Below are 141,312 nucleotides of genomic sequence, written 5' to 3' on the forward strand. Positions count from 1 at the left end.
GTTTTGGCTCATTATCCAAAGGAGAAGAGTGAGGAAGGAGTTGGGAGATTTCCTGCGTAGGTGGGAGCGTTGCCTTCACCATGTGCGTGAATCTTCTGCAGCTTCCTGATGAAGTGCAGTTGCCAAGGGAGACCTTCCCTCCACATCCCCGGTCCTTCCCTCGATGGTTCCCCCTCCTCTGATTAGCCCAGGGGGGGTGAGTCATCTTTGTATATAGCTTGTCAAATCTCCACAATTCGACTGAGGACCCTTCATGTTTAAGATCTCATTATATTTACAAAATGGACAACTTTTTTCTTTAATTCGATAAGGATATATTAAGGGATGAGCTACATTTGCTTCATGTGCCAGATTTTTCCAGATCCGTGTGAAATCTAAAATTTAAATCCACATGGTTCTTTTGGTTCTCTGAGAACAAAAGTCTGGTAGGAAAGATAAACAAAGTATGTTTATTTAATAAGTACTTATTGAATTTCTTAACACCAGCGACGATATAAGGTGCTAGAGATTCCGTGGATTGGAGAACGTTTTGGTACTCAGGGTCTTATTCATAGTGTGGGAGGATTTGAACACAGCTCCAGCTGATGTGAAGCCTGATTTCCTGAGCTTATCCAGGAGGCCTCTAAGAGCTGTTTGAAATTATTATTCAGACCAGGAAAGTATGGGTATACAAGACATTCTCTTAAAAACCTAGTCCTAAAATGAGGAGCTGACACCAAGGGCTCAAGTAGAAAGCAAATGTTTTGAGAATGATGATGGCAACAAATGTGCTTGATACAATGGATGGATTTATGGATTGTGATAAGAGTTGTACGAGCCCCCAATAAAATGATCAAAGAAAACCCTACTCCTAAGAGTTGCCTTAAAATTTCTTAGAAATAATTGTTTAAGCAACTACTTAAATGTGCAGAAAGAGAAGCTAGAAGTCAACGGAAAGATGGTCTGGTTAGTGACCGTTTAAAACTCAAGTCGAATCACCATCTCTAATCCAATTTGAGGAGCTCTCTTGGTGCAATTGGTCCGGCCTGGTCTGCACACTGAAGGGTTAGTGATTTGAACACACTTGGTGACTCCCTGGGGATTCACTGCTGCGAAGATTATAGCCACACGTCAACATCAATTCAACAGAACCTACAACAATCCTACCAAACACTACCCCTCATTTTATGTCACTTTTTTCTGATGCACACTAGAGAGCAGGCAAATTCTAGGAAGCCTTGGCCAGGATGAAGATCTTCTGGTTTGGTAAATGCTGCTTCTAGAAGAAGGGGGAAAGGAGGAGGGCTAGACCATGCAACTAATTTTCATGATAGAGACTATGAAGGAAAAATCAGAAGTGCTTACGATGATTTTAGTTTAATTGGAAACACACCCCGAATGTCAACAAACAAAAATGGTCGCTTTCATCTGAACTTGAGAAGAATTAAAGACTATGGATTTAATTATACTGTTCAACCCACATTAAACAATAAACGCCTGTTAACTTCTTCCAGCGTTAATTGGTCTGTGAGACAATATAATCCGGCAGCAAGAATGTGGAAGACCAGGAAACCAGGTACTTTGTGACCGCTGCTGTGTTGGTAACAGTTTTTCTCAATCTCCTGCTGCTTCGTTTCTTTCTTTTTAAATCTTCACTGACATGTAATGACTTCAGACTTTTACATCCCGAGTAGGTCAGAAAGAACTTTCATTTCTGACATTTAACCCCAAAGGAGGACGCATTTAGGTACAAGGAAGTGAATGGCTTTTATCGATGACTCACAGTCTCCAACATAATGCTGGAGCTCTGTCAGGAAGTCAGACAGACATTTTTCTGAACAGAAAAGAGTGTATAAGTTAAACAGACCTCACATTTCCCCACAAATTCCTTGGCTTGTTTTTCTAACACAGTGTTTAGCTATTCTTCAGATAATTCTACACACTTCAGCTGGGGCTGTTGGGAATTCTTGTGTTTTAAAAAGGACAGCGTTTGGTGGAAGACAATGATATGATCTTTATTTTACCATAAACGGTAAATTCCATTCTATCTCTGAAACCAAAACATGCATACCACACTAAGATAATGGTCAAGCAAACCCCTGTAGAGGGATTATGGAAGAACGCTAGAGTGACTTCTAAGTATTTGTTCACACTTGGCTTATCTCCATAGTAGACTGAGCAACACTTTAGATCATGTGCTCTTTTCTAGCAGTTAATTTTCATAAGCTTAAAAACATTTTTAATTGAGGCCTAGTGCAGTGATGAGACAGAGGTATGAGCAATAAAAACTATAGAATGACGGTGACATCTTGGAATGCAATATGAAAGAGTAAGAGGCAAACAACTTGCAATTACTATGAGCACACAATCAAGGACAAATCTAGTTAATTAGCATTTTGATTTTTTTCAAAAGCATGTTATTATTATTCCTTGCCAGGGATATAGTTATTCTAATCTTGATGGGTGTATGTACACATACAGAAACACACCCACGCGATTTAATATCATTTTTCTTCATGCCCCCAAATTATCTTACATTTAGTCTTCTAAATATGTATATGAATGGTACAATTAATAAATGGGGTTGGGTGTTAGAATTCGCCCCAAGGTGAAAGAATGTCTTGGCAATTTATTCCCCCAAATCAGCCATTAGGAACCCGATGGAGCAGACCTAGTTCTACTCAGTTGTCCATGGGGTCACTCAGAGGAGGAATAGGTGCAGGACATCTGATAACACCAGATTATCTACATAGAAAGCCAGCCTCACAACTGAGTCCACTGTTAAAGCCTCGATGTAAATCATATCTTGCCCTGTCCGACGTCTCCCTTCACTGACTTTTCTGTTGTCCGTCCTCCAGGGAGGAGGTCACATGTAGACTCTTGTCATCGGTTCCCCCTTTCCAATGCACCCTCCCTCTACCCTTCCCGTATCACTACTCACTCTTCCAAAGGAGCATTCTAGCAGTAGTTCTTCCGAGTCAGATTTGTCTATCCTGGCAGTACGTGGTACATTTAATGTTCTTTCCCAACACCATAGTGGAATCGCCTCAGCTCTTCTTCAGCCTTCCTTATTCATGATATAGATTTCACGTGCATATAAGGTGATTGGAAATACCATGGCTAAGGCATAACTTAGTTTTCAAGGTGATAGATTTTCTTTTTAACGCTTTAAAGAGTCTTTTTCCAGCATTTGCCTATGTCGCAGAGTTAGAATATGTCATTTGATTTCTTGACTTTACTACCAAAAGCATTGAAGTAAAATGAAATCCTTGACAGTTCCAATATTTTCTCATTTTATCATGATGCTCTTTATTGGACAAGTTGTGAGACGTTTTGCTTTAATGCTGAGATATAATCCTTACTGAAGTGTGTCTTTGTTCTTCATCAGTAAATGCCGTAAGTCCTTTTCATTTTCAGTGTGTCTGTGCTGTCTGCGTATTATAGGTTGTTAATGAGTGATCATCCAATCATGATGCCACATTTTCATCATACAATTTAACTAGTCAATTATTTCTCAGCATATAGATTGAATAAGTATGTATATATAGGATATATATATAGTCTTGACACTCACCTTGTAGGTTTTAAACCACACAGTGTCCCCTTGTAGTTGTGTGGGTTTTTTTTTCATTAGATAAACTTTATTGCATCCAAGCTTCACAACGAAGTCTAAAGGAATCATCTAGACTGTAGCTGGACACCTCTTAGCTCTTACTCATCACCTACTGAACTGTTCCTTTTTCAGAAACATAGCCACCATCCAAGAATTGTTCGGCTATACTTGTTTCTAACTGTCTTGGCTTGCTGAATTAAAGCAGCTGGATTTGATACAAGCTCAATGCTGTTTCCTTCATGAATTAACTCATCTTTCTGGGGCTTGAGAAACAGAACAAGCTACACCTGTCCCAGAGGTATTTTTCACCCAAGAAGTTACAGAATTCAATGAGACCCATTCTCCCAAATAATCACATTTTGGGGAAGTGGGCATACACAGACCTCATCTTGCACAGGAAGCCCCGAGTAGCACCCTTGATCCTGTTCTGGACACGACTACGGATAGTCAGTTCCTTTCTATTTCCCCGCCATTCGTCTACTCAACGTCTCCTTTTTTTCTTTCCAAGGAGACTGAGTTCTACGTTGATGTGAATGAAGCCCCTCTGCAGGGTTCATCTGTGGCCCTTCCCAATAACTGTGCGCCCCTTCAGGGAAATGTCGACGTTCTCAGGAATGTCAACAGTCTGGTTGCTAAGAATGGTCTCCATTCTCACAGTAGATATGGCAAAGAGAATTCCCCATTTCTTTTTAATCAAGTTCCACTGGGTCTGTGTTCACATTCTGCATGAGCATAATTAAGTGTCCTGGAATGCTTATTCTTTGCAATGCTCTCCATAATTTGTTACAATCCATATAATTGAATCCCTTTGCATAGACAGCCCAAACCAGATCAAACCCATTGCCATCAAATTAATTGCAACTCAACGCAAGCCTAGAAGACAGAGTCAAACTGCGGAAAGTATCATCTTTCTTCCATGGCTAGTGGGTTTAACCACCTTTCAATTAGCAGCAAAATGTTTAACCCACAGGGCCACCAGGGCTCATCACCTAGTCAATAAAACACAGGTCAACATCTTTCTGGTATTTTCTGTTTCAACCAAGATCCACTTGTCATCAGCAATGGTATCTTGATCATTCACTCCACTACCAGGACTCTTGTTTCCTGCAATACTCTCGCTGGTTCATCTGGAGACAAATACAAATGGTGGTATGTAAAGGCAAGGACTGGGCACAATCCAGCTGCCAATCCCTGGTGATGGGTAAGTGGAATCTGGGAGACGCATATCAGGAAGTCCTATGTAACAAACTAGATATCCGTATAATCTCAATGGCAAATCCACACCACTGCAATTTCAAAAGCCCGCTTAGGGAAAATAGCACAATATCAGTTACACAAATTAAAAATGCACGAGTATAAAGTAACTGCACACATTTAACAATAAAATGTAAGACAAAGTAACATGTTACCATACCCCCAAGCCCCCCACTGGTATAATCGAATGTGATTCATGACAACCATTTTGGGCAGTGTAGAGCTATTTCTTTGAGTTTCCGAGCTGTAAATCTTTCCAGAAACCACAACCTCATTTTCCCCACCTGTGGAGTAGCTACTGGATCCAAACTGCTCACCTTGCAGTTAGCAGCGCGAAGGTTACCCCCTGGCACTAAAAATGGCAAAATGGTTGTCTATGTGGTTGAAAACTGGGGGTGGAGAATGAATGCAAAAGGGAAAGAACGAATAAAGAATGAGTGAGTGAGTGAATGAATGAATGAACAACAGAAACGGGGCCCTGTCTGAGAGAATTGTAAGTATCATCAGCTAATCCCTTTGCTTCTGCATGCTTACATACAAAATAGCTCTCATTTTCTGTATGCGTGACTTTTACAATTTGGAAAGTACTGGTCTAGACAATTTAAATAATTTGGGGAGCAATAAAAAAAAAATCTAAAACAATCAATGCAAATTTTCACACAAATGAAACAGAGGGAATGAGTTTTATTGAAAGTTTTTCCCTATTCTCAACCCCCATTGTTTGTGTAAATAGTGTCCAGTTACTTAAGGGTTTAATCTGTTCAGGTCAATAATTCATGTATTTCAATCTGCAACCTGCCCATACTTATTTCTCAATAGTGTTTTAAATTCTATACCAATGACTAAATTAACGGCACTGTAAATAGAATTATCTTATGTCCCATGGGGATGATTTCTATTGTTCTATATCATAAATTGTTATGATGTCTCTAAAATGAAAGAGACATAAAAAGCCATAAGTATATGGATGAATTTGGACTCACACTTCATTCTAGCGACAATCTAAGAAGAATTCATTCTTATGACATGGCCTTTCTTGATGCTCACATTCATGAAAAGATCACTGGAGATGCGGGGTGCTAAGCAAAGTGTGGTGAAGAAACCAGATGGACCCTGGCTATCAAAATGAATAGTATCTGGGGTCTTAAAGGCTTATCTTCAAACAAGCAGCTATCACAGAGAGGTGTCAACTAAGTCCATAAAGAAGAAGCCCACCAATTGGTGTGATCCAAGGATTATAAATAATAAAACCAAAATATCAGGAAAGAAATTAGTATCAGAGCTGAAATTGTGAACACCCAGTTTGCAGAAACTAGATGACAGTGGAATCCCGAATTGCAGGGGTCTTCCAGTGCATGCTCTCTGACAACAGTCAAGAGATGTGAGCAGCCTTGCTGCAACCACACAGTGCTGTGAGGAGCCATCGGATCGGTTCCGACCCACAGCAACCCTGTGAACATCCTCACAATTGCTCCCATGCCGGAGGCCACTGTTGAGTCACTGCGTCAGCCCATCTCCTTGAGGGCCTTCTGCTTTCCCACTGTCCCTCCACTTCACCGAGCACGAGGGCCTTCTCCAAGGATTAGTCTCTCTTCACAAGTCCAAAGTATGGAAGCTCAAGTTTCACGCTCCTTGCCTCTAAGGAGCAAGCGCTCTGGCTGCACATTTTCCAAGACAGATTTGTTTGCTCTTTTGGCACTCCAGGGTACTCGCGGTAGTCTTCACCAGAACTACAGTTTGGAAGCAGCCACTTTCTCCAGTCAGAGAGCCTGTGAAATCAATGATGGAAGCGGTAGTCGGGTTAAAATGTAATGCCTTATCATTTGATCTACCTCTGGACCCATTTTAAAGTTGTTTCAATTTGCAGTAATTTCTCTTTCTGTTTTCTGTAGTCACTAGGTTTTGTTTGCTCGCTTTGTTTGATTTTGCATGATTGTGTTTTGTTTTGTATGATTTTCTGTATATGAAATTTAGGATAAGGTATATCTACAGAGACAGTAACTAGATAGGGGCATGGCAGGGCAGGAGGGGTAGAAATGAAGTGCTAACAACAATGATATGAGAAGAAAATGTTCTGAAAAAGATTGTGGTGATGAATGTATAAATTTTCATAATATGACCAAACAGTCAAATTCTATGATGTGTGAAGTATATGTCTATAAAACTACTTAAAAGCACATAAAATAAAAGACCAAAATGCAAACCCTCACTTAATTTATAATCTAAAAATTGGAAATATAAAAGAAAGGAAAAGACCTGTATGATCACATCAATTGACTAGAAAAGGCACGTTAAAGCTTCTAACACCCATTCTGTGGTAAACTGAGGGCCTGGGAGAGAACGTAACACCGCTAAGTAATCCATGCTTATAATTACAGGTCTGGAAAGCTGACTCTGGGGGTAAAGACTCTCACGATTAGAAGATATAAATAAAGTTTAATATACATTCTCATGACTGAACACAGTCCCTTCAAAAACCCCCATAAAAGAACTGTCATAAAAGAGCTACTATATAAGATGAATTATTTCTGTGTCTGGCTACTTCACAATGCCTAAAGGTTATCTGTAGATAAAAACAATCAGGTTCTATAGCCAACTCACCATAAATGTAGCAATCCCCTGGATTCTCAGGGGGTTCAGGGTCAACTAGCACTAGGACAAGACAATGACTCACCTCATTATTGGTTCATTATGTTGTTACCTACCTATGAAATTACCTATTAACTATGTCATATGTTAGCTGTATGACTGCATGTTGGGGAGCCCTCACCCAGACACCATTCCTGATTAAAAAAAAAAAACACTCAGCAAAATAGGAATAGAAAGGAAATTTCTCCACATAACAAAGGGCATATGAGGGGTCTTTCCCCCCAAAACAAACAAACAGAAAAAAAGCTCTGCTTTCATAGTACACATTTTTCCCACTAGGCAAACACTGAGCAACTTGCTCTGAGTTGCTGCACCCAGTGGTATCACCTGGGAAGTTTCTCTCTGGTCACAGTGAATTTTGTCATAAAAGCAGTTTCACTCAAACCTTGTTTTGGGGTGTTTTTTTGTTTTTTGATGGCTGATTTAAGAGAACAGGGTGTGGCTTTGAAATTTTGTTTCCTGCTGGGGTAATATTGCTGCAGAAGCTATTCTGGTGTTTACCCAGCTTACAAGGACAGTGCTATGGGGAAAACTCAAGCGGGTGAGGGGTTTTCTCATTTCAAAAAAGATGAAATGGTGACTGATGACAAACCTTGTTCTGGACATCCGTCAACTTCCTGAACAGACGAAAATGTCAACAAATTTTGTGCACTTGTGCTCAAAGACCGACAACGGACCACGGAAGAGATGGGGAAGTGTCTGGACTGTCTTGGAACTCGGTTCAGCGAATTTTAACAGAAGATTTGGGAACGAGAAAGGTCACTGTGAAATTTATGCCTCAGGTTCTGAGAGAGCAGGGAAAGAGCTTCAAGAGGAAACATGCCGTGGTTTGAAAGAGAGCAGCAACCCAAGCTTTTCCCCAAGGTCATTACTGGTGATGAGACATGGTGCTGTCCTTCTGACCCTGAAAGCAAACATCAGTCAAGCCCATGGAAGACACTACCGGTGCCTTGCCCAAAAGAGCTTGTCAAGTGAAATCAAAGATCAAGACCATGTTCTTTTTTTTTTTTTTAATGTGAGGGGCACGGTGTATTTGGCCTTCTTCCCACCAAGTCAGAGTGTTAATCAGGCTTTCTATTTAGAGGTTCTGAAAAAATAGCATAACTGTGACGCAAAAAAAGGCCTGATTTGTGGCAAATGGGGGACTGGTTTTGTCACCATGACAGTACACCTGCTCATGCAACCATCTCAGTGTATCAGATTTGGGCTAAAAACAGCATGCCTCTCTTGCCCAACATACCTGACTCACCTGACCTTGCTCCAAGCAACTTATTTTCATTTCTGTGAACAAAGAAGGTCATGAAAGGACAGCTATTTGACCACATAGAAGAGGTGAAGAAAAAAATGAAAGAGCGCTGTTAGCCATTCATGCAGATGAGTTTGAAAAGTGTTTACAAGAATGGAATCGCAGATTTGATACATTGTGTATCAAATATATTAAGTGTAATGGAATGTACTTTGAAGGTGATAAGGTTGTTTGGAGGGAAAATGAAATACATAGCTTTGACAAAAAGGCCATGCTTGGGGGGGTAACCCCTCATATTTACCAACAAAAAAGCCAAGATTATTCTCAATGAAGAGAAACTGAAAGCAGTCCCCTTGGAACCAGACAAGGATGTTGTGTTAGGCAGGTTTCTCTAGAGAAACAAAACCACACACACAGCACAAAGGACTATAACAGTTAATTAGTCCACACAGTAGTACAGAAGGCTCTGTTCAACTCACTTTTGTGGAACAGTTGATATGCTGAAAGTCCTTCAACTCACAGGGTCAGGGAGTGCGGGTGCTTCGGTCCAAGATCAAGGAAGCAGACAGTGCAGTCTTTCCTCAGTGTGCCCACAGGCAGGAGGCAGCAGGGTGGGTCAGCAACAGTCAGTAGCACAGGGGCATAGTAAAGCAGGCAAAGCAGGTCCAGATGGGATCTCAGACTCAAGAATGCAAGGTGACAGGATCCACCAGCCTCAAGCTCAAGCAATGCACACATTAGCAGCATGGTGATGCAGGTCTTCCAGTAGCCTCAAGCTCTAGCAACATGATCCATGGGTTGGTTTGACCCACGGGTACTGTAGCTCACAGTCTGAGGCAGAGAACTAGCTAAAGCAGCAGCAGACTGGTCCAGTCAACAGATAGTAATAGAGATGAGGACAGATCTTGCAGTGCCATTTATCTCTTTGCCCTCCAATCACACTGCAGCCTGCTTAATCTTTTCCCCCGTGTTCCTATTCGCCAGGCTGGCACAATAAACCTAACTATCACAGATGTCTTTTATCAACACTTCTATTCAATATTGTGCTGGAAATCTTGAATTTCTGTTGGACTGTTAACTGAAAGGTCAGTTGGTTGCTACTGGATCTACCATGAGCTCTGTGGGATAAAGATGAAGCTCTTTGCCCCTGTAAAGATTTCTAGCCTCGGAAACTCTTTTTAGGGTTGCTATAAATAGCAACTGATTTAATAGCAATGAGTTAAAAGGCTACAACGGACTTCTAAAAGAACAAACAAGCCTGTCTTGGAAGAAGTACAGCCAGAATGCGCCTTCAAAACAAGTAAAGCAAAACTTGGCCTCACATATTTGGCCATGTTATCAGAGGAGACCATTCCCTGGAGAAGGGCATCATGCTTGGAAAAGTAGAGGGGACTGGAGAAGAGAAAACCCTTAACAAAATGGATTGACACAATGGCTACAACAATGGGCTTAAACACAAGGACAATTCTGAGGTTTCATCCGGCCATAAATCCAAAATAACTCCATGATATCTAATGATAACAAACATTTGGCAAAAAAAGAAACATTCTTTATTCACAGATGATAAGATTTTATGTATAAGAAATCTCCAAAAATCCAATTTAAAATGTTGGATATAATTAAAATATTCATCAACGTCACAGAGTACAAGAGTAACATATAAAAATAAGTCAGATTACGTTATACTGACAAAGAGAGCTCTGAGAAGGAAGTCTGGAATATGAAACCATTTAAAATAACCACTCAAAAATGAAATACTTAGGAATAAATCTAGCTAGGGGAACAAAAGACATACGCAAAGTGAATGAAGCCTGCCACCACAGGAGAGCTACATAAATGGAGGAATATAACATCCTCATGGATGGAAAGACTTCACATGTTTAAAATGTCAACATTGTCCAAAGTGATCTCCAGCTATAGTACCATGCTGATCCAGAGCGCAACAGCATTGTTTTAAGAGATAGCAAAACTAATCACTATCTGCCTACAGACAGTAAAATGATCCTGGAAAAATTAAGCACTACTAAAGAAGAAAAAAGTAGGTAGCCTCTTACTTCCTAATCTCAAATCTACTATAAAACCAATTCTTTGGTATTGGTACAACAATGGATACACAAGCCAATAGAACAGAATTGAGAACTAGAAGTAAACTCATTCACCTACACCCAGCTGATGTTTTACAAAGAGCTGAAACACATGAAACTGAGAAGAAGTCTCTTTAACAAATGGTACTGGCAAAACTGGATTTCCATTTGCAGGAAAGGACCCACATGCCACACCATATACCAAAACTCAAAATAGATCAAAGATCTAAATGTGAAACCCAGAACCATATCAGTCACCGATGAAAAAATAGGACTAAACTATACATGGTATAAATATACTCTCACCCACAGTGTTGTGGAAGAAGGAATGTCATTGCTGATGCCAGATGGATCTTGACTGAAAGCAGAAAATAATCTGTATGCAGAGTAAATAATCAGAGAAGCGGGAAAAAAAAAGAGGACCTGATGCAAGGAGCTTAAGTGGAGAGCAAATGCCTTGAGAATGATTGGGGCAGGGAATGTATGGATGTGCTTTATACAATTGATGTATGTATATGTATGGATTGTGGTAAGAGTTGTATGAGTCCCTAATAAAATGTAAAAGAAGAAAAGAGAAAAAAATGATTAGGGCAAAGACTGTACAGATGTGCTTTATACAATTGATGTATGTATATGTATGAACTGTGAAAAGAATTGTATGAGCCCCAATAAATTGTTAAAATAAAAATAAATTGTAAAAATAAAAATAAAAAATAATCAGAGAAGCTAGATTATCTGAAGAAGAACATGGCATCCAGATTGGAAGAAGACTTATTAACAACCTGCGATGCGCTGATGGCACAACTTTGCTTGCTGAAAATGAGAAGGACTTGAAGCACTTGCTGGAGAGGATCAAGAGTGACAGCGTTCAGTGTGGATTGCAACTCATACTGAAACAAGGCAGCAAATCAGGCCGGGCAGGGTGTCATTGTCTTGCATGGTGTCACTGCGGGTCAGATCCAACTTGATGGCACCTGACAACAACCCATAACGAACACACACACACACAGTTTAACACAAACTAGATAATGAGACACTTATGTGCATCAAAATCTCCACCAAAATAATAAAAAGAGAGCTCACACACCGAGGGAACTTTTTGACAATGTTATATCAGCCGTGGGACTAAGTTCTAATGTTTATAGAAAAGTTCAACCGCTCAACAAGAAAAAGACAAGTAACCCAGTTTTTATAAGGGCCAAAGACAAGAGTACACACTTTACCAAAGAAGATGTTCAGGTGGTGAACAAATAAATGAAGAAATGTTTAACATCATTTGCAAATAAAAATAACGATGAGATATCTTCTCCTCCCCGCATTAATAGTGAAGTTCAAAATAACTGAAAACAAGTGCTGGTGTGGCTGCTGAGAGACTGGTCCTCATACACTGCTGATGGGACTGTAAATTAATCGCTGTGAAAAGCAGAGCGGCATTGCCTCAATGAGTTGGAACCAGAGATATCACATGACCCGGCAACCCTCTACTAGGTATATAGCCTAGATAAAGACGAGCATGACATTGATAGCCATATCCACACTTGTAGCCATCACAGTTGCAAGCAAAAAGAGAAACAACCTAAATGTTCATCAGTGGAACCAGGGATAAATGTTGGTACACAGACACAGCTGAATACTATGCAACATTAAAGAATTGACAATGAATCTGCAAAACACCTCATAACATAGGTAAATCTATAGGACATTATGCTGAGTGAAATTAGTCACATCAGGACAAATGTCATGTGATACCCCTATTGTAAAAAGTCAAGAAAAAAACTACACTAAAAGAAGCATTCTCTGAAGATGGTTACCGGGAGTGGGAGAGGAGAGGATAGATTAGCATTGAGTAAAGGAAAAGGTAAAATACAAAAAGAGAGGTTGGAAAAATAAAAAGATCGAGGCAGGGGAAGACACTAGGAGATTTGCAGGAGTCAAGGCAACAGATCCAAATATTGTTGCATAAACATGCTGCGGGAATGGTGATTTATGAGCGCATGAGGAGCGGACGCAGGCTCAGTAGAATGGGAGTCTGTCCAACCATATGCAGGTTTGGCAAAGGGTATTTATATACGAGCACCTACCTTTGCCGCATTATATCTGTAAATGTGGTGGAGTTCACAGTGGGCAAATTATAAAAACTTCTTGTTGTGGATATTGCTAGATGCTATTAAAGTCATTTCTGCCTCGTGGTGACCCCAGGTGGGTCAACAGAACAACAGAATGAAACATTGCCTAGTCCAGTGCGGTCCTCGTAATTGTGATGTCTGAGCCCATTGCTACAGTCACTGGGCAAATCCATCTTTTCCCTCTATTTTGCCAAGCATTGTGTCCTTTTCCCAAGGCCAGTCTCTCCTGTCAATCTGCCTCACACCATCTATGCCTCTCAGGACTGTATGCGTTCATATTTCTTCTAAGACAGTTCTTCGGGCAGTGCACAGACCTTTATTTGTTCCTCATCAGCACTATGATTTATGTACATTAATTCTTCTGTGGGGTCTTCCTTGTTCAACTTTGAAGTGACCTAGACATTAACAAATACTGTGAAGGAATGAGTCTCTGGGTCTACGGCCTCAGGACCATAGTCCTAATCAATCAGCATAATAAAGGTCACAAATATTCTCTATCCTGTGTTAGTAAGTAGTGACTGGAGTCTTAAAACTCATAAGCAGCCATCTAATTTACAGTTACTGGTCTCTTCCCATTCAAGAGAAAGAACAGTAATGAAACAAAACCAAACCAAAAAAAACATATAGAAAGAATTTATCCAGTAGACTAATGAACCATGCAAACATCAGTCTCCACAACCCCGAGACCTTAAGAATTAGATGGTGCCTGGCTACCACTATCCACTGCACTGAAAATGAACGGTAGGAGAAAAATGTGGACCAAAACTCCAAATCATAAAATAGGCTACGCTGATAGAAACTACAAATAGAAACTACAAATCACCTCCAAGTTCAAATAATCAACTTTTTGAAGATTAAAAAGTCAGCATTCACCCAAAGAAAAGATGTAAAGGGTTAGGAAAGAAGGAGGAGCGGAAACAGGAAGCATAAGGCACAAGTTGGCTACGTAATGGACATGGGGGGATTGTGATGGATGAGGTGAAACAAAATATATATGCATCGCTGCATGTCAAACTGACGTGCCAGCAATTTCATTTCAACATCAACTTGATTTGTTTTGCAGATGCGTCTCCAGCAGGGGACTTAGAAAAAGAAGGATCATGTTAGCTGTCGAGAAAAAAGATGCGATTTTGGCTGACCTTTGAGAGGTAGGTAGGATTCTGGACAAAACACTGGTAAGTAAAAAGGACGTTCCAGGTGCAGCGAATAGCTTGATTAATGGCATGGAGATAGGAATGCCCAAGGCAAATACAGAAACCTGTCCACAATGGAAGAGAATGTGCATACGGTTATGTCGTTAAACACACAGCTGCTCAGCACCCCCCCTACCCCCCCCATCCTGCTGAAGTTGAACCTGTGTTGGGAGTTGTAGTAGGCCAGGAGCCAGCAGTGTTTCACTTAACCACAGAGCTTAAAAAGGAAAAATAAGTTTATTATAGCCAAATGGTGATTTCATTTTCATTGAGACTTATTTCACTTCGTCTGGGACACTTTTCTCTAAAAAGTGTCTCTGCTATCTGCTTATTTGTTCCCTCCCATTTCTGTCCCTCCATTTTCTTGTCACATAATCCACATATCCTACAACTCAATAGTTTCATCATATCAAGAAGAGTTTTTTCAATCATTTCCACAATCAATTTTAGAAATATATTCTTCTTTTTTGTACCCATTATTATTAGCTCTCTATTTCCCCCCAGGCCCCTCTGCCATACCCCCCCAAAAGCCATTCATTCAGTTACTGTCTCTATAGATTTCCATTTCTTTTTCGTGATCAATCTCTGATGCGTTTTAAATGCCAGGATATTTGTGTTTCCGTTTTCCCTGCTATCCATGTCTAACGTACTGTGTATGAAAGAAAAGTGCGCAGCTGTCCATTATTGCTAAGAGAAACAGTTTTGTTGCGGTGTGTCCCGAAAGTCACAATGTTTTGCATCAACTGTCAAATGTTTAAAAATGAAACTCTTTCCTCTTTAGAATATTTACTACCACTAAATCCAAACCAAATCTGCTTCCACATCTTTTCCCTATGAATGTGAAATCTTTACAGGAGCAGACAACCCGTAAAACTGCCCTGTAATGTGATCACCCCCTGCCCATGCCTTTCTACTCCCAGAGTTCTTTCAACTCTATTGACACTTGTACCCAGCTTGGGAGCAAGGTCTTTTTGGTGAATCAAGACATGACCTGCAGCCTCTGTTCTATTCTGTCCTCGCCAAGCCTAAAGGTTTGGACAGTTTGAGTTCCTTTCCCTTCTGGAGGTCTCGAAGGACAGGAAGTGATACCAGACACATAGGCCCTACAGGCCTCCAGAAACAACAACAACCTACATTTTGCATTAGACTTTTTGAACCTGGACCTTGGTAAAGAAATAACTGTTCCTTCACTCTCTCTCAACTAACACCTTTCCCCCATATTCCTCAGACCCCACTTTGTGTCTCCCATCAAGGAAAATAGGTCCATATCCTTTCTTACACAGATCTTATCTTCAGTTAGATTTCCTTTATGAGAGTGCATGGTGTTCAGGATAAACTATACTCCATGTTATGTCACAATACCAGAGCGTCTGTGCCCCTTAGGATTCTTGGTTATGAAGCACAGAGGTAAATTCTGGCTCTGATTTAAGCCACAAAGTTCTGAAAGGATAGCTCACAGCATCACGGAAAAGCTAGAGGTCCAAAGCCAAGGGGGCCACATAGCTGAGATCTCCATTGTTGCCAGTGAAGCATAGGCTCTGTAGCTGTGACCCCAACCAGCACTACATTCTAGAATATTCTGCTGGCTCCATGCCCTTTGAAACTGGATGCTGCGCCCAGAACCGAGGGTCACTGTTCTTTGGCTGTGAATCACTAGCTTTCAAGTCAAATCTGGGTAAACCCAAGTCACATGAAGAATTTTAACTCTTTACATTTTAGCTTGGTTGCTGATTGAGCTCAGGGAATAGTACTCTTAAGGTATCATTGTTGATACCTTATTGTTTTTGTTGAACCTATTTTCCACGTACTGTGCTGGTTTACTAATGTTAAATGATTGTTTTCCTTTTATTTAAGTTTTTTATTTAAAATAATTATTTAAATACATTACCCCACTGATGTCTCAAGTTTTAGTAATTTTATTTTCATTTGTTTTGATTATTGAAACTCACCAATAGCTTCTGCATTTTCCACCCTAGGCTTATACTCGAGTCAATCAGTTTTTCTGGTTTCTCAGGTAATAATTAGGTACCTTGGCTTATACTCAGGTCGGCTTATATTCGAGTATATACGGAATGTCTTTTATGACTTTCATTTCTTTCCACATTTTCCTTCCACACAGAACATCTTAATGTGATCCTGTTCAGAGCAGTTGGTCATGGGGGCTGATGTTTGATTGATCCATTTGTCCATTAGATGAGTGTTCTCATTCGTCTTTTGATTTTCGTAATTATTTGCTCCTTTTGGACAAGGAGAGACCAATAGTTGCACCTGAGATGGCTGCTCACAAGCTTTTAAACCTCAATCTAGACGACTTTTTTTTTAACACCTAGCGTGGGAGAGGGACTCTCTCATTATGAATCATATGGTAAGAAATCCCCCAAACACAAGAAAACAGATAAACACCACAAAAAGTTAGAAATGTCCCCTATAGGTAGAGACCCTCTTGTTTTCTGTATAGATCTAGTTCACAGACTCATTTCATTCAACTTAGAAAACTATAAACTAAAATTTGTTGGTCTCTCTTTCCTTCTGTTATTAAGATCAGAACGTACACTTAGACAATTCTCTTTTTATTGTAATAAGGTAAGAATTATGACATCAAAATCCAACAAATTTACATTGTTGGGTTAGAAATATAATAGAGAAAATGAGGCTTTTTCACCCTTTCTGGGTTTCATATACTGAAAAACACATAAGGAAGAGTCAAGAAGGCTACAAACAATAACAAAATACAACAGAGATTAACCCCAGTTTGCAAGAAAGCAGAAAATATTAAAAACTAGTGCAAACTAAAAATGTGTCAAAAGGGAGATCAAATGATAAGATACTGGATTTTAACTTACCTTTACCTTTGTGATAAAGCACTTTCCAATACTTTCTGTATAATAGTAAGGCCATTCACATATCCCTGGTCTATATTCAGAGATATCCCTGGTCTATATTCAGAGAGTATTTGCCAGGTTTCATCTACATGTATTTCCCCTTCACCTTTTTCCCCCTGAAACTGTTAATACTTTAGATGTGTAAATAAATAAATAGGCGGAGGGAGGGATCAAATAAAATGTTACATTTTAACCATTCAAATAAGTGGTTTCATTTTCATCTTCTAAAATCATCTCTACAATACACTGTCTGATAACGAGGTTATTCAAATCCCTCTATTATGGGCATAGAGGCGCGATTCTATGTGTAGATCCTACAAATGTGTTTTGGACTTCCATAGCTTTCTGCAAACCAGAATTTCACAATTTAAGCTCTAATAACATTCCAGCCTTTGGATTATATTATTTAAAATCCTTGGATCACACAGGCTTGGTATGCTTCTTCCATGTCTACTTAGTTGATGTCTCACTTAGATGGCTGTTTGCTTGAAAATAAGACCCCAGAAACTATTTTTAACAGTTTTATTGGCACTTAATCCATATATCACACAACTCAATTGTTCAATCATATCAAGAAGAGTTGTACAATCATATCCAAAATCAATTTTAGAACATTTTCTCTCTCCTGCCCCCCCCCCCGACTCCCCATCCCAAGGTTAAATCACCATCAGTTCTAGTGCTCCCTCCCCAACACTGATCTTTCTGATAGCTGGGCACTGTCTAGTTCCTTCACCACATTTTGCTATAGCCCGCATATCTCCTGTGTTCTTTTCATGAGGGCTAATATCAAGCAGGGCTATGTTACAGGAAGGAATTATTCTTAGATTAGAGCTAGGATTATATGTGAGCCCAAATCCACTCCTATATCTATGTTTTATATATGCCTTTCGATCACCTTACAGACATCTTTGCTATTTTATGTTATACCATGATCAGGCCTCTCCCTGAAGCATAGTGTCCTTCTGTTTATAGTGCCATTGACTTAGTCCATGGTAATATGTTTAAAACACAATTGAGAAAAGACGATTGAAGTGTAGGTTGGCTACAAATCACAATACATGGATTATTGACTGTACAAATTAAATCCTTCCATAACTGGAAACTATTTACACAAATAATGAGAGCTGGGGGTCAGTTAACTTTAGAATAATATTCAATGACAGTGGCAGACTCACGTCTAACAGATTAATATGTATCTTAATAAAGCAAGCAGAGCATTGAAGTAGTAAGTATATGGTAGTCCGCCCACTGACAATTCAGTAATCTTGGTATAGCCATCTTCTGTTTCTTCACAAATCATAGTTTTGGCCTTAAGTCTTCAGTCTACAGGTGTGTTTGAGATCGAGCTCAGTTCACCTGGTGAGATTTCCACATCAAGTCCCTCTACTATGACTCTGGGGTATATTGTGTGCCTTGAAAACACAGGGAATGATGTCCCAGTGTTCTATGGCACATGGCCTGGGTTCCCAAGAGCTGTAGAGGCACTGGGTCCACTGTGCCCTATCAGAAGCAAAATAGCAGACATATTCACTCCTAGGGGGCCCTGTAAGTATTCTTAGTCCTTTTTCCCCTGGAAGGCTGCTCCTCCCCATTTTTCTACCATCAGAAATGCACTTGCTTTCTCTGAGATATGCATGCTCTTCTCCCCCATTTTGACTTAATTTTCCCATCAGTATTGCCGTTCTGTGGTTTCCTAAGGGTGTTTTTTCTGTTGCATTTGCTATATATATTTCTAAAAGATTGTATTACTACAAGATAGAAATGGATTAAAGAGCAATCAGAACAAAGAAGCACAGGAAAAATACAGTATAGGAAACGCTGATGAGTGAAAAATTTGTTAGTGCAATACACACCAGGTAAACAGAAGAATGCCAGGCAAATAGAAGGATCATACTGTTAATCGCTAATCATATGTGCTCACTCTTAGCTCCACTCCATTTACTCTGTGAAACCCCCAGCTCTTCATCTGCTTTGCCGACGTCCTCTTTATCTTTCATCTCTTTGATGACTAAGGACACTGCCGCAGATACTGCTGCTGTACAGCACCCGTACCTTCCCGCCACTTCCTGTGGCTTTATGGTAAAGCGTGCGATATTCAATGAGAGATTCTGCATCCCATTTCTGCCACCTCCCCCAAACCCTGACTAATGAAATAGATGAAAGACAATCAGTGTAGGAATTGGGGGCTTTTCTCCTATTAGGTAAGTGTCAAATATAAACTAGATCAGATTCTAGTTCTTCCACAGAGAAGAAACCATGTTTCAAGATAACAGGAATCATAGAACGAGAGGGCATTGCTTGTGAGAGGGAAGAAGTAAATTTTGTAATTCCCTTTTCAATTTTAGAAATGCATAGCCCAGGGCGCTGCTGAAGCCAGTTGTCGACAGACGATGTCCTTACCTCCCCAAGCCAGAAGATGCTGAGAGGAGCTGGCGTGGGAAGGAAGGGGGGCCAGCCAGATGGTGAAGGTGGAAGGCAAAGGTGGGGTAGGGGTGCTAATTAGTTTTTCTGGTCTCGCCAGGAGTCAGCAGCAAACAAATGGATGTACCTTTAATACCTTTTTTTTTTCTGGCTGAAAGGCTGTAGTGGTTGATCCTGTCGTCATGCAGAAAACATGTACACTTCTTCCCCTCCCCCTCCTCTTCAGAATGTAGCCATAACAGGACAAATATACATTTAAATATTGCGATAGCTAAGAAAACAGGCCCTACCTCCTCCTTCCATCTTTTGCCAACATCTAAGTGCCCTATAACCAAGTGCCTGTTCATACTGTAGCATCATCTGAAGATGATTTCTTCTTCCTATTACAAAACACATAGCCATTCTAACAGCCTCTGGATAGGTAACAAGTCATCAAGGAAATGGTGAAAATGGTTGAGAGTCAACAGCGTTTAGAAGTAAGCTGGAGCAGAGTCCATTTCATAGGGACTGACTCAGACACTGTCCCCCGCCGACAGGGCCTCCTTTACAGACTTGTCAGGCCCCACAGGTGAAGACAGTGACTGGACCAGTTTATACTTCCCATTTCACAGGGTTCAGCGCTACTCACTGACAGCTTGTTACATTAATTCAAAGCAAGTCAGCTAAGACATGCGTTTACAAATTAATCAATACTTGTACAAACACCGGCGAAAGTCCACATAAGGCGCAGCAGTGGCTCAATGTAGTGGATGGGGCTCAGTAGCTGGCCAGTGCATCTCAGGCACCATGTGTCAGGGAAGGCTTGCATTTGCTTTGATGCTGAACTGGTTTTAGCAGAGCTTCCAGACCAGGAAGAAAGGCCTGGCAACCTACTTCCAAAAATCAGTCAATGCAATGAACCTATGACTCAAAAGGATCCCTGGCGTCACTGTGCAATGATGCCATGATAAGCACAAGTGAGCATGACCAAGCGACACAGAGGGTACTCAGCAAGTGATTTTTCTCTGTATTGATATACTGACACACCAGATCAGTATGTACAGTCAAATTGAGCAGTAAAGCTTCTAATATCTGTTTTTGTGCCAGATACATTGTACCTGAATGAACGTATTCAGCCCTTTCCATGCCCCTCTTGCTGTCATCAAGACAAGGTTGGCTCATAACGACCCCACTGTGGGTATCCGTGACTTTAACTGTTAACGGGAGTAGAATGCCCCGTCTTTCAATGCCCCTGGGAGGTAGTTTTCCAGTGCCTCTTCCAGTTGAGGACATAGAGGTTCACGAATTCTAATCTGCTGGATGTCACACAGTGAGTGGGTTAGCAGAAGCCTGCGCAGTCCTGCTTTGTCCTCCCTGACACTCTGTGAGATGGCCCATTGATTAGTCAAGGCAACCAAAGAATCCATCTCACTCTTCCCTGCCCGGGTCCCAGGCCAGAAAGAGGTCTTACACCTACAACTTTAACTCTCTGTCTACATTCAACCCATGGTTGGAGTTTTAAACACTGAATGGAATGTGAAGTAGTACGTTGCCTGTGACCTAACACAGCAGGCTCGTTCTATCCGTAATGCTCAATTCTGCAACCTCATCCTACCAAATGTCCAAACTTTCCCGCTCCCTTTGTACCTGTATGTATAGAGAGATAGATATATATCTTTGTATTCATCCTATCAGCTGACCATCTTTTTTTTTTTTAAGAAAGAAAGCAACCCAGGTGCCTTCAATTTCAACTCATGGCAGCCCCGTGAGCAGTAATTATAGAACTGTGTTCTCTAGAGTTTTCATGGCTGTCAAAGCCTGAATGCCAGGCCTTTCTTCCGAGGCACATCTAGGTGGGTTTGAACTGCTGCTCCTTAAGTGAGTAGCACCAAGATTAAACATTTGCTCCACCCAGTGACACTGACCCTCTTCTAGATGGAGCAAGCTGTCAGGTGTTTTATGAGATTTCAAACCAGTAGGGGCAGGTGATATGGTCCCGTTCTAAACTGTTAAGCATACCACATATGATATTTAAATTGTGCATCTTAATTAAGTGTTTGCTGTCTTCCAATTTCTTCATTACATAATTATGACCAATTTTGCAGGAAGCTCCTAAAATACACAGTATATGTAAAAGTGAAATCAGTCAGTAGTATTTAGATAGAAAAAAACTTAAATGTTATGTTTTATTACCTATAATCAGTATGGTTTTGTTAATAGGTACATAGTCATGAAAACAGACTTTAAAAATCTGACTTTTAAGACAAATATAATAGGAAATAAAAGGTATTCATAATGTAATTCTTACACAGTCCTAAATAATTATTTTGAAAAAGTTTTTTTAAAAAGTTAAGTTATGTCTCCATTCATTCCTCTTAGATTGCTTGTTAAAATCCTTATACACAAATATCTCTTAGTAAATTATACTCCGGAAAAACAAGAGAGGAGTGAATGGTTCTGTGAGTTAGACTTGGTTCTCTAGAGAAGCAAAAACAGCGGCACTTACATAATGCATATGTGTAGGGAAGGAATTATGTCAGGAAAATGGCTTGCACCGTATGGAAGTGGGTGAGTCCAGTCCAGTTTCAAGCCCATGGGTCAGATATATCAGGCTGAGGCTTCTCCAGAGTTGTGTAGCTGCGGGAGCTGGTGAGCCGGATCAGCAGGAACACCACTAACTGCCGAGGTGGATAAACCCAAGAACAGCAGGTCGGGTTTGTGATTGGAGACACAAATGAATTCAAGGTCCAGTCAGATGTCAGGCCATTGATGGTTTCTAGAATCGGCAGGCTGTTGGCTCACGTCCCCACAATGGAAGGTCTACGAGCCAGATGCAGATGCACACCCAGCAAGAAGCAGGCAAGCTTCCCACAGCAACATTGATTTAGAAAGTAGGCCACACCCCTGAGTTAATCTTTTGATTTCATCTGGGTGTGTCCTGAGTAAGGGCTTGTTCTGGATCCCAGTCTTCTCATTGCTGCTTGGCTGCTCACAGTCGACCCCATCATGGGGTTGATTGCATTATGTTAATTCATGTCATGGGGGATTGCTAGGCCTCACCGGCCAAGACACAGAGAATCCTGACCCAGCCAAACAGACGCAAAGCCCAACAACCACATCAGAGTACTGAACTCTGCCATTGCTGTATCCTGTTTTACTTCCATATGGTGCCTGTAGACAGATGGTAAGGGCGTTTCCTCATGTGCGCTGCTCCTTGGAGACGTGTTACTGACTTAAAGAGACTTATGGTTTGGTTGAAAAGATAGAACAGATACGTAAGAAAGCCGAAAAGCAATACACTACATCTCAAATGAGTGCTACAGATGATAAAGCCACGGGACCTCAAAGAAGAATTACATCTTAATTATTCTGTGGTGAAGATACATTTTGATTCAGGGTTCACCCCTGTAACTTCTGGTTTCCCTATGACACAGGAAAACGATTTCCCCATCCCTTATTTGGCGATCCAGCAACCTTTAAAGGAAGTATATAGTACATGAAAGAAACTCAGAGTCAAGATTAGAGAAATGAAACCCAAATTCTTATAAATGACAAGTTTCTGAAAGCATAGAGAAGGGGTTGATTCAAGTTGCCACAGGGTAGTTTTCCCAAGTGAACACTGCAGAGACAAAACTTTTCTGTAGCCATGGTGGTCAACGTGGCTTAGGAAATGTGGGGACAGAATCGTATACAAGTTTATATGGCTCTCGATATAAGTCAAGAGCCCGAGAGAGACTGAGAGCAGGAACTATGACTGGAACCTCTACGTTCTTCACATCGATGTTTCATTAACTTGATCGCCCATGATTTCTTTTCAGAAATATAAATGTCTAATCAGCTTCCCACCAAGGTCGAGAAAGTCCCTTAAAAATGAAAAACCTTCTGTTTTCCTTTACTACTCCCAACTGACCTTCTGTTTTCTTGTTGAGAATTTATACAGCAAAGTGTTGACTTAGTCAACAGATTTTCCACGGACCATTTCGCGACACTGATGACTCTTCACGTTGCGTAACCACTTTCCCCACCCTTTCCTGCGTTGTCCCTCTCATGTACATAAATGGGCTGCCCACTGAGGTTCCAATCTAATCTTTCAAATTGCTGTTGTCTCTTTGGTCCTGCGTAGATCACTGTTAAAAGAATATAATACTCAATACAGACCTTTTTTACTAGTTAAGCTAGATATGGAAATCTGCTTCTGGTAGGACGACAGCCTTTGAAACCCCATGGATGAGGACTACTCTGTCGTGTAGGTTTTCTATGAGTCAGAACTTCCTCAACATCAGTGAATTTTTCTGGAGGGTGGTGGTGGTATTGTTTGGTTTTAAAGCTACCTCAGTGGACATTTTTGGTTTAAAGTTGAAAAATTATCTCAGGACAGTAGTTTTAGTTCATCCAACCTTCTTGGTTCTAGTAAGTCTGGAGTCCATGAGAATTTAAAATTCTGTTCTACATTTTTTCCATTTTGACCAGAATTCTACTATAGGAAATTTCATATGCCAGTCCTTGTCTCGTGGCACAGGAAGCAATTGTTCAATTTGTCACGTGCGCCTAATCCTCCTCCTATTCTGGACGCCTTTTCTTCCTTGGTGGTTTCAGGTGAAGAGAAACCCATTATTGAATCTTGAATGGCCACTTGAAAGAATTTAAGATACCAGACACTACACATGGTACAGAAAAATAGAATCAAGGCTGTAAACATGTCAGTAGGCCAATTAGCTAGGATGTCTCATGAAAACATGACCCCTAAACCTCCAACCTAAAATCCAAATCCCTTGAAGTTTTTGATTGTTCAAAATCCACCTCAGAAGATACTCTTTCTTTACTCTTGTAAATATATCTGTCACACAACTTCTGCCAATTCAATGTTTTATAGGTCTGTGACTTATTATAAGCAATTACAGTAACTGGCTTGCAATCTTTAATCAGCATGATGCGTCCATCACCACCAACTCCTTCTTTTCCCTTCCCCCTCACCTTGGTAGCCACTAAGCGGCTTTGCTGTGGTTGGTTGGGCTGTCTAGGGGAGCAAAGCCAGTGATATGTGGATGCGCATATGTATAGAAAGAGATTTCTATCCAGAAATGGCTCACACCGTTGCAGAAGTTCTAAGTCCAATCTGGTTCAAACTGGAACCTTCGCTGGTGGAAAAAGGAAAATGAAACAGGAAACCGACAGGCTCATAGACCTTCCGTTTTGGGGATTGGAGCCAACAGCCTGCTGATTCTAGGAGGCCTCAATGGCCTGACGTCTGACCAGCAAATGCACTATCCCCCTCACATCAAAAAACAAACAAACAAATGAGTGTGGTCTTGATCTTTGATTTCACCTGACAAGCTTTGGGGGCGAGGTGATGATGGCATCTTCCACTGGCTTGGTTGGTCCTTGCTTTCAGGGTCATAAGAATAGCACCATGTCTCATCAGACCTAAAATGATCGGGGGAGATGCTTTAGAGTACAGATGCCTGGGCATTATCTAGGCCAATTAATTCAAGAGAGCTGGTGGGAGAACCCAGTCAACAGTATAATTCAAAGTTTCCTCTAAAACGTGAATGCCCAGTCAAGGTTGAAAATCACTGGCTTAGAATATTCATAAAAACACCTTATGTGTACATTAATCTTGGTTAAGTTGAATTGAATCAGCTCAAATATCCTTTTTTTTTTGAACCAGTAATATCTGGTTTCACTGGTTATCTGGCACCTGCAGCTGCTGACCTTGGGGATGTGCAGGGAAGCACGTGCAGGGCTCGGCCCTGCTTCAGCTCAGTACAAACGGGGGCTGCCTAGTTCAGACCCGACCCGAACAGTAAGCGCCTCAAGATGATTGCCAGTCAACGACCATCTTGTCCTTTTATTAGCTCTAAAAATTCTGTAATCCTACCTATCTTGTATAGTAATCATGAGTCTTTTTAAGTGAAATATTTATTTTTAATTTAAATTTTATAGATCCAACAGGACCGAAAATAAAACTAAATTTAAAACAACATAGATCATCCTCCAATTTCAGGAAACAGAAGTTTTTCTAAGCAAATAAATGAGTAAATAATGCAGATAGCTAATCTAAATAAAATGTTGGTGGACTTGAATTTTAAAAATCTAAAAATTCTCTAAATAAAATACCAATAATAACCTGGCCAAATTTGCATGGGTGTGACCTGTAAATGATCATTATTCTTACCACGTAAAATATTCTTAAACATGTTTTTGAAAGTGGGATGCTTTGGAGTTGTTCTTTCAAAGCTTGGCATGTTTCCACTGGATGCTATTTTTCCTGGTCAGTCAGAACATTCATGTACATTCCACAGTGACCCTTCTCATTCCCAAACCTTCCGTTAAAATTCACTGACATGAGCTCCAAATTAGTCCAGATAACTTCTCCATCTCTTCAATGGTCCATCATCAGTCTTCAAGCACAAGTGCACACATTTTGTCAACATTTTCATCCGTTCAGGAAGTTGACAAACATCCAGAACGAGGTTTGTCATCAATCAACCTTTCATCTATTTTGAAACATGAAAACCACTCATGCATGTGAGTTTTTCCATAGCACTGTCCTTGTAAGCCATGTTCAACATCACAACGGTTTCTGCGGCATTTTTCTCTAGTCTGTCCCACAGTAGGTCCCTGGCTTTAGTTTGTCGTTAGATGTTGCGCTTCTCCATCATCTCTTCTCACAGATGTCATCAATTTGATTCCTGTGTATTTTTTTTGTCGAGGTCCATGAACTCAATTCACGTTCAAACACTGAAAAGTTTGGGAAGTGAACATATTTTTCCCCACAATAATTAATAGAAAACCAAATAAATTCTTTGGAGACCCCAACATTGCACTTAGAAATTCAGTTTCCGGTGCTTTCAATCATTCTGGGAGCTTTGGGCTTTCATGCTTACCATTGTCCTGAATACACCGTTCCAGTAGTGAAAACTTCGAGCTTAGAGCCATTCCACAATCAAGGTATCTATCTATCTATCTATCTATCTATCTATCTATCTATCTATCTATCTACCTATCTATCTCAAAAAAACAAACTCACTGCAACTCATAGGACAGGGTAGAATTGTACTTATGAGTTTTCAAAACTGTAACTCTAAAAAAAAAGTTACAGTTATGAGCCATCTATAAAATGATTTAAAAATCATTTTATTGAGGGCTCATACAAGTCTTATCACAATCCATACATACATCAATTGTGTCAAGCACATTTATACATTTGTTTCCCTCATCCTTCTCAAAATATTTGCTCTCCACTAAAGCCGTTGGTATCAGCTCCTCATTTCCCCACCTCTCCTCTCCCTTTTCTCTGCCTACCCTCGCGAACTCTTGATACTTTATAAATTATTATTATTTTGCCATTTCTTATGCTGTCTTTACCTGAGTAGAAAGCCCGTATTTTTCCAGAGGAGTGGCTGATGGTTTTGAACCGTGGACTGTGCAGTTAGAAGCCCAGTGGAGATCCACTCTGCCTTCAGAGCGCAACGTATGTAGTTGCTGTTTATTGTTTGTTTGTTTTTTAAAGTTATCTGTAAAGTTATGGCTTTTTCAAAATTATTATTATTTGTTCTTATAGATTTCTATCATATGTTCTCAAGCTTCGTTTTTCTCACCAAGGCCGTTTTCCAACTACTGAAATTTTTGTTTCTATCTTTTGCATTCCCAAACCAGTAATTAGTAACACCTCTTGTTTCCATGTTTTATCAGATCAGACTAAGGGCACTTCATCAATGACTTTAGTAGTGGGTGCTTACATTTGAATAATAGGTGTATTAACTGAACTTCCTTGTAGGCATCTAGCTATTTTCCTATCACACACATTATTATGCTTTAAGGTAGAGCTTGAGATGCTTTTATTGATGATAAATATGACACCATTCCTCTCAAACAAGTCATTCCCAGCCTAGTAAACAATATGACTGTCTGATTCAAGATGGCCAACACCAACCATTTTCATTTTAGCTCATGGATGCCTAGGATATGTTTTCTACTTCATTTTTCTTCATGTGTTTTATTTCATTTTGACTATCTCGAGTTTCCTAGATTCATACTTCAAAGCTCCACTTTCTGGTTACTAATGGGTATTCGCAACTGTTCCTTCTCATTTTGAGTCCTGTTGAGGGAGTAAATGTGCACCCTGTTAGACTCTGTTGACAAGGTAAGATGCTTGAGAATGTTTGCACATACTGGCCTGTGGTTTTTCTTTCTTGTGGGGTCTTTTTCTGGCTTTAACATGAGGGCAATACTTCCTTCATAGAAGGAAGTAATGAGTACTCACTTGGGGGAAGAGTTTATTCAGAACTGGTGTCAATTCTTCTTTCAATGGTAGCATCCCAGGAAGCCATCTGTTCTAGGACTTGTTGCTGGGCAGGGGTTACTTTTTAAAAATCGTTGTATTAGGGACTCATACACCACCCATCTCGATCCATACATACATCAATTGTGTAAAGCACATTTGTACATTTGTTGCCCTCATCAGTCTCAAAACTTTTGCTCTCCACCCAAGCCCCTGGAATCAGGTCCTCATTTTTCCCTTCCCTCCCCACTCCCCCCTCCCTCATGAACCCCTGATGATTTATAAATCATTATTTTGTCATATCTTGCTCTGTCCCACGTCTCCCTTCCCCCACTTTTCTGTTGTATGTCCTCCAGGGAGGAGGTCAAATGCAGGTCCTTGAAAGAGGTTCCCCCTTTCCAACCTATCCTCCCTATGCCCTCCCAGTATCGCCACTCACTCCACTGGTCCTGAAGGGATCATCCACTCTGAATTCCCTGTGTTTCCAGTTCCCATCTGTACTAGTGTACCTCCTCTGGTGTAGTCAGGCTTGCAAGGTAGGATTCGGATCATGACAGTGTGGGGGTTGGGGGGAGGGAGGAAAGGAAGCATTTAGGAACTAGAGGAAAGTTGTATTTTTGATCATTGCTACGCTGCACCCTGACTGTCTCGTCTCCTCCCCAAGACCCTTCTGTAAGGGGATGTCCAGTGGCCTACAAATGGGTTTTGGGTCTCCATTCCACACTCCCCCGCTCATTCACTATGGAAAGATTTTTGTTCTGATGATGCCTGATACCTGATCCCTTTGACACCTCGTGATCGCACAGGCTGGTGTGCTTCTTCCATGTGGGCTTTGTTGCTTCTGAGCTAGATGACTGCTTGTTTACCTTCAAGCCTTTAAGACCCCAGACACTATATCTTTTGATAGCTGGGCACCATCAGCTATCTTCAACACATTTGCTTATGCACCTCTTTGTCTTCAGCGATCATATCAGGGAGGTAAGCACAAAATGATACGATTTTTTTTGTTCTTTAATGCCTGCTAACTAATCCCTTCAGCACCTCTTGGCCACACAGGCTGGTGTGCTTCTTCCATGTGGGCTTTATTGCTTCTGTGCCAGATGGCTGCTTGTTTACCTTCAAGCCTTTAAGACCCCAGACGCTATCTCTTTTGATAGCCTGGCACCATCAGCTTTCTTCACCACATTTAGTTGTTCACCCACTTTGTCTTCAGCAGTTTTGTTGGGAAGGTGAGCATCATAGAATGGCTGGGCGGGTTTTGATCATTAATTCGAGCTCTTCATTTGTTGGGGTCTGAGAATACTTCTGTTTTCCTTTTGGGTCAGTCTGATTAAGCTATATGCCTCTAAGCATCTTTCCATTTCATCTAGATCATCCAGCTTGTTTTTTACGGGATGTACATAATGTTCTGACATAATTTTTTATATTAATTGGTTGTGATGCCCTCTGTCATTTTTAATTTGGGTCATTGGCATGTTCTTTCTTCTTTCTCAGGCTACCTAAAAGTTTGTCAGTTTTATTGATCATTTTAAAGGACAAACTTCTCGCTTTATTGAGTCTCTCTATTTCGTTTTTCTGTTTCAATTTTATCTCTGTTGATCTTGTTATTTCCTTTCTTCTGGTTGATTTGGGCTTAATTTGCTTTTCTTCTTCTGTTTTCTGGAGTTGTCGAGTTAGGATGTTGATTGGAGATCTTTCATGTAGGCATTTATTGCTACGTTTTCTTCTGACTGTTGCCTTCATTTTGGTATATTGTGCTTTCACTTTCATTTAACTCTAGGACAAGACGGCTTTTCTAGTACATCTCTGGCAAAGAAGAGTTAGCCAAATTTTATTTTTTAAGTAGGTATTATTAAAACAACATCTAGATTTTTTTTGGTATTGTTAACTTGTTTGTGTTGGCTTTCTAAATTTAGAACTAAATGACACTATTAAGTGTATTTTATAAGTCAGCAGTTTCTGATAGCTCTCTCCTCCTTCCCTTCCTTCTATTTCTAGTTTTCTTGAAATTCACTCTTCCTCCCTGATGTAGTTAAATTTACCATGCGCCTTCAGTTACTAAAAAGTCATTATCTAAGTGTGAACTTAGGTGTCTAGTTGATTACAGATCAATATTTGTGTATGATGAATAGTCTGATCCATCTCCACATCTGTAATCTTACGCAGTCAAATCTATAAAGTATGGAAAAGTGAAATTTCATAGACTGAAATGATTGATTTTGATTTTCTCTTTCCCTCAAGTTCTCCATATCATCGTATTCACAGTCTAGTGTTCCCAAGGCAAAACAACAGCGACTCTGCTGAAGCCCCCTGCCCCACAGGGAACCTTCAATATGCAGCTAGATTTCCTGTTTGATGAGCAGTCACTTTCTTTCCCCCGCCCCCATTTTTGTATATAATTTCTGACTCCTAAAGAGAGATTATATTTTTATAACACGAGTGTAAAAGAAATGAAGGGTCAGAGCAACATAAAACATGAAAATTCTATCTAGTTACAGAGAGAACATTTCGAAGTATATATCTTTTTTTCTTTTTTTTGAGAGTTAGTGAGTGAGTGAGAGAGTGAGTGAGTTAGTGAGAGAGTGAGAGAGAAAGTTAGTGAGTAGTGACAATGAGAGAGTGAGTGAGAGAGTGAGTTAGTGAGAGAGTGAGAGAGTAAGTTAGCGAGTAGTGACAATGAGAGAGTGAGTGAGAGAGTGAGTCAGTGAGAGGGTATGTATCTTTTTATTGAGGTAGAGTTACATATAGTGTAATGCATACATCATAAATACACAATTAACGAATTTTGATAACCATTATACTCATGTAACTACTACCCCAGTCAAGGTACAGGACATTGCAATCATCCCCGAAAGTTCCTCCAATCACCCCCTGTCTCAATAGGCAACCACTGTCCTGATTTCTTTCACCAATATGAGGGGGCTTCAAAAAGTCCATGGAAAGATGGTCTTATCTTTTAATTCCATTTTTCCACAAACATATCAAAGCTCCCTTATAGATCTGCTCATTTGCAGTCTGCTCATTATACCTATTGATTTAACATAATGTATGTTTCCAACCTAGGTCTTGCTTGGTTGACATGAAAAAACAGAGTGGATGAAAGGTGATGAAAGGTGAAGTTTTACTTTGGTTAATCAAGCAAAACACAAGTCAGGACAAGAATCATCAAAGCAACCCTCCCCCCCCCCAAAAAAAAAGATTTGCTGTTTTGTACGAATACATTAGGAAGTAAATTGAGAGGGTTATGAATATGCAACTAATTTTCTAGGAATGGTCATGAATATGCATTTGAGAGGGCTTATAATTCTTAGCTAGAAGTGGTTTATTAGACTCTAGTAGTTACAGAATTTTATGTCAATTTGATAAATAAAGTGTAGGGGTGGAGTTTAGCCTGTCCTCAGGTCACAGCTTGATGACCTCATTTGGAGACACAACCAAGATAAATGGCTGGTGGGAGGCCGGCCCCTCTGTCTTCCCTTCACCTTCCTGCCTTCGAGTCACTTGAAGACCTGCAAGAGCCGTGAGGAAGTGTCCACTGCCATTGGTTCCAAAATGCTTTGCACCCACTGGACAGTGATCTTCCTGCATTTTGCATCATTGCCCATGGTTGTGTAAGTCTGAAGAGGGATTTATGGACTAGTACAGGACTTATGGACTTGATCTGGACTGGGCTGGGATGTTTTCCTAATATACAATTACTTTTTGACATAAAGCTTATATATATATATATATATATATATATATATATATATATATATATATATCCAACATCTGGATAATCCTTGCCCAGTTTCCTGTCAATGTACTCAACATACAAAAATGCACAATTTTCATACAAAATATATCATTAATATAATTATTTTGCTTCGTATAAAAGGCTCCCTGACCGAGCAGCAGTTATGCGCTCAGCTGCTGACTGTGAAGTTGGCACTTAGAGCCCTACCTGCTATCTTCGCCCATGAAGTCCTATGGGGCAGTTCTACATCTTGGGGGTCCTTACAAGACTGAGTCAACTCAATGACACACACACACACAATTCATATAATAGTTCTATTCTGGAAAGATGTTAGTGTCTTTATTTTTTTTTAATCCAAATCACTGAAATAAATCTCCCTGCCCTTTCTTATCTTGTTCAAATCTTTCTCTTACAGAATGACCTCCCATTGATTTCTTCATTCTCTAAATTTTAGGTGCTCTAGTGATTTGAACCCTGGTGGTATAGTGGTTATACATTGGGCTGTTAACCATAAGTTAGCAGCTTGAAATCACCAATACCTCCTTGGGAGAAAGACAAAACGTTCTACTCTGGCAAAGAGTTACAAACTCAAAAACCCACAGAGGCAGTTCACCCTGTCCTATAGATCACTATTAGTCGGAATCAATTCGAAGCCAGTGAGTTTTGAGAGAGTTTAGACATTTGCCATCAATACCACTGTTTTGGACCTTTACCACACCTTGATTTGTTAGCCTACTTAGACACATTTCATTTCCACAAAATGAGGAAATGAGGGTGGGAAATATCTTAGAATAAAATTAAAAATCTCTTTCATAGTATGCACATGAGGTCCTGAATAAAAGCTTCTGCTTGAGAACTCCTCAAGAAGAAGGACACAGTCAGAGGGCATGCTCTACCTGACTTTAGCACATACTATACAGCCACAGTGGTCAAAACAGTGTGGTACTTGCACAATGACAGATATTCAGACCAATGGAAAAGAGCTGAAGACCCAGAAATACAGCATACAGATTACTGATATTTTATAAGGGCCCCAAAAATATCCAGTGGGAAGTGGATATGGATATCTATCTGCAGAAAAGTGAAGCAAGACCCTTACCTCACTCCATACACAAGAATAAACTCAAGGTGGACCACAGACCTTGAGGTAAAACCCCAAACTATTAGGGTCATCAATGAGGGAATTGGGACAAACCTGCCAACCTTGGCACAGGGAATAAATACACAGGCTATCAGAAATAGAGAAGGACACAAGTACAGAGGAGTCATAAATTGACAAGTGGGAAATACTGAAGATAAAACACCTGTGTACATCGTAAGAATCCACCGAGAGGGTGATAAAAGAGCGCACAGACTGGGAAAACATCTTTAGCAATGACACATCAGACAAAGGCCTTATTACTAAAATCTACAATACTTTGAAAGCTTACAATAAGAAAAAAATATCTGCCCACTAAGAAGGTGGGCAAAGGACCTAAACAGAAGTTTCGCAGGGGCAGAAGTCCAAATGGCCAATAAACATATGAGAAAATGTTCCTGATCATTAGCCATAAGAGAAATGCAATTTAAAACAACTATGAGATACCACCTAACACCCTCAAAGTTAGCCCAGTTTAAAAAATCAGATAGTAACAAGTGTTAGAGGGAGATAGGAACTCTCATCCACTGCTGGTGGACCTGTGGGTATGTACAGCTACTATGGAAATCGATTTGGTGATATCTAAAACAGATGGAAATTGAGCTACCATATGACCCAGCAATCTCCCTATTGGACATATACCCAGAAGAGGCAAGAAACAAACCATGACCAGACATCTGTGCTTTAATGTTCAACATGGCACAGTTCACGATTGCAAGGAGTTAGAAACAACTCAAATTTCCTTCAAAACACTGTGGTACTTACATACAATGGAGTACTATGCATCTCTGAAAAGAGGGGGAGAGGAAAAAAAAGTCATGTGGGGCAGGAGCAGGGCAGTAACCCACCCAAGGGGAGGGTATTTTGCACCAAGACATGAATACAACATACCAGCATGTACCAGAGAACCAATCGATTGGCCTGCAGGGCTGGCCCAGCCCTAATCCCAACTCTGTGGACACCCTCCCCTCCTCAGAAGAATGCACTTCAGAGGACAACATTGGGGCTACAGCTTGGGGAGGGGGGCGTGTCTGATTAGAGCACACGGGAGAAACAAAAAGGGATGGAGAGGGAGGGGAGGACATTCTGGCCCACCAAGCCCTGAGGACGATATTCCTGCTCAGAGCAGACAACGCACAGAGAGGATCATAGGGCCGGCCCCACCAAAAAACATGACGTTCCACACTAAACCATAGTGCTGGAGGGCATAGTACTGGAGACACAGTGCAGGAAATGTGCACAATCTGACCCCATCACGCTGGGGCAAAACACTCAGGGCATGCAACAGAGCAGCAAAGAGAGCAAAGTGATGAAATACCTGGGGAAAACCAAAAATAGATTTTGGAAACAGAGTGTGGCATAAGGGCCAACAAATAGACCTTGAACTATTTAGAAATCTTTCCATTTTTGTTAGTGGCTTTCTTTTGGTTGTTGTTAGTATTGTTTTGTTGGTCTTGCATTCTTTGTGTTTTTATTTGGCTTTGGCAGGTTTTTTCGCTTATTAATGTATCTTCATGTATATCTAAATAAGATAGACAGGACAAATAATTTGGAGATGAAAAGAATGGACCCAATGGGTGGGGGGGGGCGATATGGGAGCAGGGGAGGTGAGAGAAAGGAAGGGTAGAGGGAACCAACCCAGAGACAAGGGAACAACAAGTGAACTAAAATTAATGGAGAGAAGGGCATAGGATGCCTAGTGAGGCTTAATCAAGGGAAATGTAGCAGCTAGGAATTAACCCCAAATGAAGGCCAAACATGATGGTCGGACAAGAGGAAAGTAAAAGGAAATAGAGGAAAGAACCAGGAGGCAAAGGACATTTATACAGGTCTAAATACAGGCACGTACATACGTAAATATATATTTAACAAGAGGGGAATAGAACTATGTACTCAGATAAGAATTAAGGTTGCAGATGGACATTGGATTTGTTACTCACATAACAAAAGAATACTTTGTTCTAAGAATCCAGCATTTTGTGATGTTCAACTACCCGACACAATCACTGAAGAAAAAATGGGTCCATAAGCAAATGTGCTGAAGAAAGCAGATGGTGCCCAGCTATTGAAAGATATAGTGTCTGGGGTCTTAAAGGCTTGAAGATAAATAAGCAGCCATCTAGCTGAGAAGCAACAAAGCCCACATGGAAGAAGCACACCAGTGACCATGAGGTGTCGATAGCATCGGGTACCAGGCATCTACATCCCAGAACATAAAATCATACCCAAGGTGAATGGGGATGTGGGTGGGGCTAGGGCATGGAGTGGAGACCTAATGCCCATCTGTAGACAATTGGACATCCCCTTATAGAGGGGTCAGAGGGAAGAAATGAACCAGTCAGGATGCAGTATAGCACTGATGAAACACACAACTTTCCTCTAGTTCTTTGGTTCTTCCTTCCCCCCACTATCATGACCTCAATTCTACCTTACAAATGGGATTAGAACATGCACACTGCTGCAGACAAGAGCCCAAAACACAGGGAATCCAGGATAGATAAACCCCTCAGGGCCAACAATGAGACGTAGAGATAACAGGAGGATTAGGGGAGGGTTGGGGAGAAAGGGGGAATCGATTATAAGGATCTACCTATTACCAGGGACGAACAATAGAAAAGTGGGTGAGGGGTGATGGAGACTGATGAAATATATGAAAATAATAATCTATGAAAACGATGACTTCTGAAGGGTTCATGAGGGAGGGAGGGTGGGGCAGGAAGGGGAAAGCAGTGGGGAACTGACAGCAGGAGCTCAAGTGGGAAGAGAACGCTTTGAAAATGATGATGACAGCATATGTGCAAATGTGTTTGACACACTGAATGAATGTATGGATTGTGATAAGAGATGTAAAAGCCCCCAATAAAAGTATTTTTAAAATCTTCTGCTTACTTGATTTTGTTTTAAGCAAGCTACAACTCTTGCTTTCTGACAGTTTAATTTTCTACATTTAATTTTATGCTAATTTTCTGGGCTAATGTAAAGCACACTTAAAATTAAAGTAATATTGCTGACTAAAACCAACTTCCCTTACCACTTTAGTAATTTCCAGTTTGAAGTTATCTCCTACAAGATGTGGTTTAAAAGAAAAACCACATCATAAAGAAATTAGGGCTTCCACCTGGGATTTCTCCCTTTAATTCTCCCTGAGGGCTGTAGTTTGCCATTTACAGGTTTTAGCAAGGCTTTGAATGCACTCCCCAGTCCCTGGAGGCTAACATTTTTAGAAGCTCAGAGATGATATTGTTTGCAGGAGTCTCCCCTTCTGGATCAGAGGCTCCTGCAGGACCTGCTACTACATTGATGCATCTCTTAAAAAAGAAGGCTTTTTGTAAGTACCTGGCACTTCAAGGTATAATTTAATCATGTACCCATTTGCCTGTCCAACAATGGACCTGCTAAGCTCCTCCTGACAGGGTACTTTTGTCATCCATATTCTTCTGGACTCTGTATGTATTAAACGTTGAACAAAAATGTTAGTTAAATGGATGTGTGGAATGACGAACGAGCAAACGAATGTGACTTTCTTGCCATGCTAATCCTTGAAGGATTCTGTCATAATTCTAAGGGAACCCTGGCATCACTGTGGCCTCGGCTGTGGGCTGCAGAGAGACCAGTAGTCCAAACCCACCAGCTGCTCTCAAAGGATTTACAGCTTCCGAAACTCTAGGGAAGAGTTCTATTCTGCCCTATGGAGTCAATTCAAGGACAAATTGATTGGATGGCAGTGGAGCTTTTTCTTTTTCTGGAAGCCGTTTGTTGTTGTATTCATTAATTTTTTTGTTTCAAAGAATGTATACAACAAAAACAGATGGCCATTCAGGTTTCTGCCTATCCCATTGAGCGACAGTGATTGTCATCTACAATCATGCAACCATCTCACCTTCCTTTGCTGAATTACGTTGTTGTTTTTTTATCATTGTATTGGGGGCTCGTACAACTCTAATCACAACCCAGACATCCATTGATTGTGTCAACCACATTTGTACATTTGTTGCCATCATCATTTTCAAAACATTTTCTTTCCACTTGAGCCCTTGGTATCAGCTTCTCACTTTCCCCTTTCCTCTTCCACCTTCCCTCCCTCATGAACTCTTGATAATTTATAAATTATTATTATTTTTTCATGTCTTACACTGACCGATGTCACCCTTCACTCACTTTTCTGTTGTCCGGATCCCTGGGGGGTTTATAGATATGTTCTTGTGATCAGTTCCCCCTTTCTCTCCCCACCTAACCCTTCCCTTCCTGGTCTGGCTACTCTCAATATTGGTCCTGAGGGGTTTCTCTGTCCTGGATTCCCTGTGTTTCCAGCTCTTAACTGTAGCAGTGTACATGCTCTGGTCTAGCCAGAGCTGTAAGGTAGAATTGGGGTCATGATACTAGGGGGGTGGGTAGGAAGCATTAAAAAACTAGAGGAATGTTTCATCGTTGCTATACTGCACCCTGACTGGCTTGTCTCCTCACCTTCTGTATGGGGATGTCCAATTGCCAACAGATAGACTTTGGGTCTCCACTCCGCACTCCCCCTCATTCACAATGATGATGCCTGACACCTGATCCTATTAACACCTCATGATCACACAGGCTGGTGTGCTTCTTGCATGTGGGCTTTGTTGCTTCTCAGCCAGATGGCTACTTATTTATCTTTAAGCCTTTAAGACCCCAAACACTATATCTTTTGATAGCTGTGCACCATCAGCTTTCTTCACCACATTTGCTTATGGACCCATTTTGTCTTTAGTGATCCTGTCGGGAAGGTGAGCATCATGGAATGCCAGCTTAATAGAACAAAGTGTTCTTGCATTGAGGCCCAAAGAGTAGAGGCCCAATGTCCATCTGATACCTCAATACTAAACCTGTAAATACATGTACATAGATCTATTTCCCCATTGTCATATTTAAATATATTTACATATATACATGCCTGTATTTAGACCTCTATAAATTCCCGTTGCCTTCCAGTTCTTTCCTCTATTTCCTTTTACGTTCCTCCTGCCTCACTATCATGTTCAGTCTTCATTTGGGTTTCAGTGATTCCTCTCAGTTACATTGCCCTTGAACGAGCCCTACCAGGCCTCCTACACCCTCCTCACCATTGATTTTAGATCCCTTGTTGTTTCCTTGTCCCTGTTAACACCACTTCCTTTCCACCTTGGCAGCTGATTTTATCATAACTTTACTTGAAAATCTCCAGATAATTTTAGGTCAGAAAGGAACTATTTAATTTAATTCATGGGATGAGAGTATTAAGAGAATTATACTGTCATTCCATCCTTCTTGGGGAGGTGGGTGGCTCCTCATTTTTGCAGGAATTCCATGCCATGTGTTTTGGTGTACCCAATGTGTGATATTTGGTTTATAGATGGCCAATTAGAGTACCTTATAGCCCTGGACATAGTAATTGATTCAAAGTTGGGTATACAACTCAAGCAGGCCGGTTTATTGGAGATTTGTTATATTGTGACCTATGAGGAGAATTTAGACTTGGGGTGCCTAGAAACCATCATTCCTACCTTGTGGAGGGTGCCAATTATGGAATAAAGTCTACAAGTTGTTTTAGGGTACAGAGAAAAACCCAAATGTTCAGTATCATTTAAAGAGAACATTTATTAAATCTTAAGCAGGAGAAAGATAAGATACACAACATGCAAATGAAAATGGCCATTAGTATGAGGTCATAATGGGGTCCACGGGTTCCTTAAGATTCAGAGACTTAAGAAGACATGGGAAGCCAAAGGAAACGATCACAAAAGCATGGGACTACAGAAGTGGGAATGGGACCACGGTTGGGACACATACGCTATGTTAGAAAAGTTTAGGAGATTGGTTCCAGGACCTTCCAACTAAGGCAGTCAGAGCATGACTCATGAGTGTCACCCGAGAATGGCAGTTTCCATGAAGGACAAACCCAGGCAGGCCCCTAAGGGAGACTGCCCTTCCCTGGGCTGGTCCTGGGTGTGGAGGCTCTTATTCACTTGTCAGTGCGTTCTGCCTGAGGGCAAGAGCACTCCCATTCCTGGTTAGTGGTTAGGAGGAATCCAGCGGAGACTTAATACGCATGGGCTCTGCAGCCAGACTTGGGTAAACGTGGTGCTCAGATGTGTGGAGAAAAGCAGTGTGAGGCCATGATGGGGAGGAGAGTCATCCTGACAATGAAACTGTGCATGCTGTTGTACATCAAGGCAGAATAACCTTGGACTCTCCCAGTGATGTGGGTCTGTTAGGTGTATATGTAAAGCACATTCTAATTTAATCTCCAGGAGGCTTTTCTTCCTTCTTGTCCTGCCTGAGGTGGATCCTAATTTCAAGAATATTCTTAACCATGGGGCGATTCATCTGGTTCTGGGTTTTGTTCTGTCTCCACTCTGCGTTGGTCTTCTTCCCTAGATGTGACTTCAACAGTTCTTGGGTATGTTGGCTTCTCTGACCTCTGTCCCCAGTATGTCTGCTAAGCTGTCTGCAGTTCCACTATGCCTTTAGAAGCCGGCACACAAAGGTCAGCCTGGACCTTCTCTGTCCCAATCAGTCATTACAATCTGAGGACTTCCTCTCCCTCCCACCTCTTCTTCTGTGTGTAGGACAGGTGAGGATGTTCTGTGCTCACCCCCTTTCGGTCGTCTCTTTGAAGCTGCTGAGTACCATGGTTCTAGAGAAAGCTGCTCTTGGGTTCCGCTCTGCTGCACTGAGATGGTAGCAACAGGGGACTTCTGTGAAGCACAAGCCATCTCCTGTCTCAGATCCTTATCTCCAATTCAATCCAGAGGTGGGACATGGGAGCAGCACCCCAGAGTATCTATTGTTTTAAACTCTCTTTTCTTCCTCCTCTGGGAGGCCTTGATTTGCTTGGGAATGATTGTTAGGAAGGTCAGGTAGAAGAAACCGGTTCAACCAGATGGCTGTTCTTTTTTTAAAAAAAATATTTTTTGGTATCTGGATAAAAGCTTTTGAAGGAGAAGCTGAGTGTGCCTGGGAGGAATGGCAGTACGCTGCTGTGGTCAGGAGAACCAAGAAAAGAACAGGCACTGGTTGAAACGCCTTTCGTTCACCGCGTTAGTCATCCAAATATGCATCAGATGTTCTTTTTCCTCCACTCTTCTGCACTCAGCCGCAGTCTACACATGATGCCATTCGCTGTCTAGAGCAACTCAGAAGACTATGTCTTCTACAGGACTTTCATCCCAAATGAAGGAGGAATGCTAGAGGAAAAAAATAGTTTCAATATTTTAAGTTACTTGCTTCTATAGTCAACAAATTTGATGAATAACGAATCAGAGCAATTGTGTAGGAATAGATCAGGTATTAAGATAAATAAAGTGGCTGAAAAATTGGTCATAAAAAAAATCCCGTTACTCTTTGAAGTCAATGCCAATTAGATCGGAAACAGCTGAAGTATGTGTCAATCTTGACATCATTAATCTCTATTCTTAACCACTCTAAAGGCAAAAATGCAGAATATAGGGTCAAGAGGCATAGCCTGTAGAATTTAAAAATGATTAAAGAGCAGATGCATAAACTTTAGTCTTAAAATACTTTAGAATATCTTTAAAAGTAATTAAAAACATTGCCATGTTATGAATATATTTTGGCACAAAATGAAATCAGACAAAAATGGAAGCACTTCTAACACTTTCTCTCTCTGACTAAGCCATAAACTCTCCAAAAAGTGGAACCACCGAGTTAAAAAGAGGTATCTCTAATAACCCCACCACTGCCCACTGTCATATCTTAAGAAATCTTTTTGAAAATTGGAGCAGTAGAATCCTAGAAAAGAGTCCCGGTGGCATGGTGGCTACTAGTTGGGCTGCTAACTGGAAGGTCAGCAGTTTGAAACCAGCAGTTGCTCTGGGGAGGAAGAGGAGGCGTCCTACTCCCGTAGAGAGCTACAGTCTTGGGAAGCCACAGGACAGTTTTACCCTGCCCTCTAGGGTTGATGAGTCGGCATCGACTCGATGGCAGAGTCTGGTTTATATTCACTGACACTGCAGGCTGCTGTGCTGTGAGGGCAAGTCTACTGAAGATGATAGGCATGTCATCAAAGCTCCTAGTGATTTTTAAAACACAAAAACTAAAATCAAAGTTGGAAGAGACTTGCTGGGGTACTCTGGATAGTCACCCAACCTTTTAAAACACGATTTAAGGCCAGCGTTTTATGGTAACTGATGAAAGTATTGATTTTGTAAAGTATGTTAAATATGTAGAGACAATATGGCCTAATGGAAGTCCAGGTATTAATTTATCCCCCCATTCATCCATTCAACAAGCATATTGAACAGATATCACTAAGCAGTTCCCCCCTCCCCCCACCCCAGTTTGTATGGCAGTTTTAGCTAGCCCATGTGTTTGCCCTGACTGCTTAATGATCTACCAGCTGTCACTCCCCTCGTCTCGGACACAAGTGGCTGAAAAATGGTCACATTATCTAACTTTACCAGGGGGGAAATGAATTCTGACATCACTATCATTGAGTCAATCCTGACTCATAGTGACCCTGAAGGACAGGGGTTTCCTTGAATGTAATTCTTTATGAAGGTAGAAAGCCTCTTCTTTTCTCCTATGGAGTGGCTGATGGTTTAGAACTGTTGGTCTTGCTGTTAGCAGACCAAAGCATAATTAATCCACTAAGCCACTAGGGCTCCCTGAAGTAAAAGGGCTCCCTGATCAGCAAAAAGAGGAAGGCCCTCCAGGAGATGGTTGACACAGTGGCTGTAACAATGGGCTCAGGTGGCACAGGACTGAGCTGCTTTGTTCTTTTGTACAAAGGGTCTTTACAAGTCGGAACCTATTAGGTGGCACCTAATGTTAACAACCCTGCCCCCCACAGGTGTGACATGTAGCTTATTTGTTTTATTAGCAAATGGTCCCATCTCTTTGGTGGACCACAATACCTCATTTGCATAGTCTCACTCATCATTTGTTGAATGCCAAGAAGACTAATGCTAGTAGGATCACAAACAGCTGACTTCACTCCAGTGGTTTTCTGCTAGTTCTCAGTCTCTCCTCCTTTTTCTGCCTCATTGTCTTCATGCTAGACTGGACCACTTTTGCCCAGCTTTCTTGGATAGCTTGTGTTTTCCGCTCAAGGGTCTCTCCCAGAAGGAACCCTGGTGGCACAGTTGGACTCTTAACTGCCGGGTCAGCAGTTTGAAATCACCAGCCCCTTCCTCCAAGGGAGAAAGATGAAGCTTTCTATTCCAGAAAGGATTTTGCGTCGTGGACAACCACATGGCAGTTCCACTCTGGCCTACAGAGCTACTGGAGTCAGAACTGACTCAATGGCAGTGAGAAATTCAACCTGCACCCATGGCTGACAGACTCGGCCGTGCCCTCTCATTCACAACACTGCTGTGTTAGCTCCCGAGTTAGAGAATGCGTCGCAATGGTCCGCAGGACTCACAGGCCATATTCATGAGTAAAGGGAGTTAGAAGGTTACAATGCATGTGAAAAATGCTCAGCATACACTTGTTCAGGTAAGATACTCACCAAGTTCCTTCAGGGATGCTAATAAATGCCCATAGGGTATGCCACTCTGCTGTAAACCTCAAACTGGAGCTCCATCATCTGAGTCAACAAACCCAGCTCCCTAAATTAAATACCCAGAGGCATCCCACCTTAGTAAGCCTCAGCCTGAAGGCTTGCAGCCCCACACTGTGTGGGTCTGCAAATCCAGTTCCCCCAGTTAAGTGCCCAGATGCAAACCTCTTGGCCCAAAGCACTCAGCTTTATCTGTTCTGTGGACTGGGAAGTCTACCATTCTGACTCATGCTCTGATCCCTGGTTCTGCCGCTGCTCATCTGAAGTCACAGCTGTCTTCAGGATGAAGGAGGTTCTCTGCAGGGATCTCGACTCCAGAGGCCATGTTCCTCTTCTGGCTCTTGCTGGTAGTGAGATACCCGCCCCCTGCTTCTCAGAGGGCTCATTTTATACCCAGCGGGATGGCAATCACAATGTATCCCCTTAACAATTGTTGCCTTGGACTAAGTTCCAACCTGTAGCAAAGCAATGCACAACAAAACAAAACACTGCTGGGTCCCGCGCCATCCTCACAATTGTTCCTGGGCCCATGGTGGCAGTCATTGTGTCAATCCATCTTATCAAGGGCCTTCCTCTTTTCTCACAGCCGCTCTATCAAGTATGATGGCCTTCACCAAGGACTGCTCTCCTGACAACATGTCCAAAGTATGTGGGGCAAAGCTCACCATCCTTGCCTCTAAGGAACGTTCAGTCTGGACTTCTTCCAAGACACATTTGTTTGGTCGTTAGGTAATCCAAAAGACTTTCAATATTTGCACTAGCACTACAATTCAAACTCGTCGGTTCTTTTCAGCCTTCCTTATGTACTGTCCAACTTTCACACACACACGAGGCAACCAAAAATGCCTCAGGTTGGGTCATGTTAACCATTACTCACAGGCTAACAGTTACTTACAAGTAAATCCTATGTTTTTTCCTTACCTTCTTACAGAGACCCATGCAGGAAAAGGTCATTTGCTGGGAATTACAGTCTTTGGTTAGACTAGCGACATTAAATAATGTACTTCCCCTGCAGGCTGAAACAGAGTCCACACAGAGCAACGATTGTGAAGATGGTGTGGGACTAGGCAATGTTTTGTTCTGTTGTACACTGTGTTGCCTGCTAGGGGTTGGAACCATTTAAATGGCACCTGACAACAACAAACAAGCGGGTACCAGCCATGTCCCTTGAGGATTTGATTGCCAGCTTTTGAGAGAGCAATTTCTTTTTGAGTTCCATTCAATGTCTCAACTCCAGTGACTTTCTCCATTTTCTTTCAGTCATTTAATCGGGGGCTCGTACACCTCGTCACAATCCACACATCCATCCATTGTGTCAAGCACATTTGTTACCATCATCATTTTCTTTCCACTTGAGCCCTTGGTATCAGCTTCTCGTTTTCCCCCTCCCTCCTCCCGCTTTTCCTCCCTCCTGAACCCCGGATAATTTATAAATTATTATTTTTTCATGTCTTACACAGACTGATGTCTCCCTTCACCCACTTTTCTGTTGTCTGTCCCCCTGGGAAGGGGTTATATGTAGATCATTGTGATTAGTTCTCAACACCCCCCCCTCCCCCGCAACTGTTCCCTTCTCCTCCTGGTATAGCTACTCTCAATATTGGTCCTGAGGGGTTTATCTGTCCTGGATTCCGTTTCCAGCTCTTTGTGTGTGTGAAAAACTTGGTTTATTCTTTTAAAAAAATCATTTTATAAGGGGCTCATACAACACTTATCGCAATCCATATATGCATCAATCATGTTTACATGATTACATTCATTTCCCTCATTGTTTCCAGCTCTTATCTGTACCCACGAACATGCTATGGTCTAGCTGGATTTGTAAGGTAGAATTGGGGTCATGATAGTGGAGGAAGGAAGCATTAAAGAACTAGAGGATAGTTGTTTCATCAGTGCTATACTGCACCCTGACTGGCTTCATCTCCTCCCCACGACTCTTCTGTAAGGGGACGTCGAGTTGCCTACAGATGGGCTTTGGGTCTCCACTCCACACTGCCCTTCATTTTCAATGATATTATTTTTTTGTTCTTTGATGCCTGATAACTGATCCTATGAACACCTTGTGATCACACAGGCTGGTGTGCTTCTTCCATGTGGTCTTTGTTGCTTTTCAGCTAGATGGTCACTAGTTTATCTTCAAGCCTCTAAGACCCCAGATGCTGTATCTTTTGATAGCTGGGCACCATCAGCTTTCTACACCACATTTGCTTATGTACCGCTTTGTCTTCAGTGATCATGTCGGGAAGGTGAGCATCATGGAATGCCAGGTTAATAGAACAGAGTGTTTTTGCATTGAGGGAGCACTTAAGCAGAGACCAAATGTCCATCTGCTACCTTAATACTAAGCCTATAAAACTTTCACTCTTTTCTATAGTTCAGTACCCTGAATCATCCTCTTTTGATAGTTTATTTAATTTTTTGTTCAAGTGAAAATGTATTTTAATTTGTAAAGATCCAAATGACATAAAGAAAGCAGGCATACTTGATACTCACCTTCATGAAGTGATCACTGAAGGATGCTACAGTAAAGTGTGGTAAAGGAAGTAGATGGTGCCTGGCTATCAATCAGAATAGTGTCTGGGGTCTTAAAGGCTTGCATTCAAACAAGCCATCTAAGTGAGGAGTCAACTAAGTCTACACAGAAGAAGCACACCAGCTTGTGTGATCCAAATATGACAATTTAAAAAATTCAAATATGGCGAAGGGAAAAGTATCAGAGCTACAATTATGAACACCCAATTTGTAGGTTATGGAGGACAGTGAGAACCCAAAACCCAATCACAGAGTATAGTCAGATTGGGCTGCTGGCAGAGACTATGTAATCTTGATTATGCTGCATCGAACTTGATACTTAGCCAGTTGACCTCCCTACAGACCCGACCTAACTTGTGCTATATGGAAGTATCTTTTACTTGTTCCATGACAGAAATGTCTTCCTTGACATTTTGAATGTTGACAGGGGTCTTTTCTTTCTTACTCATTATTTGTATTTCTCTTCATATTATTTTATCCTTACCACTTTATTTCCATTTTGTTTGGTTTCCAAGTTTGTGATGCACAGAAATGGTGAATGCATAGTGATAATAACTGATACAAGGGTTTATAAGGGATACAGGGGAGAGGGGGGTGATAGGGAGGGAAAGGGGATTTCAGGGACAAATAATGAAGGGGAGGGAGCTCTAGAACTGATTGTGATTGTACAACTCATGTTAAAGGTGAGTTAACCAGGGGAGGGTACATGATTGCACAATTCTCCTTGATATGATTGAACAACTGAACCAGTGAATTATGAAGATTACATGTCAGTATAACCATTGGCAGGATGAGGGGGGGAAGAAAGTAGGGCAAATATCAACTAAGCTCTCAGTAAGTTGTGAGGTAGCTGCATATTATAGGAAAAGTAATAAAATCAGAAATCATGGTAGGGCATGTTGAGGCTTGGTGGGAATACATACACCCTAACCAATAAACAGGACATAAGCCCTGACTAGTACAAGAGGATTTATAGGAAAACAAGGCCACATATATATTTTTAAGGCCTCATATTTAACATGATGTGTGTCCTAGTAAATGCAAGACATTTTGTCACTAAACTTACAAGGTTACTTCTCTTCCAATATTCACGTGGGAAAACATTGGAGATGGTGAGGTTTTGGGAATTACTTTAATGAAATGTAACACAGACGTGGTCACAGAAAAGGAACACCGTCACTGAGATGGACTGGCATAGTGACGGCAACAAAGGCTCAACGTAACAATGATGGCAGGGCTGGTGCATGACCGAGTGGTATTTCATTCTGTTGTCCTCGGGTTGCTATGAGTAGGCACTGACTCCACGCCCCTACCAACTACCAGGTCAAGAGCGAGGGAGGGGAAGTCCAGAGAATCAGAGAAGCACAGGCAGGCAGACAAGTATCTGGCACAATATCTAATTTTGAGACTGAGATGCCCATTTTTTTGTTGCTTTATTTGGAGACACAGAATTTCTATTCCTACTAATAAATGATTATTACCTAATATTCACAAGTTACATGGCCAATGTATTACATATTCTATTTTACTTAATCCATTTATAAAAACCCTTTTAAAGTAAGATTATTCCCATTTTTGTATGAGGAAACCAAAGAATTTCCCCCAAATTATATAGCTATCAATATCAGGTCCTTAAGTTTCTAACTCCAGTGTATTTGTTATTTTAGGTATTAAGGATAAGAAGAGATACTGTATCTTAAAAGTATTTATGACTTAGGGACTGAAGTAATGGTGTGGGGACAACTGACCTCCCTCAGCTTCACTAGTGGGAAGGAAAAGTCTGGTCTACTGCTGCCCAAGAACGATTTCTATGAGGGGAGTGGGGTGTCAGATATAACTTCACTCTCCATTCTTATCCTATTTGGGCATCAACTGTCTCTCCCATGCCTCTCTACTTCTCTACTGGGCTCAATCATTCATTGAAATGTCTATACAAAACTCAGACAATATTCACAATTACGAGGGGGTAATTCCTAATAAGCAAAGTTAATAGGTAACCATAGTCAGTTTTGGAAAACATTTAGCACACATCCCTTTGTCCACAATTTCTCAGCTCTCTCTGGTCCTCAACCTCTTAGCCACTCAGCCCCTGGGCCTCTGCCTTGCTCTATAAATGGGGAATCCCCCCATTCTGTCTGTGTGGCTCCTCTGCTGTCTGGTCAGGTCTTGGTGCTGCTGCCTCTGGTCCTATGCCATTCAAGCAGAGATCTTGCATATGCTTTTAACAGGAGGGAAGATTAGGGATAGGGGGGGTTGTCTCCACCGAATGCCTACACTAAAAGAAAATTAGCAGGTTATGTCACAATAAAGAAATAAGGCACACATTTGAAACTTATGGGGAAGATTCAAAGCTGGGTATGTGCAGATGAAGGTCACCCAGGCAGGCACACTAGAAACCGGCAACACTACGCCAGTCACATTCACACGAGCTGAACTAAACTCAGCTGCTAAGAAAGGCCAATACCCTCACCCATGCCGTCAAGGTCAAGGGGGAGTACAAGGGGATAAACACCGGAGACTGAGCGCAGGCCCCTCTCTCTTTTAGTTAGGAGGAGCAGAATCTCTCCAGGTGCTCACCTGCTCCCTCATTTTCCTTCCAGAGCTTGCAGTCCTCGTTCTCTCTCTCCTGAGCTCACTTTCTTTCGGCAGGCACCCTCTTTTTCAGTTCCTGCACTCCTCTTTTGGTTCTGAGGCCTCTTCGGAAGGGCCTCTTTACAGGCCATTTTCATGCTCCTCTGAAGCTGACATTTCGCTTGAGAAGTCTCTCCCATGGCCCCTGCTCTAATGCCTTGCACGCTTTACAGTGAGAGCATGTGCTGAGACTGTATTACTGGAAACTTTCCTTTCAATCCACAAAGTTACTTGGTTTACCAAAGTGCTCTACTGCGTGAATTGTTCCAGCATTGAGAAGCAAGATCTAAGAAAACCCATCCCAGAAACCTAACACTTTGATGGCTGTGTGATTTCTCCTCTGCTTCTGAATGGCTCTCTTGACGCTCTGTGGCAGTCTTCTACAACGCATTTGCAAGTTCCCACTCAGTCATTTGATGGGAGTTACATAGACCCCGATACTGCTCAGTAATTCCACTTCACTGCAAGTACTCATCAAAAGAATCTTTGTGGGATTGAGAATAGCGAAGATCCTAGCTGAAATCACTTCACCTATAGGAATGAAACTTCAAAAATAAAGGAAAATAATTTTAAAGGAAATATCCAAGTGTTCATGTGTTTTATGTCTGAGGTAAACCAGCATTAAGGAATGCAAATCATACCACCAATGTAGTATGAAGGACCTTTATGGGACAAGAGCAGATTTATATTAGATGCTGATTCAACCAGCCCCACACAAGTATCATCTTCTTTAGACCTCATTTCTTTATCATTTGGATTGTAAGATCTCTTTGTTACAAAAATTTTCTGAGTATTAAAGTACTCATATAAACTTCTTATAAACTCATATAAAGTACTTATGAACTTCTAAGATGCCAACTTTAAAATTGAAGCTTGTCAAATCTAATTCACAAGGGCGTCAAGCAAGAAGGCACTTTAGATAACAGGGCAGAAAACCGAACCCAGAATGAGAGGAGTGCCATCATTCACACAAGCCAAAGCCCATTCTGAGTCTCAGGGACACACACTCTAGGACAGGGTGCAACTGTTCCGGTGGGTTTCTGAGACGATAACTCCATCACAGAGTTGCTAGTGGTTTCAAACTACTGACCTGGAGGTTAGCAGCCACATGGGTAACCACTATGCCACCTGGACTCGGCTCTATTATTCACAGAGTGCCAGAAATTTCCAGAGGCTGAATATGCAGCCTGGTGGCCTTCAGATTCTTAAGTGCACATATTGATTGGCATTGTAAGGCTATCTCGTTCTCCATTGCTTCCGTAATTAAGGTGACCGATCTGTAAGTACATTTGCACTCCTAACAGGTTGTGCAGTGCTCGGTCACCGTTAAGGGTCCAGCTCTGGAGTCAAAACTTTGTGTTCAAATGTAATTCTGTCATCTGCTGGGTGGCCTAAAAACATTGTAACCTCTCTACATCTGTAAAATAATAATTCCGTTCCCCTCACCCAAGCACTGGAAGAATGAAAAACTGCAAGAAAAGTATTGAGCACAGGACAGGACACAAGAACAAGTGCACAATAAACGCGAGGCTAAAAAAGGGGAAACACTTTTCAAAGGAATTCTTTCAGCAGAAGTACCTGTCAATCACAATTTGGACTAGCCCCCATCCTTTGAAACAAACAAAACAATCACTTTAAATGTTCACAAGCTCATGCTCTTATGGCCCAATTTTAAGGAAGGAGGGCCACGAATAGCTTGCGCTTCTATTTATCACATCGTACATTCATACTATATTATCTGTCCTATGCGCTGTCCTTGATTTTTACAAGCCTCCCAGATTGTAAGAAACTGACAGTCGAGGGACGGCCCATCAGCACTGAATTCAATGATTTCAAATCAGTGCTTCTGATTTCTCTGATGACTTATTTGTCCGTTTCAAGAAACACATATTTAAATGTCATGGAAGAGACGTGTTCTGTTACGTTTTCCGATCCCCAAATACAGGTTCGCGTTTGGAGCTCTTTGAACCTAGGACGCAAGCACCTCTTATGTAACGTGGCCGCGGCCCGGCCTCAGCTGTTTTCGGAGCTCTCCCCTCGGGGCAGGAGGTAAGGTTACCCAGGCGGCGCTGGCCTCCTCCAGTTTCTCGCGTGGCTGTTGGGGACGTTTACATTTGAATTTCCCTGAACGGGCGAGTGTGGGCGGCGGCGCAGACCCGCCCTTTCCGGGCCCTTCGCGCCATCCGCCAGGCCGGCCCCACCGGGCGTCCCCGCGGGCGGCTGGAGCGTCGGGCCGAGGGCTGCGGGCTGGCCGGCTCGGGCGGGCGCCCCCACCGCCCCCCCGCGCCCGGCCCCGCCCCGCCCGGCACGCCCCGCGGACGGTTGCCGGAGGGCCAGAGTTTGAATTCCGCGTCCCTGCCTTGCAGCCGCAGGAGCGCGCGGCCGGACTCTCATTGGCCAGCGGCGGCCACGTGGGAGTGCGGCGCCGCGGCCCCGCCCCTCGCGCGCGCCTCCAGCCCGCCCCTCGCGGCCTAACTCCCCCCGCCCCCGCCCTCCGCCCCCCGCCCGCCGCTGCTAGAGAGGAAACAAAGTGCTGCGGGCGGGAGAATCGGCGGCGGCGGCGAGAGGACTCCGCGCGGCCTCCCGGTCCCCCTTGCGACGCGGCTTTCCGTGCGTGTGTGCTTGCATGTGCATGTGTGCGTGTCTCCCCACAGGGCACATTGTACGGCTGCTTGGCTGACGGATCCCGTCTTCTCCCTCCTCCCTTCTGCCCTTTGTGCTGCAGCCCCGCTCCAGCCAGCCCGGCGGCTGCTCCCTCCCCGGCGCCGGACTGCACACGGGTGCGGGCTGCCCCTTCGCGCCTTCTCGGCTCTGCCGGCCACCCCGCCGAGCCCGCCCTTCGACCCGGAGCTGCCCGCGGCCTCCGAGCTCCCCTCTCCCCGCCGGCCCCCTCCCCCGATCGCTCCGCCATGGCGACCGCGACCCCCGTGCCGGCGAGGACCGGCAGCCGCGCTAGCGCGCCCTCGACGCCGCTGAGCCCCACGCGGCTGTCGCGGCTGCAGGAGAAGGAGGAGCTGCGCGAGCTCAACGACCGGCTGGCCGTGTACATCGACAAGGTGCGCAGCCTGGAGACGGAGAACAGCGCGCTGCAGCTGCAGGTGACCGAGCGCGAGGAGGTGCGCGGCCGCGAGCTCACGGGCCTCAAGGCTCTCTACGAGACGGAGCTGGCCGACGCGCGCCGCGCGCTCGACGACACGGCCCGCGAGCGCGCCAAGCTGCAGATCGAGCTGGGCAAGTGTAAGGCGGAGCACGACCAGCTGCTGCTGAAGTGAGTCCTTGCCGGGTGGCCGCGTCGGCACGCGCGCGCGGGATCCGGGGGGCGCCGCCCTGCGCGGCCGGGGCACGGGGGGAGGCCGAGGGTCTCCAGCGCGGGGAGAGATGCGTGCTTCCCAGCGGGGCCTGGGGAAGGAGGCGGGCCCCGGGGCTCGGCTCGTGGGGATGCCGCGGCCTGGGTACCCGCAGCCGCGCCCGCGCTACAGACCGTCGGGCCCTGGGCGCCAGGTGCGGGCGGTGGTGCCCGGGCGCGCGCTCGCTCGCTCGCGTGCGCAGCCCGATTTCCGGCCTGCGCGCAGACAAAGCGGCTGGGGGCTCTGCTTTGGGGGCACCGCGGGCCGGCGAGGCCTGGCTGGCTGCCTCCCGAATGAATGAGCTTTGCGCGGGCGGACGAGGAAGGGGAGGGACCCATCCGAGCGGCCTCCCCTCCCGGGGGTGGACCCAGGTTTGGCGCGCTCTGTCTCGGCCCTGTGACATTTTGTGTTGGTTCCACGCCTGCCTTGGGCGTGGACGCAGGGGCGGGATCTAAACTGCGCGCCTATTCTCTGCCACAGCCAAGCTGGGTTTTCTAGCCGGGCGGCTTTCCCGAGGAAAGGTGCTTTGCCCTTCTCGGAGGCCTGCTGTGGGCTGACTCAAAGCTGGATTTCCGAATGTCATGGCCACCCTTATCGGAAGGCAGAGGAGGACTGCCCTCATTGGGGTCGCTGTCTCTGCTTTCCCCATTCTTTTTGTTTTTTTTTGGCCTTCCCCACCTCCCCGTGTGAAGGGCTTCCAAAAGTTCATAGGAAAAAACCCCATTGCCTGCCTTTTCATTCGTGGAAAATAGAAATAAAAGATAACGGATTCCCTGCCCCACCCCTTTCACCCCCACGAACTTTTAAAAGTTCCTTTGTATGCTCTTACCTTTGGGGGGAATTTGACTGTAATCTAGGGCAGGTGGAAGGGTGCTGCCTACTGAGTGCTGCTGGGAAGGGAAGCCTGGAACTCTGCTTATGGGTTCTGAACTTGCAGTGCAGGGCAGAAGGATAACTTCGAAAGCCTTCACTGACCCCACTTTGACCTTGGCAGTAAAATGGTCTATTTGTCCTCAAGCATGAGTGTTGATGTCCCTGCTTTAGAGACTTGCTGAATTCGTTTCAGAATTCAGAACCACGATCCTTAAGGCTGGCTGCTGGTGGCCTCCTGAGTTTGCTGCAGATAATTCACCAAACAAAGGAGCAACCCATAGCCCAGCCTGTTAGTGGGAGTTGATCCAAACTCACCCAGTGGAATATGCCTTGGAAGTAAGACTTCTAAAGCACCACGACCATGAAAATCCTGTGGTGTGCAGTTCTCTGCACATTGGGGTGGGTGTGAGTTGGAATTGGCTTGTGGGTAACTAACCGCTTCTCCGCTCATAGTTTAAATTTCAGGAGGCACCAGACTGACTTCAATTCTGTTTTTGCCCCTGGATGTCTGTCTGTATCTGCGTGAATTCACCACCTTCAGTTTCTATGTGATTGGGGGTGGGAGTGGTATATCCTTATCTGTCCCTTGTTAATTTTTTTTAAGTTGATAAAGAGTTTATGTGTATTTGGTTATAATACTTATAATGAACACTAGTATTGCCTACTGCTCTTTTTTAAGGTGTTTCAATGTTTCTTTATTTAGCTACACTTTGTTTATTTGATACAGAAATTTTTGGAATCCTCCTTTTAAACCAGGGGTTAATTCATTCACACTACTGTCTTCATCTTTTTTTCTGTTACTGATTTTCTTCAGATGTTCGATGCTCTTATTTGTGTGACTAACCATTATGTGTGCCACTAAGAAGGGGGGGTGGGGTGTGACCACAAAACAATCTTGTACCTCATGTTGGACCTATTTTGATAATCAGAGATGATAAAGTGTGACATAGATTATGTATTGGTGTGTTTAAATCACTGTTCTGCGTATGGAGGATACAAAGATTAAGTAAATTATCACCCAAATGACCCTGAGAGTACATGTAGTGAAGGAGACACCCAGGAAGCAAGTGAATGTGTTTCATCTAATTGGAAGCATTTTGATGTTGGTGCTTTTTAGGTTCTTATGAGAAAGTCTCTCCACTATAGGTTTTTCATAAGGTACCAAGACTGCCACCTGGCTGACAGCAGCTGTAAAATGCTTTGGATTATAAAATGCATGTTGGTTTTTCAGCAGGATCAAAAAGTAAGAAGATTGTATATATTACAATCAATGAAATGATGCGTATGATATAACATTCAGTAGTAATCTATGCTAGGGGATCCAGAAAAGCAGGATGAGGGACAGTGTAGCGTTTTTAAGGGATGACAATTCAGAGCAATGTCCTTGAGGTAGCAAGCTGTATGCATGGCTTTTCTTCCATCTGTGAATGGAGGCGCTGTTGGCCAGTTGGTCGGGGTCAGATGTAGTCTCTTATAACATGTTATCAATTAGTCAAAACAAGTGACTTCATATTTGGGCCTTGACTTTTCTGTGCAATTTTAATTTTGTACTTTAATAGCCTTTTTGCTTTTTTTTTGATGATTTAGGAACAATTGACTTTTAGCATATCCTCTACTTCCAGCATTTTAATCACAAACGATCTATTTATCATAATCTATTTTTATCACAGTCTTTCATATCTGTTACATATGTCCGCTTCCTTTTTCCCTGGACTGCTCTTCTGGCCATCTGTTAGACTCATGGTTTGATCCTGGATCACATGAACACATGATCCCCATTTTGTTGGAGAACATCCTTAAGTAACTTATGCAGAAAGGATGGCAGGAAGTGATCTTTGAAATCTCATGTGTCTCAAAATAACTTTCGTCTCATGTTGATGGGGTAGCCAAGTCGGGAATGAAGATAAGCCTGCACACATCCCTTCGAACTTAGAACACATTGCATTTGAGTTGCCTTCCTGCCACAGTGTTAACTGATGATGCCATTCAGAGTTGCGTTGTTACTGCTTTTTTACCCTTCTCCCTGGGGAAGAGTTGGGGATTTTTCATTTTACTGGATTTTTGAAATCGCATGATTGGGTGCATGTGTGACTTTGGCCAGGCATCTGGGCTGTTATAAATGAACCATTTCAGTTGGGGGCTTGGTGTTTGTTTATTTCTGGGAAATTATCATTAAAAATTTGCTATGTTTACTCTGATTTTTTGATAGTTTGAATCTTCAACTTTCTTGTCTCATTTTTTCCCCATAATATTTTTTGTTGTAATTTTTGGGGAAATTACTTTAGCCTTTTCCTAGTGTAATAGTGACATTTTAAAAACAAACCATACTTGTCTTTTTTTTTCTCTCACAAGGTTTCTGTTTTTCTGAGTTTTTATTTTAAAGATTCAATATAATTAATCTGAAGATGTTTTCTTTCTTTAAGGCTCATCTTTTACTTTTAATTCTCTTTTCTGCCTTACTTGTTCTTGTAGTTTGGTTTGATTTTTTAAAATCTTTTGATTCCTACTAAATTTGATCATGTGTGGTACCTTCCTTTACTTGGATTGTCTACGTTTATGACACTATTGGCTAGGTAATGATTGCTGTTGAGGCTAATGTTATTCAGGTAGCTCTTCTCACCTCTCTTCTGGGTGGAAGAACAATTTAGGATCACTTTGTGTAAATGGTGTGTGCTGTGCACCAATTAGTTGCAACCTGCAGTTAGACCACGGGATGCTGAGAAGGGGCCAGATGCAAAGCTAGTTTTAAGCCTGTCCACTTTCCCTTACATCCTACCATATGCACATGCTCTATGATAGGAACATTTTTATCTTCCAGAGCTTGTTGCACTGTGTGTTAACGATCCTTTTCTTGTTCATTCTGGTGCTGTGGTGCTTTTTAAAATCTCCTGTTGTGTACTTCATTGCCTTTTTCTTTGAGTTTCTTCATGAGGCAGTAAGCCATCATCCTGAGCGTTAACTATTTTTGCACACTAATGAAGTGTAGCTTGGAAAATGTCTGGACCTATTCAGCTCTTCTTTAGTGTGTTTAAAGCTAATTTTCTCTCATTCATGTCTTATGCGGACCTGAGATGTTTTTGTAGTTAGCTGGATTTGGATTTAGAAAACAGTGCTGAGAGAGTTAAAGATGGTGAAATTACTTAGTCACTTTTACACTCAACAGAGACAGAATTAATGGAGACACTTGGTGCTGCTGAAGAGAATTTGGCAGTAGCTTTCAATGCAGGTGGTGATCCCTGAACCTACAATGTCTTATCCTCACTCCTAAGAAAGATTTGTTTAGCATTCTGGAGACTGAAGTTGAAGATGATAAAACTAATTTAGAAGCAAGGATGAGAAGACTATTTTACATAATACAGTTTAGACATGTTATCTGGAGAGACCACTCCCCGGGAAAGGACATCCTGCTAGCTAGGTGTAGAGGATTAGTGAACAGGGGACCCTCTAGGCGATGGGTTGACACAGCACTTGCAACAGTGGTCAGATGGCAGTTGTGGACTGGGCAGAGGTCCAGCTTTTGTACACTGGATCGCTGAGATGTTGCTGACATGTGGCACTTACCAGCAATTATGCAGAAAATGAAATATTACAGAGAACATCAAGTGTGTTCACCTACCTCTGAAGAGCATTTATTTATCTATCTACTTCTTTATCTTTCCTTGCCCGTGATAAAGTTCCATGTCTTTTCGGTAACCCCCCAGCTGTGCTTTGGAAGTATAGTAGCTTCTTAGGCTGCTGTAATAGTAAGACCACGAACGGGGTGACTTAGTACCACTTTCATCAGCAGGGCCTTGTTTCTCCAAAGGCTCCGTGGGGAAGATTGTTTCTGCTTCTGGTGCTGGTAGCCCCAGAGGTTCCTGGGTTTGCAGATACTTCTTAACTTGGCTGACCTCCTTGTGTCACTTCTCTTTGATTAGGAGGCGTGCTCAGATTGGACTGAATGTACCCCACTTCACTGTAGGTTAACAGATAATAGATTCTAAAGATCCTGTTTCCGAAGAAGATCACAGTCAGAAATAGAGAACTTTTGAACTTAAACATCTTTTTGTGTGGGGTAGGGGTGGGGGATGGGGCGTGGTAACAGTTCATGAGAGGAAGTAAAAGCAATTCCAGTTTTAAGAAAGTAACCAATTGCTGGGTGCTCTAAAAGTTTACCTAGTCTAATCCCTAGGTTAAATAAACAGCCCAAAAGATATCTTGTTCCACCAAACATCCTTTAGAAGCATGGGAAGGAAATGGCATGACAATTTCATTTCATAGAACCTCTTAGACTTGCATACCAATGCTAGGGCTTTGACCTCACCCCAAGAATTAAAAGTAATACTTCACAGGAAGTTTTCATTTTAATGTTATCTTTTATATATATTAACATGGGAGAGTGTGTTGTCTACTTTTATCAGTGTGTAAAAATCAAAGTATATAAGGTGAAGGGTTTAAATATTTTTTCTTCCATTTAATCATCCTTTGTACAAAGGAAACTCCCTAAAGCTGACTAACATTTAAAAAAAAATGGGGGGTGATGCGTAGTGGTATAGTGAGCGGCTCCATGTTTGGCTGCAATCTGCAAAGTGGGCAAACCTTCAGTGGCTCCTCAGGAAGGAAGACGAGGCTTTCTACTCCTGAGAACGGTGACTGTCTCAGAAACTCACAAGGGCAGTTCTAACCTGTCCTGTAGGGTCTCCATGCGACAGTACTGATTCCCTAAACGGTTACTCGCTTGGCTGCTAATCCAAAGATTGGATGTGTAAGTCCACACACAGGCGCCTCAGAAAAAGAACTTGGCACTTCAAGAAAAAAACAACCATGGAAACAAATCATTGGAGCTTATGTTCCACGTGGGCTTGCCATGGGTCTGAATCGACCTGACAGCAGCTGGTTTTGAAGTCAGAATAACTTTTACTTCCTGTCTTCAGTCCTGTACCTATCAATGTGACTTTCTTCGGACACAGATCTTTAAAGGTGAATCAGCTAACATCAGGTGGGTTAGGGTTCTGATCCTATAAAAATGACATAGAATGGGATAAGATAATAAGTGAAACACACAATCCAAGAAATCTCCCATAAACCAAACTCATTGCCATTGGGTAGATTCCAACTCAAAGCGACCCTACAGTACGGTACAACTGTCCTATGGGTTTCCGAGACTATTACTTTTTTATGGGTATATAAATGCTTGTCTTTCCCCCTGATAGTGGCTGGTGGTTTTGAACTGCTGACCTCAGTTAGCAGCCGAACTCATATCACGTACTATGCCACCAGGGCTCAAATGAAAGCTAGTGTACTGTGAAAATATGCAGTCTTTCCCCCCCTCTTTAGGCCTTAGTTAGGTTTTCATGCTCTTAGATGACATCAACCCTGATATGCCTGATTTAGCTACTTTGAGGCTTTTTGTGCCACCAGAATCTGTCTCATGCACAAATAGTGAGAATGAGCTTCAGATGATCAGTTGGGTGATGGAACTGTGTACAAGTGAAGTCCATTGCTCTCTAGTTGAGTCCACTCGTGGTGAGCATGTGTGTTACGAAGCAGAACTGAGCTGCGGAGCATTCTCTTCATCAGCGGTGGAGAATTAGATCACCAGGTCTGTCTTTAGTGGTACCTCTGGGTGGATTTTAACTGCCAGCCTTTTCGTTAGCAGTTGAGTGTAAACTATACCACCTCTTCACATGTCAGTAAGTATATTGTACCATTGATTATTTAAAAATATACCATAATGCATAGGCTAATATTAATTCTTTAGTGCCTACCAGCCATCTCAACATTCAGTGGGAGAGTAGGATTTTTTCAATTGCCTCTGTTGACTCCACCTCAAGAACGGAGCGTGCCAGAGTAGAATCATAGGTTTTTCAGTGCCTGTGTTTTTGGCAGTAGCTCATCAGACTTTTCCTTTGAGGTGTCCTCTGGGTGAACTTACAGCCCCAACCTTTTCACTAGCATTGGAGTATGAACCGTTTGTACTACCCAGGGGAGGGGGGTATACTTGGGCCATAATCTTAGATTTTTGGTGCTGTTTTTCATGTAAGCCTGCCTGATAAGTAGGTTTTCTTTACCTTATTTATATACTTGATCACTAAGATTTTTTTTTATACTTATGTGCATTGGTTGGGCGAAAGACAATGGGTTCTACTCCTGTAAAGAGTTAGTCTCAGAAACCCACAGGGGAAGTTCAATCCTGTTGTATAGGGTCACTGAGTCAGAATTGACTATGGGCAGTGAGGTTTTTTTTTAATATATGCATTGATTCATTCATAGATGAAATTATAGCACACATTGCTGAAAAGGATCTGGGATCTTTTGACATAACGGACTTGTAGATAAAGAAATTGAGATCTACAGAAATTGAAAGATTTGTGTAAGGTTTGAGACAAAAAGTTTAGTTCCTGTCCTAGAGACCTCTGGTAGCATAGTGGTTATGCATTGGGCTGCAATCCACAAGGTTGGTAGTTTGAAACCACCAGTCTCTGAGGGAGAAAGACTGGCCTTTGTACTCCTATAAATAGTTCAGTCTTGGAAATTCACGGGGGCAGTTCTGTCCTGTCCTGTAGGGTTGCTTTGAGTCAGCATCAACTCGATGGCTGTGATTTTTTTTTTTAATTCATACTAAGTACTGCTCACTGCAAGGCCGGCAGTTCAAAGTTACCAGCTGTTCCTCAGGAGAAAGACAAGGCTTTCAACCCCTGTAAAGAGTTAAAGTCTGTGAAACCCACAGGGGCAGTTCAACCTTGTCCTAGAGCAGCTGTTCTCAACCTGTCCCGACCCCTTTGGGGGTCAAACGACTCTTTCACAGGGGTCGCCCGATTCATAACAGTAGCAAAATTACAGTTTGGAGTAGCAACGAAAGTAATTTTATGGTTGGGCGGTCACCACAACACAAGGAACTGTGTTAAAGGGTTGCGGCAGGAGGAAGGTTGAGAACCACTGTCCCATAGAGTCTCTTCATCGATTTGATGGGTTTGTTTTGGTTCCTTCTGCTGAGTATAGGTTTAGTTCTTTAAGCATCTACAGTTGAGTAGGTTGGTGGTGGTTGGACATGATCAGGAAGCTCCTGAACCAACATCACATTAGCAGTATCTACCATTGAGGGGAATAGGGATGGAAGGGGTGGGGGTGGGAGGGGAGTAGGTTGGTGGTGGTTGGACATGAATGATTAGGAAGCTCCTGAACCCACATCACATGAGCAGCCAGGACCTCTGCTAGCTGGACTTCTGACACGCACCAGCGCACAGCACAAGTAGGGACACAGCCTAATTACATACCAGCGAAGCCCGCTTTCTGTATCCACTAGATACAACTCTAGGCTTTTGCCTGGCATGGTCCCCTAAGGTTGTAATATAATAGAAGGCTTTACAAGGAATTAACTGGAAAGTATACAGACAGCTGCCTATATGTAATATAATGTTCACAGCGTTCAGGAGCACCACCCCACCTTGAGTAGGAACTGAAGACTTTGGGAGTGGTGGGGTGGGCAGCGGGGCAAGAATAAAGCTGGGAAAAAAACAAAAACACCCCAAGTTAGCGAGGAATAGTAAACAGAAAGCTGCTTTCTCTTAACAGCAAAATGCCACAGCCATATGCTCTGTTGGCTGTTAGCAACTAGATCATAAGCACCGTGTGTCTGCACTCTAAGGGAAGACTTCCTTTGCTAGTAAAGAAGATGAATTATTGAGTTACTAAAGATGAATGACATTTATCTTTCCACCCTTCTTAAAAGAGCATTTCCCCACTTCTCTCTCTGTTTAATAATAATTTAAAACGACATTAAAACTACTAAGCAAATCTTAAACATTCGTGACAAATGTCCTGTCCTTTTTATTATTATTCAGTACACATTTGTGGAATAGGTATTTAATGTAAGTCCTTGAACCACATGCTGGACATTGTAGAGAGGGGACAGTTTCTCTTATCAAGTGCTTCCAGTCCTGTGGGTGGTAAAAACAATTCTGTGATACTGTAAATGAAGCGCACTAACGTCCACACGGTGCCGTGGAGAAGCAGGCTGCTGCAGATGGGAGTCTCGTGAAGGGCTTCCTTTCACAAGCAGAGTGCTGTACAGCCGTCATCACTATCTGTCTCCAGGCTCTTCTCCAGCATCTCAGCACTCCTGCGCCCCAATAAGCATTTGTCTCTGCATTTGACACTTCGAGATGTTTCATATAAGACAGGATTTGTCTTTTTGTGTTTAACTTCACTCACCATGGTGTGTTTTTCTCTATTTTATGTTCATTTTATTGGGGGTTCTTACAGCTCTTATAACTATCCATCCATCCTTTGTGTCAAGCACATTTGTACATTTGTTCCCATCATCCTTTTCAAAACATTTTCTTTCTACTTGAGCCCTTGGTATCAGCTCCTTATTTATTTCCTCCTCCTTCCACCTTCCCACCCTCATGAACCCTTGGTAAATTATAAATTATTATTATTTTCACATCTTACATCATCCACTCTTTCCCTTCACCACGTTTCTGTTGTTTGTCACCCTGTGTAGGGGGTTATACGTCAGTCATTGGGATTGGTTCCCCCCTTCTCCCCCTGTACCCCCACTCTTATGGTATTGCTATTCCCATTATTGTTCTGAGGGGTTTATCTGTCCTGGATTCCATGTGTCAAGAGTTCTTATCTGTACCTGTGTACATACTCTGGTCTAGCTGGATTTGTAAGGTAAAACTGGGGTCATGATTGTGGTGGGGAGGAAACATTGAAGGAATGCTTTATGTTTTGTCGGTGGTGCTATACTGCACCATGGCTGGCTTGTCCCTTCCTTGTGACCCTTCTGCGAGGGGATGTCCCAGTTGTCTACAGATGGGCTGTTGGTCTCCACTCCAACCCCCACTCGTTTTCATTGATATGATTGTTTTGGGTCTTCTGATGCCTGATACATGATCCTGTCGACATCTCACCTCATGAGCATACCGGCTGATGTGCTGCTTCCATGTGGGCTTTGTTGCTTTCTAGTGAGATTTTCAGTTAGATGGCCACTTGTTTATCTTCAATCCTTTAAGGCCCCCAGGCACTATAGCCGGACACCATCCACTATCTTCACCACATTTGCTTATACACCCATTTTGTCTTCAGTGATTGTGATGGGAAAGTGAGCATTGCAGAATGCCAGGTTCTTAGAACAAAGTGTTCTTGAATTGAGGGTGTACTTGAGGAACATGGTGTTTTTAAAGTTTATGTCATGGCATATTTCAGAGTTTCATTTCTCTTTATGATAGACTACTATTCCAGTATATTCATAGGCCACATTTTGTTGATTCATTTAATCTATGAATGGGCACCTGGGTTGTTTCCATGTGAATATGTGACCAGTGCTGCATTGAATAACTACCAGTGTTAGTGGTATTCAACTTGACTCTTTGTGACCCTACATAGAGTTTCTGAGGCTGTAAATCTTGACAGGAGTAGATAGCTTCATACCAGCTAGCTCCTTGAATTCCTGAGTTCAAGTCTTTTGAGTGGTACACCCAGGAGTGGAATTGCTGGGTTATATGGTAATTCTGTTTACCTTTGAAAGGAATTGTCAGATTTGTCTCCAAAGTTATTTCATCACTTTATAGTCTAGCCAGCAATATGCAATACACAGGGTTTCAGTTTCTCCACATACTTGCCAACACATTTTTTTCATGTGTTTTAAGGAGGGGGAAAAAAGTTAATAGCAATTCTAATGGATGTGAAGTGGTATCATGGTTTTGTCTTGTATTTCCTTAATGAATAATAATAGTATTGAATATCTTTTCACTTGCCTACCAGCAATTTGTATTTCTTTGGCAAAATACTTATTTATATCCTTTTTTTCTTCCTCCCCCATTTTATTTGATTTGTTTGTTTTTTGTTGGTGATAAAGGAACTTTTTAAAATTTGTTTTTTGTTTTCGTTTTAAAGTATATAAATAAAAAACCATTACCTCATATAGTTTCAAAATATTTTCTCCCATTATCTAAGCTTTAATTTCAGTTTCTTGAAAATGTCCCTTGATGCTCAAAAGTTTGAAATTTTGATAAAGCATGGTTTACCATGTTGCTCACGCTTTTGGATTTAAGAATCAGTTGTGAAAAACCAAGGTCCTAAAGTTCAATCTCTGTTTTTCATCTAAGGGTTTTGTTTTAATTCTTACAGAATATCGATCCATTGTGATTTAATTTTTAGATATAGTGTGAGGTATGGGGCTAGTTGCATTGTTTCACATGTGGAGGTCCACTTGAAAAGACATTCTTGGAGAATTGGGAAGGAAGTAATGTATGAAGTGAGTATGAGGAAGTAAATAGTTAGGTTTTAAGTAGAAAATGTTAAGATGGTTACGTGAATGGCCAGTACAGTAATTCATATGTTTGTGGTAGGGCCATATATTTGTGGGGTGAGCTTAGGGTTGAATTTTAGGTAATGAGGAGCCCCAGAAGAATTTCAAATAGTAGAGTGACATGAAAACCTGAGCAAAGGCACTTAGGGGGACATTGAAGTGACCCCAGACCTATGGTAGGCTGTGGGAAAGGAGAGAAAGTGATCTAAGAGAAAATGAGCAAGTATAGAAACATCAACTCTTGACTCTGTTGGGCATGGAGGTTAGGGAGACTAAGGCAATGCTGGGCAGCAGTGCTCTCAGGTAACAGGCACGGGGGAAAGTTCTGCTCCTAACAGATTGGCCAGGAAAGGACAGGCTAGAAGTAGGTGGTGAGTTTGGAGTGGAATATACTAAACGATGTTGCTTGGATTTCCAGGTGAAGATGTCAGCTTGCAATTTGGAGTACTCTAGAAATCTGAAGAACGGCTTGGGGTGTGGGATGTGAGGGTCCCCACAGTTGACCGGGTCCTCAGGAGCAACTTTGCAACTGTGGGAAATAATGGAGCTAGACCGCGGGGCGAGGTGCTCCCTTCCCTCTGTCAGGACCCAGAGGGTGCCTGTATTTTCCAGTGGCTACATATAATGGGACTTACAGAGCTTTTAAGGTCATGTGCGTCATACAGTGGGTAATAGGTAATAGCGTAATAAACCAGCAATGTGTTAGTCATCATCTTGACCTAGTGTAGTTGACCTCCAACACCCCTGAGCCCTCCCCAGGGGTTTGCTGCATTTTATGGTGGTGGTTTGGCTATAGAACGTGATTATCTACAGATAACCTCCAGGCACAGGGAATAGCCAGACACATGAATGATTCATCTTATATAGTAGCTTCTTTATGGGGGTTATTGGAGGGACTGCATTCAGTCATGAGAATGTGTATTATCACACACAGCTGTGAGGGTCTACCCCACTGGAGTCTTATGAGCACAAAGGAGTTAGCTGCATTACATTCTCATCCAGTCCCTCAGTTTACCGCATTGGACTGATGATACATTTTAGGAGCTGGGGGTGGAGAGGAAATAGAGAAGTGGGGTAAAGTTAAAAAGTCATTGCCATCAAGTTAATGCTAACTCATAGGGTCCCATAGTGATCCTCTGGAACCGGTTAGAACTGCCCCTGTGAGTTTTCTGAGACTAACTATGAGTAGACAGCCCCATCTTCCTCTTGTGGACCTGCTGGTGGTTTTGAACTGTTGACCTTGCAGATCTCAAGGGGTCAGGGGGAGGTGATCATAAGTTTAACACAGTTCCGTGAGGACAAGGAGATACTCTAAAAGATCAGTTTAAAGTAAATTCTTACTCAGGCTTTCAGTAGAGTTTGGTAGTGAACAAGAACACTTACCTAAGATTTTAAACTATAAATTTGATCACTTCACCCACCCCGTTTTTGTAAAACACTTGAGTAACTTTTAAGATAAAGACTTAAGTTTTTTTTTTTTTTTGGACTAAGATTCTTATATTAACTACTAGTAGGTTGACATTACGGCATCTCCTCCAACCTGAGACACTTTTGTGAGTTGACAAGGGGAGCTGTTAGTTCTTTATTTGGGGACACTTGGAATAAATAGGAGTTGTCCTTTGCAAACTGGCATGTGTGGTCATCCTACCTAAATTGCCATCTCTACATGGGTTGACTCTGTCTTGATTTTGGTTTCATCTCATATTAGAGTTGGATTTGCTTTCTCCTCTGTGACCACAATAACCTCTTTAGATTCTCGTACCAGGCTTCTTCTTAACACAGGGAGGGGCCCTTACATCTCATCTGTTAGTTTGTTTGGGGTCTGGACTTCTTTCTTCATTGGGTTAAGTTCTACTCATCCCTCAGGTCTTTGCTCAATATTCATTTCTTTAGGACAGCTTTCCCGTTACGAGATCTTCCCGTTACGTGGTTGCAAGTAAAACCCCTGTGACTACTTGGAAGCATATGCCTGTCTAGAATAGATAATCTGAGCAGTCAGAATTCTCCCAGCAATTCTCACGAGAAGAATGGCCTTCAACTGTTTTCATCGTTGTTCCTTCTTATCTCATTGACTTCGTATTGGCCTGTGTGTGAAGATGAAGATAGGGAACTTTTGTCCTCTATGTGTGCGCCCCCCTACACACACACACACACACACACACACACACGAGGAGCCCTGCTGGTGCGTTGGTCTGAGCATTGGGCCCCAGCTGCAAAGTGAACAGCTGAAACCCAGCAGCCCCTCCAGGCGAGAAAGATGAGGCTGTCTGCGCCCAGGAAGATTTACATTCCTGGAAACCGTGTCGAGCAGCCCCCCTCTGTCTAAGCAGGGTCTCTGAGACTCAGAATCAGCTCGACGGCAGTGAGTTTGTTTGGTTTGTACCCTAACAGTCATATTTTATAGCTTGGTTTTGTTTCAGTTTTGGAGTTTAAAATGCTAATTCAGTCTGTTCTACACATGCTTCTAGAATAGGAATTAGTTCATGGATGAATGATTAATAGAAAAGATACTTTGGCTGAAAGTTGTATTGACTGTTATGTGCCCTTTTCTACGGAAAGGGGAGCCAGAATAGTAAGAGTAAATTTATATTCCACCCCAGCAGGAAAAAAAAATGGTTTCCACTCTGCTTTAAGACAATTTGGGGTGAGTGCCTGCACCCAGGGTTCCCTCCCCCAGGAATGTGCACAGTTCAAATTGTAAAATCCTAGCAGAATTCCATCGCTTTCTCTATTTGTCTCAGTGCCTGCAAGTTAGCATTCCCACTCCTGTTTTTGTGCATTTTTAACATCTCTGGAGGCAACTTCCAGCCACACTACACTGCCTGCCGGGGCTGTCTAAGTCATCTCCCAGGGTACCAATTACTCTTTATGTGACTGTTGGTACGCTGGTTACAAAGCTGTCTAGGTTTTGAATGGCCTGCCTAACTGTATTTTCCCACTAGCTTCGTTATTTTTAGTGTGGGGAGAAAGGAAGAGTTTTCAAGAGCATATATAATGAGTTACTTCAGGAATTATACAGACGTTATGCCTAGCTGAACCCTATAGTATATGCTGTGATTAGTTTCTCTGCCTTACACCACCTCGAGGGGCCTAGTGACTTTGCTGGGTAAGTGTTGGATCGCTAACCGCAAGCTACTTCACCGGCTGCTCTGGCAGAACGATGGAGGCTGTCTTCCCATGAAGATTTAGAGCCCCGGAACCCCTGTGGAAGGGCACTTTGAGTCAAAATGACTTGATGGCATTAGGTTTGTCTTTTTGGGTTATACCATGTCTTGACTGTTTATGACAACGATGTCTCCCTGCTCTATAGAGACATGGTTAAAACATGACATCATTTAGTATTAGGTTCTCCAGTCTTCATGTATTGTGTAAATGACCGTCTAGGTCTAAAATTGTAGATTGCAAATGATATCCTCTATTTCCTAGTTGGTATTGTAGCAGAAAAATTAAAAAGCCAACAAACTTGTGACTTTCTTTTTGACTCAGTTTGGAGATTTCACAGGGATGGTCCCTTGTGTGGGTTTTATTTTGTCTTGGTATTTACACCTTTGATTTCTTGGAAATTTTCCTGAATTGTTCATTGCTGGTTTATCTTCCTTGCTGTAACTTCTCTTTTTATTCTAAGGTTGAATCCTTTTAGTTTTCTTATCCACACACACCGCCAAAAAAAAAAAAATTAGGAGTTATTCTCAATTATACCATTCCATTTCTGCTGTCATGCTTTGAATTTTTAATAGCTTCTTTTACTTTCATGTCTTTTTATAAAGTCTTATTTATGTTTCATACATGCAGCAGTTTTTTGTCTTTTCAGAAGTCTTTATCCCTGTGTTCTGCAAGATGACTTCTTTGTGTTTTAGTCTTTGTGTCAGTTTATGTTGTTAGATGCCATCGAGTCTATGGCACCTGTGACCCATAGCAACAGTCTGTAGAAAACAAAACACTAGGTGCATTACTCAGAAAGGACGTCATTATGGATGCAGATTCCTAGCAGACCTGGTAGAAGGGCTAGAAGAGCAGAAACGATGTTCAGAAGACTGTAGAACTGACTGTGCTAGCTTTTGTGACACTGAATTTAAGAAAACATTTTTTTCAGTCTTTAAACATTTATTGAGACTTGCTTTTTGTATGCTATGCTGTTGCATATTTGTCTATTAGGTGTTTTTTGTTTTTTAAGTCATTTTATTGGAGCTCGTACAACTCTTCTCACCATCATCCATCCATCCATTGTGTATAGTTACAGTCTGACACCAGGAAGCTGCTACCACTGCTGCTGCTACAGGAACAACTGCTTTATGAATTTGGATGTAAAAAATGTCCACGAAATACCAGTCAGCCAAGTCTAGCAACATATAAGGAAGATTGTACACCACTACCTTATGGGATTTATCCTGAGAATGCATGGTTGGTTCAACATTCTCCCTCCCCACCAACCCCCATTTCAGTGTAGTATATCAGAAAGGCTTTGGAAAGAAATCGCATAATCATGTCAGTTTACGCAGAGATCATATGACAAAATACAATATACTCTTTCACAGTAAACCATTGAACTTTGAATAGAAGGAAACTTTCTCAACCTGATAATAACATCTGATATCACATATATTAGGTAACCTGATAACCACGTGTAATTCACATCACAAGCTTTCCTCCTGAGATCAGGAGCGACACAAAAATGTTTGCTCTTTCCTTGTCTTTTCAATATAATACATGAAGTTCTAGCCAGAGCAGTTAGGCAAGAACAGTGAGTGTAAGAGATCCAGATTGGAAAGGAAAAAGTAAAACTAGTTATAGGTGACACAGTCTTATACATAGAAAATCCTAAGGCGCCTGCAAAACAACCCCCCCAACAAACAAACAACACAGGCTATTAAAGCTAATGAGGTCGCAAGATACGAGTAATGTACAAAAAAATAAATTTTTATGCACTAGCAGTGAACAACTTGAAAATAAAATTACAGTAATCCCAATAGCACCCAAAAGAATTTTAAAAAAAGGTTTAAGACCTGTATGCTAAACATTATAAAACATTGTCGAAAGGAACTGAAGGTCATCATAAATGGAAAGATATCCCGTGTTTATGGATTGGAGGACTTGATATTGTTAAGATGCCTGCTATTGTCAGTTCTGAGTACAGCAGAATGAAACATTGCACAGTCCTCACAATTGTTGCTTTCCCCGGCTCATTCAGCCACCCCTTTTCTCTGAACAAGCATGGTGTCTTCGCCCAGACTGGCTTTTCTCTCATAGCATGGCAAACCACCTAAGACTTAAGTTTCTTGCCTCTAGGGAGCATTTTGATTGTGCTCCGTGCCCCCAGAACACATCCACTTGTTCTTCTGGTAGTTCGTGATATATTTAATTTTCTTTGCCAACACTAATGGAAAGACATTAGTACTTCCTCGGTCTTGTGTACGTATTGTCCAGCTTTCTTGTGTTATTGGCAATGATCCAGCTAACTCATTGACTTCCAATTAATTTTGATACATAGTGACCTTATAGGACAGAGTAGAGCTGCTCCTTTAGAGTGTCTGAGACTGTTCACCTTTATGGGAGGTATATAGCCTGATCCTTCCTGGGTTTAAACTGCCTACCTTGCTGGTAACTAGCTAATGTTTAACCGACAGTACCACTAGGGCTCCAGAAAATGACAATACTCCCCCCAAATTAAGGCAATTTACACTGTTCAAATGTATCTTAGGATCAATGGGCACCATGTAAAGTGTAACTTGGACTACATGTTTAGTACAACATAAACTACCTTAAATAAAGCCAGTGTACTTCTCAAGCTAGTTAACAGTCTACTAAAATGTCCTGATTTTTTTTCTTTAATGGGTGAGCAAAGTGAAGAATGGTTTCTCAAAAGCCAGAATTGATAGGGGGAATGGGTGCCATTTTTGGAATCAGGTCAGATATACCTAGAAACAAGTCTAACATTTGAGGTACCAAAATGTTGAACAGTTTTCTCAGACGTGGGTCTCCAAACATCCGATGGAGCACTGTTTCTGAGTGGAACTTGATTGGCGCCTTGTTTTAGGTGATTTGGCTGGGCCGTTCACTGACTCCAGTGTCAGTGTTCAGTCTCTTCTCTTGGACTTTCCGGTATTCCAGGAGGAATAAGCCTGGCTGCCCTGTGTTGTGTCCTGGGGTGGGGGGAATGTCAGTATTTCATCAGCACAAATCTACTGAGTTGTGTTGAGTATGGTAGTATTGCCTTACGCTGTTGTAGCAGTCTCGTGGGTGGGAGATTCTCTCTTCATCAGTCATGGTGGGTGAGGCTCCACTGACCCAGGAACACATAGTAGGTTAGGGGTATGTCTTGCTTCAAATAGCTTTTCAGTAGTACTTCTCTTTACGGAATATCAGCATCATTCTTGATGCTAACAATATTTACTGTATAAATTAGGTAGCTTTTCAGATTTCCCTGTAGGTGGCCAAAGATTCCCTGCTCTCTCTGGTCGGTAAAGTCAGCTTTTGTTCACCCATCTGCTTCACATCTTTCAAAAAGAATTTTTAAAAATCCTTTTATTGGGAGCTCTTGCAGATATCATAACATCCCATAGTTCAATCACATCAAGCAGTATTGTCTAATTTTTACAAATATTTTCTTCTTGAACTCGGCTCCCCTCCTATCCCCCACCCTTAACCCAGGGAAACTCCACCCCCCACCCCACCTTTGACCACATCTTACACCATTCAATATATCCATTCACGTACCAGTCTGTTGTTCGTGTCCCTCGAGTGGGGTTATACAGTCATCAGTGCTATCAGCTCCCTATACTACACCCCCCCCCCAGTACCCCCAGGGAACAGTTACTCCAGTTACTGTTTCTGAAGAGTTAACCTATTGGCTTTCATGTATGGAACGATCTTAAATATACAAATGTACATACACAAATCTAACATGATTAATGAGGTGAAACATTAAAACCATAACAGTAAGGGGAGGAAATATTCAAGTTACTTGGTTCATCGGTGCTTTAGTGCACCCTGGATTTATACGCATCTTTCCCATTTGTATTGTTTACTCTGCAGTTTCCCTACTCATCACCACCCCACTGTGATTTTTCGCCATTGCTGTTTGTGTTGAGTTTCTGGGACCAGAGTGGAGGTGTGTGCTTTAACATGCGTGCCATTTTGACCAAGCCCTCATCATAATTCTTCCAGCACTATGTACTTTATTTTCCTTCCTAGAATGTGCCCTGTCAATTCCTGGCAGGTTGCTCTGTCAATTTGGGAGTCAGGTCACTTATTAACTCACTATTTGTGAGAAATCTGTGTACCGGACCAGTGCCTGGTTTCGCTCAGTTTCCGATGCTACTTACGCTCCTCCAAGATAATTATTGGATTAATGATCGCTGCTGTTGTGAGAGGCTGTCCTATAAGATTAGGTTATACATGGCCCCTTGAGGCATGCTGGTACTTGCGTTGCTGACTAAATTTTAGATTTGAGGAACCACTTTCTGGTTGGTGTGACTAAAATGACCATTGTTAGTCATGTGTGGAAAATCTATTTTCCTGACCAAACTGCATAAAATCATCACCTTTCCCCCTGCATGTCTTATTCTGATACATTTTCCCTCAAAGTGCTGATTCACCTTGCCATACGTGGATTTCAGTGTTGTGTGCGTTAGCCCCTAACATGGCCTTTTAAGGTAAAGACTTGCATATTATGCTCCCTGTTGGTTTCCAAGCACCTGGAATAAAGCCTGTCTAGCACACAGGACGTTTTCAGTAATGCTGTGCTTGGTGCTAGTGGTTGGTTTGTTGCTTAAATAAATTACTTTATATTTGGACTAGCTGTAAATGTATACTCCCAATTCTTACACACCTTAAGTCAAAATGAGTTCTTTTGTTTAAAGAAATCATGTACTTCTCCGATCTTACTATTTTTCCTAATTTTGTTCTGATTTTAGTTAGACTTTGTTCAATTCTGGTTGAATTATTTCTCTAGTTTGTTGAATCATCTGCTTATTGAGCTGAGCTTATTGAGCTAATAGGATTTCATTACTGCCAGACAATATCTCTTGCAGTTTTAATTCTGCACACAAGAATATTAGTATTTTTCGTATGCCAGAAGAAACCCTTATTAATGGAAATTGTGATTCCATCACTTTCTGGAGTTTTTGTGTATTAAGTTACATTTATGTTCTTTACAGGAAAGTTCATTAACTTTGCTCAGTATAAATATTCTAAATCTCACTTCATTTCCCTTTGGAATAGAAAATAACTTGAACACAGTGTTGCAGCTGATGGCAAGTTTGAGCCAACATAGGATTATATAGTTTGAGGATATGAAGTTTTGTACATATTAATAACCTCTACTGTATATTCAGAATAAAGATTATGTTTCTTCTAGAAGTCTGGATTATGGATCATAAAGGGTATGTATGTTCACTCTGAACTCTGGTATGTGGAGGGATCCAGAAACTGGTTCAATTTGATAGCCACTTGAACAACTGCATTTGTGTTGCATAGTGTTCAGCTGCCACCAGACAGCTGTTCAGAACCGGGCACATTCAAAAGCATGAACAGAGCTTAAACAGCTGGGTCTAATTGGCCTGTCTCCCTGCGGAGTGGGTGTGTTTTGAGAGATCTAAGAATCCTTGGTTTGCTGATATGACACATTATGATTTGAAATAACAATCTGTACAGAATGGTTTCTGTTATGTTCTCTGATTATAGTTGAAAACAAAACGACTCTTTTCATCGGACCCTGTAATTTATTTGTTTTTCTACAGTGTCGTCCTCAAGTGAAATGTTTGTGATGGGTACAGCGAGAAGACAGGTTGAAGCGGAGGGCAGGGTCATTTGCTTAGAGTTCTGAGCAGTCACAATCTGTGTAGCTTTGAGTGTCAGCTCTATAGAAGAGAATGTGATGGGTATCCTGCAAGAGCTTCTCAGAAGTGCTAGGATGCGAGGATGTGATTTAAGCAATTAGAGAGTTGCCTGCTGCAGCTGCTGTTTGTTGCAAGTTGATGTGACTCATTGTGACCGAAATCTTTATGAGAGCAGAATATCAGATCTTTTCTAATGAGGAGTGACTGTCACCTCAAACCACCCGTTGAGAAGCCACATGGAGCCATGTTGACGGCAGCTAGAGCCCTGGAGATGCTCCCTCTGCCACTGGACTCCCAGGACTTCCCACCCACTGGCCTGTGGTCTTGCATTTGTGCATGTGCTATGTGAGTCTGAAGAGGAATTCATGGGCTAATGTCAGACTCATGAACTTGATCTGGACTGAGCTGTGGGATGGTTTACTTATGCATAATTATTTCTTGATACAAACTAACATAGCCCCTTATACTTTATTCTACCTCAGTGAATAGTTTAGTGTACTGGTTCTTAACCTGTGGGTTGCGACCCCTTTGGGAGTCGATTGACCCTTTCATAGCGGTCACCTGATTCATAATAGTAGCAAAATTGCAATTAGGAAGTAGCAACGAAAATGATTTTATGGTTGGGGGTCACCACAACATGAGGAACTGCATTAAAGGGTTGCGGCATTTAGGAAGGTTGAGAACCACTAGTGTAGTGGCTATTGACCTTTTAATATCTAATATTGTAGGACAATTTGAGGTGGGCCATTTGGGTCTCACAATAGACATGGCCACCTGCACTCTGTACATAAATATCTTCCGATGGATTGTTAGTCTATATGCAACCATTTCAGGAGGTAGCAGTATGATCAAGAAATAATGGTATTTGATGGGAAAAGTCCAAGGTACACTGAAGACCTAGTGAAAAACAAGGTTCCAGGAATTGTTGGCATACCGATTGGAATGGTGAAACTAATGCATGCAATGCCGAAAGAGCCCTCACTTATCTATGCCAAGAAATCCGAAAGACAGATTTGTGGCTCACCTACTGAAAGAGATCCATATTTGTACCCTTTTCAAAGAAAGATTCCAGTCGGATGTGGAAATTGTTCAACAGCATCAGTAATATCGTGTATGTAACACTTTGCTGAGGATAGATTTAGAAATACTTGCAGAAGTACATAGACGGGACTACAGAGACGCAGGCCAGGTTCAAACGAGGACGGGAGACTGTTGGAAAGACCTCTTTAAAGTGGCCGGAAGGAAAGATGTTGCATTGGTGGTATTTTTAATTGGCTCATATGCACCGAGGCATGCAAAAAGGTTAAAAAAGATGAAAGAACAAGTGATATCTTTGTGAGTTCATGGTATTGGCAAAGAATACTGAGTATACCATAGAAGGAACAGATTGTCTTGGAAGAAGTACAAGCTGAATGGTCCTTGGAAGCAAGGATAGAATTTGGCTTCTGTACTTGAGTTAGTTTATTGTGCCAACCTGGCCAATAAAAACGTGGGGTTAATTGAAGGGTAGAGGGGTAAATGGCTCAGTGAGCCTTGCCTTTGGAGTTCTTGGTTCTCTTGCTTTGTGATGGTCAGACCAGGATGCAGCTGCCTTAGCAGTTCCCTGCTTAGGTGGCAAGGCTCACTTCCTGCAAGACATCCTTGAGGAGAAGCCACATGGATCTACCCGGGTGCAGCCCTGGGTGCTGGAGCAGCCATGTGGAGACCCCTGCCAGTGCTGAGATGCTTGTACATTCACTGACTCAGCTTTCCTCCTGCAGTCGGCATCATAGTGTGTGTTTTGTGAGATGGAAGAGGACTTGGTGGATTGGTGTCGAACATAGAGGTTAATGTATTTGTGGACTGGGACAGCACTAGGTCGGGATGTTTTCTTGATATGCACTTAACCTTTATATAAAACTCCCTTATACATGAGTTATACATGAGTTTCTGTGGGTTTGTTTCTCTAAAGTACCCAGACTAACATAATACTAGAGACATAGTATCAGAAAAAGACATGCTTGGTAAAGTAGCCGGTCAGGGAGAAAAAGAGCAAGACCCTGAATGAGATAGAATGATACTGTGGCTGCAACAATGTATGTGCTCAACATCAGTTGTGAAGGTGGCAGAGTAGGCAGTGTTTCATTCAGTTGGACGGAGGGTTACTATGAGCCAGAGTCAAGTCGGGGGCACCAACCAAGAACTCCCACGCTGTTCACAAAAGCGGATTGCCACATCTTTAGCCTGCAGAGCAGCTGGTGGGTTCATAGCTGAGCATGTAATCTCTGCATCACCAAGGATCCTTCCAAAAGTTGTATAAAATGATGGCATCTTCACAAGCATATCTTCTGGTCCTGTGTGGCTCCCAGCTGTAGGCACCATCACGTGTATGAACTAGACATTTTGCTATAAGTCATATGATTGTATGAGTTTTCAGTTTTTTTAATAGGCGATCTCCTACCCCCAAACTAGTGTTCAGTTAAAGCCTGCCACTACGTGGTTTTAAAAATTACAACAGTAAGAGAAGAACTATTGTGATATAGTTGCTTTTAATGTCAAGATGAGTAAGAAATTAAAGTGCCAACTTCTTGGCATTCCATCAGTTCCTGGAGCTTTGTTATTTTTGCTAGTGCTTTCAGTACTGCTTGCACTTCTTTCAATATGATTGTTTTTTGATCATATGCTACCTGTTGGCCGACTGAATGTCGGCCAGTTCTTTTTGGTACACTGTTTATGCCTTCTATCTCTTTTGGATGATTCTTGTATCATTCAGTGTTGAGTCCATCTCACACACCGCCTGCAGCTCGATGGCAGTGAGCCGCGCAAAATACGGAAGGACGCAAGAAGCGTCCAGAGGAGATGGAAGGAGACACACACCGTACTTCAATACTGCAACCCTGGCCTTCAATGTTTCTTCAGTTCTTTCAGCATGTTCTTTCTTTTTAGCTTTCTAATTCCAGGTCATTATAGTACTTTATCTTGAAGTACCCTTTGGCATTTTCTCTTCAACTTATTTACTTCATAATATCTTCCATGTGCTTTAACCTACCCTACACTCAAAAGCAAGTTTCAGAGAGTCTTCTGACATACTTTGCTCTCTCCATCTTTTTAGTGACCCTTTCCCTTCTTCGTGCATGATGCTGTTGATGGCATCCTTCAGGTGGGATAGCCTCAAACTAGTACTTTCACCTTCATGCACTTGTTGTCATTTTCTTCAACTTCTACCAGAACTTACAAACGAGGTTCTGGCCTGCCCCACAGTTGGCCTTGGCCTTGTTTTGGCTCGCCATAGAGAGTTTCTCCATGCCTCTTTGGCCACAGGTGTAGTCCGCTGGATCTCTGCATTCCATTTGTCCACATCCCTGTTAGAGTTGCCATTTGGGATGTTAAAATTCAACCACGTGATTTCCAGCTTCGTTTCTGTCTCTAGGCCTGATTATCCACACTGCTGTTCCTTTCTCCTCGATGGCATGTCTCATCAATATCAGACGGAAGAAGTTGGTAGAACTGTTCCATATTTTTCATCACTGGCTTTAGAGGTTAGCGTGTAAATTTGAATAATAGTTGTATTAAGTAGACTTCCTTGTAGGGCATAGTTTTTAACTGCTCATAGCATTGTATTTGAAGATGGACCGTGAAATGTTCTTATTGACTGTGAGTGTGACGCCATTTCTCATGTTTTTCCGAGCATGATAAGCTATATGATTCTCTGACTCAAGATGGTCAACCCCAGTCCGTTTAAGCTCATCAGTGCATACGCTTTCGATCTTTAGGCATTCCATTTCATATTTGACGGTGTCTAACTTCCCTGCATGCATGCTTCACACATTATCTGTTCCAGTTACTAGCAGGTGTTTGCAGCTGTTCTCGTTGTGAGGCAAATGAGGTCCTGAAAACACTGCGTCATCCAGGTCATTAAGGTCACAGAGGCAGCTCTTCCGTCGTATTTTGAGTGCCTTCACACCAGAGAGGCTCATTCCCCAGCACCATCTCTGAGTAGATTGCTTGCACGTTGGGCTGCAAGTGGGTCATCAGTTCAAAACCACCAGGCACTCCGAGAGAAAAACACTCGGCTTTCTGCTCCACAGATGCAGTCTGGGGAAAACCACAGGGGGGTGGTTATGCATATTCACATCGACTGGATTGCAGTGGGGTTCTGGTTTATATTTGATAGTGCTCTGCTGCTGTTCATAAGTTTTTTGAGGTGACATTTTTAAGAAGTGGACAGTGTATTCCTTCTTCATAGTCTGTTCTTACTCTGGAAGCTTTACCTTGGGTGACCCTGCTGACATTTGAAATACTGGTGACTTCCCTTCCAGCAGCACAGCAACACATAAGCCACCACAGTGCAGCAAGCTGACAGACGAGTGATAGTGCAAATGTTAGAGTGGTTTTACTTGGCCCTAAGAAATAATTTCTTATCAGTCATATAAAGTGGAGTTTGAGACTTAGTTTATAGAAGTTTCTCTAGGATACATCATTAAGTTGTATAATTACTTTAAAAAATAACTTTATTCTTGTTTACATAAACCCAGCCTACATTTTGATTTATAATATGCATTGTATTTAGAAATCATAAATTATTATTTTCCTTAACATTTTCTCAGTGAAACATGTAAATCATTTTCATAGAACTAGCAGGACAAGTGTCCACAGCCAGAAACAATGCGAATTCTGGTCATTAGTCATGTAACAGTGTTGTGGCTATGCCACAGCCTCCTTTATGTTCTGATGGGGAGAGAAAATTGGCATTAGCCCAAGCCTGATGCTGGTAGTGCAGTGATCAGGTCTACCTCACTTTGCAATCCTTGTACTAATTCTGACACTCGCGGTCCTTCCCAGTCTCTCTCGACTTCAGTCATTTGTTTCCATGGCCACAGAGAACTATAGGCAGCACTTAAACTCATTTAGGGGCTTTTTAGGAAATTAAATGAGCATCTAGTTAAATATCTAGGATCTAGTTCTTGGTCAAGATAAGCTTCCCGACCATGTGAGCAGGTAATCCTCTCCCTGGTCTTTGGCTTCTAATCTTTTGGGCCTGAGTGCCGGCTCAGCCTCTGCCCTGCTCAATTAAGTGCTAAAAGAATGTTTAACTCTGTTAAGTGTCTAGATGCACGCACCCCACTCTGCCAGTAAGCCTTGGCTGCATGGTGCTCAGCTCTCCATTCCCTGTGTTGTTAGCAAGCCTAGCCCCAAGTACCTGTAGACACTTCACACCTGCTCCCTAAGGCACTCTCTCTCACGATTTCTCTTACAGCGTTCTCTCTGTCTCTCTCACGCACACCAGCACACACTCATTTGGTGGGACTTAGCAAGATGCTGAGATGAAAGGCCAGCTAGATGGCATCCAGCACATGCAGACCCTTTGGGGTTCTTTGACCCAGACACAATAGTAGTAAAGGTGACATCAGAAGAGGAAGTTGCTATACACTTAAGAGTTTAACTTTAGTAGGTTGTAATGTCTTTACTTGAACTGCCTCTCATTCTGTTTAAACCTTAAGCAGGCAGAGAGGAAGTCTCATTTGGCATCTGTGTTTTTCTCGTGTATTACAGTTATGCAAAGAAAGAATCTGATCTTAGTGGGGCACAGCTCAAGCTTCGAGAGTACGAGGCAGCTCTGAATTCTAAAGATGCGGCTCTGGCTACTGCACTCGGTGACAAAAAGAGTCTAGAGGGAGACTTGGAAGACCTGAAGGATCAGATTGCCCAGGTAAGGTCAACTCGGCTCTAGAGCTGTATAAGCAAGGTCGTTCTCTCATCTGTCTTTAGCCATATTTTTTGTTTGTAGGTTGCTTGTTTGTTTTTGTGGCTTACCCTTCAAAAAGAGGGACTTTGAGGTAGCTAACATGGACAGTGTTGTCACTTTTTAAATTGTACATCTGTTTAGTAGTTGCTACATTGTCACTTTTTAACCATACCTAGACTAAACACCCCCCCTCCCCCTCTTTCTATCCTGGTGTCAAAACATAGTTCATTATTTCAACAAAACATGAGGTAGGAAAAGAGAAGACACTGATGCTGCCCGCACATAGAGGGATGAAAGTGGTTAGCCAGACCCCTGGTTTAACTTTGACAGGTGACTCCTAGGTGTCTGTTTCATTCCCTGTTGCCCATGATCAAATTTGAGTTTATTTGATGTGGTACCCTATGGATTGGACCAGCAATTCCATGCACACAGTTCTCTAATAAAGGTTAAAGGAAGGCACCTTAACATTGATAAGTGTATAGAAATAGTAATAATTAACTTGCTTTTACTCCTTGCTGCCTTCGATTCACTATCAAATGATTGCTGTATAATTTTTAATCTACTTTCTATGTTGTTTGTAGTTGGAAGCCTCCTTAGCTGCTGCCAAAAAACAGTTAGCGGATGAAACCTTACTCAAAGTGGATTTGGAGAATCGCTGTCAGAGCCTCACTGAGGACTTGGAGTTCCGCAAAAGCATGTACGAAGAGGTAAGGAACGGAGGGCCCTGCGTAAGAATATAGTAAAGGTGGTGAGATTTGGGGGCGGCATGCATTTTGTAGCTACAGCTGCTAAAAGGGTGCACCTCAGAAATCACTTCTGATGGTAAAAACCTCCTCTACCTCAGCTCGCCCACAACCGTGAATTATTATCAACGTGGTTAGGCGTTTGTACGAGTTGTCTATTTCTGCTCTAAAAATTGCTCCAAAATTTAGCAACGTACAATAAACCTGTTAATCTCACACACAGTGTCTGAAGGCCAGGAATCTGAGAACAGCTGAACCGGGGAGTTCTGATCCCTCGCCTTTCATGAGGTTGCAGTCAGGCTTTCCACTGGGGCTGGAGAAACTGCTTCCAGGGCCTTTCACATGGCTGCTGGCCTGAGACTGGGGCTTCCCCGCGCGAGCTTGTCTCCTGTTGCTGCTCATGATTTGGCTTCCTCTGTGAGAGACTGATGAGCCCAGAGTGAAAGACCCAAGACAGAAACGGCCGTGTCTTCTGTAACCTAATGCCAGCATTTATGTACCACTGCTTCTCTAGAGCCGCCACCTGACAACTGGAGGCGTGAGGGTTACAGGGCTGTGAACACCAACCCAGTCTGTCCCCATCGAGCCGGTCCCGACCAGAGGAAAAAGCTGACTTACCTGTAGGGTTTCCAAGGCTGCCGGATTCTAAAGAAGCCGATTGCCACCTCTTTCTCCTGTAGCACTCTGCTGCTTAGTTTACGCCCCGTACCTTCTAGGTAACAGACCTGACCTCTGTACCACTGCTCCTTCCGGAGGCAGTAATTTTGGGGCTGACCTGGAGGCTGGACACCTATAGGTTTTTGAGGGAACTTCAGGAAGTGCCTGGAAACATTGAATTAAGAGTATTACAATTTCTTCCACCAATTTCCGGAAGCCCTCTTGTTTGTGTAAATTTGAAAAATAATCATGTACAAGCCTTAACGATTCTTGTCAAGTTTTTGTGGTAGATACTTGGATGGGGATGACTTTGTGGTGAGTAATAAAGTTACTTACTTTTATTACTTACAGGGTAAATAATAACATTTAGAAAGAGTTGGAGTCCTTTTGAAATTGGAAGGATTTAGAGTTAACCTGGGTTGAAGCACACATGGTTGTTTTCGGAAGTGGCACAGTTTTTGTACCATTGTAATAGTAAAGCAAAATAGATTTTGACAGAGTGCACTGGTCAAACCTTAGAGTTGCATTTAACAACAAATGATGGGATTTGGTAATTTTCTTCAGTGGGTGAAGATCAAAGTGAAATATTGTGCAGGGAAGCTCTTTTTAGACCGCAAGGGAGTGTTGCTATCACCGTTAGCAAAGGACTTTTGTGTATAAAGCCAAATATTTTCGTATGAGTGGGCTTGCTTTTTAAAAATAAGTGTCTTTAATGAGCTTCAATGTTGTGAAGTTCTGCATCTTTAAACTTTTGTAAACCAAGAGCAGTTCATCCCGCCTCCGCTTCAATCACTGGTTCTAAATAAAATAGTACATGAAAAATAGCACAAAACAAAACAGACTCACTGCCATCAAGTCATTCTGGTTCATGATGCCCCTGTTGGACAGGGTAGAGCTGCCCGTAGGGTTTCCAAGACAGTTACTCTTTACAGGAGTCAAAGTCTCATCTTTCTCCCTTGGAGCAGCTGGTGTGTTTGAACCGCTGATCTCGAAGTTAGCTGCCCAACACGTAGCCACTATGCCACCAGGATACCAGATAACTCGAGGACAAAGTAATTTAATGTTTCAAGTGTTTTGGTTCTTCAGTGCCGTCGGGTTGGTTCCGACCCATAGAGACTCTGTGCACGCCTCACAGGTGTTTTAGTGACATTTGGATTTTGTCTTTATGAGGCTGGAGCCTAAAACATTCCTTTTGTTTTTGGAAGCATTTTTATTGAGGGTAGCATTCTTTTCGATCAACATGTAAGTATGGTATTCTGAACAGTTGAGGGTAAGAAAGAAGGAGCAAAACTGGAGGCAGAGGCAGAAAGAGCAGAAGCAAAGGCATCCGTAACTGTATTAGATCTCTCATTTTCATGTTTTCATTGTGCAGATAGTGATCCTTTTTTGAATTTAAAATCTGAGGTAAAAGAGGTCAGCAGTGTACCTGGAATTTGAACCTTGGTTATGTGATTCTGTCAGATGATGTTTTTCAGCACTTACTAAGATGAATAAATGCACACAAAAGGGGACGATAATAAGTCACATTAACAAGAACTCTAGTGGCCACATCCCCCTCTTCTGGCGTCTTTAATTATTGCCACTGGGAATAGGCATGTTTTATTTTCCTAACCAGAGCCTAGGTGGAAATTTCATTGATAGGGACTTGTGTTCCTTGCCATAGATTAGCATCTCTAGTCCTCTTCTACATGGCTCCTTAAAACATGGAGGATTGTGCCTGTTTCTGTACTTCAATAGTGAGTTGTCATGTGTACTTGAGTTGGTCAAGTCCCATCATTCATAAGACCCCTGGTCACTTGAGACCAGTAACTAAGCAGTTAGGTAAATGAACTTACCTGATGCATCCTAGTGTGTCTAAGAAAACAATTTTATACACATTAAATCTACTTGAAGTCCTGACAATTTAATTCTTCATATAAACATTTTTTCCAGGGGTACCCTTAAGAATATTCTATAACTTAGAAAAATAATGTTGACTTGATGTAATTGTCTGTGATTGCTTGTGGGTCAGGACACTAACCATATTACATATGGTTAGATATATATAGCATGAAGGGATATAACAGCTAATTTGTCCACACAGCAGTATAGAGGGCTCAGTTCAACTTGCTTCAGTGGAACAATTAATATGCTGGCAGTCCTTCAACCCACTAGGGCTGTTGGATTCAAGATCAAGGAAGCAGACAGCTGAGTCTTTCCTCAGGCAATGCAGCAGTCCGGCCAAAAAGCACCCAACAGTCCCAGCAGCTCAGGAGCTTAGCAAAGCAGGCCTGGATGGGATATCGAACTCAAGCAATGCAAGGTGACAGGATCTCACAGCCTCATGCTCAAGCAGTGTACACGCCAGCAGCGTGGTGAAGCAGGTCTTGAGGAACTTTACACTCTAGCGACATATTCCGTGAGTTCGCTGTCCCACAGGTAGTGTAGCTCACAAGTTGAGGCAGAGAACTAGCTAAAGCACCCACATGCTTGTCTGATCACCACAGAGTAAGAGAGAGAAGGGTGAGGCTTACTGAGCCATTTATCTCTTTGCCCTCCAATCAAACTGCAACCTTATCAATCCCACATGTTCCTATTGGCCAGGTTGTCACAATCAACCTATTACAGCATGATACTGTAGAAAATTATCCCGGCCATTCCTTTATCTTCAGAGAAACAAATAAGCTATTTTGTCACTTCCATCAAGTCAGTTCCACCTCAAAGTGGCTCTATAGCACAGCTGCTCCGTGGTTTTCTGAGACTAACTCTATGGGGGAAGAAAGCCTCCCTCTTTCCCCAGGCGATACTGCTCCAAGGAAACAAGATTCCTGGGGTTGCAGGTTCCCCAGTGTCTGCCATTAGTCTCATCTCGAGGCAGAAATGCGTCTGCTTACATTCCTGTCCTGGGACCTACATAGTAGGTTTGCATTTAAAACATCGGGTGACTGTGAAGTTCCTCAGACATGTACAAGTGCAGCCATGGTAAATAACTTGTTTTGTGTCTTATCTCCCCCCCCCCCCCACAGGAGATTAATGAGACCAGAAGGAAGCATGAAACGCGTTTGGTGGAGGTGGATTCTGGGCGTCAGATTGAGTACGAGTATAAGCTGGCTCAAGCCCTGCATGAGATGAGAGAGCAGCATGATGCCCAAGTGAGGCTGTACAAAGAAGAGCTCGAGCAGACGTACCACGCCAAAGTAGGTACTCGCTGCAGAGGTGTTGCACCGACCTACAGTCCCCACAGAGAGCGAGCGGGGTCGACTTCTTACTGATTTGGTGTTGCGTTAAACTTTTTAAAATGAATTCCCAGTTTTCATGAACATGGAAAGGGAGTAAGAACAAAATCAAGAATCTAGTTTTCTGTAAACGGAATTGTTCTATAAAAGTAGGATTGTTCCAGGTTTATCAGAGATAAAGGTTTTTAATCTTTTGGTCCTATTTATTTTCATCCTGTCATTGTATATAAACCCAAACCATCTGAAAATCCATCACCCCCATAATAAAGAAATACGGATCATACTGCCCTCAATAGCTTTTTTTTTTAAAGAAGTATTTTATTTTTCTGGTGAAAGTTTAAATAGCAAATTATGTTCTTATTTCATTATTTTTATACATAATTCTTTGGTGACATTGGTTCCATTTCACAGTGTGTCGATTCTGTTTTATTTCCATTAACCTAGCTTTCCTGCCAATCCTGCCTCCCTCCATACAGGATGTAGGAGAAATATACTCCCTACTTGCCCAGTCAGCTTGACCTCTTTCTGGAAATTTGAGTTTTGCTCTATGTTTTTCTCATAATGTTCTCTCCAGCACCACATATTGTATTGCTGGCTGGTACAACGCATTCTTTCTTTTTACAGAATGCTTCTGAAAGGAAGATAGACCAGCAAGCTTTTGTGAAACAATTATAAAATAGTTAGTGCTTTCTGCTTATTATTCTATTTTCTGTGTTAGATTATTAGGTTAGGAATATGTGATGTTTGTTTCTCTGACAAACATCACAAATTGCTATTGCCTGTTAGTCGTATTATCTGAGATAGGAAAAGATTACTTAATGGGTGAAATGTTAAAGTAATCAACTTTGGGTAAAGGCTCGGGTATCTTTGCATTGTTGATGCTCATATATTGGGAATTGAATCTAAAATAGACTTGAGGTAATTCATACCGTGTCAGCACACTTCATGACGTCTTTCCTGTGTTTCATCAGTCAGTGACCAACAAGGCATGTTTGAATGCTTGGAGGTGATTCGTGCTTCCTCATTTGTCAGTTTCAATTTAGTGCATAGAACTTACAGGCTGGTCTTTTTTTTTTTTTTTCCTTTTAGCTTGAGAATGCCAGGCTCTCTTCAGAGATGAATACTTCTTCTGTCAACAGTGCTAGGGAAGAACTGATGGAAAGTCGGATGAGAATTGAGAGTCTTTCATCTCAGCTTTCTAATCTACAGAAGGAGGTAAGTAGTGGGCAAACTTCTCCTAAGAATGATCGATGCTGAACTTGGAGGCAGATCTGCTGAGAGTCTCTTTTTCTCTCCAGGGCCACTCTCTGCTGTTGGCCACACATGATATGATCCTCTCCTCTCGTTTTCCAAGTGCTTTCACCCATTTTCCTCGTGTGCATTACAAAAGCCTCCACTGGACAGATGTTCCTAGTGAATAGATAGATGAGGGAAGGGACCTGCCATGGGGGGAGCAGGGGCCAGTCTTACCTCCACAGATTGCTGTTCCCGACACATTCTTTTTTCTCGTCACTTGAGCGAAGGGAAAACAAACTAACAAAACACTGCCATCTAGTTCATTTGAACTCCTAGTGACCCGATTGCACAGAGTAGAATTGCCCCTTTGGATTTTCAACGCAGTAAGTCTTTATGAGAGCAGAAGGTCTCATTCTTCTCCTGTGAAGCAGCTGGTGGATTTGAGCTGTTTACAGCCCAACTCATAGCCTGAATTAAGAATTTAGAGCTTAATCTATTAATGCAATTGAATGAGAAGCTCACACAATGCTGGTTTCATTGACTAAGTGCTTCTGAGTGCATGATGGGGTCCCCTAGTGTGGGCTAAGCAGGCATGGACTGTGCTTCAACCAACTTTACATTAAGCGAGATGATGTTAGGATACAAAGTCCACCCGAAAACTCAAAACAAAACCAAAAACACCGCATTCCCATCGTCGAATCTGAATCGTAGTGACCTTCTAACACAGAGTAGATCTGCCCAGAGCTAGTTTGTTCTGATAGTGTTTTGATATTTTATATATAACAGTTGAGCTGATAAAACCTTTGAGCTCTATTTTTGGATCCCCAAGATCTTAGTGGGCTTATTAATTTGCCCAGAGACTTCATACTAGTTAATGGGTTTCTCCGGATTCCCAGTCTTTATGCCTCATTGTGTTTAACGATTTCCTTTAACTGGAACCTTATAAAAGATAGGGCTCCCTGGTCTTACTACAAGGGGCCTCGGTGGTGTAGGTGCTAACAGCAGACAGTTGGTGGTTGAGGCCGTCCTGGGAGAGGAAGATGAGGCCGTGTGCCTCCATAAAGATGGACAGTAAGGAGCAGTTCTCCTGTCCTGTTGGGTGACTCTGAGTTGGAATCAACTCAGGGGAAGTGGGTTTGGTTTGGTGCGGTTCTTTTTAGAATTGACATTTATACCTTTCCCCATTTATTAATAAGAGTCCTACTTGACTTGAAGGCAGTGAGGGTTGTCACCTTGCCATCAAGTTTCCTTTGCTCTACTTTTGGTTTAGGCAGCTCTGAATGCCCTCGGTTCTGGTGGTGTGGTTATTTTCCCCTCCAGCTTTCAGCGTGGTTCCCTGTGAGGCTGTTGGTTAGTCCCCATCCGTGCAGCCTTTCTTGCCTCAGTCACCGAGGAGGTAGTAGGAAGTGTAGGTACTTAGGGCATAGCAGAGGAAGCCCCCCTTCAGCCAGAATAGTTCTTATAACCTCTCTGTTTTACAGATTGGGTCTCTGAGGGAGAATCCTTCCATATCTCTATTATTATTGGTAACAGATTTTATGAAATGTAATTACTTTTGAGTATTTCAACTAGTGATCAGTTTTAGCCTTAAAGTATCAAAGCACAGGGGGAAGGTACGTTTAAAGACACTTTCCCATCATAGAGTGTTGTTGCTTAGTCACATTCGTTTCAGCATGCTGCTATTAGGCAATACGAGTTTCCGTTTGGTTACGTGGCTCCCACGAGGGAAGTGCTTGCTTCTTTAATCTTACTGAAAATTGGGGTAGCTTTTAAAATAGTGACTTCAGAAAATATTTCGAACAGTGTGTTAGATGGTAGCATTGTTTTTGCTTTGAAATGAAGAATTTCATACATTATTTTATAACATGTCAAAATTTTTCTTAGGCCAGATTAATTGATGGCACAGAAGCTGACTTGGCAGAATATCCAGTGGTACTTCAGAAACACTGTCATCTTCTGTGTTTCCCACCTCCAACCACACACACACACACACACACACACACACTCCACATTCTGTACCAGACCATCAGTGCAAAATTATTAACATTTATTCATAAACATTTGAGAAATGAAACCTTGAATTACCTAGTTAGATTTCAATATGCAAATTAAGAAACTGGTTTATTTGCAGCTTGGATCTTCATGACTTAGGGAAAAAATCTAGAGCTGACTCGGAATCTTTTGGTTTTTTTACCCCCTGACTCAGAATCGTGTGTTCTCTGTATTTCACTACAGAGCAGCTAACTTTGGAACTGATTTCTGAGAAAAATACAGACCTATTTCAGAATAACTTAAATATTTATATATCTAGAGTTCAATTTTTCTCTGTTAGCTCAATACTGCACCAGAGACAGAGAGGCAGACTTTGAAACCTGGGTTCAGGTTTTCTCTGAGTCTTTGGGCACTTGTGTATCTCATAGACTCTCTTTTAGAGTCCCCTCTTTTGCCCTTTCTGCCTTTTACCCATCTGTGTGAAATACGGCGAAGACATGGGCAAGGAGGTGTTTGAGCTGACCTTGTTCAGGAGAAAAGAAAGTCTAAGAAGCGTGAAGGGGTTGGAACTGATTCCTCAGTTTTTAGCACGGTCTTCTTCCCCCAAATACATTAAGGCCAGACGCTATTTTTAGGATCAATTTTAAGACAAATACCTGCTGCTTCTATAGAATGCCAGGTTCTATGGATTTTAATTTTTTTTCTTTAAATAACCTTTGTGTTTCAAAATAATTTTAGAGGCCCAAGAAAGTTGCAGAGGCGCCACAGAAATGAGTTGCCCATGGGCATAGAGAACTTCTTCCTTGAGCTGCTGGTGGTTTTGAACTCTTTGAATTTCACTTTTTAAAATTATTAACCTTCTTGGTTAATAATTAACCAAAGTAAATAAGACTTGCCTGGTTTATATATATACTGCAATTCAAGTTGGCCTTTTTTTTTTTTCATGATTCCGCAAAATGCTCATTATTCCAACATAGGATATTCTTCATAGGCTCTGTGAGACTAAATCTTTACAGGAACAGACAGTCACATCTTTCTTCTGCTGAGCGGCTGGTAGGTTTGAACTGCTGACTTTCATGATTAGACTACAGTTTATTTTTTTATTTAGATGTTTTGAGTACATCCTTATTTGGTATTATAAGATGCTCTAACTCCATCTTACACTTACTTTCCCTGCCCTAGCCCTAGAATCAGCCATTTTCTCCATTGACTCTTTATTAAAGAATGGTATTCAGAATTAAGCTCTGGGAATTGAGTATGCTTGTAGTTACTGGGTTGCCATTATTTATAGGTCTTCTTAGAGTCAAGTTATACATGTGTGTGTACCGACACATTTACGCACCTATATTTATAATTTAGTCTATATCCATGTTTATATGGAACTGAACAGGAATTCATACGGTGTCTCCGACTCGCATCTAACACCACAGGCTCATTCTACGTTTCCATTTTTGCATGTCTGTAGCTTTCTTCTCTGTGACCCCCTCAAAGCCTAGTTTTCAACATCCATTTATTTATTTCAGTGTAAAGCAGTGGTGATTATTTACCTTGCATCCCCTTGAGAAATAAACTTAAGAAGAATGCAGTATTTGTATAGTTTCTTTGTATCCGTAGCTTCACAGATTAAATTTTTGGCCACTGGGTGCCCTTTATCTCACTGGTTCTCAACCTTCCTAATGCCGCAAACCTTTACAGTTCTTCATGTTGTGACACCCTCGCCCCCCATAAAATTTTTTTAGTTGCTACTTCATTACTCTAATTTTGTTACTATTTGGAATATGGCCACACCTGTGAAAGGGTTGTTCCACCCTTCAAAGGGGTCGTGACCCACCAGTTGAGAACCACTGCTTTATCGCCTCTGCAGCTAGCTGGGATTCTAAGGGACTTGGGTATCCACCAGTCTCTGTGAGTTGATTACACGTGGTTGGTATTTTGCGAGGCTGAGATGAATTGATAGGCAAAACTCACATGAATAATGACCCAGTGAGCCCCAAAGGTTTCTAAGGTGAGTTTTCATCTGTAGTAGATAGGGCTTCTCATTCTTTTTATACTAAATATAAGATTCCTGTATTTAAGCCACTGTTTTACAAACCATAACATGTTGTTCACCCGCTTGTGTGCTGATCAACTGGCTCAGGCATTGAGAAAGCACAGCTGTCACAAAAGGACACAGTACAGTACCTTCTCGCAGTAACCATAATCCCTGTGCTTCTGCAGATTCCCCAGTAATTTTCCAAACACATCCGTCGACCTGCATTTAGTGGTCGCTCATCAATGAGTTTCTACAATTTTCAGTTGCTTGGTCAATTTGTGCTTTTGAGGTAAAAATCTTCGTAGGGGGACAGAGCTGACTTTTCTCCCAAACCACACTTAAAAATGTGTTTTGTTTGGCCATTTACCACCCCAAAGATGCACATGCATTTAGAAGCATTTGCATTTGGAGGATATTTTATTTGTAATCTTTTATAAGTGAGGCATTTTATTTCCAGTCTCTTGAATTCTAATGAATCGAGATTCCATGGGTTTCCATTTATTTCCACTCCAGTCGGGGATTTAAACTAGCTGCCATGTACTAGTGTTGGAAAGGTTCTGCAAAGTACCAATGTGTTTCCTTGCATCTGAAGTCTAGAGCATGTTTGGAAAGGATCCAAGAATTGGAGGACTTGCTTGCTAAAGAAAGAGACACTTCGCGTCGCATGCTTTCTGACAAAGAGAGAGAGATGGCGGAAATAAGGGATCAGATGCAGCAACAGCTGAACGATTATGAACAGCTTCTTGACGTGAAGTTGGCTCTGGACATGGAAATCAGTGCTTACAGAAAACTCTTGGAAGGAGAGGAAGAGCGGTAAGGAACTTAACTGTCACCATGTAGTCAGTCCACTGTCCCCCTTCGTCCTCCACTTAAAGAAATGAAAATGGGCTTCTTTCTATCATGCTGAGGCAGTTTTCAGTATTTTCTCAATTACTTTGAAATATTTTAGGTATAGATAGTGATAAAATTATATTTTAGTCTCAACAACAGAAAATGTTGCTAATCTTCATTTGAGCATTTCCATAATTTTAAATGCTGGACTCTGACAGGATGGTGTCTCTGAGAATGTCAGTGTTCTGGTCAGTACCACATTGGGTTAAAAAAAACTTGGTATTTATATTTCTTTTTCAAATCTGAATTCTTTTAATTTTGATTATCAGAAAAAGGTCCAAAGGCAAAGTAGATTGATACAGGATAGAAAAGGCAGTGCATTTCAAGATGACCTACATCACATGCAGTTTTGTACAGGGATGATTTTAAAGTATGAAAGGAGAAAAAATATCCCACTCAGCAGTGGCTGTAATATGGTGGTAGTTGGTATGATTGTTTCTTACCATATGTTTTGGTTGTTACTTTCATTGTTGGGGAAATATTACTATTATTTACATGGATTTGCCTAGCAGACTGTTAGCTTTAAAAGACAACAGTGTAGCATATTTTAAAAAATTTTTATTGGGGGCTCATACAACTCTTATCACAATCCATACATACATCAATTGTGTCAAGCACATTTGTACATTCATTGCCCTCATCATTCTTAAAACATTTGCTCTCCACTTAAGCCCCTGGCATCAGTTCCTCATTTTTCCCCTCCCTCCCTGCTCCCCCCTCCCTCATGAACCCTTGATAATTTATAAATCATTATGTTGTTATATCTTGCCCTGTCCGACGTCTCCCTTCACCCCCTTCTCTTGTCCGTCCCCCAGGGAGGAGACCAGCGTGATTTTTTAACGATAGGAAGAGCACAGATGTTTCCTAAATGGCTGTGTCACTTTTCCCATAGGTTGAAGCTCTCTCCGAGCCCTTCTTCTCGCGTGACCGTGTCGCGAGCCTCGTCAAGCCGCAGCGTTCGCACGACTCGCGGGAAGCGGAAGAGAGTGGACGTGGAGGAGTCCGAGGCAAGCAGTAGTGTCAGCATCTCTCACTCCGCCTCAGCCACTGGGAACATTTGCATCGAAGAGATTGATGTTGATGGGAAGTTCATCCGCTTGAAAAACACTTCTGAACAGGTACTGTCCATCTCCCCCCCCCCACCCCACCCCCAGCAAGCCTTGTAGATCGATAGGTTATCTTGCATTCATAATAACCAAATAACCCTTCATTGGGTCTAGCAGTTGTCTTGCTTAAGCCACGATCCAGAAAGGAAACATACTGCTTGCCCTCTGATGTTTTCTTTACCGGCCTGCTTTGTGGGAGCAGTCCAGTGCTCCCCCGGCAGTGCTCCTTTAGCATCGTGAAAGCGTGTGTAAATCGAAGTCGCAGGCCCAGGAGGTAGTGTCTTTGGCGGCTTCACATTTCTAGTCACTAGCCCCGCTTCCCAGAGGTAGGACTTCCCCACCACACACATGGTCATTTTGTCACAGGCCTTTCCAGGGACGATTTGTTATTAACAGAATATATTTGTGAAAAGTTGGCTGGATGAAATGGAGGCTGTTCTTTCCCAGCCATGACTGTAACGCCCTTCTGTGAAGGGTAGGAGGAGATAGCGGCCCAAACCCAGAGAGTTGAGGGCGGCTTCTGTCTGTAGGCAGAGGAAGGAATAAATGAAAGCCTGTCGCTGCACTTGCACCAAGAGCTTACAGCCCTATCGTGAAACCGTTTGATGGCTGGAACCGACTAAATCGGAAAAGCTACAGCGTGATGAAGTAGAGCAGTGGTGGGATGGGAGACCTGATGTTTTCCTTCTTAGGCAGCATGCCTGGGCACAGCCATCGAGTCTCCTGCCTGCAGAGTGGGGATCCCCAGCTCCAAGCTGGCAGCGAACACACCACTTTGAACGTGTGTTGCTCTCTGCAGCTTTGCTGTACCCCAGTTCTCCACCACAGCCTGCTGAAGGAGCTCCCCTGTGCCTCTTGAATGTGCTGTTCTAGGGCATTACCCCATCATTTTTTTCAGTTCTTTTTTTTTTTTTCCATTTGAAAGCAGTCACTGTTTTATTAAGAGACCAGATTACAAAAATAATCATGGCAGGCAGATACCTTAGTTCATCCTTCTAATAAGCCTGTTGATCTGGTCTTCCCTGTTGCCTGCATCTCCACCTTCTACGAAATGGGTGGTCTTTTTCTTCATCCCACCTCGTGGAGAAGATAGTTTGCAGGGCCACAGGAAGTTATTTGCTTCTTTGAAACATTTCCCAACGGTATAGATCTCATGAATCAGATCCTCCATGCAGATGATGCCATATTTACCAAGACACCGTGCAATCAGCGTGTTATCTGTCAGGGCAATACGCTTATTATTGATTTTGCCATAGCCAAGCTTGTAGATGAGTTCATTCACTGACTTCAGGTGTGGGTACCCCCATGCAATGTATGGTTCCACAATCCTCAGCATGTTAATTGAAGCCTTGTTAAGCTTAACAAAGGTGCAATTGAAAATCTGGCGAAGGCGAAGAAGCTGCAACACTTTTCGAACCTTCGGGCTCACACCATTGATACCTCTGATCCTGATAACAAAGGCCAGCTTGGGCTCTCCAGGCACATAGAAGTTGCCAGCTTTCCTTGCCATGCGAGCCATTTGGATTTCAGTTCTGTACATCTGCCTGTATTCCTTGTGATAGTGCTTAGCTTTCTCGTAGATCAGCTTCCTCCTTGCCTTTTGAAGCATCTTTTGGGCAAACTTCTTTCTTAGGCATTTGATCTTTAGTTCTGCGAAATTCTTTAGCTTTTTCTTAAGGGTCTCTGGAACAGCAGGCACCTTCTTCTTCTTCTCCGCGACAGCCTCATGGTTCCTGCCGGTTTAAAAAAAAAGGCTTTTTTCAGTTCTTGATATCGTTCATGTTCATCCAGATTTTTAAAGTGTAGGTGTCTGGATATTTTGCTCTACCGTCCATGACTAAACTAGTGCACACTTATTGGAAGCCGTGGTTTAAAATTTGAAATATTGATAGCAAGGCATACTGGAGTTTCCAGCCGGAGCTATCAGGCACCCAGCATGGAAGGTCCTCCCTGATTAGGTTGGGGGCTGGGAAGGCGTTGGGGAAGATGTGTAGAGGAAGGCTAGGTCTGGGCTTGCAGTACAGTGAGTGCCAGGTCTTGAGCCTATGTTCACGGGTCTTCCGCACATCTATGACAGTCATTTCCTTACTCACCAGAGTTAGTAGAACTATCTTGCAGGTGGGAGATAAGGACCACTAGCAGCCACAACTTTAAAAGCTGAAGGACAGAGGCACCCCTCCTACTCGAGTGCTACAGCTTGGCTGTTTTTCACCAGGCCTGGCAGTGCTGTGTGGACCATTCTGGAACTGGCTCTCAACAGGGCTTATTCTTCTGGCTTTAGACAGACACGGACACAAATTAGTCTAATTGATGGTTCAGCTATCCTACGCTAATACCGCATGGCTCTAGGCCGGGGGTTCGCAACCACCTCATGCTGCAACCCTTTCATACAGTTCCTCATGTTGTGTTGACACCCCTTCCCCCCCCCAACCATAACTTTATTTTCATTGCTACTTCATAACTGTAATTTTGCTACTGTTACAAATCTGGCGACCCCTGTGAAAGGGTCGTTCAACCCCCAAAGGGGTCACTACCCACAGGTAGAGAACCGCTGCTTTAGGCTGTTTGGGGGCCAGCATTGAAACAAACAGCTCTTACCTAGGACTGGCTTAGTTAGTGCATCAGTGACCCTGTTTGAGTCCGCAAGCTTTGTTGTTGTTGGGTGTTGTCGAGTCAGACCCGACTCATAGTGACTGCACAACAGAACGAACCACTCAGTTGTCCTGCACCGGCGTCACAATTGCTGTTTTGCTTAAAGAGAGCCAAGTTTGTGCAAGGTGTGTTGCAAATGCAGAACATAAAGAATAAATACTCCTTCTTTTAAATGTATATCTTTATGTTTTAAAAGCTTGTAGTATCAAATACTAGATGTTTACAGTAATTGTCATTATGGCAGCTAGATATGATGCCTTCTCCAGCAGTGACTACTTGACTCATGTGCTTCCTTGCAGTTTTTTTTTTTAAACAATTTATTAGGGGCTCATACAACTCTTCTCACAGTCCATACATATACATACATCAATTGTATAAAGCACATCTGTACATTCTTTGCCCTAATCATTTTCTTTATTTTTCTCCTCTTTTCTTTTTTTACATTTTATTAGGGACTCATACAACTCTTATCACAATCCATACATATACATACATCAATTGTATAGAGCACATCCGCACATTCCCTGCCCCAATCATTCTCAAAGCATTTGCTCGCCACTTAAGCCCCTTGCATCAGGTCCTCTTTTTTTTTCCCCTCCCTCCCCACGCCCCCCTCCCTCATGTGCCCTTGGTAATTTATACATTGTTATTTTGTCATATCTTGCTCTATCCGGAGTCTCCCTTCCCCCCTTCTCTGCTGTCCCTCTCCCAGGGAGGAGGTCACATGTGGATCCTTGTAATCAGTTCCCCCTTTCCAACCCACTCACCCTCCACTCTCCCAGCATCGCCTCTCACACCCTTGGTCCTGAAGGTATCATCCACCCTGGATTCCCTGTGCCTCCAGCCCTCATATGTACCAGTGTACAGCCTCTGCCCTATCCAGCCCTGCAAGGTAGAATTCGGTCATGGTAGTTGTGGGGAGGAAGCATCCAGGATCTGGGGGAAAGCTGTGCTCTTCATCAGTACTACCTCGCACCAGCTTCCTTGCAGTTTTATGCACTCCAAAATTAATTGTCTTAGTGATTAACTGCAGCATTGTTGATGCTGCTCTTTTATTGAATTGACAGATCATATTTTCTATTTAGAGTAGGAAAATAGGCATCATGGAAATGCAAATATAAGCCCATTGTAATTCAACTGTCACTGGATTGGTTTATTTGATCATTCTTTGAAATTTATATTCGAAGTGACCTTGTTTTTGTTTTGTAAATAGGATCAACCAATGGGAGGCTGGGAGATGATCCGGAAAATAGGAGACACATCCGTCAGTTATAAATATACCTCAAGATATGTGCTGAAGGCAGGCCAGACTGTTACAGTAAGTCAATTTTGTCATTTAATGTAACTATTGCCTAAAATAACATCTAAAGTAACAGAATATTGGTTTGGTTTGCTTTAGTCCTAAAGAGAATCATTTTAGAAACAGCATTTGAAACATCGTTAGCCCAGTTAGGGCCTTCTCCGATTAGAGGAAAGTTCTGGTTTATTGAGGTGGTAAGTGACTATAAAAGGTGACACACTCAGCCTGGGACTTCTTGTTACTTTGTCTCTTCAGGTAGCTAAAGCGTGCTACCTGTTGACTGATGCCGTGCAGGGAGTGCAGGATGTACAGCCTGGCACACAGAGTAGAAAAAGCGCTGAGGATAAATACCAGCACATGCCTTAAAACGGGAATGTTCTCCCTTTTTCCCCATTTGATTTATATGCTTACTTAAAAACCGGAACTTTCCACCTTCAATTAGCATAAATCCAGCCGGTCTCTGTGAGCCACCATTTCTGGGCCTGGAGTGTTAGTTTGCTTTGAACAAAAGCCAGCCCCTAGGTAATGGACACCCGATAAAGATTCTGTGCTTTTAATTTTAAATCTATAGAGACAGTAACTGGGTGAATGACTGCTTGGGGGTGTGGCAGGGGGTAGTTTGGTGGAAATGGGAGCTAATAATCACTAGGACAAGAAAGAAGAAAATTCTGAAATTGATTGTGGTGATGATTGCACAATTCTTAATATCCTTGAACTGTTAACTTTTATGACGGGTGAATTATATACCAATGAAAACTTTTAAAAAGGAATCAATTCTATTAAACCTTTTTAGCAAGACTAATATTTTAATACTATCTCAGTGTTATTTTTAGCAAGAGAGTTTTTGCATAGTTTTTAATGTTCTAAATAGACAGAAATGGGTTGTGTGGAATTCTGTTTTAGTCCTAAAATGACACTATTGGCATTCTCTGAAGCACCATAATTTAAGTTTGTAAATATTGTAGCTCACACTTGGAGAAATCTGCTACATTGAGCAAATAAAAAAATTACTTGGCTCTATCAGTAAATTTTGAAAATAATAAGATACTGAATTTGATAGAGATTTCAAAGAAGTCATTTTTTATTTCTAAAGAATGTAGAGGTGACTGTATCTCCTAACTTAGGTGTTTTATTTTAAGATATAGTTTTACGTTTTATGACTGGAAAAATTCTTAGATGTTCAAGATCAAAGGAAAATTGTAGGGTAGAACTTCTTTGAAAAGGTGTGTTCAGAGAGCTTGATAGCACTTTTAGAAGCTATCCCATGCTAACTTTGTAATGGTGTCTACAATGGGAACAAATATCTTAACTTCACTATCCTCTTTAGTAATTATGATAAGGAGAGGAAATAAGCTTAGTGCTAGTATGTGTCTGTATAATGTAGTAGGAAAAAATCCTGATGTTTTTCTTCAGAAGATTCCAACTTGAGCGTGCTCTCTCTAATGTGAAGCCATTATGCCATTCAACGGCCTTTCCCACTGGGCTGTTCTCAGGGACTCAGTAGATGGATACCCTATAGGCCTAGGGGAAGACGTCATTACCATGTGAAGTAATACGATCTACTTTTCTACAGTAACTCGCATTCAATGTGAAAGCCATTAAGTTCTTCAGAATGTGGTAGGAAGTGATTTTTCAGTAAAAGTACAAGGCAATGAATGATAACTCTAGAACAGAAATATACAAGTCACATGTCATTACTTTTTTTCTAGTACTCAAACATTTAAAAAGCGAAATAGGAATATGTGAAATTAATTTCAGAACTATAGTTTATTTATTTCAGCACACCCAGCATATTGTTTGAGCATGTTACACTGTAAACAGTTGTTAGGCTGTTTAGATTGTTTTTACATGCAGTCGTTGAACTCTGATTATCTATTTTATCCTTCCTGAAAACCAAACTCACCGCCATCGAGCTGGTGCCAACCCTGCAGGTCAGAGTAGAACTGCGCCGGGATCGCTGAGACGGCACCTCTGGGCGGGAGTAGAAAGCCGCGGCTTCTGCGGAGTGGCTGGTGGATTCAAACTGCGTGCCCCTTGCCCCTTGGGTTGTAGCTCACGACACAACCAGGGCTCCATTCACCCTTACAGTTTGTCTAAAATCAGACGCCACAATTCGAATGCCTAAAATCCACCTAAGGCTAGTGATTACCACATTGAAAGACCCAGGTCTGGAACATACTGCTAAAATTGTCCAAATGTGGGCTAATATAAGCAGTAAGGTTATTGACATTTTACCAGCGTATTACTAACATTTAACTAACATTCCATATAGACCAGTGAAAAGGGTAGCTTAAAATTAGGAAAACATTAACATTCCAAGTGGTACAGAAGATTGAGCTGAAAATTGGCCCAGATGTAGATATTTTTCCCCTATTTCATCTTAGAACCTGTTCCTGCAACTTTCGTTTGTAAAGCCGATGGCTGACTTGAAGCTGCAAGTGGGCATCTAACAAACAAACTCTCCTCATCAGTAATTTATACTTTTTTCCTCATTTAAGAACACACCTATGTACACCATCTCTAGCCTGCTTTTTTTCTTTCACGTAGTCCTTTGTACAACAATTTATGGATTATAAAACTTTTTCTTTATAAGATGAAGTACTGATGGCATTATTCACCCCTGTAAGTAAATTGAGCTCATAAAAGTTTAGTGTTTTGCCTTGGATTTAAAGTTTATCATCTGACTCCCAAATACGGCAGCGTATCCTCCTATATGGCAGCGTTTTCTTGCTGTTGAGCAGAGTAGAGAACAATTTTAATAAAAGTCGTATTTTTCCCTCGAGCGGTGCCGTCTGATCCCCTTCCAGCATTCTTTTTGGAGCCCAGTCTTAGACACTCTGGAGTACTGTGACACTGTCCCTGGTTGGAAACACACTGCTTCCTCAGAAGCATATTCTAGTCTAGTCACCCTCTCAACTCCCGCTGCAGGCTGCGGGACACTGGTCGTAGGGTGGTGAGAAAAGTACATAATTCAAAACGGTGGTCCACTAAATTCATAGAACACGTGGGATGCAAATAATGAGAGTCTATGTGAGTAAGCAACTCCACTCTTCATGACAGTGCCACACGTTATGCGTGTCATTAGTGGTCCCTCTTAAGGATGAGGAACGTGACCTAACCCAATGGCAGTGAGTGAGTATGAGAAGGTAGGTAGCCTTCCTCCAGGGCCCTGCAGCTCTTCACATAGCACATTTCAGATGGTGAAGTGAGGCTTTTAGAATTGAGTTCTACACACAAACTAATTAAACCCAGAAGTCTGAAGATAGCAAACCGTTGCTGGACTTTGCAAGTCTTACAAGGTGTTCCAGTCTCACCATTGTGCTGCTATTTCCTATCGGCGCGCGAGAAATCTGGACTCCTCGGGTACTGACCTATCTATCCTGTCTCTCCCCCAGATCTGGGCTGCAAATGCTGGTGTCACAGCCAGCCCTCCCACGGACCTCATCTGGAAGAACCAGAACTCCTGGGGCACTGGCGAAGATGTGAAGGTCATATTGAAAAATTCTCAGGGAGAGGTACGGCCATCTTACTAATACTGCTTCCCCAGAAAGTGTGTCGTGCAAGGGTGATTTCTTTCCAAGAGTCAGGTTCCAATGTGAAGTCATTCTTGCTGAGTAAATTCAGCCAAAGCTGTCCTCAGATTTGGGGGATGAAATAAGAGCATAAGGAAGGAACTGTACTGTTGTCTAGGACTTACTCAGTTCATTAAATACTTACCCTTGTTAGCTAGCTTTCAGACCTTCCTGAAACTCTTGTAGTCAAATGTGGTGTATGTCTTCAACATCTCAGTCCTAGGATTCTTGTCCGAAGAACCTTACCCTCCCACTGCTGTGTAAACATTCCGCACCCCACCTACCAATGTTAGTCTCAGAAACACTGCTATTCCTAAGGATGGACGCGGAGCCTGCTTTAACACGTGCACAAGACGCTCTCCTCTCTTCTCTTTCCCCACCCCATTACCCAATGCAGACCATATGAAATCCCCGCATCCCTTGTAGAATGTGGGGTTTGGCTTTGCAGAAAGCATGTTGACGGGCACTTGCCTGAATAGAATGGGTTTCTTTTTGTCATTGCACTGTTTCTTCATTCCTCTTTGCCACAGGAGCTTAAGTTTTGGCTTGCAAGGATTTCTCAGCTCTAGAACGGGTATCTGACAGGCTATAAGTATAGAGCCTTGTTATTTCTTTGGAAAATGGCAGGTGTCTGCTGTGCCTTGGCCACTCTGTACTTGAAGTGTGGACCTGGTTTCGGAGTTCACGGGCCTCAGATGTTAGGGGGAGGGGTTGCTGTGGTTAGGCGCGCTCAAGTCAGTTCCGACTTGGCAACCCTGTGTCCAACGGCATGAGACGCTGCTTGGCTCTGCCGTTCTCACAGTTTTGTTACGCGCGAGCCCGTTGTTGAAACCCGTGTCCATCCACCTCATCCAAGGCCTCCATTTTCTCTGACCTTCTGCTTTCAGGGACTGATCTCTCCCTGACAATACACTCAACGCTCATGAGACAAAGTCTTAGCATCCTGGCTTCTAAGGAGCAGTCTCGCTGCACTTCTTCCAAGACAGATTTGTTTGTTCTGGCAGTTTACGAATGGTACTTTCCGTAGCCTCTGTCAGACCATCAATCAAATGCATCAATTCTTCTTTGAGCTTCCTTACTCACTGTCCAGCCTTCACATGCATAGGAGTCAATTGAAAATGCCATCACTTAGTCAGGCGCGCCTCAGTTCTCAAAGTTACCTGGTTGCCCTTCCATGATGTGAAGAGGTCTTGTGCTGGCTACTCACCCGATGCTATATGTTGTTTGCTCCCTTGACTGCTGCTTCCAAGAGCACGGATTGTGCATCCAAGCCAAAGGAACCCTTAACAGCTTCTGTCTTTTCTCACGTTGTCATCATGTTGTCTGTTGTTAACGTTGTGAGGCTTTTGGGTTCCTTTATATTGAGTTGCATTCCATCCTGAAGTCTTTTGTGTCCAATAGCAAGTCTGTCCAGCCCTCCTTTCAGCAAGCCAGCTTGTGTCACCTGAACATCACAGGTTGTTAGTAAGCCTTCCTCCAGTCCTAACGTGATACTCTTCTTCATGAAGTCTAGCTTCTGAGATGGTGCAGCCCTGAGGGACAAACCTTTCCTGATATTAAACCATGTGCCATTCCCTTGCTCTGTTCAAAGAACTGTCTTTGGGTCGATGGACAGGTTTCTTCACAACGTTATCCATTCATTGTTTTTTATGATCCACACATTGGAATGCCTTTGTGTATTCAATAAAACACAAGTTAATATCTGATATTCTCTGCTTTCAGCCAAGACCCATCTGACATTAACAGTGATATTCTGCTTCTGAGTCTGACTTGAATTTCTGGCAGGTCCCTATCAGTATACTGTTACAGCTGCTGTGAGGGATCTACCTGCCTGCAGCATTCTGTTTTTCCTAAGTTCATATATTCCGTGTTCCAATTATTACTAGATTCCTTTGCATTTTCAGTTGTTATCAAGAGAAAATAAGCTTAGCAAAAAAAATAAGTAAATTAGGTGACGAGAAATACAGCAAAGGCCGTTGACAGTGGGGTTAGAAATTCACTCGCGAGTTCTGCTTTAGGCAGGGTGGTTGAGGCAGGCCTCTCCAAGCAATGACACTCGAGTAGACCCCCGTTCTGAAACAGAAACCACAACGGAAAGAACAGAGGAAATACTACCACGTCGAGGAGCAGCACATCCCTGAAGCAGGAAAGAGTTGTGTGTTCCCAGGATAGGAGGTGAACATGGTTAACAGGGATGGAGGAGGAGAAAACAATGTAGGAGTTAGGCCGAGTAGGTGAGCGGAGGCTAGGTGGTTTAATTCTTGGCACGGAGTATAGATCTGAGTACGAAGGGAAGGTGTATGGGGCTTTCAAGGAGAGGGGTGACAGGATGTGATGAACAGGCCTAAATCTTGGTGCTGAGAGGAATAGGGACACAGTAGAAGGTGAGGTAGGACAACTGAAGGGTGATCTGGTCTAAGGCTTATAGGTGGGAAAGTAAACAATTCCCACCTTAATAGATATTTTGGAGATAACATTAATTTAAATACTAAGGGTAAAGAAACATGGGAATTAAGTTGGTCCTCAGTATACTTGCTTAGGCAATCAGACAGATCTGATGTCCTTTACTGAGGAAGCTCTGAGAGAAACAATACTTTTGACATGGAGTGTGGGGGTGTCAGGGAGGGGTGACCAAGAGATATCTTTTGGCATACTGAGTTCATGATGCCATTTAGATGTCCAAAATTAAGGTGTCTAGCATGCATTTAGAATATTGACTTGAAACTCAGCTGGAGATGCTTGTCAGTTTGGGCCACATCTTAGAGAGGTCTCACGGATAGTCAACATGGATTCATAGCAACCCTGGCAACGGTGAAGTGAAAGGAAGGCAGTCGAGTGTGTGGTCTTAGGAGAAATGAGCACAGGGGGGGTTGTTAGCAGCTGAGGCTACAGGGTCCCCTGAGCCGCTCCCGCTCTGCCCACAGAAGAGTGTCTGGGGAGTTCTTGGAGCAAGAACCTATTCTGATTTGTCTGCATTCAGTAAATATTTACTGGACGCAGATTTAAAAACGAAACCTGGACCTTAAGTAATAAAAGAAATAAAGTCAAAAGTGCTTTGTAACAATTCAAAAACTTACTCTCACTGCCACCGTTTAGATCGTGACTCATAGCATCACTATAGTACAGGATCGGCCTGCCCCTGTGAGTTTTTGAGACTATAACTCTTTGTGGGAGGAGAAAGCCCCGCATCTCCCTCGACGAGCCACTTGTGGTTTTGAACTGCCCATCTTGAGGGTAGCAGTGCACTGCATAACCACTCTGCCACCAGGACCATCCAATTAGCCGGATTCAATATGGGAATCATGGGGGGGTTTGCATACAAAGTTCCTACCACACCTCACTGCAAACACCTGCCACTGTGTAGACCTCTATTCATAATGAATTCATTGTCTACTGAATGATGAGTATCCTTGACCTGAGAACCTGAGATATAGACCTAAAGTGAATGGCAGCTTATTTTTTTCCACTGAGTTATGTTTGTGAAATTCTGGAGCGCATCTCTGGGGTGTGCAGAGTTCTTGGGGGCAGAGGGAAGCGCACAGATGTCTCCGATGATTCACAAGCTTCAGCGTGCTGCCTTTGCCTCCTGTTCTCTCTTTCTGTATTCAGTACCAGCACCATACAGTCCTAGCTGCTGTGGGTGCAGCCACCCAAGTGCTGGAGTTAGGTCACGCTTAATATAGTTAGACACCTGATACCTGAAATAGGATGCCTTCAGACACCCCCCTCCCCCCCCAACACCGAGTGGTGATTTACTTAGACTCAAAGAGCACCGTTTGAAGAAGCATACACAAGGCAGATCAGATCCGCTTTTTGGGAGCCTCAGAATGTAGCCCACCTAGAATGTGTTTTACTGCGTGGATATGTGCTTCAAGTTAGAAACCATCTTAGCGGAGAATATTTGGAAAGCAGTATGTTGAAAGTAGACAATTTGAACAAACTGTAGACATCTGACATGGGCTATATCTTGAAGGTAGTGTTCAGCATACTCAATTGAAACTCAAGTCTCCCTTTGTAATCCACACCATTTAATGTTGGTTTACCATACTTGGTTAGCTTGCCCATTCTTTTAGAAACTTACTTTCTTTTACTTGCTAAGCTCCAAAAATGGCTTGTGAAAGATAAGGCAAATAGTAATAATATAGTTCTTGATATGTGTGAACATCTGTCAGTTACCTAGCTGTTTATTCATTTAATTCTGACATTTGATATTTATTTGTAGCTCCCAGGTCAAGTAACCAACAATCTTTACTGCCACAAGACCACTTTTCAGTAAGATCGTGGGCTTACAAAAAATCAGTTTTAAGTATTTTTGTTTTTTCTTGCTGAGATATTAGAAATGTCCGACAAGTTCCATTAAACTGTTTCTGCAATGATGGGAATGAATGGACTCACATAACCAGCCATCCCAGAGGCGGTGCACTCACTCCACAACAGCCCACGGGTCTCTCCTTTGTTTTTTCTCCCCATGGTCTTTTCCCTCAGGGAAGCAGGGTGCCTGCTGGCCCCTCCTAGAGTCACGTCAATCAGATTCTTATGAGAAAGACCATTTTCCCACAAGCAGCACTCATCCCAGGCTTCTTTCGATTGTACTGGCTAGAGTCGCTTCGGCTCCCTATCCCACCTCCGTCAGGTGTCACAAGACTCCTAGTGACCCACGTGTACTCTTGGGGAGGAGGTGGTGCTCAGATAAAACTGGACGCTCTTACTTAGAAATAAAGGAAATTATGCTGAACGTTAGAACAGATGTCACCACAGTGGGATGAGATGGTTTTTCTATGTAGAAAGTAACAAATTATAAGTTTCTTCCCACCTTTCAGGAGATAGACATAAACGGAAACTTTTGTTTATTCAAATAATTGTTGATAATCAGGATATATTATATTTCAACAGTTGATTTAGCGAACACAAAAAGCTCTGGTTTGTAATGTTTGCCAATTTCTGAGGTATGAATACTCCTCCATGGCTGACTTAAGTCCTACATACGGGACGTAACTGAACGCAGAGTTGTGACGGATGAGTTCCATCAGCTGGTTCTGGTTAGCTACAGTGCTCTACGGACTAAATTGAAGTACTTTATGATGCTCCTGAGACATCAAATTGGACAGGTGTTGGGCTGTTCAAAATCACCAGCCTCTCTACAGGAGCAAGATAAGAGACTTTCTACTTCCATGACCAGTTACAGTCTTGGAAATCCACATAGGGCCACTGTGCGTTTAATTGATTGATGCCAGTATGTCCCAAGACATGGCATAGATCAGGCCAACAATTTATATAGGGCATAGAAATGTGTACGTTTCAGAACATTTGAAGCATGGCGCTTTGCTGATGAGTCCTTGGTTGACATAAGCCGTTAACATGCTGACTGAGATGGGGCTCGAATCCACGAAGAACTCCCTCAAAAGGAAGGCCTGGTGATGCGCTCCCCCACATCAGCCCCTGGCTGTCTGCTCCCACACATGGGATTATCATGAGTCAGTCAACTGGTCAGTTACAGGAGGGTGGAAAAAACTTGGTAAGATGATTTTGTTTTGGAGGGAGGGTGTAGAGATGCTTTTTAGTGTCCTGATTAAAAAGTTTCCTGGGTCTAAACCTCCGAACTTCTTTTGCTTCTAAATAGATTGGTTTTATTTCATTTTTCTATCAAGATATTTTTTCCTTTTTTACCCAGAGAGGCTTTCTGCATTAAACTAATGTGTTTAAATATTTTCGGATGGGGGTGCTTAACAGCAGCCTTACTTCAGTTATTCATAATTAATGAAGCTGGGCAGGGAGGCAGGTGCTCACGGGAGGAGGCTGACTGTCTTAAGTCACATCAGGAGCGCTTGGCCGGTGCTTGCCTGTGCGGTGTGTGCACCCACCCCAGGCTGCTGAAGCTGCATGTGGTGGGGATTTGATTCGGTAAGAGAAAGTTCCGTGTTGACTTCTGTTTCTCTCTTTGAGTTGAAGAAGGGTATTCGTCAAAGCAGTCTAAGGCTAGTCTCTCTTGTATTGTCTGCTGTCATCCTAGAGTTGATACTTTGGTTCAAACACTGACTGTTTTGGTTAAAATAGACTGTTTCTTGTGAAATGTTTGTTTAAGCTGGAAAACAAACTGAGCTTAAAGAAATTATATTTTAGGCTAATTGAGTTTTATTTCAAAGTGGCCACCTTCCCTCGGCCCCGCAGCAACCACCCAAAATCCCCACCAATTCTGTCATTTATAAAAACGTGCGCTTAAGCATAAGGAGGTAAAATTGAAGTCTTGTTCTTTGGCACCGACTTTTTGGTTGGCTTTTTTTCTTCTCTGCCGTTTGACCTTGGTTGGTGGTTGATGTTAGATTTCAAGTGGGCTCTGCTGAGGCTGTTTTGGCATTTCCTCTGTGGAGCCGGAGTTCTTGATGACCCGAGGGCGTGGTTCAGAGCCACATTTGAAGCTTTGTCCCTCGGCAGGACACATGCATTTGCTTGTTGTGGCATTGTCAGGTTTGCCTTGTGCGCACAAACAAACACACACTCCTGTTTGTGCCACAGCAGCGATCTCTGGAAAGAGTGATCTCTATTTTAGTCTCTTTTTTAAAACACAACTTTCCTGCACGGATCAGGTGATAGCTTACATTGCATATCACCCACCATTTAAGGTGGGATCAAAGTGGATCAGCATTTCCCAACGACAATACATAGACATTTTGTTGGAATCCCTTCAGTGATTCCGCTCTCCCTGCAGTTCATCCTCCATTCCTGTCTGCATTGTCGTTGGGAAATGCTGTCCTTTTTGATCCACTTTGATCCAGCCGTAAATGGTTGATGATGATACCACACAGGGTCTATTCTGTTCTGCTTCCGGCGAATGGTAGTGTGGGGTGCATTGGAACCTCACTCGGCTACTGTTAGTAAACAGTGCCCATCTGTCTGGATTTTGTTCCATCCATGAGGCCCTTTTCATCTCAAGTGGTCCTGTTGCTACTGTGTTCCCTGAGAGCTCTACCGGGGGTAGCCAGCTTCGTCTTAGTCACCATTTATTTAGCATTTTCTTTCTACTAAAGAGAATTTTAGACCTTTAAGCTAAATTCATGTTGAGCTTCATAAAGAATTTAGTGTGCTAAATCTTTTGCAGAATTCTTAGTATCAGAATGGGGATTAAAAAGGAAAAACACACAGTGGAAACTTCTCAGCAGGTTTTTCAAATTGGATACCAGTAGCTCCCCTGCAGGGAACATTGAAAATCTGAGAACTGCTACTAATTATTCAAAAATTCCTGCTCAGCAGCTAAGTCTGCTCTTAGAGTGACTTTATTTTAAACAACAGCCCTTGATGTAGAAATACAAGAGAAGCGCCCCCCTCATTTGCAGCCTGTGTGGGTTTAAGGATGGGCTGTTTGTTTTTCACATAAACAGCGTATTATAACTTAACTATTTATAAAACAAAAGTCAGTGAGAAGAGCGGCATTGTTTTATATTTTCATTAAATATCTCTCATGCCTGCCTTTGTGTAAGACATCTGAATTTTCATACCTGCTTCTGTTTTCAGTCTGGTGCAATATGTTGTTTTGATTGACATATATGAAGAAAATATATGGCCTCACAATACATAGGTAGAAAAAGGAGTTTTGAGAGCTTCAGTATGGTGTGGTCTTAATGTAAAATCAAGCTACCATTGCTTTACAGGAGGTTGCTCAGAGAAGTACGGTCTTTAAAACAACCATCGCTGAAGAGGAGGAGGAGGAGGAAGAGGCCCCTGAAGTGATTGTAGAGGAAGAACTTTTTCACCAGCAGGTATTACTTTACGTTATTATTTGTGATGTTTTATTAACAGAATCACGTGAAAACCAAACTCAAAAGTTGAGTGTTTTGCCTTTCTGATGAATCAGGACCGTGATCCACCAAGTGATGCTCTTACCTGGGGGGTGGGGGGTGTTAATGGTCACTTAAGTAGCAAAGTTGGCTTTTTCTTGTTATCTCACGATGTCACATATCAATCTTGTTTTTTTTTATTGTTCATGGTACATTATTGTAGTAAGACATATATATCACTTAGAAATGAGAGTATGTGAGTTGGAAAGCATGCTTACAAATGATTTCCTGACGAGCTGTGAGTAAGACTTTGGCTATTACTAAATTACAGTACATAAGCTTAAGAAATAAAGAGTAGTAGATTCAACTTCAACAAAAATTATTTTCTTTATTACATTTCTAATCATGAAATTGCAAGATGGGTTTTGGTAGAGGCTTGGGCTTTCGAGAGCCCTTGAAATAAAGGGACTCAGGATTTGCTTTTAATTAATTAAATTAGAATTATTAGTAACTAATGAGCCTTCCATTTATATTCTCAAGCTGTTCAAAGCTCATCATTAATCAAAGTTCCTTCCTTTCTTTCTTAAGGCTTTGTCTACTTGTCTCTGGATTTAGTTTACAAATGGCTTCATTAGCCCAGACCCTGCGCCAAATACACCTTCTCTTACATGTCTATCCCCCAGGTTGAGACCCATACAAGGTGGTTTTATGAGATAGATTGAATTTAAGAACAGAAACTTTAAATCAGGTGTCAACAAGAAAAAAAAAGTATAAGGCCCATTTTCCTGTCTTTAGTGAGAGCATCACAATGACAAGAGCTAAGATAGCAAACTCGGTGTGAGTGATGCCTCAGCAAGCCCAGGCAAGTGTGTGAGCTGCCCAGAGGTGTTGAGAATAATCTCTGATAAATAATGGTGCTTGTCCATAGTCTTGAATACCCCTGGGTTTGAATGGAGAACCACGTTTTAGAATATCTTCCAGCGAGATGAATCGTGGGGATTGAGCAGAGAAGGAGCATGCAGATTTTCTCTCTGGGGGTAGTGTACACATGGGGAGTTGGAAACTTTAGGGACTCAACTGAGGGCGGGAGGAGAAAAGTAGAGAAGGCACAAAGATGAGTGAGGTTTTATGGTGGTGGTTTTATTTTTGATCAGGAGAAATAATAACTACCAATGTTCAGACGGTGGAAGGAAGGACGGGTCAGTGTTGAGGGCAAAATGGTAAATTAGGAATCAGTGACTGGTGGTGTGCTCATGGAATGCCAGGATATCGGTGTTCCCTCAGCAAGGAAGTTTGCATGGGGAGCCGTGGTAAGAAGGCATGGCATTCAGATGCCACGTGAGAGTAGCTGAACAGAGGTGGTGGTGGGAGCTCGGAGAGTACGCACAGTAGGAGAACCTAAACCAAGAAGCAAGAACTGCGCCGAGGTAAACATGCCCAGCAGGAGTGAGGAGCGGCTGTAAGCAAGGTCTCTGGAGACAGACCTGCTAGACTAACCAGTAGGAGAGACGCTTTGCTCCCAGCAGCAGAGAGGAGACTGTGCGGCTGAAGGTAGGCAGCAGTGTAGCGCGCTGCAGGCAGGCCAAGAACAGGTCCTTGAACTGGATGAGTTTCTCCGATGGCCTTTACGAAACCGATTCTGTCTAGTTTAGTGCTGAATCACAAGTTAGAGTGTGAGGTTTTAAGGATTGGTGGGCGATACGGAATGAATACAGGGCCACCTTGGCTCACCTTCAAGGGTGAATCCAGGCACGGCGAAATGCCTTGAGATGTGGCCCCTCCAGCTGTAGCGCGCTTCGCTCGCAGCTGTGGTGGTTCCGAATAGAGCCCCCCCCATCTCCTGCTAATTTCCTAAGTGCAGCCTGCTGGACAGTGGTTTGAAACCATGTTGGCTGCATATCAGAGTTCCATAAACACACCCACAACCCTTCCCCAATTAAATGAGAGCTCGTACTTAGATCTAGAAACGCTGAGATCCTTGTTCTGGAACGCGTTGCAGTATTCTAGAGACAGCCCATCAGAAAGGGTTAAAAAAGCTTGAGTGAGAGGAAATGCTAAGCTTCCGCTTGGACCAGGTGGCATGGATTTGCATATCCCCCACTCTTAAATCCTCGGCATCATTTTCTTGGCGCTAACATTTTCGTCCTCCTCCGCAGGGAGCCCCGCGAGCATCCAACAAAAGCTGTGCGGTGATGTAAAGCCGGTGACCGTCCTCAGAGAAGTGCAGGGATCCGGACCGACCGACAGTGCAGCGCCTTCTCGAAGCACAGAATATTTTTATATTTCCTTTATGTGAATTTTTAAGCTGCGAATCTGATGGCCTTAATTTCCTTTTTGACACTGAAAGTTTTGTAAAAGAAACCATATCATATCCATACCCTCTGTTAAAAGATGTGAATTATTGACACTGAACAAACTGCTGTTTGGGAAGGGTCCTTCAAAATTTTTGACTTTTTTGGGTATGTGTGTGGTTTATTTTTGTTTTGTTTTGTTTTTAGTTCTTGTGGGGGGGGCAGGTCAAGTCAATAAACCACTGTGTGTCCCGATTAATTTGAAGATTGCTTCATCTAGATTAGCAATCTGCTCTTGATTATCCTCTGCTATATATAACGGTGCTGTGAGGGAAGGGGGAAAGCATTTTTCAATATATCGAACTTTTGTACTGAATTGTTTTTTAATGAGCAATCAAGATTACTTTTTTTTAATAGAAAAGAAAAGAGAAATTTTGTAAGAAGGCATATTAACCTAATCATGTAAGCACTCTGGATGAAGGATTCCACAACTTTTTCTTATGGTCACGTCTCTTAGACACTTAATTCATGAGGGAACGCAGGGAGGGCGGGAGGGGGAGAGGGCTTCTCTATTAAAATGCATTAGTTGTGTTTTTTTAAGATAGTGTAACTTGCTTTTTTCTTACATGACATTAACAAATAAAATGCAGTTTTAATATTAACCTACTGTCTTTTTTATCTCCTCACCCCAAAAGAGTTTGATGGGAGACAAGTATAATTGTAGTTTTGTGTTCAATGATTTGCCCTCCTGTTTGAATTGTATTTTTTATTAATATTTAGTGAGCAAGATAAATGGACAAATAATTTTTGGATATCATTGTTTTCAGTGCTCTATCATCAAGAATAATGGTCATGGCAATAATCAAAACTAATGATAGGTCATAATTCTTTAGCCAAGCATTGGGCTCTGTGCTTTGTCAGGTGTAATACACACTCTGAAAATCTAAGTTGGAAAGCAATGAGAACCTAGAGGCAGTGGGAGAAGACAATGAGGAGACTTTCCTTTTAGGGAGAAAAAGAAGAGACAATATTTCTAGAATCTAGTATTACTGTCCTTTAAAATAGGGAGTGGGAAATAAATGAATTTGAAGTCACCTTTTTGAGGATTTGCTAAGAATAAGTTGAAATGAAGGTGTGGCGTAGCTTTGTTATGTGGTAGTAGTTGGATGTTATTTGTGGGTCTCGAATTTTTGTCTTTCTAATTGCTGATTAGTTTAGTTTAGTGTGTCCATCTCATGAAAGGTGACACCTGAACCTTACCTAGAATGAACCGATGATAATATTTGAGAATCTAACTCAGTCGGTGTTTGCTTTTCTTTTAAAATATTCCTGCAGTAAGCTGCGCAAAGACTACAGCTTTCACTTGAAACTAACTGGCAAAGCCTAGAATCACTGTGCTCTGCATATTTACTGCATACTCTGGTGCTTCGCAGACACAAGATAAATGCTGGGTTAGGAAGTCTGTCTGGTGAAGCAGATAAAATGATAACTTCTCAACGCGGATTTACCTTCCGGAGGAGGGTGGCATTGCACCATGTGGCCAAATCAGGTTGTGAAACATTTTGCCACCAGGTGGGGTTCTTGCCATGGACATCGACTCTAGGTTACTTTATTGCTGGATGAATTGGGTAGTGAAAAATCAACGCTCTGAATTGGTGTTAAAGGAAAACTGGCAGCTATAATAGGGGTACCCCTCACTTAGAAAAAAATTGGTGCCGGGCGGAGCTTTCATAGCATGCATTTTTCCCTGCTAGGTGAGTGTCCAGCAATGCCCGCTGAGATAGGGCACCCAGGAGCCTCACCTGTGAAGGTTCTCTGGACACAGTGAATTTTTTTATCTTCTTTTTTTGTGAAAGTAGTTTTGCTCAAACCTTGTTTTTTGTGATAGCTGATTTAAGAGAATCGCGTGCAGCTGTGGACTTTTGTTTCCGGCTTGGGAAAAATGCCGCAGAAACGGTTGTGATATTGAACACAGTTAAGGATAGCCCTATGGGAAAAACTCAAGTGTTCGAGTGGTTTTTTGTTTTAAAAAAGGCGAAATGTCAATTGATGCAGGCCTCGTTCTGAATGTCAACTTCTCAAATGGACGAACGTGTCGACAAGTTCGTGCACTCGTGCTAGGAGACTGACTATGGACTGTTGAGGAGATGGAGAGGCGATCTGGACTGTCTTGGAACTTGGTTCGGCGAATTTTAACAGAAGATTTGGAAATGAGAAGAGTTGCTGCAAAATCTGTGCCTTGTGTTCTGACTGACCAGGATGCTGTGCTTTGAAAGAACAGCTATGAAGCAACCCAGACTTTTCTCCAAGGTCATTACTGGTGATGACACATGGTAGTGTTCTTAATAAGACCCCGAAAGCAAACATCAGTCAAGCCTGTGGATGACGCTGGCATCACCTCACTGCGCCCCAGCCCCACCCCACCCAAACATCTATCAAGTGAAATCAAAGATCAAGATGATGTTCATTTGTTTTTTTGATGTGTAGGAGATAGTGCATTTGGAGTTAATTCCACCAAGTGCTTTCTATTTAGAGGTTCTGAAAAGATTGCATAACAATGTGTGACAAAAGAGGGGGACTGGTTTTGCCACCACAAACAATGCACCTGCTCATGCAGCCATCTCTGCACCAGTTTTTGGCAAAAAACAGCATGTCTCTCTTACCTCATGCCCCTGACTCACTTTTGATGATGTAGAGTTGAAGAAAAAAACGAGGTGCTGTCCAGCCATCCAAACATGAGTTTGAGAAATGTTTCCAACAATGGATTCGCAGATTTGACAAATGTATTAAGTGTAATAGGGAGTCCTTTGGAGGTGACATGGTTGTTTTGTAAGTTAATTTAAATACATAGCTTGACCCAAAAAAGTCGTGTTTGTTTTGGTACCTATGGTATATCAGACTGGATAGCGTGTGTTGGTAGGTGCTAGTGCACAGTCATCTTTGACGTGTCGATCCCATTGGTGTGCAGCAGCATCTTCACAGTGGTCATGCTTGAGCCCGAGGCTGCCTTCACTGCAACAGTGGTGTCTTGCTGAGGGCCTTCCTTATTTTTGCTGACCCCCTACCAAGTATGATGTTCCTTTTCAAGGACTGGTCTCCAGACACCATGCCCAAAGTACAGAAGACAAACACCCTCACTTCTTTTTTTGGTATAAATTTATCTTTTTATTTTTACATTTTATTAGGGGCACATACAACCCTTATCACAATCCATACATATACATACATCAATTGTATAAAGCACATCCGTGCATTCTTTGCCCTAATCATTTTCAAAGCATTTGCTCTCCACTTAAGCCCTTTGCATCAGGCCCTCTTTTTTTTTGCCCCTCCCTCCCCGCTTCCCCCAACACCCTCACTTCTCAGGCGAGTTACGACTTCATCTTTCTAGACAAGTGTGCATTCTGCTGGCAGTCCAAAGTACTTTGAGCATTCTTTCACACCATCATTCAAATCTCTTGGTTTGCATGTGATCGTCCATATTCCTTGTCCCGCTTCCGTGCGCATGGGGTGATCCAAAGTCCCATGGCTTGAGTTTCACTGCCATCAAGTCAGTTCTGGTTCAGCGACAGACTAGAACAGCCTCTGTTGAGTTTCCTGACTGACTGGGAATAGAAAGCCTCGTCTTTCTCTGACCTAGTTGGTGGTTTAGAACTGCGGACCACGTGGTTAGCAGCATGGTGCACAATCCACTAAGGCCCTAGGGCTCCTTGCCTTCGATCAGGCACCCCTTCATCTTCAAAGTAACATCTTTGTTCTTTTAGTACTTTTTAGAAGTCTCGTGCAGCAGATTAGCCCTTTGTAAGATGTCCTTTTTACTTCTTTACTGCTGCTTCTATGTATAGTATGTAGTCTGGCGAAATTTATAGTAAAAATCTAGGGCTTAATTTTACATAAATAGTTTGGATGTGTGGCCATAGGTTTCAGATTTTCTGAAATTGAGCAAATCCCTTTACCACAACTTTTAAGCATACCGGAACCCCCGGGCCACATTTGCTGCTCCCTCGGAACCTTGCAGGGGAATAGCAATGCATTTCTGAGGTTCTGAAACTCTTGTAACAAGTGTGAGTTCATCCTTTTGACGGTGCCGTGGTGCCCCCACTATGTTTAGTTACTGGTGTACTTTATTCCTCTTGTTCACCTCATAGTGCCCTTCGCAAAAAAGCTACTGGCTGTTAAATTTCTAAAGGTGTCTTTCACTCCTCAAACTGCTTGTTTTATTTGTTTTCATGCTATTTCACTATCGTTTCTGTTCCTTTAAAATTTACTTTTATTTATTTGATAGCCTATTGAGTTCTTCAAATGCTCATTTTTATATTGGTCGCATCTGCTGATTCTCCCTTGTGGCTTGCATCCCCGTGGGGTTTCGAAACATGAACTCATCTTCAGCAAGGTTGTTTGCTTTGTGAGTGTGCTGTGCGTGTCCCGGGGTTTCGCAGCTGCAGCTACAGAGTAACGTGAAGCCGCCTGTGCCAGGCCCCGGCCCCTGACCTTCATCTTGCGCTAGTGTAAATGTATTGCGACCCAAGTGTGGGTGTTTGGTTTTCCCAGGTAGCTTTCACACACTGCTTCAAATCCGTGTGCTTTGGGGCAGGCAGGCAGGGTTCCGGTGGCGGGTGAGGGCTGGAGGAGTGCCTGTGTCTTAGCAGCAGTCTGTTCTCCTTCCTTGCATGGACCCAGAGCCCGGTTTCCTGTCCGCAGCTCCCAGCCTTAATTGATTGACGCTTCCAGCTTCAATTTCCTTGTTCCTTTATGACACCTGAGCCTTCTTTTTTCTTTTTAACTGCTGTATATTAAAATAAAAATTTAGTTACGCGTTACTCGTTTCATGGAAAAAGGGTTTGTTCCTGTCCATTTAGTCCTCTATTATACCTGTTGTTCGGTACTATCCAGTCAGTTATGACTGACTTGATGGTGCTAGGAGCCCTGATGGCATAATGGCTATGCATTGGGCTGCAGTCATCATGGTTGGCGGTTCAAACCCATCAGCAGCTCCTTGGGAGAAAGAAGTTACATTCTTGGAAACCCACAGTGGATGGATGGCAAGTACGTTTGGTTTGAGTTTGTGGTGCTGGTTAGGAGGCGGGCTGCTATTTAAAAGAGACCACCAGCTGCTCCTCAGGGACAGGTGGGCTTTCTGTCCCTGTAAGGACTTCGGTCTCGGCACTTGGGGATCGTTCTCCTCGGTCCTGTGCTTGCTATGAGTCAGCCTTGACAAGATGACAGTGAGTTGGTTTTTGCTTTGTTTTTCACGTACAGTACAAGGACACTCCACCTGCCCTACACCTTCCTCACAATTGTTACATTTGACCACGTCATTGCAGCCACTGTCAATCCATCTTGTTAAGATTTCACCTCTAAGGAGTATGCTAGTTTTATTTCCAAGACAGATTTCCTTGTTCGTCTGGCGGTCTGTGGTTCAGTATTCACCAGCACTGTCATTCAAATGTGTCAATTCTTTGCTCCTCCTTGTAATGTCCACCTTTCACATACAGTTGGGTCTCGGAGACTTTACTGGGGCAGAAAGGCTCATCAAGAGCAGCTGCTAGTTTTGAACTGCTTACCTTGTGGTTGACTGCCCAATGCATAACCCACTGTACCGTTCAAAATACCATGACTCTTAGGTCAGGTCATTGCGTGGTCCTTTCAGTGTTATCTTTGTTAACACTTCAGGGTCCTTGTGCAGCAGATCGGCCACCATACAGAGATTCATGTATTTCTTTGTATATTTTTAAGAGAATTATCCTTTTGGGTTTTCCCTTTCCTCAAATTGTAAATTACAAAGCAACTTACTGGAAAGCCCCTTTTTTGGCAGGCTGCTTGAATACTTGTTTAAAGCAAGAGAAATTGAAGACAATCTTTAAATAATCCATACTTCTAGACTGTTGACTTCTACACAAAATGCCAATACATCATTTTAATGGGAACGTGCATTTTAGGAAGTACCGCCAGGGGGAAATGAATGTTTGGGTTCACCTTCGAATCCTGCACTTCACCCCTGAAACCTGGTTCTGTTATTTCCTTAGAATTCACAAAGAAGGGCCGACTCCCCTGCCCCCCTAGCAAACGAAAGGCAACAGAGAGAGGTTGAGTTTAGGAGTTCTGTGTTGCTGCCCTTTGACTGCTTTACTAAAAGAGAGTTTCTGTACTTCAAATCTTTGAGAGAGGAGAGAGCTTCACATGAACAGTTGCATGGGGAGAATGGTTAACACGAGCAGTCCTATGATGGTTACTGCTTTGCTGGTTTGCAGGGTCAGTGGGGCGCAGCACCATCAGGGAGACCAGAAGTTGTTTTGCCCTGGAGCCATGCACCATCCCCAGCCAGTGAAATTGCTTCACTTCCTACCTCCCACCCTTCATTTCCACAATAACCCATTTTCCTTCACTTTTAACAGCACAGTAAATCCTGTCCTCCACTGACATTTCTCCGGAGACAAAATGCACCTCTTGGTTTGAGGAGACCGCATGTTCAGTAGCTTAATTACTTTGTAACAATAAACCACATCTTCACAAAGATTTATTTGAGTGCTTCCTCCACCCATCTAAATTGGAATTCTTGGTTTAAATGCCAGCCAAGTGTGTCTGAGGCTCTCAATGCAAGTCCTTTGAGTCCTTGCGGTGTGCTGGGGTGCCCATTGGCTGCTACCTGCAGTTCCAACCCACCAGCCACTCCGCGCGAGAAAGAGAAAGACGGGGCTTTCTGCTCCCAGAGGTACAGCCTCGGACACCGGAGGCAGCTCGACCCTGTGACGGTCTCTCAGTCGGCATTGGGTCGATGGCAGTGAGTTTTGTTGTTACTTTTTTGGAGGTTCTAATACTTGGGGAGCCCCATAAGGAGCCTTGGTGATATGGTGTTCACCCTTTGGGTGCAGTCTGCAGTCAGAAGCTCGAAGCCACCAGCTGCCTCTTGGGACAAAGGAGCTTTCCAAAGAGGCATGTCTCAAGCCCACAGGGGCCCTTCTACCCTGTCCTGTAAGGTCGCCACGAGCGGAATCCACTGGTGGGCGGTGGGTTTTTAAAAGTATCCTGGTGTGAGGTGGTTAAATGTTCTGCTCTGACCTGAAAGTCGCCACTCCTATCCCACCGCTTTTCCAGGTGAGCAAGCCGCGCCTGGTGCTTCTTTCTGTCAAGGTTGCCGACCTGGAAAGACGGGGGGGTGTTTGTACTCCGTCTTGTAGGTTTGCGGGTAGTCGGAATGGACTCTGGGTTTTGTTTTGGCTTGCCTTCGTGCGGCCGCATACTCAGAACTCGTCAGTGAACCGTCTGTGGATCTTACAGGCGGTTTTGTCTTTGCATGGCGTTCTCTTAAATGTTGGTGTGATTTCTGATAAAAAAAATCCTGACTTGCATCTGGTGCATGTAGCCAACGAGGTACATTTTCAACATAATGTTTTCCAGGTTCGTCCATGTTGTAGCGCATACCAGAACGTTCTTTATGGCTGGATAAAGAACGTGTTCGAGGTATGCCTATGTCATGCTCTGCTTGTCCATTCACATGTTGACGGGTCCCGGGTGGTTGATTCTGTGGGGCTATTGCGTCTAGTGCTGCAGGCCACGTTGTTGTGTGGCACCTGTGTGAGTCCCTGCTTTTAATTCCTGGGGATATGTATCTAGGAGAAGTACTGGATCACGATTGTTCTTTGTGTAACGTTCTGAGGAACTACCAAATTGTTGACAGTGACTAAAACATTTTGGATTCCCAATCAATGGATAAAGGTCTTAATTTCTCAACATCCTAACCCTTTTTTTTAATGGCCATCCTAGTGAGTTTGAAGTGACTTCTCATTGCTCATTGTGGTTTTAATATTTATGTCCCTAATGACCTTGATCTCTTATGTGTTCATTGCCATTTCGATATATTCTGTGAATAAGTATTCAAGTCCTTTGGGGTTTTTCTTTTAAAAATAATTTTATTGGGAGCTCTTACAGATATTATAACAATCCATAATTCCATTAGATCAGAGGTGCTCACTTTTTCAGCATGCGAGCTACTTATCAAATGATCAAGTCAAAATGACCTACAACTACAAAATGCAAAACATTTGTTTTTCTTTATTACATTTATTCATAATTGCATTGAGAATTCTTAATATGTACAATGTATGTTTATATACCATGCATAACCACCTGAGTCCATATTGCACAACACACTGTACATTTTTTGTCATGATCTGAGTTTACTCTGATGACTTGCACTGAATGGAATGAGCCAGGGCTGCATAATCCGGACAGGAGCTGCTGACAGCCAGCCTCAAGCACACTTCCAAATGATCATCAGTCATGGTGGAACGGTATTTGGACTTAATGATCTTTTATTTGTTTTTTAATCATTTTATTAGTGGCTCGTAAACTCTTATCACAATCCACACATACATTAATTGTATAAAGCACATCTGTACATTCATTGCCCTCATCATTCTGAAAACATTTGGTCTCCACTTAAGCCCCTGGCATCAGGTCCTCATTTTTCCCATTTCTCCCCGCTCCCTCTTCCCTCATGAACCCTTGATAATTTATAAATTATTGTTTTGTTATATCTTGCCTTGTCCGACATCTCCCTTCACCCACATTTCTATTGTCCATTCCCCCAGGGAGGAGGTCACATGTAGATCCTTGAAATCGGTTCCCCCTTTTCAACCCACTCTCCCTCCACCCTCCCAGTATCGCCACTCACACCCCTGGTTCTGAGGGGATCATCCGCCCTGGATCCCCGTATTTCCAGTTCCTATCTGTACCAGTGTACACCTCTGGTTTAACCAGACTTGCAAGGTAGAATTCAGATCATGATAGGGGCGCGGGGAGGAAGCATTTAGGAACTAGAGGACAGTTGTATTTTTCATCATTGCTACATTGCACCTTGAATGGCTCGTCTCCTCCCCTAGACCCCTTTGCAAGGAAATCTCCAGTGGCCAACAAATGGCCTTTGGGTCTCCACTCTGCACTCTCCCCATCATTCACTATGGTAAGAGTTTTTGTTTTGATGATGCCTTATACCTGATCCATTTGACACCTCGTGATCGCACAGGCTGGTGTGCTTCTTCCATGTGGGCTTTGTTACTTCTGAGCTAGATGGCTGCTTGTTTACCTTCAAGCCTTCAAGACCCCAGGTGCTATACCTTTTTGATAGCCGGGCACCATCAGCTTTCTTCACCACATTTGCTTGTGTATCCATTTGTCTTCAGCGATTGTATCATGGAGGTGTGCACCCAATGATAAGATTTTTTATTCTTTGATGCTTGATAACTGATCTCTTCAGTGACTCATGATCACACAGGGCATGGCATTAAAAAAAATAGACGTAAGCCTATCATCAATCCTGTCAATTGATACACAGCACAATCAGATGCAATCTTAGGTGTCAAACACATGAGCAAACAACTGCTAAATGCAGCAAAACTGACAAGCTGGACCGAGTACAAAGACAAAAACGTGTCACCTTCATGAGGAATGGGAGATTTTGGCACTACAAGCCGACATTCAGCTCAAGTCCAGAGCGCATGAACAGTTCTGGAACTTACTCGCAGAGGGAAATTACCCAAACATGAGAAAATATGCTACCACCTTGACTGCATTATTTGGCTCTACTTATTTGGGTCAGTCTTTTCCCACATAAAGATCATTAAGTCCACCCATGATCCTGTGGGGGACAGCATCAGAGACAGATTGAGAATTGCGCCCAATCTGATCCCGCCACACCGAGGCAAAGCACTGGGGGAGTGCAGCGGAACAGCAATGGAATTGAGCGACAAGGTCCCCAGGAAAGGCTGAAGGTGGACTTTGGGGCCAGGGCGTGGTGTCCCAATAGACTGGACTGGAAAACAGTCCTAAATGCCAACGAATGATCCTTGAACTAACCACATGCTTTTCTTTCTTGTGTTTTGTTTTGTTCTTTGTGGTTTGTTGTTTTGTTCTGTATTGTTGCTTGGTTTTGCTCTGTCTTGTTTTGTGCATGTTATTATCTCTGCAGATCTGTCTAAATAAAATTGGCTGGATGAACCATCTGGAGGAGAAAACAAGACTGATAGTTCCGGAGGGTCATGGGATAGGGGGAGGTTGGGGGGAAAGGAAGTGGTGTTAGCCATCCCAGGGAGAAGGGAACAACAAGTGATCCAAATTGGTGGTGAAGTGGGTGTGCAAGGCCTGCTAGGGCATGATCAAGGGTAATGTAACCAAGAGGAATTGAGCATGGGGACTGAGCATGACAGTGGGGCAGGAGGAAAGTCAAGGGAAATAGAGGAAAGAGCTGGGAGGCAAAGGGCATTTATAGAGGTCTAGATAAAGATGTGTACATATGCAAATATATTTATATATGAGGATGGGGAAATAGATCTATGTGCCTATATTTAGAGGTTTGTATTAAGGTAGCAGAAGGACATTGGGCCTCCACTCAAGTACTGCCTCAATGCAAGAATACTTTCTTCTATTAAATTGGCATTCTATGATGCTCACCTTCCCGACACAACCGCTGAAGACAAAGCGGGTGAATAAGCAAATGTGTTGAAGAAAGCTGATGGTAACCGGCTATCAAAAGATATAGCATAGTGTCTGGGGTCTTAGAAGCTTGAGGGTAAACAAGAGGCCATCTAGCTCAGAATCGACCTGATGACAGTGAGCTTGGCTTGGTTTTCTACGTAACCCAAAGTTCTGTGACAAGCTTAACCACAACTGCGAGCTACAGTGCCCACGTGACCCCACAGAGAGGCGGTCAGCTTGTTGTACGGAGCATGTTTCCTCGCTGACCAGAAACTCCAGCTTAGTGGTTAGGCGTCATTTTATTCAGACGCCTTGTTCTTTATCTAGTTGCCCAAATTGTGATCCCTAGTCACTCATTTCTCCTCCATTTTTCTTCTCATTCTTCCTCCATTCCCTATAGGGAACCTCTCAACTCACATGACCCTGTAATAAACATAACTTTGTGACTAGGACCCTAGCAGCTGGTTCATTCTTCTCCAAAGACTGGGATTCTGACCAGCCTTCCTCTTCGCTGCCAGCTCCCCATTCCTTTATTACACTGCTGCTTCTGTCCAGTGCCAAGAAGGGACCGATTACGAGCACTTTCAGAGGGCTAGTGTTTTCCTATGGAATATTTCCCATTTTCCAATGAGAGCCTCTCTCAAGTCTTTGTCCCGGCAAGAAACACCATTAAGAACTTTGGACCCTGCCAAAGGAAAATAAGAACAGAAAGCATGCCCGCATGCCCACGGTGCCGCTCACCGTCTTCAGGAAGAAGGGCAGTCACGCAAGGCTGGTGATGAGCATCCCCGGGGGGCAGGAGGGGTTGGCCGTGAGAGGCAGATGCATTGGGTGGCTTGCCTAAGGACCAGAAATCCTTAAAGGGGTCTGATGTGGGGCCCTCAGTTGTGTCACTCAGCCAGAGGAATGCTAGGAACCCAACTGAGGGGGTCTGGTTTCCAGAAATGTACAGCTCCTCTGACTGGCTGGGGAGCCTGACGCCTCTGTCAGCCTTGGCCTCATGGGAGGGGCGAAGAGCAACGTGAGAACAAATGGGAACGAGGGTGGCGAGGAAAGGACCGGCGGTTTCTGGTTGATTTCAAGGCTGGGCGCTCTGCTCGGGGCTAGGACAGCAACCGTTCCCTTATTTACAGCCCATGATACCATGTTGGATAAGTAGCATATGTGTTTTAGAGATCCGACCCTGAGAGTCAATCACCCATTCATTGAACAAGCACTCACTGGAAGTTGAGTTTTGCCAGGCTTTGCCTAGCAAAGACCTCCCAAACAACAAAAGCCCTTAGTGCCACTGAGACGACCTGACTCGGAGCGACCCTACAGGACAGAGTAGAACTGCCCTGGTGGGTTTCTGAGACTAACTATAGGCATAGAAAGCCTCATCATTTTCCTGTGGAGTGGCTGGTGCTTTCGAACAGTTGCCCTTATGGTTAGCAGCCCAACGGGTAACTCACTGTGCCAGTACAAGTGCAATATTGCTTAGTAAAAACCAAAACTCACTGCCATTGATTTGGTTCCGAGTCATGGTGACATTATAGGACAGGGTAGATAGAACTGCTGCTGTGGGTTTCCAAGACAGTCACTCTTTATGGGAGTAAAAAGCCTTTTTCTCTTTCAGTGGTTGGTAGTTTCAAACTGCTGACCTTGTGTATACCAGATAACCACTATGCCTTCACTGTCTAGTAAGGGACCAGAAATACCAAGATGAGAAGTGCAGTCCAATCCTTTTCCTGAGCAACTTGGTCCAATGACCATCTTTCGTCTTGCTTGCATCCATAATCAGTGCTCGTGGAAGTCGCAGTCAGGAGATCGATACAGCATTACATTAGGTAAATCTGCATAAGACCTCTGTAAAGTATTGAAAAGCAACACTTTTAAGAGGTCTTTGAGGACTGAGGTGTGCCTGATATTTTCAATGGCCGCATATGCATGTGAGTATTGGGAGTACCATGCACAAGGCAGTGCAAATCTGCCTGGGAAGAAGTCCAAGCAGAATGCTCCATAGAGGCAAGGATGGTGAGCCTTGGCCTCATATATTTTGGACATGTTGTCAGAGGAGACCAGTCCCTGGAGAAGGATGTGCTTGGCAAAGTAGGACCGTGCGAGAAGGAAGGCCTTCAAGGGGATGGATTGACCGGGGGATGCAAGAGTGGGCTCGAGTGTAAGAACAATTGTGTGATGGTGCAGGGGCAGACACGGACTTGACACCATGCCATGTCATCTACACCGATTCTACTGCCATAGGCGGTGCTCGCGTGAATTTAGTTTGCAAAGGAAAACAGTATTCTCCTCTGAGAAAAAATAAATTTGAAAAAACCCTACCGTTAGACAATCCCCAAATCTCCATTTTAAATTTTGACTGTTTCTAATGTTCTTTAAATTAAATTAATGGCAAATGTAATAAATACTGTTTGCCTTGCGCAGTGTTGAAGAGGCTTTCATGGACATTAGCTCATCTGTGCGTATAAGCCCCCAAAGATAGACTTTAGGAGTGAGAGAGGGACCTGGTTTCCTGTGTGCCTCCCGCTGCACTGTGTTCCACTTACTCGGCTAAGACAGGATGCCACTGCCTGGCCCCAGCTGACTCTGTTTCACTTTCCCAAGTAAAAGTCTTCTTGTGGGATTGGGCTGGGGGTCGGGGGAACTAACGGAGAACCAGGAAGTAGTTAAGAGCAAGTGGAGCCTCAGTGACTCAGTATCTTGGTACTATAGCTGGGAACTTTTGAAATTACACAGGATATGCAAGTACCTCCCAGATATCCTGGGACTGGGAGATATGCATAACAGGAATGATTGGAACTGGTGATTCAGCTCTGAAGAGAAAGGAGGTTAAAAAATAATGCTGGCGTATTGGTCATTCTTAAAAACACCCCAAGTGTAATCCTGATGTGTTTATGTCTGTCTGTCCTCCATAGCTGCGTTATGACTAGAAATAAAAGCAACTGCATTGTTTTTGTCCCAGCACTGGCGTTCAGTGGAAAACCCCGATAGGAGCGGCGGGTGCTTGCCTTTTGTTAAATGGCTCCCTTCTGATCAGAAGCGGGGTGCACATCTGCACAGCCCGTCACGTCTCTGCATCTCAGCGTCCTCATTTATATACTAGGAGTAAGCATCCTGTTTAAAGAGTGGGTCAGAGAGTTAAATTTAAGCGTGCAAACAGTTCACAACTCTACATAGGTGCTCAACAGCAGAATAAGCAGAGTTGAGAACTAACGTGGTTGATTGGGGGAGTTACAGTGGGAGGTGAAGTGCTTGCTGCGCTCCTGGACCGACGAGGCTGAGCACTAGTCTGTGCCTGCGTACAAGGTCAGAATTAGCACTACTGCTGGACTGAGTCATGTGAATGGTTTAACAAGGAAAGTCACTGGGACTACTGGAAGCACAGCATTGTGCTCATTTCATGAGTACATGTGAACTCAACACGCTGTTAGTAAGCACCGACATGGGCCAGTTGGGTACAGGCAATCTCGTCCTGGCTCGAACGAGCTCAGGCACAGTGTGAGGACAGACACCTCTCAGAGTCACACGCATACCCAGGACGACTTACTATAGCGTGATCCAAGGAAGGCGCCCACACAGAGGCCTCCGGGCATCTGGTCTCTTGCCGAAGATTGATGCTGGGGAAGATCTGCCTGGTCCGAGAACCCGCTTCAAAGATGGCTCCTCCACTTGGAGAACTGAGTAGGCCCACCGTAGGGGCGAGCGTGGCATACGCTATGGCAGGGAGAAGATGGGGTTCACGAGGCTAAACTTCCTAGGATCCTTCGAGCATATTAACACTTGACTATGAGACGGAAGGCCACTTGGCTCTACGAGGTTTGAATCAGTCTAAACTCCAGCTGGGGCTCATTGTGCAGTTATAGACACAGCAGGGGGCCTAGAGTGATCAGGCCCCCGGGATGTGGCTGGCAGGCGCACCGTGCCATTGGGCTGCTCTTTACTCGTGGTCTGCCAGTGTGGCCTGCAGATGCCCAGGGCTGTCGGAGAGTGCTTTTATGGAGAACAGGCCGAGGTCTATCAGGTACTATTTCCAGCCAACTGGGTGGGTTCAGCGTCCTACTGAGGAGCTCTGAGACATGGCTTGCCCGACAGAACCCGAGAGTGCCTGGGAAATGAGTTTCTGGACCTCCGGGTGCCCAAACATAGACTGTGGCCACACATAGTTGAGGAAATCACCACCAGACCCGACTGCCAGCCTACACCTCCTCAGAGACAGATGCAAAGTCAATGTTAACTTTGGTCAATAGCTAGGTTTTCTATTTGTGTGTTTGTTTGTTTTAAATAAAATCTTCTTTGGATAAATGATAATTACAGAAGAGGTTCACCATCTCCCAATTAGATGCTTTGGAAAATACCCTTCGGTTTTTCCATGTTAGACCAATGTCGAAGGCCCTCCTGAAACAGCCTCCACTGGGTTTATTTGTGCCGAATCATCTTCAATGCATTTCTCCTCTTTGCTGTAAGCACTGAGTCATGTGGCTCCTTTCGGCTGTACAGAGACACACTGTCCATGTGTCTGACAGGAAAGGAGGCATGTGGGAATGCTATCAGTACTTGGAACAGGTCAGCTGTGTTTAAAACCAAAGATGACAGTGGAAGGCCAGGGACCCATGTGCTCAGGCCTTGGATGGGAGCTGGAAGAGTGGGGTTTTCTGGAATATATTTGGCGATCACTTCTGAGCTTTCCACTGAGACTCAGATGTTGAGAACGGCTTTTGGCTCGAGCCTGCTGGCCACCCTCTGTTAGCACTTGGCCAGCACGCAGGGCCGGCATGGTGCTCCTGGGCCAGAGCTGGCGCCTCCCCATGGTTGGAAAGCCACACCTATGCCCTGAATGAATGCGGATGGAATGCCCACCCTCGCACTGGATCCCAGGACTGCCATGAGGGGTCCCTCCGGAGTGTGCTCGAGGAGACCGGAGGGTTGATTTCAGATTTCCATGAAAAGTAACAGCAAGGCAAGCTTTCCTCCTGGGACAGGGGATTGGGAGTGAGTGTAAACAGGCAAGCCTCTGGCATCCTGAAGCAATAGGTGACCCACCCCGTGCAGACTTCCCTTTCTCCTCGCCCCCAGCTTGCTAGCAGAAATGCTGTGGGGTTGGGCAGCTCGTTCCCAAAATGAATGTGTGAAGGCTGGGGATCAGCTGAATTAAGAAGTGAAAGGGGGTTCTTTTGTCCTGGGCACCGGAGTCTTAAGCTATAATAATGAGTCAGGCTCCTAACGGGGGACCAGAGAGCACCTTGCTTTCCTTGTCCCATTTGAGTTTGGCAAGTGTGCCCCCTACAGACACAGTGGGAGTTTGCTGAGCGGATGTGAATGGCCTTGGTTGGTTCTACTTGGGAAACAGGTGGATGGACACTGATCCTGTTTGGGGGAAATGCAAAAGCTGATGGGATTCCAGGAGGCTGTTGTCTGAGGGGGGCTCATTCCATGCCAAGAAGAGACGGGGTAGAGCAAGACACGGGAATAGGTGTGCTGCCCACAACCGACTGGTAGCATATGGCAAATAGTCCCCCTCTGCTGTGTTCAGCAGAGCCGCAAGATGGTTGTGGAGACAGGGGGCCTCAACTCATCTCCTCCTCCCCTGACCCCAAAGGCACTTACAGCCGCTTCCTTCCTGACTCTCCCCCTGAGGGCTGGTAGTGCTGGTGGTGTAGTGGTTATGTGTTGTGCTGCTGGCATCAAGGCCAGCAGTTCTAAACCACCAGCTGCTCTGCGGGAGAAAGATGAGATTACTCTGGTCAAGAGTTCGTGTCTCTCAGAAACCCTCTGGGGGAGCTCCACTTGCCCTGTAGGGTGTCTGGGAGACACCACTGGCTTCAGGGCAGTGAGTTTGTTTTATGTTTTGGTTTTCCGAGGGCCAACTCTGGGCCCTCTGACAGCTGCAGTCTCCATTTTCCTCCTCCAGGAACCCAGTTGCTCTCCCTTCTTGACTGGCGCTGAACTTGGCCAGTGGAGCCTTTGCTAGGAGTGCACTTGGGGGAGGGAGAGGGAAAGAAGGGGGTTCAGAGGCTCATTTTGAGGCCAATACCCATCAGTAGAATGGCCCTGTCCCAGAGCTGTGTGTGTGTGTGTGTGTGTGATGCACTTTCTGGTTCAGGATCACGGGTAACATGGGGAGGCTGTATTCTAAAGAAGAGCCCCATTTGGGGTCCTCGCCTTGACGCTTTTAGTGCACTTGGGTCTCACAGGGGGTTTCATCCTTTAGCTCCTGTGACCCACCAATCGCACCCTCTTCCTCCCCCGCTGACAAAGTTCCAAGAGGCGCATCTATGCGGTGCTCCCTGTGCCAGCCTGCCAGCGTGAAGTTGGCACCGGAGCACTGCTGGAGTCAGGAGACGTATGTAGTCTGCGCTTCAGGAAGCCTTACTCCGGGCCAGCCGGTTCACTCGAAGCTGCCCCGCAAGCTAGGGTCTCCTGGATCTCCCTCATTAACCTGGTGCCCTGCCAAGGGCCGCTGAGAAGCCAAGGAAAGCCAAGGAAAGTCCCTTTGGGACTTTATCCGTGGGCCCCAAAACAATGTGTTCCTGGGCCAGCGCTGCGCGGGCAGCCTTTATAACAGCGGCCCACCCCCCCCCACCCCCACCCCCTCTCTTTCTCCTGCGTTTGCTGCAAAAAAAGGCAGGAGCGTGCGGAGGTCAGGTGACCGTCTCGGTCGGGGTCTGTATGTACTGCATGAATTACACTCTCTGGCGCTGCTTGCTCTTTTCCCAGTCATTGGTGGTGCAGCGCCAGAGACCCTTCTTCCCTGTCTCCTCTCTCTGCAGCCACCGAGGCCCGCTGCAAGGTGCGCAGCCTGACGGAGTCGTGCCAAGCATCAGCTCCGTCCTTGCCTAATGTAGATGCCAGGCACGCCAAGGTGAAGTATTTTGAGCCTGTGATTCATATTTGAGCGCATGACTCAAACCCACCTTTTGTTCCGGGTGGCGATGGGGAGGGAGCCTCTGACTCGCCATGCCCTCCCTGCAGTTCCTGCCCCCTCAGCTCCAGGGCTGGCAGGGCACCGCGGTCTTCCCCACAGAGCTGGTGCCAGGCGGCTGCCCGCCCCCTTTAATTTTAAAGAATGCTTCACAGTGAGGAAATGCAAGCATGTATAAATGTGAAGAGAATGCTAGCATGACCCCCCCACGTCCCCACCAGGCAGCTTCAACAATCACCCATATGTGCTCAACCTGCTTTCAACGACTCCGGGTCATTCCAGAGCAAATCCCAGACCCTGCACCCTCCCTTTATTGATGCTCAAGAAGACAAGGACTTACACAATAACGACATTCCTGAATATCATCACATTGTTCTGACAGGCTCCTGGCTTTGTTTGTTTGCTTTGTCTGACTCAGAATGGAGACCAGGTCCACACACTGCGTTGTTGATGAGGCTCCAAACGCCCACAGAAAGGCACTGCTATGGGGAGGAAGGCCAGCTACGGTGTCACGGAGCACATTTTGTCATCCCTTGGTTTCTCTGTGAACCGATGAAAGAGACCAGTGCTTGACCAACCCAGGGTCAGGGTTTTGGCAAGATCAGTTCCTAGGTGCTACTCTGCCCTTATCTTGAACCACAGCCGGCAGGACATCAAGTCAGCTCCTCCGCCTACCTGTCTGGCCCCTACCCTTTGTGTGTGTGAGGTCGGGATTGAATTGTGCATTTAGGTGACATGGATTTGATTCATTATAGAGTTCCCTTCAGCTAATGGTTTTAGCAGCGGATAATGATCATTACTTTAGATCGATCCTATCATTAGTTTTACATTTGTGGGGTGTAATTCTTCTCTAAAAAAGAACTTTCCTTCGTCAATTATAGTTGGGGTAGAGTGCACATTGGGCCTCCACTCAAGTACGCCCTTATCCCCAAAACACTTTGTTCTACTAACACAGTACTCTGTGACGTTCATCTTCTCTGACAGGATCACTGAACAAAAAATGGGTGCATAAGCAAATATGGTGAAGAAAGCTGATGGTGCCCGACTATCAAAATATATAGCATCTGAGGTCTTAAGGGCTTGAAGGTAAACAAGCAGCCACCTAGCTGAGAAAGCAACAAAGCCCACATGAAGAAGCACACCAATCTGTGTGTCATGAGGTGTTGATGGGATCAGGTATTATATGTATCAAAGACCCAAAATAAAACAAACAAAAATCATATCAATGTGAATAAGGGGGAGTGCAGAGTGGAGACCCAAAACCCATCATTAGTCAATTGGACACCCCCTGTCAGAAGGGCCACAAGGAAGAGATGAGCCAGTCAGGGTGTAGTATTGCACTGATGAAACACACAACCTTCCTCTAGTTCTTTAATGCTTTCCCCCCACCGCCCTCTCAACTATCATAACCCCAATTCTATCTTACAAATCTGGCTATCCCAGAACATGTATACCAGTACAGATAAGAGCTTGCAACACAGGGAATCCAGAACAGATAAATCCCTCGGGACCACCAGTAAGGGGAGCAGCGATACTAGGAGGATAAAGGAAGGGGGTAGGGGAGTAAGGGAGAACTGATCACAATAATCGATGTTTGGCACCCTCCCAGGGGGACAGGCAGCAAAAAGTGGTCAAAGAAAGAAAGGAAGAACTTGTCAGTGTGAGACATGAAAATAATAATAATATTTTATAAATTATCAAGGGTACATGGGGGAGGGATGAAAAAATCAGGAGCTGATACCAAAGGCTCTAGTAGAAAGAAAATGTTTTGAAAAAGATGATGACAACACATGTACAGATGTGTTTGATACAATGGACATATGGATGGATTGTGATAAGAGCTATAAGAGCCCCTAATTAAAAAAAAGATACATCTCTTTTAAAACAATTTGGTTCCTTAGCATGTTACGTGCTTTTGTGTTGTGCCAGTGATGTGTCCCAACGCCCTGCAGTTCTGTTTTATGCCCACATTGTGTCCTGTGGCTTCTCCCACCACCCCAGGAGCCTGCCTTGCTTTCTGGTGTGACGCAAGGTCTTACAGATGTGTCTTACACATTTCCTGCCCCTGGCCTAGAGTCAGACATTTTCTCCAGGGACACCTGGATCCTTTTGCCAGAAAAATGACAAGGAAAGACTGCGTAAATTAACCTGTAAGAGCCATACAGAGGGGACTCAAGTCAGGCACACAGACATCATCAACTGCCTCCCGCATGTTCCATCAGGTACAAATGGCTCACACGCTTGCCTGCTAATTGCCAGGTTGGGGGGTGAGTCCAGTAAAAAGCGCCTCGGCAGCAAGTCCTGGCGATCGGTTTCTGAAGCAGCAGCCTTGGCAAACCTCCTGGAGCCTGGCCTGCTCAGACAGATGGGTTTTCTGGGAGACAGAGTCGACTTCACGGCATGTTCTGCCCACCTCCCCCGTTGCATCCAAAGCATTAAACCCACCCTCGCCCCCTGAAGAAAGGAAGCCTGGTGGCGCAGTGGTTAAAGTAAGCAGCTCTAAGGGTTCTAACCTACCAGCCGGTTCCATAAAGATTTACAGTCTTGGAAGCCATCTGATAAACTCCCCAAAGCCAAACTCCCTGCCTTTGAGTAATGTCCAACTCAGAGCGGCCTGTGTCGGGATTCTGAGGCTGAAGGTCTTCGCAGAGCAGACAACCACATCTCCCCCTCACAGCGGCTGATGGTTCCACCGCTGACTGTGACCAGCAGCCCAACGTGCAGCCGTGTGCACGCGCACGCACATGCGCGCACCCCCACGCTGTCCTGCAGGAGCGCCCAGCTGGGAATCCCTGGACAGCAAGGCTGTTTGTTGTCTTGTGCATCCTCTCAAGCAGCGGGCACGTTGGAAAATCCCGTGACTTTTAGAGACCCTGGTGGAATCTGCTTCTTAGTTCTCATCTAGGATGATGTAAGGGGAGCCCTGGTGGCACAGTGGTTACACAGTAGGCTGCTAATCTCAGAGACAGTAGTTCAAAACCACCAGCTGTTCCACGGGAGAAAGAGGAGGCTTTCTACTCCTGTAAAATGTTACAGTCTCAAAAGCCCACAGAGGCAGTCCTACCCTGCCCTATAGGGTTGCCGTGGGTCAGAGCTGACTCAAGTTTGGTTTTATGGTTTGGAGGGTAAAGATTTACTAATAAATGTCAGGTCCTCCTTTTCTCCCTACCTCCTTGTCCCACTCCCTCCTGAACCCTTGATAATTTATAAATTATTATTATTTTGTCATGTCTTACACTGTTCAATGTCTCCACTCACTTTTCTGCTGTCTGTTCTCCGGGGGGATATGTAGATCCTTGTGATCAGTTTCCCCTTTCTACCCCACCTTCTCTTTCCCCTTCCCCTCCTGGTATCTTTACTCTCATAATTGGTCCTGAGGGGTTTACCTGTCCAGGGTTCCCTGTGTGTCCAGTTCCTGTCTGTACCAGTGTACATCCTCTGATCTAGCCAGATCTGTAAGTAGAATTAGGATCATGATAGTAGGGGTGCGTGGGGTGGTGTAGGAAGCATTAAAGGGCTAGAGGAAAGTTGTATGCTTCATCAGTGCTATACTGTACCCTGACTGGTTCATCTCCTCCCCACAACCCTTCTATAAGGGATGTCCAGTTGCCTACAGATGGGCTTTGGGTTTCCACTTCGCACTCTCCCTCATTCACAATGATATGATTTTTTTGTTCTTTGATGATCCCTTTGACACCTTGTGGTCACACAGGCTGGTGTGCTTCTTCCATGTGAGCTTTGTTGCTTCTCAGCTACATGGCCGCTTGTTTACCTTCAAGCCTTTAAGATCCCAGACACTATATCTTTTGATAGCCCAGCACCATCAGCTTTCTTCACCACATTTGCTTATGCACACATTTGTCTTCAGCGATCGTGTCAGGAAGGTGAGCATCATGGAATGTCAGTTTAATAGAACAAAGTGTTCTTGCATTGAGGGGGTACTTGAGTGGAGGCCCAATGTCCATCTGCTACCTTAATACTAAACCTATAAATATATGCACATAGGTCTATTTCCCCGTCATCATATATAAATATATTTACATATGTACATTCCTGTATTTAGACCTCTATAAATGCCCTTTGCCTTAGAGTTCTTTCCTCTATTTCCTTTTACTTTCCTCTTGTTCCCCTATTATGGGTTTCAGCAATTCCTCTCAGGCCTCTCACATCCTCCTCATCATTGATTTTGGATCACTTGTTGTTCCCTTGTCCCAGGGTTTGTTAAAACCCACTTCCTTTCCCCTCAACTCCCTTTCTCCCATGTCCCCCCCAAACCATCGGACCCACTGTTTTCTCCTCCAGATTACTTAACCCACCTATTTTATCTAGACACATTTGCAGAGATAATAATGCAAAATAAAGCAACAAAAGATAACAAAACAACAACAACAAAAAAAACCAATGACAAAAAAAGAGAAAAGCCTGTACATAGTTCAAGGTCTGTTTGTTGACCTTTAGGAGTGTTTTCTGGTGGAATCTGATGGGCCACCCTCCCTTCTATGGAGGATTCTGGCTGTTCTTGTTCCAAGATAGATTTGTCTGTTCTTCTGGCAGTCTGTGGCCTGTTCCAGGTTCTTCACCAGCACCGGCATCCAAACACACACCTTTTTTCTGTGGTCTGCCTTATTTGTGGCCTGGCTTTCATAGACATATAAGGCAATTAAAATTCCATGGCTTGGGTCCGGCTCACCTGAGTCCTCAAAGTGGCGCCCTTGCTCCTGGAAAGCGTTACAGAGGCCTTCCTTGTCACCTTCAGCCCAGGCAATGCGTCACTGGACGTCTTGACAGCTTCGTCCACGAGCATTGCTAGGGGATCCAAGCAACGTGCAGACGTGGCCACTGTGATGTTCCCTCTCTCTGGCAGTCAGGCTGTAAGGGTTTTGCTTTCTGTACATTGAGCTGCAGCCCACACTCCCGGCTGCAGTCTGACCTTCAGCAGCGAGTGTGCCAAGTCCTCCTCACGTTCGGCAAACTCACAGAACAGGAGGCATCCGGTTAGGTTGGCCCTGCGCATACCGGGAAGGGACATGGAAAAGGAACAGAAATGATGTCATAATCCTTTAGCTCTGCAAGAGTATCTTGGTATGGGGAGGGAGGGGGGGGGGAAAGAGGGGCTTGCTTATACCAAGGGCTCAAGTAGAAAGAAAATGTTTCAGAAATGATGAGGGCAACATATGTACCAATATGCTTCATACAATGGATGTATGGAACATTATAGAAGTTGTAAGAGCCCCAATGAAATGATTAAAGCAACAAAAACGTATATTGGTATGCGGTTGTTAGTTCTAACGTCTAGTGACCTTATGCACAACAGAACAAAACCCTGCCTGGCCCTGCTGCTGCTCACAATTGTTTTCATGCTTGAGCCAATAGGTTAGCAAAGTTGACTGTAAGAGACCACAGCCTGTCTCCGCTTCCTGTTAGAGGGGAGGAAGGCATCCATCCGGTTCTTACTCTGCAAAGGCAATGCTGCCTGCCCCTTGCTGGGGACGTCGGACAGCAGAGCTCCCTCCTGGCTGTGCAGTGCCTTCCTCCTCACCAGCTGCCTTGAGGCAGCGCTTCGCAGACTTGCCCTTTCCACTGCTCCCAGAGATTTTTCTCTTGCAAATCTCAAGATTGCCTTAAAAAATACAACATAACCCCAAACCCTAGCATCAGCAGCCTGCAGTCTCTATCTCAGAGTACCACACAGTTCATGTGTCTACTGGGTTGAAAGTCACAGCTGCGTCTTTCCTGTGAAGGGTGGAGAGGTGGCGTGCAAAGGAGGGCGGCTGCTTATTATTTCCCGATAGGAGACAGACCGACACTGAGCAGGTAGTTTCCTGCCAGGCATTTCATTGCCCTTTTGCAAATGCCAGGCTCCTGAGAGCCAGCGAGCAAGATGAGGTTGTCCAGCAGTTTCGAATGAGAGCGGACGTACCACCATCTAGCACTATCCTGTCAGTAGTACAATCCCATTTCCTTCCAATACTATCTAGTCTCGGTTTCCCACGGAATAAAGCAGGGGCCAGGGGTCTGAGTGGGACCTGGGGCACAAGAGCCTAGCTTAGACGTCTTCTCCCATGTTCTGTCTGGCTATGATTAGCTAGACAAAAGGGTGAGAGACCAATGAAAGAAACTCCAGATGAAGACCATCCTGAGGGAGAAGTAAATTCAGAAATAGGCGGGTGGGGGTGGGGAAAGAGAGAGAGAGGCAGACAGAGAGATTGAGTGCTATGGTACTGGATTTTAGTTGGTGTTGTTGCTGTGAACTCCTGGTCATCAGCATAAATAGGTGAGTATTGAAAATCTTAGGTACCGAGGTATAAGGCATCATGCAAAAAAAAAAAAGATATGTATATATTGAATGAAGGGGGAAGTGCAGAGTGGAGACCCAAGGCCCAAGTATCGGCCAATGGAGATCCCCTCATAGAGGGGTTTAGGAGAGGAGATGGGTCAATCAGGGTGCGAGGTAGTACTGAGGAAGAACACAGCTTTCCCCCAGATCCTGGATGCTTCCTCCCCCCAACCACCATGATCCGAATTCTACCTTGCAGGGCTGGATAGGGCAGAGGTTGTACACTGGTACATTTGAGGACTGGAGGCAAAGGGAATCCAGGGTGGACGATACCTTAAGGACCAGGGGTGTGAGGGGCGATGCTGGGAGAGTGGAAGGTGGGAACTGATTACAAGGATCCACATGTGACCTCCTCCCTGGGAGAGGGACAGCAAAGAAGGGGGGAAGGGAGACTCCGCATAGGGCAATATATGACAAAATAACGATGTATAAATTGCCAGGGGCACATGAGGGAGGGGGGAGCGGGGAAGGAGGGAAAAAAAAAAGAGGACCTGATGCAAAGGGCTTAAGTGGAGAGCAAATGCTTTGAGAATGATTGGGGCAGGGAATGTATGGATGTGCTTTATACAATTGATGTATGTATATGTATGGATTGTGATAAGAATTGTATGAGCCCCTAATAAAATGTAAAATAAAATAAAAAAACAATAAAAAAAGAAAAAAAATTTTTAAAAAAAGAAAAGAGAAAATGTTATATATATAAAAAAGAAAATCTTAGGTACCATTTGTCTAAGAGTGAAGAATTACCTTAGCCTTAGCATATCTTCGCGTGTGTGTATGTATGTGGGTGTGTATATAATCCTACCATTCGTCCCTGGAGAAGGGCATCATGCTCAGGAAAGCAGAAGGCAGGGCAAAAGAGGAAGGCCTTGAACCAGATGGATTGACTCAGTGGCTGCAATGATGGCTTCAAGCGTGGGAACCATCGCGGGATGGCCGGGCCCGGGCAGTGTGACATTCTCTTGTGCCGACGGTGGCTCTGGGTAGGAACTGACTCGATGTTACCTAACGATAATAACATTAACAAGCATAACAACACTGTGGATTAAAGTAGAAGGTGACACACATTTCTCAGTAGATGCAGAAAAAGTAAATGGTGAAGTTCAAGGCATAATTAAAAGGATAAAACTAAAACAATTCGGAGCACTAGCAATAAAAAGAGCATAGAAAAGATGGCTACAATTACATAATAAAATGTACAGCAATTATTATAACAGTGGGGAGACATTGGACATTTGCTCTTTCAGATTGGAAACTGGGCAGACCCACTTGTTCACGTGGCTGAGAGTCGGGACACTCTGGTGCTTGCACTGAGGTAGGAAGGAACTGGCTGGGAAGGGAGTAGAGACACTGAGTCTGCAAGCTGAGAACTGAGTCCCGCAAAGGATCATCAGTGTTCCTCAGCGCCAGCACGAGGGAGCTAGGCAGTAAGCTCACTGCCATCAATTCACAGCAACCTAGACAGGACGGGTAGACCTGCCCTTGTCGTTTAACGACACTGTAGCCCCACGGGAGTAGAAAGCCTCCTCTGTCTCCCAACTAGAAAATAGGATGGCATTTAGAAGATCCAAACGAACAAAACTAAATCCAGTGCCGTCGAATTGATTTTGACCCATAAAGCCAAGAACCAAACTCACTGCCATCGAGTCAATGCTGACTCATAGTGAGCTGCCCCTGTGAGTTTCCAAGACTGTCTGTCACCTTTTGTGAGAGTAGAAACACCCAGCTTTCTCCTGACGGGTGGCTGGCAGTTTCAAACTGCAGCCCCTGGGGATTTCAGGCCAATGTGTAACCCGTATGCCACCAGGGCACCCCCAGGTTTGGGGAATCTTGGCAGAAGCGGGCTTATTTTCCTCCCTTGGAACAGGCGGTGGCTGACCCTCGTCTGTGTGGTTAGCAGTCCGATGCTTACCTGACAGACAGCCCCAAACCAAATCTATAGCTGGTAGTGAATTTTGACTCGGGCCACTCCGGTGTGGGACAGAGTGGAATTACTTGATAGGACTTTGTTGTCCATAATCTTTTCATTAAGTTTGTGGTTGTTGAGAGTACATGCGCCAAGCGTACAGCAAGTGCACAGGTTCTGTGCGTCCAGGTCCGTGACAAGGACTCTCTTCTCCAAGGGTTGTTCCTCCTCGTGAGCATCAGCTCACTCCTCGCTAGTGCTCTGTTTCATCAAGTATAGATGTTTCTTTGAAAAGCTTAATGCTTAAAGCAGACTTAAGTAAATCTAGTTAAGGTAAACTATTTTTGATTTTAAGAAGACATCAGGGGACATTTCTGGGTTTAAGTTTTTTTTTCTTTTTTTACATTTTATTAGGGGCTCATACAACTCTTATCAATCCATACATATACATACATCAATTGTATAAAGCACATCTGCACATTCCCTGCCCCAACCATTCTCAAAGCATTTGCTCTCCACTTAAGCCCTTTGCATCAGGTCCTCTTTTTTACCCCCTCCCTCCCCGCTCTCCCCTCCCTCATGTGCCCTTGGTAATTTAGACATCGTTATTTTCTGGGTTTAAGTTTTAAAGATTATCTCAAGGCAGCAGTTGCGGGGCTCATCCAGCCTGCGGGGCTGCAGAGAGCCTAGCATGCGGGATCATTCAGAATCCTCTTGTGCATTTCCCCCTTCTGTTCAGGATTTCTCTATGGAGTTTTGGATCACCATGTTCGGTAACGGCACTGTTGGTTTCTTAGGAATTCGTGGCCAAAGAGGCAGTTTTACGTGGAGACAATGAGCCACATTTTCCATCGCCTTCTTTTATTTCTGCCTCTCCTCCCTTTGTCCTCCGGGCCAACGGAGGGGGATTCTTGTGCTTTGGAGGCCTACTTAGCTATGGGAAGTCCCTTGCCATCACTTCTAAAGCCGAGGAGTGGGTTTTCTATGCCTCAGAGAACGCGCTGTTGGAAGTCTGAGTGAGAGGGTGTTCATCTGATCGATTGCTTTTGGTAGTGCGGACATCTGAACCCTATGAAGTCTTTCAGGAACGTGGAACATCTTTCCATGAAACTTGCACCTCGACTTCCCCAAACCAGACTGAGGCTTAGTCGGCGCAGAGTACGTGATAAGGAGCACTGGTGGCGCAGTGATTAAGCACTCGGCTGCTGACTACGAAGTCAGTGCTTTGCAGTCACCCACCACTCCACAGAAAAACGAAATGGTTTCTGCCCCAGTAAAGCTGGCAGTCCTCTGGGGTGAGCCCTGGGGGCATAGTGGATTATGCGTTGGGTTAGAAACCACAAAGTCGGCAGTCTGAGTCCACCAGCAACCCCGAGGAAGAAAGATAAGGCTTCCTGCAGCTGAGAAGAGGTGCGGCCTCGGAACCGCCCAGGGGCAGTTCCCAGCCGTTTGAGTCAGAAAGGACTCCATGGCAGTTGCGTTGAGTTGGTGGCCGCGGGCTTTGGGCTTGAACCTGTGATCAGGTGATGGTGTGCATGTGCAAGGAGAGGGTGTAGTGATGGTGATGGGAACACTGCCAGCAAAACGGAGCCACCGGCCGCTCCTCACCTTCTATGGAAACAGACGATCTCCCTGAGGATTAAAGGCCTAGGCGTGGAAGGTCAAACTCTACAGGTCAAAGGAATAATTATAATAATAAATAATAAAACTTTATTCTTCAATTTAAGTCCTCACTGCCATCGGGTCAATGTTGACTCATCGTGACCCCTTGTGGGTTTTTAAGACTGCCACTGCGAACGGGAGTAGAAAGCCCCGTCTTTCTCTCACAGAGCTGCTGGTGGTTTCGAACTGCTGACCCTGCTGATCGCAACCCAATGTGTAAGCACTACGCCACACTCCTTAATTTAAATAAGGACCCCCATCAGACAAACCACATGGAACTGGATTGGAGTGTCAGAAATAAAGATTTCTGTTCAACAAACTGCACCATAGACAATTAAACAGTTGGGGGCTGGGGAGGAGAGTGTAGAATAAATGACAGAATTTGCAGTGCATTAAACTCACCGGGGAAACTCAAGAGGAGAGGATAGGGAGCCCAGTGGGAAAATGTCCAAGGAAAATCTGCATGACTAAGAATTAATAAAATAAACCAAAATAAGCTCAACTCTGTAGAATGAGAAGGATGTAAAGTTAAGCAGAAATAAGCAAGAAGACACAAATTTATACCATGAGGCTGCCTAAAACGAGCACCTAGCTAGCAGGTAGGTGTGGAAAGGAGTCACTGTGTGGGGCCACAGTGCTTGCTGATTAACCGGAAAGGAGGACCTGGCGCCGTAGAGCAGGGGGACAGGGCTGCGACAATCTACAGGCCCTTGGCAGGAACGCGGGGAAACTCAAGTTAACACCGGGGGAGGGGACACCTGCGTTTCAGGGCAGGTACCGATACTTCTGCTGATGAGCATGGTAGGGAAGTGGGGAGGAGCAAGCTCACCTCAGGAAGGGATGTTCAACTACAATTGCCAGGAACCTAACGGGAGAATAAACTCAGTTCCATGTTTCTGGTAGACACTTTGAATATGTTTCTTCCCGGCCTCCGGTGAACCATGCTGTGGACTGGGCACTGTGATGACCTTGGACACTGGCCTTGCTGGGAATATGGCACCCACCAAGGAGAGCCACACCAGAAGGACTCGGGGTGTAAGCCTGAATGAGCAAACTGAGTCTTAAGTCAAAACTACCTGGAACCCTTGGACTTAGGACTAAAAACCCTGATGGGAGAGGAAGCCACCCCAAGGCTGTGGAAATGGTGGTCGTTGGACTTGGGTGGGATTCCCTGGCTTAGTGGATATGCAATGAAAGGGGACCCAGAACCACCAGATATTTAGTACCTCAATGCTCCCCTTGCATTAATATGACAGGTATTAATCTGAGAGGCAAGGATCTGCCCTTGTAAGAAGTGGCACAGAGACTTTCCCCTACCACCAACACCTGTGCTCAATGTAAGCAGAGGCCAATCACTTAGGAAATTAATCTGTACAAAGCAACAACTCACGGACTGCAGCTGACAGTTGGACTGTACTCACATAAACTACTCCTATTAACATTACCTTAAATTCTGTCACTGATTAAATTATTGATGTTATTATTACAATTGCCTTATACCCTAAGGGGATGATGAACCAAGTTTTTTCTTTTTTGTTTTTTCTTGTTGTTCTCGTTGGTTCTGAGTTCTGTCATAATATGACTGCTGATGGACAACAGAAAAGTGGGTGAAGGGAAACATCGGACAGTGTAAGACATGAAAAAGTAATAATAATTTATAAATTATCAAGGGTTCGTGAGGGGGAGGGGAAGACGGAGGGGGAGGAAATGTGGAGTTGATATCAAGGGCTCAAGTAGAAAGCAAATGTTTTGAGAATGATGATGGCAACAAATGTACAAATGTGCTCGACACAATGGATGGATGTATGGATTGTGATGAGTTGTATGAGCCCCCAATACAAAGAATAAAAAGAAAATAGATAAGAGTTGTATGAGCCCCCAATAAGATGATAAAAAAAACTGCTGAAGTAAACCAAAGGTGTACAGTTGGATTTGAGCTCCCACTTCACTCTAGCCCCAATTCAAGAGCTGTTAGTTCTTATAACATGGCCCTGCTCAATACTTGCCTCCACGAAGAGATCACTGCAGAAGATATGGGTGCTACAGCAAAGTGTGGTGAAGAAAGCAGATGGTGCCTAGCTATCAATGGGAATAGTGTCTGGGGTCTTAAAGGCTTGTATTCAAGCAAGCAGCCATCTAAGTGAGGAGTCAACTGCGTAAGTCTACATGGAAGAAGCACGCCAGCCTGTGGGATCCAAATATGACAATAACAAAATCCAAATATAATGAAGGGAAAAGTATCAGAGCTTAAATTGTGAACACTCAATTTGTAGAAAGTTATGGAAGACAGCGGGAGCCCAAAGTCCATCTGCAGAATATCAAGTCAGATTAAGCCTCTGGCAGATCTCCTGTGGTCACAGGTGAGGGACTCAGACAGTTTTACTGTCAGACAGAGATTATTGTAAACTTGATTATGGTGGATTGAACCATGGTATTATATGACACTTGGTCAGTTGACCTCTCTTGACCCAACCTGAGTTTGCTCTATGCTCAAATATTACTTGATTGTTCCAACACAGAAATATCTCCTCTGACTTTTAAAATATTATTGGTGGTCTTTTTTTATTCTTTATTTTTATCTTTATATTATTATTGTTGTTATTTTATCCTGTCTGTTTTGTTTTTTACTGTTTCCATTGGGTTTCCCAGTTTAAGAAGCACAGGAGTGGATGCAGAGACAATACTGATGCAATGGTTTACTGAGGTGGAGGTGTGCCGGAGGGGAATTTCAGAGCAACCAATGAATGCAGGAGGGAGGATGGCAACATTAGAACTGATTGTGATGATATATACACAACTCTTTAAAAAATTAACTGTGGAAGTATGTGTGATGTGAATATTTTCTCAAGAAAACTGCTAAAAGGAAGAAAGAAACCAAACTCGGTCCATGGTGAGCATGGGTGAAGGAGAGTAGTTCTTGCTTAGGGGCATTGAGTTCATTTTAATGGTGGTGGAACAATTTGGAGAGCAATATCAGTAATGGCTGTACAACAGAAAGAGTGTAAGCAATAGCATTGAGTTATAGCTGGAGAAGTTGTTGAATGGGAGAATGTTTTGTTGTGGACATTTTTGCCAAAATTGAAAAAAGAAATTGCATGAGTAACAATGAGTGATGGGAAAAAGAAAGTGTTCTCAAATTGATTGTGGTAAAGATTGTACAATTCTTCTCGAATGGTTGAACTATTAAATCATATGTGATATGGATAAACTGTCAATAAAACTGTTAAAAAAAGAAGTATATCACAGATCACCCTATATCAAACTTCTAGATAAATTCATTTATCCTTTGTGTAACTTATCCTTAAGTATTTTTCCTTACTTACAACTAGCAAGCAAATGTGTTACAATAAACAAACAAACAAACAAACCCCAGAGATGTAGTCTCTCTAGAGATGACTCAGAAGAAAGGCCTGGAGATCTTCTTGTAAAAAAATAGCAATGGAAATGCTTTGGGACATAGTTTCATTCTGACACAAATGAGGTTGCTTTATTTTTTTTTGAGCACCTGTAGCGCATATCCAAACCCCAAACTGCAGCCCAGTGAGTAACCCACTGCCCCTCCAGGACTCTTTGGATGTCTGAAGTGGGCTGTACCTAGTCCTTCCAGATAACAATACGAAGACAATGACATAGTGTCTACATCCTCTAGCCCAGCATTTTCGTTGATGGCTACGAATCCCAAGGGACCCCAGCAAAGCCCTAAGGGGCCATCTAAGAGGATGTCTACTCGATTCTAGGTGGGGTCGAGTTAGAGGTTACTTGAAAACCAAACCAAACTCACTGTGATCGTGTCAAGGCCGACTCACAGTGACCCTTAGGGCAGGGTAGAATTGCCCCTGTGAGTTTCCCACATTGTGACTCTCTTTGCAGGAGCAGAAAGCCCTGTCCTTCTCCTGAGGGGCAGTTGGTGATTTTGAACAACTGGCCTTGAAGGTAGCAACCCAACTCTAACCACTGTGCCACTGGCGCTCCATTGGGGAATGTGAAAATAAAATGGACCTCAAGCAGCCACCAGAAACAGTGAGTCAAAAACCCAGGCAGTAAGATGGAGATCTCTCAAATGAGGAAAAATAGTGAGATTTACAGTAACACCCGTGGAGCCCTACTGGTGCCATGGGCTAAGCTTCAGGCTGCTACCTGAAAGGTCAGTGGTTCTAACCCTCCAGCTGTTCTGCAGGCAAAGATGAGGCTGAGGCAGTCTGCTTTCATACAGATTTACAGCCTTGGAACCCCTGCAGCAGTGGGTTTGGTTGGGATGTGGGCTAGTAGTGTCTGCTAAAATGTGGTACCTTTTATGTAAATTAAGAATATACTCATGAAACAACATGTTTTACAAAAATATATCCATATTCGGTTTATATAGACAACCCAATCGAGGATGGGGAAGACCTGGTGGCGCAGTGGTTACGTGCTGGCCTGCTAAACACAAGATCAGCAGTTCGAAACCACCAGCAGCTCTGAGGGAGGAAGATGAGGTCTTCTACTCCTGTGAACAGTTATGGTCTCAGAAACCCCAGGGCAATTCTCCTCTGTCCTATAAGGCCACTCTGAGTTGGCATTGACTTGACAGTGGTCTGGGGCTTGCTTTGTAGAGTAGGTGGCAGGAGATGAGGCGGAGGTTAGGAGTGAAAAGGAGTAAGCTGTAGTTAGGCAGCATTGCTAACTCAGTGGCTAACTCAGTGGCTCAGAGCGTGGACGCCAGAGCCTGCTCGCTGGTTTGAATCCCACCTCTGCCCCCTACCAGCTTTACTATGTTGGAGGATGAATCCAAGCTCTCCAGTTAAGTTTCTCCACTGGTAGCTCGTCTCCAAGATGGCTCCATGTCTCAAGAGGTGGGTCGGCGACCGTGTTGATGAACAGAATGCGGTGACACCTCCCATCTAAAGGTCAGACGTTAAGCAGACCAGAAGCTCCTTCCATCCTGGTTGAGTGGAAAGAGAGGGGCTGGCGCGGACGTGCCGGACAGGGGGACAGGCCCCATGGAGAGACCACTGTCACTGCACTGCATTCATACCATCAAGAGCTTGTTGAGATTACTGTGTTTTTGGGCGATCTGTGCAGCAACAGACAACAGAAAGCTGGGGCTTAATAACGAGGGGTGTCTCATAAGGCTGTGATGAGGATTACATGAGGAAGAGCCTGCCATTAGATACAGGCTGCTGGATCTGGTCAGACCTACACAGACCGACAGAAACCGAAACCGTGGCGTCAACTGAGGAGTATGCCTAACCCAATTCTCTGCACCCGGCGTCCACATGAACGAACACGGAACCTCTGGTAGGGCCTGTAGAGCCTCCCTCCGTGCGTGGTGCAATGATTTGTGCCCATTGTGAGCTGAAGAAGGAGCCCTGGTGGCACTGTTGAGTACTGAACCGCCAGCCCCAACTTTGGTAGATCAAATCCGCCAGCCCCTTCATGGGAGAAAGATGAGGCTGTCTGCTCCGATCGGATTCACAGAGCCTTGGAAATGATCTAAGGAGCGACTCAGTGACTGTGCTCTGGGGGTTTGGTCAACTGGCAGGTCAGCGGTTGGAAGTGCTGTGAAAGGTGCCTCCAAAAACTCAAACTCACAAGTTTGAGTGAGGCAATGCCGACTCATAGCAGCCTTACAGGACAGGGTAGATCTGCCCCTGTGGGTTCCTGAGACTGTAACTTTACAGCAGTAGAAAGTCTCATCTTTCTCCTGCAGAGCTGCTGGTGGTTTTGAACTGCTGACTTTGCAGTTAGCAGCCCAACGCATCCCCACACCGCCACCACTATCTTTCGGAACTCAGGGTTCTGCTCCGTAGCGTCAGGGCTCACCCTGAGATGGAATCAACTCGAGAGTAATGGGTTTTGTTTCTGTGTTTCTTTCTTGGAGGGGGCTCATCTATTCATTTCCTTGATGCAGTCTGTCCCCAGTGAAGCAGGGCTCCCGGAACTGCCTCTCCCTCTGGACGACGTCATCTGTGTGCACAGAGTGAAGAGCTTCCCGGAGGTGCTGGATGTCTGAGCTCAGTGACTCACGAGCTTCTTGTTCCTGTGCACACAGACTGTGCTGTTCCTATTTCCCCTGCAGCGCCGGATCCGGAACTAGCATGTCTCACCTGCAACAACGTCTCACGCAGCCACCAGCCTCGCTAAGCAGGGACAGTGGAGATCTTGGCGTAGGTTAGGCCCACTAGGCTCCAGCAGGTTCTCTAAAGTCCTTTGAACTCCCAGAGTGCTCAGCAAATATTGGTTGGTTATTTAAAATGACTCTTCTTTTCAAAAGAGAGTTGAAGCCACTTGTTTATGGATCAAATCATTTGCCAAAATTGGTTGTCAAAACCCAGGCGAGGGCAAAATACCCAGACATAAGCAACAGTGGGCTTATTCATGGAATATTGGGAGCTAAGCCCTTGATACATTTTCTCTTGTTCAAGTCCGATAAGGGATGTTTGGGGTGGGTGTCAACTCTGTTTTACCCAGGCAAAGAAACACTGCGGTTTCTTCAGTAGCAGTGTGGAAGACGTTGGTTGATTCCTGGCCAGTGCACTTTATGTGCAGCCACCACCCAGCTGTCAGTGGAGGCCTGGCTTTGCTATGAGGCTACACAGGTTTCAGTGGAGCTTCCAGACTCAGTGAGACTCGTAAGAAAGGCCTGGTGATCTGCTTCCCAGAGTGAAAACTCTATGGAATGGCACCGGATGGTCTGTAATTGAGTGAGGGTTCAAACCCAGACATAACTGGTTTTCTGTTTTGTTTTTGCATTGGGGAGAAAAGAGCTAGAGTCACCCCCAGGAGAACGGAAACAGCGAGGGAGAGGCAGTAGGTCCCAATGCCAGCTCATAGACACTGAGACGTTTGTGGCTGGTGGAACACAGTGGCCCGTGTCTTTCTGCAGAACTGTCACATCTTGGAGACAGTTTGCAGTTGCCCAGGGATCACTAACACGAGTGTCAAGTTCTCATGATTCCAGGCTCTGCCAGCATCAGGCTTCCCACAGTCAATGCCTAGGTGCATGGCCAGGAAGGTGGGCACCACGCCAGGCCCATCACAGTCCCAGCCCCGCCCCCACCTGCCGGCCGGTCTCATCAGAATCACACCTCTGCCCTTGTCACCGGGGGCCACACGGTGTGTGTCTGCGATCTACAGGCACACTCTGGATTACAGGGAAAAGGAAGCAGGTACCAATTTCATTTCTTAGGTGTCTTTCCTCCCCAGGTTCCTTGTGCTTTGGGACAGTCCCTCGTGCTGGTAGGCTGAAGACCTAGTGTCTGTGCTGTGTCAGGGAAGGCCAGGACAGGCCAGGATCCCCGAGCAGAGGGCAGTGCCAAGAAGGGAACAAAGAGAGCCTCAGAGGAGAGTGGAGCCTGCTGGCTGTGCTGCACGCCTATGTGCTGGGCTGGCCAGGGTGCTGCTTCGTGTCTGTTTTCTCCTTTGGCTCTCCACGTCCCCAGATGAGTTCTTTGCACCGAAAAGAATTCATGGTAGCTACAGCCCAGCTGAACGTGATGGCCTATGCCGGGCCCAGGAGCTCAACAAGACCAGGACAAATATGAAAGACAAATAAAAGTAGCTTCCAAATCATGCCATTTATTTTTCCTTAATTGGATTTTACAGCTCATCTGCGCTTCTGCTCAGTTCTCCGAGGAGCTATAGAATTTGTGCAAATGGGTTCGGTGTGCTCTGTCCTTCTCCTGAATAAGAACGGGCAGAAACACACTGGGGCTTGGAGGACGGACACACAGACACACACATACACATGCAGGACAGGCAAGAGTACACAGGTCTTTGTTAATTCACACATTTGTCACACACACCATACCCCATCCTTACGGTGCTAGGATGGGGTCCTTGCAAGAAGCAAGGACGAGAGGACTGGGTGGCAAGGGGAGCAGCGAGCCCCCAAGATCCTTTATCCACCCCACCACCGCTCTAGCTTCAGTCTTCATCTCACAAAGAAGCAAACAGTGGGTGCAAGCTGGCACAGCCACTGCTAACCCAGAGGGTCTTCTCTGCCAGGCAACAGTGGAGTGGGGGTTGGCGACTGGAGCTCCGCTCCTGCCTGCCCCTTGCCCTCAGGAGTGTCCTTGTGCATAGGCAGCAGTCCTGGCCACTCTTCCTTTAAGGGCTTCAGGGTTAAGAAAGCAAGAGGTTAAGAGAAATCAGCTTTCTGGCATCGAACCGATTCTGACTCAGTGACCCTACAAGGACAGGGCAGAACTGCCCCTATGAGT

General features: G+C 43.6%; 2 protein-coding genes across 2 annotated transcripts; one reads left to right on the forward strand and one right to left on the reverse strand.

The window, feature by feature from the left end:
- The first annotated feature begins 49,782 nt into the window (after positions 1 to 49,782).
- On the forward strand, positions 49,783 to 105,887 carry LMNB1 (lamin B1). The gene is made up of 11 exons (XM_075541473.1): positions 49,783 to 50,547; positions 76,166 to 76,322; positions 76,940 to 77,065; positions 80,764 to 80,934; positions 82,063 to 82,188; positions 86,826 to 87,046; positions 88,017 to 88,242; positions 92,096 to 92,200; positions 95,578 to 95,697; positions 103,401 to 103,508; positions 105,683 to 105,887. Exons 1-11 carry the CDS (start codon positions 50,189 to 50,191, stop codon positions 105,722 to 105,724), a joined length of 1,761 nt encoding a protein of 586 aa, XP_075397588.1. The 5' UTR covers positions 49,783 to 50,188; the 3' UTR covers positions 105,725 to 105,887.
- Positions 88,998 to 89,958, reverse strand: LOC142440966 (large ribosomal subunit protein uL30). The gene has a single exon (XM_075543095.1). The coding sequence runs from the start codon at positions 89,837 to 89,839 to the stop codon at positions 89,213 to 89,215; it is 627 nt and encodes a 208-aa protein (XP_075399210.1). The 5' UTR covers positions 89,840 to 89,958; the 3' UTR covers positions 88,998 to 89,212.
- Positions 105,888 to 141,312: the final 35,425 nt, after the last annotated feature.

The sequence above is a fragment of the Tenrec ecaudatus genome, chromosome 2 (assembly GCF_050624435.1).
Source record: "Tenrec ecaudatus isolate mTenEca1 chromosome 2, mTenEca1.hap1, whole genome shotgun sequence".
Lineage (NCBI taxonomy): Eukaryota > Metazoa > Chordata > Mammalia > Afrosoricida > Tenrecidae > Tenrec > Tenrec ecaudatus.

Coding starts and splice junctions, on each gene's coding strand:
- LMNB1 (XM_075541473.1), top strand. CDS start 50,189: ATGGCGACCGCGACCCCCGTGCCGGCGAGGACCGGCAGCCGCGCTAGC. Junction 82,189..86,825: donor TTTCTAATCTACAGAAGGAG/GTAAGTAGTGGG, acceptor TTGCATCTGAAG/TCTAGAGCATGTTTGGAAAG. Junction 103,509..105,682: donor AAGAACTTTTTCACCAGCAG/GTATTACTTTAC, acceptor CCTCCTCCGCAG/GGAGCCCCGCGAGCATCCAA.
- LOC142440966 (XM_075543095.1), bottom strand. CDS start 89,839: ATGCTTCAAAAGGCAAGGAGGAAGCTGATCTACGAGAAAGCTAAGCAC.